At 32.6% G+C, this 144,179-nt stretch overlaps 2 protein-coding genes and 1 pseudogene across 15 annotated transcripts; 2 read left to right on the top strand and 1 right to left on the bottom strand.

Moving 5' to 3' along the window:
- The first annotated feature begins 1,610 nt into the window (after positions 1 to 1,610).
- Positions 1,611 to 12,043, top strand: LOC126777568 (uncharacterized). Its single transcript, XM_050500631.1, has 2 exons — positions 1,611 to 1,639; positions 11,073 to 12,043. Exons 1-2 carry the CDS (start codon positions 1,628 to 1,630, stop codon positions 12,018 to 12,020), a joined length of 960 nt encoding a protein of 319 aa, XP_050356588.1. The 5' UTR covers positions 1,611 to 1,627; the 3' UTR covers positions 12,021 to 12,043.
- Positions 12,044 to 78,422: 66,379 nt separating this feature from the next.
- Positions 78,423 to 98,130, top strand: LOC126777471 (UDP-glucosyltransferase 2-like; annotated as a pseudogene).
- An 8,073-nt stretch (positions 98,131 to 106,203) lies between these two features.
- Positions 106,204 to 141,938, bottom strand: LOC126777517 (UDP-glucosyltransferase 2-like). Of its 14 annotated transcripts, none has more exons than XR_007670063.1 (6): positions 137,342 to 137,464; positions 110,459 to 111,300; positions 110,044 to 110,266; positions 109,745 to 109,964; positions 108,740 to 109,401; positions 106,204 to 106,616 (listed from the first exon to the last, which is right to left on the bottom strand). XR_007670063.1 is itself a non-coding variant. In XM_050500554.1 (6 exons), the coding sequence occupies exons 1-6, from the start codon at positions 137,391 to 137,393 to the stop codon at positions 109,122 to 109,124; spliced, it is 1,476 nt and encodes a 491-aa protein (XP_050356511.1). In that variant the 5' UTR covers positions 137,394 to 137,461; the 3' UTR covers positions 107,373 to 109,121. The 14 variants fall into 14 exon arrangements, 13 of the variants coding, with proteins under 13 accessions (XP_050356511.1, XP_050356503.1, XP_050356504.1 ...); XM_050500554.1 differs by lacking the exons at positions 106,204 to 106,616; positions 109,745 to 109,964; positions 110,044 to 110,266; positions 110,459 to 111,300 and adding exons at positions 122,926 to 123,110; positions 123,346 to 123,565; positions 123,640 to 123,862; positions 134,441 to 135,141 and having other exon boundaries at positions 107,373 to 109,216; positions 137,342 to 137,461; XM_050500556.1 differs by lacking the exons at positions 106,204 to 106,616; positions 108,740 to 109,401; positions 109,745 to 109,964; ... (1 more) ...; positions 110,459 to 111,300; positions 137,342 to 137,464 and adding exons at positions 122,795 to 123,110; positions 123,346 to 123,565; positions 123,640 to 123,862; ... (1 more) ...; positions 135,161 to 135,271; positions 141,923 to 141,938.
- Between the last annotated feature and the right edge of the window lie 2,241 nt (positions 141,939 to 144,179).

Raw genomic sequence — 144,179 nt, 5'->3', positions numbered from 1 at the left:
TTTTTTTTATGTTATAGGCACATGGACGATCAAATGGGCCACCTGATGGTAAGTGGTCACCACCGCCCATACACATTCGCGAAGTAAGAAATAATAAGCATTCCTTACCTCGCCAATGCGCCATCAATCTTGGGAACTGAGATGTTATGTCCCATGTGCCTGTACTTAAACTTGCTCACTCACCCTTTAAGCCGGAACGCAACAGTACTAAGTACTGCTCAGAATATCTAATGAGTGTGTGGTACCCACCCAGACGGGCCTGCACAAAGCTTTTTTTCTTAAATGATCATAATATAGTTTTTCTATAGCCGAGATGACTCAGTGGTTAAAACACGAGAATCTTAACCTTTATAGCTATTGGTTCAAAACCTACTTATTTCTCTATTGAGAACAGAATTAGTGAAACTGAAAAAAATAAATAATATAAACACGAATCAGACTTAAAAAAGAACAATAGTATATATATGCATATTTAATTATCGTCATTTGGATTGTGTTTGCGTTTTGAGCGCAAAATATAAAAACATTTTTGTTATTTTTTCTATATATATCTAAGAATAACTAACTCACTAACTAACTAACCAACTCGTTTACACATCAACGCATAGCCCAAACTTCTGGGGTCATTAGTAAGAAGGATTTTTGAAAATTTAACTATTAATAAAGGCGATGAAATTTTATATTAAAATACTTTATTTTTTAAGAAAGAGCAATGGAACCGATTTTATATTTAACAATTCTGAATTATGACGTGAGCGAAGCCGCGAGTAAAGCGCTAGTTAAATATATGTTCATAGTAGCTGATAAAAGAACATTGCTTATACTATTCAAGGATTAAGATGGACTGCTGAACTCAATGGCACTCTAAAACATATTTTTGTGACTATTATATTATAAAATAAAAAAAAAAATAAGAAATAAAAATAAATGTCTGTAAATGAGAAGGCTTGGAGCTTAGTCCACCACGCTGCTCCGAATTGATTAGATAAACATGTCGCTGATTCTTATCCGATGCAGGTTTCCTTACGATGTTATCATTCACAAATTAAGAAAATTAAAATTGAGATGCATATAATAGCTAGTGGCTTAAACAAATAGAAATTGCCTTGGTTTGAACCGGCAGCCCTGGTTAAGATTCATGTATTTTATTCACTGGATAATAATAATGGAGAAAATATAATATTTAAAATTTATATAAATATTATGATACTACTCACTTAGTTTTTACAGTCACGACGTGAGTAATATTAAGTTGTTGCGTCTTTTGTTTTAATCATCTAAACTTAAAACCATGACCAAATCAGTCACTGAACACCATATCCACGTTTCCGAAAAAGTTAATTAAATGTCTAATGCTTAACTAATAAAAACTAGATAGATTTAAAAAAAGAACAATTATATAACATGAATTATAAAAGCGTATATAAGCTTCTGTAAATAGTATGAAATAATTATAATGTAAAAAAAACAATAATATTCAGAACGTTGTAGCCACTCTCGAAGATATAAAGCCTTTCCCGTTTTCCTAAGAACCGACAATCACTTCCGACTTGTATAAAAACTTGGAACATCAACGGTTTGGTATCACATCGTTTCCTACCACCGGCCGTTAACTAAGTTTACCGACATGAAGACATTTGTAAGTTATTTAATATATATTAATGTGTGAATGTGTGTGTGTTGGCCAGGATTCTGTTATTTTTTGAAACGTTTACATAGTAAAGGAAATATTTTCATAATACATTTTATTATCACAAAAAATAATTCATTCGAATTCGTTTTTCAAAAATTTAAAATTTGTGTGTTGGTGTGTGTGAGTATATTATTAACTAGATGGTCAGTTTATTAATATGTGTGTCACTATTTTTTTTATAACTCATTCCTTTTTTGTTTTTTTAAATAACGTTCGATTCAAATTTGTACCTTTTGTGATCGTTGCGTTAAAATTGTCACTTAATAATTTCTTTTAATAATTTAATTGTTAGATAACTTGAATAGAAATAAATGTTCTATTGTTATAGAAAGGAAGACAATTGACACTGGTAATGCGATTTAATCTTTATTCCTATTTCCAGTAATTCCGTTAACACTTATATAATCTGTAATTATATAAATTTATATTCTAAAATGTATGCTATAAGGTTTAAAATCGAAGTGTGTATTGTTTTTCATCATTTTTCGTATAATATTCATTGTTCCATTTTTGAACTATAAGAATAATTTTCAAGCTACCGAACCTATTTTATCAAAATCAACTCGGTAGTTTTTTTAACATAAATAGGTTTCAAAGCTCGTATTTTCAAAGAAAATAAACAGCAACCTACATAAATACGTGTTAAAGGTAGAGACAGAAAAAAAAAGATCTAGTTTTTATGTAACAATTGCTAGTATAAATTGATTTTATTCAATTCTTTAAAACTCGCAAAAAAGTTATGGCAGTAGGAATTGGCATTTTATTATTTATGTTTATGTGCTAAAATATCTCATAATTGTATATATATATATATATAGTGTATCGGGGAACAATTTGCCTCATTTTATGCATATTTGTTATTGGCTGTCTTTACTAACGAACGGGAAATACAAATAACACTGGAAATTTAATTAATCTAATAAGCATATAGTAATTCTACCAATAGTAATTATATCCACAGAAAAGTGTTCACGTATTATGATGATAAACTAAAATCTATAAATATAAAAAAAAAAATGGTTTTGGTTTTTTATGCTGACCGTAGTGAGATTTATTAGTCGAGCTTTAAATATTTTCTCAAGTACAAGAATGTAGTACGATAAAACTATTTTAACCCATTACTTTTTTATTTCGCTCAAATTGGATACAAGAATAAAAATAAATAGCTCAATGTTTTACGGTAACGTATCATATAAGACAAATTAATCATATATTTTTACGTCTAGCTCTAACAAGTCCGTGTGAAAACGTAAACTACAAACAAACTCATATGTTCTCTTAAATTAAAAACACAATTTGTAAAAAAATATATCTCTCTGTGGATACACGCTGCGATTTCAATAAAACTTTCCACGGTGATAGAAATGAAATATATCCAAGTCGTACAGAATATATTGTGATAGAACATTTATTTAATATTAAATATTGGATAGAGTCAGTAGTGCAATAGTTTACGGACCTAGCGATATTGCTATATTGCGGATTCAAACCTGATATTTTTAGGTATTATCAGCACTACTGCTAACACAAGCTGTACGCTTAATTGCTAAAAAGGAGTATTAGTTATTCCTTAAAAAAGAGCATTGCCATTCTTATAAAAAAACCTTTGAGATTTTAGTGTATTCAGTGATATTTTTTTTCAGCAACGGTGCAAATATTCATTGTGTTTTTTAGCTTAGAAATAGTTTGTGCGTCGAAGAGAGACATAGGCTGCTTTTTATCGCGGAAATTATGACAAGAAAGTATTTACAGTTAAGACTAGATCAGTATAATTCAAACGAATAGTTTTTTGTTTTTTTTTTTTATAGAATAGGAAGGCAGACGATTATATGGGCCACCTAATGGTAAGTGGCCACCAACGCCCATAGACATTGGCATTGTAAGAAATGTTAACCATCGCTTGCATCACCAATGCGCCACCAACCTTCGGAACTAAGATGTCATGTCCCTTGTGCCTGTAATTACACTAGCTCACTCACCCTTCAAACCGGAACACAACAATACCAAGTACTGCTGTTTTGCGGTAGAATATCTGATGAGTGGGTGGTACCTACCCAGACGAGCTTGCACAAAGCTCCAGTAAAAAGTTTAATTTCATATTTATATCATCGCTCATGACAACGAGATAATTCTATTAAATTTTAAAACAAAATAATATATATTTCATAATAAAATTCATATATTAACAGAACATTTCAATTTTAGGAGATACATTTTAAACATTTGAACATTTTCAACAGTGAAATATACCGTGAGGTTTCTCATTTACGTATGCAAACTTCAGTTGTACGATTTTAAGATACGCTTGACACATTTTCTGTTTGAATATCGAATGAATTTATAACTTTTTTATTTAAATATTATTTACGATATAAGCGACGACTTATTTTATTCTACCTTAAATTATACAATTACAAATTAAGATTCTCTAAATAGTTTCTATCTATAATGGGTTAAAATGTAGGTTTCGTTGGTTTAGTGGCTAGCTTGTAAATCTGAAGGTCCGAGGTTCAGGATTTGAATCCCGTTAGATCAATAATAGTAGTAGCAACGATATGCTACGTCCATACTCCGATGAGTAAGGAAGTTTACCCCACTCCTAGGAAAGCATGTAAAAGTTGATCCTGCGATTGATTTCCTTCGAGTCGGAAATCCATCTGAGAGCGAGACAATTGAGGTGTGGTCTGTGATTCAGTCTTGGAAATCATCTTTTTCAATTACAAAAAAATATATAATTTTATTTCTTGCTTTTCACACTTACTTGAAATAAGAAATGAACTTTATTAATAGAAAAAAGTTACTCGTGATTTACTAAATTGTGTTGTACTAAAAATAAGTTAACAATAAAATAAAAAATACGAAAATTTTATATCGATTTAAAAGCCATCCTATATTTTTTTAGCGTAAATAAATGGTAACACAAAATAGTGAAGGGAAAATCTCCAGTTTCAAAGTCGATTGAACGATTACTATTGCCCGGTTAGGAGCTCATCCATGTGAAAATCGTCTGAGAATCCAATTTATTCCTATTTCAAAAGCACGAGTAGTAATGGGACTATGTCGATATATTGACATATTATATTATTGCGGTATCCTATCCGTTTAGGGATGTAAGCTGGTATTATTTGTATATAAATAATAGTACCCAATTTTATGTTATATATACAACAGATACTGTTTATTATATAATCTTAGTTAAGCTGATAAGCTGATATTTATTGTATTTGTCTAAAAAGTAATTTCATAGGCTTCAAAGGACTAAGCGTATAAATCAATTATCGTTTGATAAAAAAAACTTGGCAAAAATCTGCAAATCAATTTTGGACTAAGCAGATATTCACGTTGGCGGCATATACAAAATAAATATTAAAAGAAAGAATATATATTAATCTCGATTGAATTATTTTAAATCAATTTTAAAAGCGACTAATTTGTAGTTTATGTAGAAAATAGTCATAGCGTTGAACTAGTATGAAATAAGGCCATTAGATACTGAGAGTGAAATTAATATAAAACCTAAAAAAGATACACAACAATTTCGATTATGTATAAGAGAAAGGAAGTTATTTACACGATATAATATAACAAAACGTGTAATTTTGTCTGTTGACGAGCCGGTTAGCGTGGTTGGTGCTTGCCTTTCACGCCGAAGGTTGTGGTTTCGATTCCCACCCAGGACAGTTATTTATATTATGAACATGTCTGTTTGTCCTCAGGGTGTAATTATCTATATTAATATGTATTTACAAAAGAAAAATAGTATATGTAGTATCAGTTGTCTGGTTTTCATAGTACAAGCTCTGTACAAAGTACTATAAATTGGGATCAGATGGCCGTGCGTGAAAAATGTCACAGGATATTATTATTATTATTGTTACTCTTTATAAACTTATTCAATCGCGTGAAATTTTACATTTCAAATAAATGTAATTTAAAATATTCTCGATGCCATTTAAACGCAAACTTTTACGTTTGAATTAACGAAAAACAAATGACTGAGCAACTTAGACATCTATTATCTCACCATAAAAGAGGATTTTAGTTAGTTCGATATATTTCTATCAACATTAATATATACTTTATTCAAGTATAAGCAAGTATATTCAATATGAGGACATTTAATTGTAATTTCTGGCAAAACTGCCGAGAAACTTGGTCGTTATTTTCTTTGACAGTTACAAATTAAAATACAATTTAATTTATTTATCCCTGATAACAAGGCAACACTATATCGTACAAACATAAAATCGCCGTTACAATTAATCGTTGCTCGCAATAAATCGATAGTAAATATTTTTACAGACATCACACTACGGATTAAGAAAAAGCGGTTTATTTACGGATATATAACATGTCCCTACTTTGTCCAATAAACCAACGTAACAAATTAACGATTACATTTCTGTAATCGTTAATTTGTTACGTTGGTTTATTGGATATTTGTTTTATAAAATGCTAAACATCTAGAATAAACACACGTACCGAAAGTGAATGGCGAAAAACGTAATAAAAGTGACTATTAAAATGTTTTCTGAAATTATTTTTAAGCCGGATTGGTTCAGTGCGTGCCATTTACGGGTTTAAATAATCGTAACAAATATTACCTATCTCTTACATCGTCGTGTGTTACCAATATTAGAAACTAATTTGGTATGACCTTTGTGCCTGTTCTTCAAACTGGAACACAGAAATACTAAGTTTTACTTATAGAATATTAATGGTAGGTACCGTTACCAGACTTGATTGTACGAAAGCCTATCAGCAGTAAAATATATTATTTTTTAATCCATTCTATCACAATAAAAAAATTAAACATTCAGAATATCTTTGCATTTACAAAAAAATAAAAAACTAGGATTTTTAAGAAAACTTAGCTACTACTGGGTAATAGATTACCTATAGAATCTATATTTTATAGATTATAATCTCGGATCAAAATATTATTTTTTCAAACAATACAAAATTAAGCGATTTACAAACGAGGGCCAATAAACTTAACCCCCTCAACATCGAACGCTTTTTAAAAGACGTTCATAATTATGTATGACATATTGTGTGAAAAGTGCACTTTCTCCATTGTGAACTAGGACTTGTCGTTTAGACTAGACTAATGTAGCAAACTCGTTTCAACGAGAAAGGCCGGTAAAAGGAACATTCACTAATACGTATATACATTTAATAGCTGTCCGTACATTCCATTTTACTTTCGGATATGATCTATATGCTTACCTTTTTTATAGGTTTTTATTGATTACCACTATGTAACATTTATTTTATATATATATATTTTTTTTAATTTCTGTTTAGTCATTATTTATGTGCTTGTCTCTCTTTTGATTGAAGGAGCAGACATATTTTAAAATATTATTCCACGATGTAATGTACTCGTAAGTGTGTATCGTTTGTTGGAGATCCTTTATAAATAAATATCAAAGTCAAGCCAAAGTCAGTTACTTGGGTGGACAGGTTTCCATGTTTCCGTATCACGTAGGAGTTAAAATATTAAGAATCTAACGTTTTGGTTAATCCGTAAAATTAATTTAATATTACTCAAAACGAGCCATTTATTTAGTTCGTCAGAATCACTCTCAACATCGATATTCGTCCCAGTCAAGGTCACTAACCTCTGTATGGACGCTTAATTCTCATCAGATGTAATTTGTAAAAAGTACATCTAATATAAATAGTTGATAAAATTAGCTGTACACCTATAATAATTCGTGATTTAATCGTTTCATAAAAACAAAACGATACCAAGATTTAAGCGACAACGCCATCTACTGACCAAAAGATCAAACATGAGGAATCCGATGTTTATATACTTAGCGATAGTATCAAGGAAGTGATAATCTCGTCTCAATTATCTCAACTAAGGAACAGATAATTTAAAACATGATAATCCTGTTTGAACGCATAGAACGACGTGCAAGTGAAATTATTGAAATTTGTTGGAAAACGCATACTTTACTATCCATTAAATTTACCGATTAACCGACCAATAAGGGTCCAAATCTTGTTGTTGGGGTTGTTAGATAAAAAAATTGTACCCATTAGTTTTTAAGAGTTGTCAGCCCTGAGTGTTACGATAATATTACGAAAAGTTACTCGTGTTATATAAGATTACATTGTTACAATAAGTTCAATGGCATAACGGGTTCAGTAGACCGTGGCGTTATTCATTTCGATTTAGGGATCAATTGAAATACTGACAAACCAAAAACTAATACTTGAATAAATCAAATTATTCTACCAAGCTATCTATATATTCGGTTAGCTTATTTTGCATAGAATTTGAGTAATATTTCTAGTGATTTTATTTTAATTAATTTGCACGATTATTATTGGTACAAGCTAAACTTTTAGGTTAAGTTTTCTTAGAGTATTATCAATTGCTTACACAGGGCCTTTAAGTATGTCATATGTAAAACATTATATATATATATATAATTTGTGAAAGGTTTTTTTTGTCCCGTCTGCTACCCGATACTAATCATTCGATTATGACGCCAAATTATGGACAGCCGCGAAATTTTCTGAATTAGTACAACAATTTTATAACAGGTGGTGCGCAATTATTTTCAACAAATAAAAGACACGCGAACAAAGCTGCAGGCAACAGCTGGTTTGTTATAAAAGTAATATAAAATAAATCAGATATGTTATTTTAAATTTCATCAAACTCAACTTTCTCATTAGTTCTTTTTAATAGAGTTCATATTCAACAATCATTAAGCAATTACGTTTTTACATTCGAATAAAAATATGTAAAAATGTTTATAGATTGGAAATAAACTCGGACGCAATCATATTGTATGTTTTATTTTGAAGTTATTATTTCCTATTTATTTATTAAGGTAAATAAAGTAAACCGTTTTCATATGTTTACTAATTTAGGCTTATTACTCGAAAAAATAATACTATATAAAAATTCGTTGATTTTCATTTAGAATATATAATAATTATTCAATTGCATATCATTTACATAACTATTTAATTTGATTAGTGAAAAAGAGTAATCAACGTGAGTCTTAGTTTACATAACGGGCGGTAGCTTTAGATTAAAATTATCTGTAACGTCACGAATCTAAAGTGTTTTTAAAAGCTTACTTTACTTGAATAAAGAGTTCTTTGATTGGATATTTTAATATTCAATAAGCATGAACGTTTTAAAGTCTAATAAAACCTTTAGTTTATTTTTTAATATAGTATTTATTAAATACATTATTTTTATTTCTAAATGCAGTAGAAAATCTTCAAGTTCATATTTTTTAATTCCTCATATAACGACAGGCAACGTTATGCCAACAAAACAATCAATACTAGCAATTATTAAATGAATTAAACATTTTTTTTAAATGTAGGAAGAAAACGTGCATACAAAAATTAGGAATAATGCATTTATAATGTAATCCCGAAAGTTCGATTGTGATGCTCTCTGAAAATAAAAACATATGCGTATAAAAAAAAGCATAATCAAAATAATAGAAAGATACAACAAAGGCAACACGAGCAACACGTCTGTGAAGATTTGTTAATTAAAAATAAGACTATGTAACACTTATATAAAACATCGGTATTGATAGTTCTACATAAGTAACTCCATTATGCACAACGACCAAACGATCGTGATCTTAAAGTGAAAGGTTTAAATAAAACGATCCATTGATTTTTTACATAAAAAACTGACAACATTATTCAACAGCTATTATTTAAACGAAGACTAAAAAATGTAATGGTAACTTTAACTGAACACGGATGTAGATTTCAATAAAAATTACATTTTGTTGAGACTCATAATAAAATGCTTTTTTGTTTTACTTGGTGGTCCAGTTTTGTGGAAGTCCGTGTGGATAAGTACCCCTTACTCATCACATTTTTATCACCAAATAGCGATAAATAGTATTACTGTGTTCTGTTTGGAAGGATGAGTGAGCCAGTTTAATTACAGACAAGGAACATAACAGTTCCCAAGGTTGGTGGCATATTGGAAATTAAAAATGTTTAATTTTCTTACAGCGCCAATATCTATGGGCGATGATGACCTAACATCAGATGGTCTGTTAGCCTGACCCCTGCCAATGTCATAAAAATAGATAGCACAATTAAATAAAATTCCGTGGAGAATTCACTAGTTACACATGAGGCAAAGATTGCATAAAATCTGATTGTTTATATACTGAACTCGTTTGCATTAAGTTTACTACAGCACCGAGATGTTCTTATCTTAAGATTGGTATTGGATATTGAACATTCAAACTAATTATTAAAGTCGCTTTTAAATTTTTAATTTAAGTTTTTATTCTAACAAATTATCTGTTTATTAACAAATTATATATTTGTATATTGTGGTTCTTTGGCCGCTCATCCAGTCACTACTTGTTTATTATGTTTTCCTACAGTAACATTTCAAACATTAATTTAAATAAAATATTACGGTTGATTTTAATTCAAATTTAATTAACGAAAATTAAAAAAATAAACATTTAAAATCGTTTAAAAGTTATACGCCACTGCATAGCGCCATACGCTAAAAGTTCGATTCAACATCCTTAAAATTCATACTTTTTGAAGCACATTCGCGAACTAAAACCCGCTTCTCGGACTAATTTGCCGCGACTGAAACTTTCATGTGGAGTTTTTAAAATTTGAGAGCCAGAACCGATGATTTACGGATCCGCTTGGCTAGCGATGCGTTCAATAATTGCCAATTAAATAAATTTAACGAGATTGCATCAGCGCTTTCCGCCCCCGGCCTATTTCTCTTCCCAACAATGCTTGACAATGAATTGCCTTTATGTTTAACTATATAAATGTCAGGCAAGTGTCGGCCCTATACAAAAAAATTACAATATTGACACAAGTGACGTCAAAAATAGAAGCCCGATTTATGATAAATTTTATTTATGATATTAAATATTTTTATCAGAACAAAATTTATCGTTTCGACGTCAGCTATCAAAAAAATACATCGTAGATATTTTGTGAATAAAAAAAGGTTTAATATATATTTGATTGATATATCACTTACTGTGATATATCAATCAAATATATATTAAACAAATATATAGATTTTACTAAGTGAATTACTATATAATTACTATTTCTTTGTTAACGTTATTTCTTTGTTGACGTCAAAAATAGAAGCCCGATTTATGATAAATTTTATTTATGATATTAAATATTTTTATCAGAACAAAATTTATCGTTTCGACGTCAGCTATCAAAAAAATACATCGTAGATATTTTGTGAATAAAAAAAGGTTTAATATATATTTGATTGATATATCACTTACTGTGATATATCAATCAAATATATATTAAACAAATATATAGATTTTACTAAGTGAATTACTATATAATTACTATTTCTTTGTTACAGATTTGTTTACTGGCGCTGGCAGTTGCCACTTGCAAGGCCGGATTCGATTCTGGATATGATCAAGGAAACAACGGGCTAGGAGATAATGGTGGAGGTTACCACTTCGCTGCATCAGGCGGAGGCGGAGGTCATGACTTTTCGGGAGGACAAAATCACGATTTTGGTAATGCTCAGGGTGGACATGACTTCTCTAGTGGTCAAGGAGCTCATGGATTTAATGGAGGGCAAGAGGGTCACGACTTTTCCGGAGGTCAAGGCAATGATCATACCTTTGCGATCGCTCAAAACCAAGATTTCTCAGGACACGGTCAACAAAACTTTGATGCTGGCGGCCACGGTGGCGGACAAAACTTCGGTGGCGATTCATATCTTCAAGCCGTTCATGATTTAGGTCACAATTTTGAAGGTGGTAATGCCGGTCATGGCGGTTTTCAAGGTGATATATCTGGTCATGGCAACGAAGAAGGAAATGGCAATTACGGTGGACATAGCTTTGGAGGACATGGCAACAACGGTCAACAAGGTTTTATCCTGCAAGACGGTGGCCACGAGTTTGGTGATCAACACAACTTTGGACACGCTGAAGCTATTCCAGTAGGTGAGCACATTGACGAGGAGCATCCCGTTGAAGTACCTCTTTACAAACACGTGACTGTCCCGATCCACAAGCCAATTCACGTGAATGTGCCCAAGCCTATCCTTATTGGCATTCCTCATCCTTATCCCGTCAAGGTTCCTGTTCACAAGCCCGTAGCTGTTCCTGTTGAGACTGAAATCTCTATTCCAATTGAAAAAGTTGTTCCATACCCCGTTGTTAAGCATGTTCCTTACCCTGTTGAAAAGCACGTTCCTATCAAGATCGAAAAAACCGTAACAGTTCATGTGCCCCAGCCTTACCCTGTCAAAATCCCGGTTTACAAAACCATTCATCATAAAAGCCACCACTAATTAAGCTGTATGTGTGCTCTAATGTATGTAAGTTCCGTGCCTTGTAAATATTGTTAACTAATTTTAAGTCATTTTCAACTGTCTTCATGTTGTAGTTGATTTATTTATTATTAAGATTGTTGATGTTTTTATGAATAATATACAATGTTACCATTTAATAACTTTCGTTTGATTTAATAACTAAGCTGCCCGTGATTAAATTTAAAATTTGTTGCTGATAAAAATCAGCTTATTAATTTAATTATCACACAACGAAAACGAAATTGAAGTAGATAAACTTATTAAACTAAGACGAGCACATTTAAGTAAGAATTAAATCACACCTTCTAACTTACCTCAATTTCGGCAATTCGCCTCTCTAGTGAAGAAAGGAAAAACCATTAATATAATAACACCATGAAATATGTGAGGAAATGATCACTGTCCGTACTGTATTTCGATCACACTAGCCAAACAGGCAGCAGATTTTTTTATAGTGTACAAATGTGCATAAGTACAGTTTTGCTCTCTATTTTCCCCGTCTATGTATCCCGTCCTTGATCAAATAGAGAAAGAGAGAGAAGTCAGGCTCTAAATTCATGGTTTTGCGTGCGTGCGTCTTCGAGGCACTTGTGTGTTACATCTCTATGCTGGCTGTTATTGAGTTTTTGTTGACACCAAAAATAAAAATAAAAAATCTTCAAGACCAGATAAAGCAATTAAATAGTGAATTAAAGATAATATTGTAAATTAAATGATTAATAAGTCTAATAATAGAGTTAAGTTGCAATGTAATTTAGAACAATTGCCTCTTTATTATCAAACACTGTAAATTAATGTCTGTCGTTATATAAAGGACTTGAGAGATAATAATTGATTGTTATTTCACAGACATGAAGCTTAAGGAAGATTAGCAAGGAAGTAAATATCTCCTTAGAGCCCTTTCGATCCATGTTTACAGGTTTTGGATTTACCTTGAGCGACTTTTATGTTTCATTACACTTAATTTTTGTTGGTTATTAATTTGTCATTTTGGCAATTATATGTATTTTTTAAACTTTGTCAAGTCTTTTTTTGAAATCATAAAAAAATATAAAATTAACGGATACTCAATTAAGAGCAAAATCTAATATTTTTTTATTTTTCGGTTTAAGCTAATAAATAATTTAAAAACAACATATTTATTTAACTTATATTTTACTATCAATACAAATAACACAAGCTACTTGACGCAATCGTTTCAATTATAAGCTAAAATAATTTTATTTGTCTATGTATAAAATACTAAAATATATAAAATGGCTTAGAGAAATGCGTTTTCTGTAAGCATTTCTGAGATCTAAAATACGCTATATCAAATGTATCACAGCGGTTACGTTCGCCACAAGAGCGAGCGCAAGCCGACGATTTTCTGTTCCTTGACATAATTACTTTAACTCTTGGCTATTATCGCTCCAGGATTATAATGTTATTTTTAGCTGACTTTAAAATGAATTGTTATTAATTAGACCACGTCTTCATGTTTATGTTCCTTGCTAGCTTTGGTTGTAAACCGATTTAGGTATTTCTATTTTTATCGGTCATATTTATAACCTCATTTTATTAAAAAAAATATCGCCCCCTTAAAGTTGAACAACGTTAGACAGCTAGTGGATTCGTCATTTGTTCTTTGTATTTAAACTGATACGCCTATTCTTTATTATTGATTACATTCACAGATTAAAGTAAATTAATATAAATATAATATTTCTATCCTGAACAGTTAGGAGTGGAAAATTAGAGGATTTGGCAAACGTGACGTGTTGTGTTGTGTTGTGATTTTAACGAATGTATATTTCAGTATGTTGTAAATCAGTTTCCAATAAATCCTCAGTGGATATAAAATATGGGGGTGTATAAAAAAATGACCGTTTTATCATATTTAAGATTTAAAAGTCTGTAAATATTTTAATCCTATTTTATACTTACCAATACTTAATAATTCCTTTAGAGCATTCTCTAAACTTATTTATTCCTATTCGACTTTTAAAAAAAAAGCCTGGTTTAGTTATTTGTTTCAGAGAAGAAACATGTCAGTTTTTTACGAAATTCTCGTAATTTTAAGGCATTACTGGAAAAAAAAATTTACAGCCGCTCAAGCAGCTCGTGAAATTATTAAATATGAAGGGGAAGGTGTCCTTGATCAGCGCACTGCGCGGCGTTGATTTGAAAAATTTTACAGTGGAGATACGACGTTGGAAAGGAAGGAGGACTCCAGGCGACCATTAAAGGATATTGATGAGATTCTGCAGAAAGCCTGTTAAGTCAAATCCGTCTAAAAGTACTCGCGAACTTGCCAGGGATCGTGGTGTGTCGAAACATACTTTAAGTCACCATCTAAGCTCCATGAGGAAAGCGAAAAAGAGCAGTAGACTGGTCTCTCACTAACTTATTCCTCAGCAATCAGCTAAGATGTTAGCAATTTGTGAAAATTTATTGAAAAACCTTGCTCATATGAGATTTTACCGGAAGATGATAAAAAGTGGGCTTACTGGCGAAATCCGGTTATCCGTGAGCAATGGCTAGGTCGCGGTCAAACTGCTTTGCCGGTTGCTGCTAGATGGCAATTTGATAAAAGCCCATGCTTTGTGTTTTTTGGAATTTTCAAGGTTTTTTTTTTTATAGAATAGGAAGGTGGACGAGCATGTGGGCCACCTGATGGTAAGTGGTCACCAAACGCGCTTAGACATTGGCATTGTAAGAAATGTCAACCATCGCTTATAGCCAATGCGCCACCAACCTTGGTAACTAAAATTTTATGTCCCTTGTGCCTGTAATTACACTGGCTCACTCACCCTTCAAACCGGAACACAACAATATCAAGTATTGCTGTTTGGCGGTAGAATATCTGATGAGTGGGTGGTACCTACCCAGACGAGATTGCACAAAGCCCTACCACCAGTTATCCATCACAAATTTGTTCTTGATGGATGCTCTATAAACTCTGAACTCTACTGCGAACAACTGAATAAATTGCACGCCAAATTATCAGAACGTTATCCTGCTTTGACCAACCAAAAAGGAGTTTTATTCCAACAAGATAATGCTCGTCATCACACTTGCCGTCGAGCCAAAGAAAAGTTTGAAGAACTTCATGGGTTCGAACTCCTGCCTCATCTACCATATAGTCAAGACCTCGCACCATCATATTACTACTTCTTTCAATCCATACACCATTTTCTTCAAAGGAAAATATTTGATAATTTTGCATAAGTTGAAATTGTGGTCCAAGAGTTCTTTGACAGCAATCCCAAGGAATGGTATCCGCGTGGGATCGAGCAATTGGCTAGCAAATGGCTAATGACGGTTGATAACAATGGACTATACTTCAAGTATTAATTTTATTTTATATCAAAGAAATAATAACACAAATATTTGGTTAAAAACGGTCATTTTTTTGATACACCCTAATACTAAAATATATAAAATGGCTTGTATATATTATATATATATTAAGCCTAATAATAAATCATATCAATCTTAATTAATCTGCATAAAGTATACATGAAAAGATTGAAAGGTGAAATGAAACTGTTTTATGTGAATTTTTAAAAATTATCCATCACAAAGGGTACTTTTATGTTTACTTTGGTTTCCTTAATGATGCAGCCTCATTTAAGCAGTGCGTTTAGAAGAGCTTATTCACATATCACATATACTTAATTATAATCAAATGGTAGCATCAAAATCATGAGTAATCACAATTATAATATACTAGGTACTAGACCTAATAATAAAATAAAAATAAGCCGCTTTAATTAAAAAATAATATTATATAAATTTGTATATTATGTATATGAGAAAATTGAAAAATGATAGCTCAAGATATTGTCTTAGTTGGTTATTTTATTTCAAAGATATAATTCGCGGTTGATTTTAAAGTAGAAAATGTTTAAAATTTCCATATCTCATAACGAAAATTATTTCAAAGCTGAAATAAACATAGAAATTCGAAATAAGAACAGAAAGGAAATATTGTAAAGGAAAATTTGAACCTTATCATTCGTCATTTGTAGTTGTTCTATAAAATAGAGATTTATTTTTTAAAACGATTACATAATATGATTAAAGCTACAATTTTCTTCGTCTCGGACAAAAAACACATACGAAGATTAACTTCCTCATACAGCCAGATGTCTTATTGTACGAGTGAGTTACGATGACATTCTCATAAGTAACTACTGTTTTATGTAACAAATTGCCTTAGGGTGAGATCTTACAGATCATGTTTTGGCGCACTAAGCTGAAATTGCTCTTGCAAAATGTATTAAATTTAATTCTGAACGCATTGTGTGAACCGTTTGGAATTTTAGTTTAATAATCAAATTTATATATTTGAGTTATAACCAAGCTGTATGCAGGATGAATAAAATATGGGAATCTTAACGAAGGTTCGAACCCAGAGAAGCACTACTGAATTTTTATATGCTTTATTTATGTTTATAATTGATCTCGTGATCGGCGGAGAAGGGGAACATACTGGTTTTTGGAAAACATGATTTTCATCAAACAATCGATCTATATCTATATGTATATAGTCTGATTATTTAAATAATGACGCACAGTGTACAATTTGAATTTTATTTATAAGTCTTAATTATATTAAGGAAGATTTGAAACATAAATCTCACTTTAAGATGGAAGCGGATTATCAGTTAACTAAAATCCGAGTAAAATGTAAATAGAAACTTCCTCGAAGTTTTTCCACGAGTTTCCATAAAGGCGTCGTATCTTTCCCGCATGCCCGCAACAATACGTTCAAATTTTAAATAAAGTATGCATACGATAGTATGCTTTATGCTTTTCTCAGCTGTTCTTACCGATTAAAGACGTCTACATACTGTGCGACTTTTTGCACTATTTTGGCATGGCAAGCCGAGTAGTAGGAACACCAGGATGGATGTAACCCAATAGTTGTGGGGATAAACTTAGTCACGCACCATTGAATTTGGGACGGAAAACATCACGAGGAAACCAATGTGCGTGGTTCTCCCTTAAATAAGCCCTTAAACCTCTCCTTGAAAGGAGAGGAGGCTAGCAGTGGGGCATTGCATTCAAATAAGCTGTTACTTTTTTGTACTTTATAAACCTACGTGACATGATATTTTAAATAATTAATCGTTGTAGACTTTACTAAAATCAAAATAATATCCGAGCACTTTTGAATCGTATCTTAATACATTCCGACGCGGTGGTAACATTATATTCTATGTTAATTTTACTTGGTATTAGAGCTGTGTGCAAGCCTATCTGGGTAGGTACCATCCATTCATTAAATATTCAACAGCCAAACGGCAATACTTAGTATTATTGTGTTCCAGTTTGAAGGTTGATTGAGTCAGTGCAATTACAGGACAGACATTACATCTAAGTTACCAAGTTTTACCGACAAACAAGGCACAAACACGGTAATTACTCTTCTTCGCCAATTAAAAATAAGAAAAATTATGATTCATTTATTTATTTTTTATGTAATGGGGCAAACGAACACGAGGCTCATCTGATGGAAAGCGACTACCAACGCTCATGGACACCTCCAAATGGCTTGCAGGTGCGTTGCCGGCCTGTAAATTATGTCCACGGTGATTTTTTTTTTGCCATTTAAAACTTATAATTTATATGAAATTATTCAAGTCTATACATTGTGATGTATCATTGTTTGTGATCCGCCTTAGTAGTAAGTTTCTTCGGATTAAAAAGTATTTTTATTTCGTATCGAGTTTTCTTCATATCGAATTCATAGTAAAATTATCATTTTGTTTTTATCTTTATCGTCTGCGCTTACTTAAGAACTATATTTTTTTTATTCGAGTACTAGTTTTTGCAAGCAACGTCACTTTCATGCATTTCCTGATTAGCCGCTTAATCTCCGTCTCGTAAATTCATACCTCTAAGAAATCACGTTGTTGATCATGATGAATCACTTTCACATGTTCAATGTAAATAAGTTTTTTTTTTTATAAGCAAATAGTAGCAACTTTTAAACGTTTTTACAAAAACATACAAATTATGTTTAATAAAATAGATCGTGTGTTTTTTTTCTTAAATTTACGCTTATCATGATATATTACAGGATGTTATCAAATACATGTTAAACATAATGAATAAAGACACAAGCATTCAATATATTTAATCGTAAATTTATTATTATGTCATTAAATATTATCATATTACTTAACTTTATTTAAATAACTAAATATAACGCCTGAAAATTACTTTTGAGCAATTATAAAAAAAATAAACATTGCTTCGATTTGTTGTAAAGAAAGCTAATATGACATAATTTAAATAATTATTACTATGTTTCAAGTTTTTCTCATTATTTTAAGCAACTACATTACAATTCAAGACTATATTAAGCAAAATCTTAATATACTGAGAGGTACATAATTAATTATTATAATCTATAAAAATATTGTTAATATTTATATACAGTAACAGCCTCTTAATGTCCCACTGCTGAGCTAAGGCCTCCTCTCCCTTTTGAGGAGAAGGAAATATATGCATAAAAAATGCAAATTCATGAAATTTATATAATAACATTAAAACAACATACAACATGAAAACGAAATGAAACACCATCATTATATTCGGGTTTTAACCGCGATTTATTATTTTCGCCAACGTTTCGACAGAGTAGAACCTTTCGTGGTCACGAGCTGAACTGAATGTAAATAAGATGAATAAAATACAATGCTATATTTTAAAGTGTAGAAATTTTTATCTTAAAATTGTTTTAAAAATGCTAACAAAATAGCTTATATTGTTGTCGAATTTATGACTTCTAAATATATACTATTTGTAAAGGTATAATCGTTATAAGAAAATAGAAAGATATTTGATTCAAATGTATAAAAAAAATCTCGATCCTCTATACCTTTTACATCTCTCTGAAATGATATGTGCCCACTACAGACCTTTTTTTGGAAACGTGTAAGAAAGAAAATGTTTTTATACAATGGCCGACAAATATTTCGGAAACTTGCTAAGTCCAGGCCCATACCATGGCTTTTACGTAATATTCGAAAATTTGAATAAAAACCGCTTTTCATGCGAAGCTTGTAATAGCGATGTGTTGTGGTCAACAAAATGTATCGATAAGTATTTTATTTATGCTAAAATAAAATCTAATTAAAACATTATATATTCAGTTAATTTTAAATTGACATTTTGACGTAGAAAACCTGTAATAAACTCAGAAGTTATTAGTTTTATACTCATAAATTACTCGTTATTTTTTTCTCAAGAAAAAAAGCTTTATCATGCAACATTAATTTGAAATTAAAATAATAAATCAATTTACAAACGTACGGTATTCTAGTGTCTATTAAAAGCGTAGATATTACAGAACCAGGCCCTCATCCCATTAAATTCCCGGCTCAAAATAAAACAAAAAACGTATATATAAATATATTTTATATGTTGAGACCAGTCCAATGTTCTCAAATACGGTAACTTTGCTGAAGTTAGTAAGGTGTACATTCCGTCTAAGAACATGTAGCAATACTCATAGCAACAAGAATACACACGCCACGCATGCCTCATTATATGACGTCATCGTTTGAAACAACGAACAGCTCTAAAAAGGACTGTTTACTAAAAATATCGTGTAGGATTTAAATTTTTAAATTCATATGAAAATGTAGCCTCTAAATCAGTTTTGAAGAAAAGTCCGCGTCACTAAATGGCTATTTACCTATTTCTATGCGAAGTCAAGTTGGATCACCTGTATTTTATATGATAAATCTGTCTTTTCGTGTCAATAGGGTATTTGAATTCACACATAAAATAAACAAGTATATAGAATTTTATATCGCTGCTTGGTGGAGTAAATAGTTTCATTATTTTAATAAGGGAACTACAATTTTAAATCATTAAAAATTAAATGAATTCTATAAATTGTATATTGAATGTGTAATTTAGTAAATTCTAAGTGGTTTTTTTAAAATTATTTGTTAAAAGTACCGAATCTGACATATGCTATGCTAAGCATTAATATATTATTATTAAGCCAAGATAGCCAAATGGTTAGATCTTTACCGACGATTCCAGATACAAGCCCAGGCAAGCATCACTAAATTTTCATGTGCTTAATGCTTGTAATTTAACTCGTGCTCGCCGGTGAAGGTAAGAATCGTGAGGAAACCGTGAAGTGTAATCACCGACCCGCATTAGAGCTTCAGACCAAAACGATAAGAGGGCTTAACCCAACACTGGGACATTTATAGTCTGTTACTTTTTAAATTTTATTTTAATCTAATATTTTTTTATACGAAAAAAGACATCTGGTATTGAGGATGAAATATGACCATCGATTATTTAGTTGGTTATTCAATTAGCACAGTTGCTTAAATCAACAAATACACTACTTATCTAAGTTAAACAGCTTATAATATTGACAAAAATATGAGAGTTAAGTAAAATTATAATATCGATATATTCTCCTGTATTGTAACATCCCTTGCCGCAGCTGTCGTTACTGTCCGCATCATATAGCTCTGAATATTTGATTCTTTATTATGGTGTTAAAATTGTTCTCTCGCTGAAATCCAAATGATGTTGTGGAAACTGTATATGATAAACAGTTTTATATATTTATTCCAATATAACTCATAATATATATTTCTTTCACCTAAATACCTTGAAAAAATATATTTGTATATCTCATCTATATGTGTAAGATGCATGTGTAGTATAATTGCAAAACAGTTTAATAATAAATGCTGAATTTGCGTTATAAACTTGGTCGGACTTTGTTCTAACCAATCTGGGTAGGCACTACCCATTCATCACTTATTCTATCTCCAAACAGAAATATTTAGTATTACTGCGTTCTGGTTTGAACGGTGATTGAGCCAGTGTAATTATAATCATGCTCATAATATCATAGTTCCCTAAATTGGTGGCGCATTGACGATTTAAAGAATTGGAAATATTTAAAATAAAAAATTTGATAACAAAAAATTAGTCAAATCTGAGCAATGTATTAGTTCCAAATATTAATTAAAATAAGTTATCTTATGAACTGAAAACTTTATATGGTTACAACATGAAGACCAACTTCGTGATACATCTTCATATACAAAAATGTATTAATTACTTCAGAAAATTAAAAAAATGCAACACCAAATTAACATGACTTACGACAATGTTACTTACTGCTATTCTTCGGTTCTCGATTTCAAAAGGTTGAAAAACTCGTTGCGTGTGAATTCTTTTAAATAATTTGCATGAATCCGTAGTATTTGCAGGCCTGTGCTTTATGACTATATTATTATCGCATTTCGTTAGGACTGAAAGAGCGAGAGACGAAATCCAACGACTTAAGATTGGAAAAAAGTCTAGGTTAAGACGCGCCTATTTTAGATAGATTTATTCTAGATTGAATAAAGATGATCATTCAGATTCCATTTTCTATTGAAAACTTCTTAGTTCAACTTGGAACGTAAGTTATTGGAAAATTTATATTTGTTGAAATATTACGAAAGTAACTTAGAGAATAGTTACTTTACCGTATCACGAAGCAAAAGGAGTGTTACCATTTTAGCAATGAATGTAAGTATTTTAATATCTTTATATATACCTGTATAGCTTCGGAGCGAGTTATTATATTTTGACAAAATGACGTAACCTACGTTAGACTAGGACTAGGCTATGTAATATTAAATCCAACATGGCGGATATGACCCGCAAAATACGCCAAGCAACAAAATTAAAAGTTTGACAAACGATATCGAGTTTTTTGTTATGACAAAACAAAATTTATCTAAAGGCTCGTATATACTTCGTGTTAACGTTAATAGGATTTTATATTATTTATTTCATATACATAAACGTGTAACTATAATAAGTAATAAATTATAGGTGCCGATCGGTGTTTACAGTCCCTTTGAATAATGTATAACTCGATATTAGCATAGGTAACATATAGTATGGTTAACTCCGTTTAAATTTGGTTGTTGTTTCTTTGCTGTTGACAAAATTTATCATAGTAAGGACCGCGGAGTGTGAACTTATCAAATGTTTTAGCTAATAAAATAAGCTTTAATTTTATTTTATATTGAGTGTTTACGGGCATTTAATATACCACCGAATAGTGATCAGTTCATTTCATTTTATTAAATAGTTTTTTATTTGTACGCCTTGTGTAATATCGGCAAAGGGCATGACTCTTATCCCATTTCTGCTTCTGCTTTCTGTTCTTTTGTGTGTGCGTGGCACGTATATTAGATTATTATAAAAGTAAGAAAATCAGGTCGCCCATATATATATATATATATATATTTAGGAATCAGGACAACAATAAAGTAAACGTATATCGACACTTACAATTTACACACAAAAATAGAACAAAGGAATCAAAACTGAGCAACTGAAATATTATTTATGAGATAATATCCTCCACAACCGAAAGTCCAAGCAGAAGTGTGATAATCACGTGCTCAAGTCGAGCCGCAAGGCCATGCCCCTTTGAAAGGTATTCCTTACAATATATATATTTCTTTTTTTTACGATTTAACGATACTTAATTTTTTTATATATATTTACCTTCATATACATTTATAGGTTTTCCTTAATTATAAATAATTTCTCAGCGGCGAAAGTAAACATCATGAATGAAAATGAACAATTCAACCTGCGTGTTTGAACAACAGGTGTATGTAAGAAAAAAACTGGAGATTCGAAATTTTTTTGCACGAGCCGAGAATGAAACCGGCAAACCTAATCATCTGCAGCCACTCAATCTAACCACTAAGCCAACGAACAAGTTAAGACTACTGAGATAAATAATTATTCGTACTGTTGCATAGCATGTATCATGCGTAGCGATTATGACTTAAAAGTTTTAAAAACAGTCGGCCTTACTTATAAGCGTTGCTTAGCGGATATTTACCTAAATAGTGCTTTATCTCTTTCTATCAATATTGATTTGATATACAAAAGAAGAAGACAGCATTGTTTGACTAATCAGTCGCTAAGCAACGTTTATAAGTAAGACCGAATAATTTTAATCTTAGATTAATGTATTAACCGATGATTAATCGTAACTTTAGCAACGGATCGCGGTTCCCTTTAATGTTAATGCCGGTTCAACCATTAGGTTTGATTAGACGGATTGCAAGTCAACCGATCAACCAACTAATGGTGGGTCGAATGACACATTGCTATGCATTAATTTTAGCATTATTAATTGCGATCGCTTGTGTTGTAGAGAGGCCAGCAGTGCGACTCTGTAAGAACTTACTGCATTACTCACCCATGAAATACTGACAACCGTCTTATGGTGATATACTATTGTACTAAGTGCTATAAATATTATGAAGTGCTATAATTATTTTGATCAATGTCGCATATCACCTTCTGAAAATTTACGACCTATTTCTGCGGTGAGTATTGAGCTTGTTATTATAGAATAGCCTTACAGTTATTGCTTTAGTTAGATATTGGTTTTTAATTAATGAATTAGCGAAATAGTTCTTAAATGGTATATGTTAAACTTCACACTAGTAGTAAAAACCTTTGTTTCTGAAACCATCTTAAAAAAGGCGCGTGAACAATAAAACTTTTTTGCAAAATATTAAATATCTCTGAGTCCGGGTTTTCTATTTTTAAGCCTGGCAACCCTATTGGTACTATGCGAATTATTATTAGATACACTTGACTGCACATTATAGATTTAAATTATTATATTGTTTAACAGAAATTCAAATAGTTTTACAATATAATGAATTTTAAAATTATTATTTCTATAAATTTTGGGACCGATTTTTAGCACCGATGCCAATTACAGACTACCGTAGTTGAGCGCGTATACTTTGTTACATTCTAATAAAATCACCTATTCGTATTAGGCGAATTAGATAATAAGAGTGTAGAAATACAGCTTCATTATATTTTATGTGTATAATTTACTCATGCTACAAGAATACTGTAAGAGATATAAAGTGTATGTGCTAAATACGTGGACTCATTTCAGTCCATTACAGTTACATTATAAACCAAGACGGCTTAGTGGTCAGGACGCGTGAATCTTAACCGATGATCGTGGGTCAAACCCAGGCAAGCACCACTGAATTTTCATTTGCTTAATTTGTGATTATAATTCATCTCGTGCTTTACGGTGAAGGAAAACATCGTGAGGAAACATGCATGTGTCTAATTCCATTTAAATTATGCAACATATGTATTCTACCAACCCGCATTGGAGCAGCGTGGTGGAATAAGCTCCAAACCGTCTCCTCGAAAGGGAGAGGAGGTTTTAGCCCAGCAGTGGGAAATTAACAGGCTGTTACTGTTACTGACGTTAAATTATATTATTTGTTCAAGTACGGACGGGCACACAGACAGTTAGACATCACGTGATAAAAATCGAAATGAAGTTCTTGCAAGAGTCTGAACCACAAAACGAAAACATTATAATTATTAAATTTTAAAAAGTGTTGGAAATGTTGATAGCTATTGGACTGTTGGTAAACCATATTTACAATGAGAAATGTGTATTTTAAAATAAAAATGAAATATTAATAAGTACTTTTACAGATATCGAAAAATAAAATACGTCTTTTTCTCGATGTTAAGGGTAGACATCAAGCGCTTTGAAATATATTTTCAATTCTATTTGGCAAAGTATTATTATGTCTTTAAATCAGTTTAAGAGGTGTTCTCTATCTTTTATCTTGTATTGCTCAGAAGATTGACGGCCTCGTTGGTCTAGTGGCTAGATATAAGGCCGCAGACCCCGAAGTCCTGGGTTCAAATCCTAAGTTGGGCCAATAAAAAGTTATTAGAGTTTTCTGTCGAAAATTCTCAGGAGCAGCTCGGAGTCTGGAATTTAAAAGTGTACACACTCCCTTGCTTCGGAAAGCACGTTAAGCCGTCCGTGGTCCTGTGCCTGAATGCTTTCCGGTCGTGTCGGATTGCCGTCCCATCGGATTATGAGAGTTAGGGAATAGAGAGTGCACCCGTGTTTGCGAACACATTTGTGCGCTATAATATGTCCTGCGCAGTTGGCTAATCTCTCTTGAGATAGGCCGCCGCGGCCGAAATCGTTCTTGAAGACTTGTTATTATTATTGATTATCAAATTAGAAACTACTCATTTCATATTTAACGATGTTATTCATATAATATAATAGAACAATATTAATATATAATGCAAACATAAATATTGAATAAGCTTAAAGAGTTTATGATTAAGTCTATAGTGTGAGACTTACATAGCAATATTTAAATTATGGAACAGATTAATAAATTATGCTTCAATTAGCCGCTTAAGTGCTCCGACTGGATGTATTGAATATCTGTTCATTCCTCGTAATTACCTACAAAAATTAATGATTTGTTACATAAAATATAAGCAGTTAAGTACCTTAGTTAAACTTTAATTTTTTGTTACCTTTTCAATTTACACGGGACTTTCTCACGCAATTTTATCATAGAAAGTCTAGAAACTGAAACTGCGGCAAGTGTAAATAATATAACCTTGAAAAATAATTTAATAAATCATATAAAAATTAATACAAGTATGTACACATTACAAACATTCAATACACATTTGATTGAGTGTTTAATATTACATTGTTTTGATTGTTTGAAACTTTTTTTTGAGAGAAAGCAACAAGGATCGTTGAAGTGATCTCGTTGTTCAAAGTCAGATCGGTGCCCTGGACCCGCTGCTCGGCGTTGTTACTCGCTAAAACTGTTAATTAATTTATTTTAATTAGATACAGTGAAACCGTGAAAGTAACATTAAGTCCGTAACTACTAATAACGATATCAAGGAGAACGTTGTTTCTTCGACATATATATGACTTATAATTCGTTATTCTCCTTAAATGCTTAATGAATTTTATTAATTATTTAAATCCTTACCTAAAATTATTGGTTTAAAAAAATAATATAAAATATAAATTAGTAAGAAGGTTGAATAAAGGAAGACCGCGCTTTTTTATGTGACAAAAATACAGTAAATCAAAAAAATCTACATTTAAAAACACGTTTTGAGTTGAAAATTTTCGCAAAGAACTTTGTTCTGAACTGACGAGGGTGGTCCCCCGATCGCACAATTTTTCTTTTTATATAATTCAAATTTTGAGGATCTGTATATTCACAATTAAGTATTTATAAATTGCAATAAATATTAATATGTTATCTTTTTAAATAATAAGCAGTAATAGTATAAAGAAGAGAAAGATGCATTGCATGCATGACCGCACAGCGAATTATCTATATCGATCTATATTTGTAAGATTTTTTATCTGTTCATGACGCTGCAATAACTAATTAGACATTATAGACATTTGAAGGTCCTTAAAAATGGCATAACTATAAACTAATTCTAAATGGAAGGATCGCAGGAGAAAGCTAGTAATAATAAAGAATCAATAAATGTCAAACATTTATAAAAAAATAAAGAGAGACGTACACTTACGAGTATTAATATCGAATTTTGTCTTCAAAATCGGCCAGTAATTTACAAAGTTGTGAAAACTTGCCATAAAAGCTAATAGTTTCGATTTCAAAATAATATAAAAATTCCAAGTCCTGTAGAAAGGCATACACGAGAGCGGATGCACAGCGCATTGTACAGATTGGTCATGACCTTGTTTCGCATCCTAGGGGCTCCCGTAGCTTCTGGCGTCTGACCAAGTCTGTGCAAAACAATTTCTGCCAACCTTCGCTGCCACCGCTCAGAAATCCGGACGGATCGCTAGCTCACAGTCCGCAAGAGCAAGCTGATCTCCTGGCTAAACTCTTTGCCGACAATTCCGTCATCGATGATTGTAGTGCACTGCCACCTACAATATCTGCATGTGGCCATACGATGCCTGACATCAAAATCAGGCAACGTGAAGTGCGTGCGGAGCTGCAATCACTTGATGTACGGAAAGCTAGCGGTCCCGATGGAATACCAGCCATAGTGCTGAAGAAGTGCGCAGCGGAGCTGTCTCCTGTGTTAACGCGCCTGTTCCAACTTTCTCTCTCTTCGGGATGTGTGCCGGAGGCTTGGAGAAGAGCTAATGTGCAAGCGGTTCCCAAAAAAGGGGATCGGTCTGACCCGGCAAATTATCGGCCAATAGCTATCACCTCAGTACTTTGTAAGGTGATGGAACGGATTTTAAACAACCAACTGATCCATTACCTAGAAGATCACTCTTTAATTAATGATCGTCAATACGGGTTTCGACCAAAACGGTCCACAGGTGATCTTCTAGCGTACGTAACGCACCTCTGGGGTGAAGCTATCGACAAGCATGGAGAATCGTTGGCTGTCAGCCTCGATATCTCCAAGGCTTTCGACAGGATCTGGCACAGAAGTCTTCTCTCCAAGCTGCCGGCATATGGTCTGCCTGCTCAGCTATGCACCTGGATTGCCAGCTTCCTACACAAGCGTAGCCTTCGTGTTTTAGTTGATGGTTGCGCTTCACAATTCTATGTAGTGAATGCTGGGGTCCCCCAGGGATCTGTGCTATCTCCCACACTCTTTCTTTTGCATATCAATGATATGCTCTCTCTTGGGAACATACATTGCTATGCAGACGATGGTACAGTGCATGGTGGATACCACGGACGTGCAGTGGCTGGGCGAGCGGAAATTGAGGAGAGGCGGAAGAATCTTGTCATTGAACTCGATAGGACGTTAGAGCTCATCGCCAAATGGGGCTCTGATAATCTTGTTGAGTTTAATGCCAAGAAAACACAGGTATGCGCTCTCACGGCGAAAAAGTCAACATTTTCCCTCTTCCCTCCCTCTGCGGTACTCCGCTGGTGATGCAAAGCAAAATCGCCATGCTGGGGATTGACGTTCGCTGCGACCTTAGTCCAAGGGATTACATCGAGGCTGTTATAAAAACAGCTTCACGGAAACTCGGAGTTCTGAACAAGGTGCGGCGCTTTTTCACGCCACAACAACTGTGCCTGCTGTACAAAACACAGGTACGGTCTTGCGTGGAATATTGCTCGCACCTTTGGGATGGCTCCGCTAAGTACCTACTTGAGGCCTTGGACCGGTTGCAGCGACGTGCCGTACGCATTATTGGCGACGTAAAGGTCACAAACACCCTTGAACCTTTACAATTGCGTCGTGAGATAGCAGCACTGAGCGCTTTCTATCGACTGTATCACGGCGAGTGCTCTGAGGAATTATTCTCTCTAATTCCTGCTTCCCCCTTCCTTCTTAAGTCCACGTGAGCTGGTTCTCGATGTCACCGCCTAACTGTGACATCAATTCCATCGCGAACAAAGAAATTTGGCAACTCCTTTCTTTGTCGCACTTCCAAAAAATGGAATTCCTTACCAGCTCACGTATTCCCCTCCTCTTACAACCCGGGTTCCTTCAAACGAGGCGTGAAGAGGCATCTTGCGGGCCGGCAAGGCGAAGGCGGCTAGTGCAGAACGTTTTTCCCGTCTGTACTGGCCGTCGTCGCGTTTGGACTCTACTACCACTTACCATCAGGTGGAGTAGAGTCATTTGCCCTCCCGGCGAATATAAAAAATAAATAAATAATAAAGCCTTTATAGCTATTTTATCCTTATATTATATCCAGTGACATCGTAAATACTTCTCAAATTTCCATTTAAAGACGACTAGATTCTGCAGGCAGTTATAGTCAGGTTTTGAATAATCCTTAACCGGGATATACTGAGTTCGTTACAATGAATATTCATATGGGTTTATGTTGGAGCAAACATTTGATCAAATCTTGGGTGACCAAGGCGTTTAAGTTCAATGTTGTTAAGGCATATACACACACAAGCGTCGATTAACATTAGTTACTTTTCGTCAGGTAATACGACGCTCGTCTGAAATATGGGTTTTAATTTGAGCGTAAAGAAAGCCTTTATTATCATAAACTTCATGATAACTGGTAAGGAGCCAACGTTAATGGTTCTAAGCAAAGTAAGACAATAAGATGAAAGGTCTTTACAACAGAACAATAATGTGCATGTCCTTGTTGCTTTGTTGTAGAATTTGAACTGATTTAAAAATAAAATATAAATAGTAGATATTTGTTTTTTTTTTCAAAATTTTAATAACTAAACTGTTATTTTTTCCACTATATTATTCCATTATGATTGACGGTATAAGTAAAATTATCAAGGTCATCATAACATCATCTTTATGATATGTGTAATTTAATGATTTAAAAAAGATTTTGAAGAACAATGGAATAAAATATGCTTAACATAAATTTCACTGTTCTTAAAATTTCATGAAATGTCTTAACATTCCAAGTTTAAAGTCAAATTAGTGATATATATATATACTTATAGTAATGTATTTAATGTATAGTAATGTGTAATTTTCAAGTGTGCAGCCGAGTATCGATTTTTCATTCTAAAATCTTGGCCAAGTTGGACGATAAAATTGGAGCGAGCACAACAAAATGATGTACCATAAAATCAAATTATGTTACAATATACGGATGTTATATCTTTAGACGTGAAACGAGTCTTGTGTTAATATTACCATTATTTCACTTTAAAGAACTGCTTACATTCTTGTTTATACCACAAAATACGATAAGGGCTTTGTGGATTCGCAATTTCCATGTAAAATACAACCTTTACGATGCTGGTTTTTATTGAAATATATTCACTGTTTGATGGCTGGAGATACGTTATTAAAAAGAAAAATATATCATTCATTTTTTTTATACGTTTTATAAATACAGAATTATAAGTCTATTATGTTTAACCCTGAAATAGTGGTAATTTTGGCGTCTGATTATCTGGAAAATCATACCATGATAAATAAATTAAATAGTTTTTCGATTTTGACGCAAATTGTTTAGAAATTGGCTAGACTTTATAAAATTGACAATATTGGCGGTGCATTTCTACGTAGTTTATTTTATGTTATATTCTTGTTTTAAGTTTGCACTATATCACAAGGTATTATGGTTTATTTTTAACTAAATTGAATTGGTTCAAACGGGGACCAAATTGAAATTGCTTCCGTTTCATATTTTTAGAAAAGCGGTTTAGGGGAAAAACTTTATGAGTATAGCTTTAATCTGCTCTACGAATAGAAAAGTTGGATATTTTTTTATCTTATTCATTAATCAAATCATACGTGTCTTTATGTGTATCAAATTATTATTATTTATCTACAAAACAAATTATTTCTATTAAGAGAATATAATTACTTTAAATTCAATGCGTTTTTATAAAGTTTTTATTGATATTTACAATATCAAAAGGTGGAAAAGGAATTGGTAATCTGTACGCATCACCGTCAATGCAATCCTTACCCTAATGTCTCTTGATAATCATTTAGTCACTGCGGTTCGAACAGTATTTATTTATTTGGATTTCCATTTGTACATAACATATATCCAAAACACGCCTAGTATTTACATAAACAAAAAACGGATACAAAACGTTATCACTAATTATTTGTTTAAATGAATTAGATTTTTAAATTAAAAGATACATCACACTTTATCATAAACGACGAGAGCCCGTCACAACCATTGTCCAGTGTTACTGTGTTTGTCACTCTCTTGTTATATACTCGCGATATTTGTGATATTTGAGCATTCTGCCCAAGTTTTGTTGAAGTACGTTCAATATTAAAGAACTGAGACACGGGTTGACATCTAGCTGTTACTGATACCACAGTATTTTAAGTCCATGTTTCTGTTCGTTTATATATTTATCGACAACAAATAATAATAATAATATAATAATAATATCCTGGGACATTATTCACACACGGCCATCTGATCCCAAGCTAAGCAGAGCTTGTACTATGGAAACCAAACAACTGATATACTACATATACTAATTTTGTTGTGTAAATACATATTTATATAAATAATTACACCCACACTCAGGCAATCAGACATGTTCATGCACAAAAATGTCTATCCTGGGTGGGGATTGAACTCACAACCTTCGGCGTGAATGGAAAATACATACCAACCACGCTAACCGACCTTTTAAACATAGCTGAGCCCATCTATAATATAATGTCAATGATAAATCAATAGAAATTCAAAGAGTCCAGATATTTCTGAGATATCTCCAAATACAAATAGCACTTAAAATAAAACTAAAATACCAATGACTTATAATAAAAATAGAAAACAAGGCGACATGGTGTAAGTAAAATGGATTTCCATGATTAATTCAGCTAGGTCAGCAATTATAAAGTTCTGAACAAAGCAAACCCAACCTTTTCTAGAACTGCTTTTGCTTACCTTGAAATAAATTTATATAAAATTTCAAAATTAAGCCTATTGCGTTTAATGTTGTAATATCTTGTTCACTTAGGTAGATCATAATAATTTTGGTTACCTACTAAGTTCGTTCCCTAACGACTAATACGAATAGTCCAAGAGCTGATTGTTATATCATACGGGGGATAAATATATATACGGGCTGGTTGGCGTGGGTGGCAGATTACCTTTCACGAAGGTTGTGGGTTCGATTTCCACCCAGGACAGACATTTGTGTGCATGAACATGTCTGTTTGTCCTGAGTCTGGGTTTATATGAGTATTTTTTTGCAAAACAAAATTAGCATATCAGTTGTCTGGTTTCCATAGTACAAGCTCTGCTTGGTTTGGGATCATATGGCCGTGTGTGAATAATGTCCCAGGATATTATTTATTATTATTATTTTATTTAAATATAGAAAGAAGGTTACATTATTATATTTTGGACGATAGTTATTTGAATTATTGTTTATTTTATGACAGATATTCCTGCATATAATTTTTTAATGGGAAACTATGTTTGCTTGTTGTGTATATTATAATAGGAATAAATAAAAAAAAGAAAACATTTCACGCTAAAAGATAACACAAAAAGTATTATTTCACTACGTAGTTCAATAGAGCATATTTTTAATATATATATTATTTAAACAAATTATTGATACAAAAAGTGAATTATGTCTGTATAATAATATATTGAAAAAATCCAGCACCAAAATTCCGAAGTTTGACTCGTTACACAGCTTTAAATTGTAACATCTTATCAAGCATCAAACCTTTTCCGAGTTTGTCAAGAAATAAAGAAAAAATTATTCTTACAACCTTAAATTTCAACGTATAGAAGTGATCACTAACAATTATATGGATTAATTATTACTCTTAAGTCTTCCTGTTATAAAAGATATATAGTCACACAACGCTCAGAAGATGTGAAATATCGGGATTAATGAATACTGAAAATTTATAGATAAAGAAAACCAATAATTAAATAGAAAAAATAAATATATTTTTACTGTTATGTGTATGTGTAGTAATGTATAGTAAGGAAGTGTACATAATAGTATACGCGTCACGAACCTACAAGTAGGAAACGGCGGCAGATTGGGGCATTAGAGAGCGTCATGCCGTTTATCGTACTAATCGGTCTAACATCCAAGGCACGTCAATACATGTTTCACATACAAATGCACCTTGATCAAATCAACAATATCACTTCTGTCTCCTGGTCTATTTCAATATCCCAAGAGCCTAGCCGGTATTAGTTCGCAAATGACGCGGTTAATCCACGACATTGGGAGTGAGACGCACTAATTACTGGCTTAGTCTTGATATGCCCAAATTCAGGGTTTAGGTGTTTGTATAAATATTTGTTATGTTCATATAATTAATTATGTCATATTATTTATTATCTTACTGTTATACATTACATATAAGAGTTTTTAGATTTACAAAGAGTTACTATGTACGATTTTATTCGTAAATAAATGGTATTCGGCCTTACTTATAAACGTTTTTTAGCGGGTGATTAGTTAAACCTTTTTTCGAATGTCAAATTAGTAAGTGATAAATCAATATTTAGCTGTTTAGTTAGCGAATAATTCGACGCTAATCAAACTTTTTTTTTTTTATAGAATAGGAAGGTGGACGAGCATATGGGCCACCTGATGGTAAGTGGTCACCAAACGCCCTTAGACATTGGCATTGTAAGAAATGTCAACCATCGCTTATAGCCAATGCGCCACCAACCTTGGGAACTAAGTTTATAACTTTATAAGTATTGATATTAGTTTATTATATTATTTAGTCTTTTTCGTCAATTGTTTTAATTTATGACGAAAAAATGAACTGTTTTTTTAAGGTAATTGTAATTTAAATACATAATACAGTACGTGTGATTTACATATTTACATCATTACTTATAAACATTGTTAAGCAGGTGATTAGTTAAACAATGCTGTGTCTTCTTCTTTCGAATGACAAATCAATAATGACAGAAAGAGAAAAATCTGTGTTTAATTAAACAGTCGCTGAGTAGTATAAGTAAAGCCGGTAATATCTACATCTCATCAAAAACATAAATGTGAAATGAGAGCCAAGTTCAATATTATGATATATGCCTTGGTTGTTGACTTCAAAGACAAAAGAAGATTTACATCTTACTAAATGGTAAGTTGGTGGTGGTAAATGGTGGTTGTACATAAAGACATTTAGATCTTACTATATGGGTGCCACATTCAATGGTCAGTCCTGAAATTTATTTATAACAACAAAAAATATTTTATAACAACATAAAATATCATTTCTTCTTATAACTTAGGATAATATATTGAACGATTTTTGGACGTCAATATCTTAATAATCGTTTGAGGTGTGTTTATAAAATTTGGAGCACATATGTATCTCGCAAGTCTCAATATATGAGCTAATTTTGACATGTTTTTATGAAATAGTTTTTAGTTATGAGGGGTCAAAAGTGGCTCCGAACGATTCGTGTAATTTTACACATGGTGCTGCTCGCCAGTTCAGTTAGCCTGAACTTGGCTTGACATGCTACCGCGTGTCTAGATTTTAATAAATAATAATGTCCTCCAGACCGATTTCGGCTACGGCGGCCAATCTCAAGAGAGATTAACCAACTGCGCAGGAGATATTATAGTGCACAAGTGTGTGCGTAAACACAGTAGCACTCTCTCTTCCCTCACTGTCATAATCCGATGGGACAGCAATCCGACACGATTAGAAAGAGTTCAGGCGCAGGACCACCGGCTTTCCGAGGCACGGGAGTGAACACACTTCGAACTTCCAGACTCCGGGTTGCTACTAAGAATTTTCTAACAGAAAAACCCAATAACTTTTTATTGGCCCGACCTGGGAATTGAACCCAGGACCTTCGGGTCTGCGGCCTTACATCAAATCACTAGACCAACGAGGCAGTCTCTCTACATCTAATCTACATTTTATAACAGTATTAAACAATTCATATTTAAACAATAGATTTTATAACACTCAAGACGAAATTAACCACCTTTCAACCAGTACAATCATTATAAGATGGCGTCTTAAATATTTTATTTGCACTATTGCTATATAAGTTACATATGTAGTTACTTAAAAAAATTACGCTTTTATTTTAGAAACGGTGTCATGTAAAAATAATGATGAACACACATTTTTTTAATCAAGTTAATATACAAAAATGGCGTTCCTTCCTCTGTTCTAGATACGAACTCCCTTATTATTCTACATCACGGTTAGCAGTGACTCCATAAGAATTCACCACGTATCTCACTTGTGAAATCTTAATAACCGAATTATAGCAATGCGGTAATTTGAAGCGTATATCGTAATTTTTTTTTTAGATTTTTTGTTTTATGACACATCACCTTCTAATATTTTACAATCGGGTTTGCTGTGATTATAAAATTCGTTCTCAAACAATAGCGCTACGAGATGTACAAAATTACATAATATATTTAATCATACTATAAAAATAGTTGATATAAGTTTAATAAAATATAACTTTTATATAATTTGATTAGTCTATATATGTGACAATATATTGTATATTGAAGATTTAACAAAATTCGAAGAGTTCGATTTCATGTTTTTCATACATCGAGTTTAAGGCAATTAAACCCACGAAATGTAATAAACAAAGGATTATTTTATTTAATAAATCATTAAAACAATAAAGGAGGTATATATACAATGAATGCACTATTATTTTTTTGTTATTTATTTTCAATGCAAAAGTGATAATGATGGTGATTTCCTCCTAACCGATTTCGGCTACGGCGGCCAATATCAAAGGAGATTAGCCAATTGTGCAGAATATATTATTGTGCACAAGTGTGTGAGCAAACATAGGTGCACTCTCTATTCCTTCACTCTTATAATCTGATGGGACGGTAAACAGATATGGTCGGAATGAGTTCAAGCGCAGAGCCAACGTTTACGTTCTTACGTACGACAGAAATACTAAATAACTTTTTATTGGTCCAACCTTGGGTTTGGTCCTTGGGATAACTGACTTGTTGATCTAGTGTCTACAAATAAGGCCGCAGATTGCAAAACTAGGAAGAATCTGACCTCTAAGTGGGTGACTCCAATTTGGAGTTCAGGAAAATTTAAATCAATATTAAAATATAATTTTTTCTCTTCAAACGAATAAATATATTGACTTTGAAAACTCATAGTTGTATACAAAATGACACCTCGATCGCTTTTCAAATCCTTTTACTCGATATTTTTGTGAATTCATATGTATTAAAAACATTTTTCACTCAAGTAATCTACTTCAAATAAAAAAAGCTCTTAAGACTCGTCATGTTACCAAATGTAGATTTTACCGAGAAACTCAGTTGTTACCAAATTATACTATTAAAAAAAAATTATTTATTTATTTGGGAAACATACAGCATAATATAATACATAAACATTTGGTAACAAAATAAGTCTCACATAAGCCAACAAAGTTTCCACTTTTACATTCAAACATAGAGTGAACCTAACAATAACAAGTTATTTAACAATTAATTAAAATATATGAAAAGTATTTAAAATGTAATTTAAAAAGCAGAACAAATAAAAATATAGGAATATTAATGACAAATACAGTTTTTTAAGGCTTCTAAGAACTTAAATAAATTTTCCTTAAAGATATCTATATTAGCGTAGCGTTTATTATAATTGTCACATGCTCATACCAGAAAGCGATTTTTAGCATAGTTGTTGTAGTATAGCACAAAGTTATAATACAAACGTATTTCTTAAATGAATATTCATTTAAGAAATATGAGCATACACGTATTATCTTATTTTACTTCACTTTAGATATTTAACAAAGCCGGTAAGCTAGTTCCATGGTTCGGTCATTATGCTACCCACAAAACGGCTAAAATGGCCCGTTGCATACATATTCTATACATGTGTTTAACAAGTAAATGCTGTTAAGCATACAACACGCTCGAAATGTATGCTTAAAACCTGGTACTATCTGATATAACAGAGTTAATAGAGAACCATCTCTTGTGTAATTCATTGAATTATTAAAAACATAAAATGTGATGCGTATTTTGTCATATATATAGGTAATATATATAGGTTATAACTTCAAAGTTTTTGAGAGTATTAGTTCGAAACTAAATTTTAATTGCAATTTGTAGTGGAAATAAGCAACTGAAATAAAATTTTATGACAATCTTCTCATATAACCTTCTCATATAAATTTTATTTATTTATTTGTTACCTATTTCTTAGTTAAATAAGATATGAGTTGTGGTTTTCTATAATTGAGGGAGCACATAGACTTATAACTCGTGAAATGTGTGATGTAAGCTTGTGTTGTGTATTCCTTGAAGATTCTAATATAATAAGATTCTTAAGATACAGAGATGGTGGGTTGGAAATCCAAGTCAAGCCAATAAAAAACATTTAATAGGTTTTTCTGTCAATAATTTTTCAGTAGCAGCCCGCAGTTTCCAGTGTTTACACTCCTGTGCCTCGGAAAGCACGTTAAGAACATAAATTCCTTGGTCCTTTCGTGCACCTATGCAATTTCGACACATAAGTTATGTGTCGAATTTGCCGCCCCAATGGATTATTATTATTATTATTATTTATAATATAGGTATGTGGACCACCTGATAAGGTAAAGTAAATGGTCACCACCGCCCATAGATATTGGCGCCGTAAGAAATATTAAGCATACCTTATATCGTCAATGCGCCACTAATCTTGTGAACTAAGATGTTATAGCCCTTGTGCCTGAATTGTCTTATTCATTTCATTAAATATAGTCAAATTCAAAAGAGTGAATAAAAAATAAAATATATTGAGCTACTTAATGCTGAATCGTGTTCAGTTTTATGTGGTTATATGACTTTATATGCCATTATTTCATTATTTGATGCAAGCGTTGAAAATTAGGAGGAAAATTTGCGAATGTAAATTGTCATGTAGAAGTTTAATGTGCTGCCGAAATTTCAGCCAAATTTTGCGCCAACTTTGAATAACGAATTCTATAAAGCTTTTATTTAACCATAGAGTAAATATATTACGAGAAAATATAAAATATATGCCAGATGCTATAAAGCAAAAGGAAATATATTTAAAAATTTATTTGCAAAAAGAACGTTAATATATCAACTTTTATATTATTACAACCTCACCTCTTAATTTAATTTTAGGATTAGATTTCTGTATATTTTGGAGTCGGCTTAGCCAAAGCAAGGCTATGCAAAACTGGTGGTAGGGCTTTGAGCAAGCCCGTCTGGGTAGGTACCACCCACTCATCAGATATTCTACCGCAAAACAGCCGTACTTGTTATTGATGTGTTCCGGTTTGAAAGGTGAGTGAGCCAGTGTAATTACAGGCACAAGGGACATAACATTTTAGTTCCCAAGGTTGTTGGCGCATTGGCGATATAAGCGATAATTAACATTTCTTACAATGCCAATGTCTATGGGCGTTGTTGACCACTTTCCATCAGGTGGCTCATATGCTCGTCCGCCAACCTATACAAAAAAAATCTATGATATGAAAACATGTGTATTAAAAATTTTCCCCAATTGGTCTAGTAGTTTTTAACTAATCATTGGACATGTTATCTTTATTTATGGAAGTCGTAACATATAAGACACAGTAAGTTTTTTGAAAAATATATAATAGCTTTCGTTCAATTTACTTGCCATACGTTTCGTTTTAAGCATTTTCACGATGTTTAATTTCAACTATCTAAATAAACGCATAAAAAATTCAGCCCGGATTGATTGCTTGGCTCAATATTAATTGTATTAAAATATTTCTTAAAATACATTTTGTATTAAAAAGTAACCTGTGTAAAAATTATTATTTTCGGAATGAAAAATAACTTCTATAAATCTTTCTATAAACATTTTACAAAAAGCAAAAAAAAAACAGGAACTTAATTACTAAAGGTAATAAAAACTTATGATATTATTTAAAAAGAGAATCATGTAAAATAATATCTACAATTATAATACTAACAATAAAACTGGTTGCTATTTACATAGAGATTTAATAAAAATACAATACACATAATTATTAAATATATCATTTTTGGTGTCACATACAGGCACAAAGAAGCTAAACAAAACTTACGTGCCGAATTTGCGCTGCGGTCGAGTGTAAATCATAAACTTTGACACTGCTAAGTCTAACCAATCTATTTTACAACGCCTACCACTCTATTACCTGATACATAAAGTTTAAAATCGTCTAATTTACCTGTGAAATATATAGTTGCTCATATTCAACCCTACAATAAGCATTTTACTTGCCATACCTCCTTTATTCATTGAGTTTAAGGTTGAAAATTTCATAATTGTGTTGTTCTGTCGATTGTCTCCGTGTCTGCAAATGTATGGATTAACAACTGGTGTACGCATATGGAAAATTATATCGGTTGGAGATAAAATGGACTTGCATGTGCACCCTGAATACTGATGCGGACTTACATGCTTGTTCATTTCTTGCAAAATTATTTTTTTATGAATTTTATAAGGAAGCTAAAATTTTAGTACAACATAGTGATACTATCACTTTAGTAGACAATAATACCGTTGTTAATAACCAGACCGTTTTAAGTCTCGAGGACAAAGACAGGTCAAAATTTCACTTTATAATAATTCGCGTCGAGTTCAATATTGGTACAGTAGTCTTAGACATACTATTACAAATTAAGTATCAAAAATCCTTGAAAGGTTTTTAGGAATGTCTCTTTTACCAGACAGCGGTTAAGGTTATTGCTCTTGTTGCTTTTGTGTGTGTGAACAATATTAATATTTTGTTTAATTTTATTAGTGGATGTGTTTTGTGACGGCCCTTGTGCATAGTAATATATAAAGTATTCTACTGCTAAATTCAGTGTAAGTCCTTATATCGAAAATTGTAATAAAAATATGACAGTAATAAAAAAAGAAGACAGTTGGAAGTTGTTCTTAGACTATCAAATAAAATAATGTACATATATAGTATTAAAATTATTATTATTTTTTCAGCCTTTTGCCGTCCACTGCTGGAAGAAAGCCATAGAACGCCAACCATCCCGATCTTGGGCAGTCCGCATCCATCCCGAACCTGCCAGCTTTTTTAAATTGTCGGCCCATCTTGTCACAGGGCGTCTCCACTCTAACACGTGTCGGCTCCATCGGCCATCAATGCGCCTGAAGACATAACCAGCCCACTTTCACTTCAGTGAGCTAATTCTACGCGCGATGTCGGTGACTTTAGTTATCTGGCGAATGTCATCATTTCCGATTCTATCTGCCAGAGAAACCCCAAGCATCGCACGTTCCATTGCTCGCTGAGCGACCCTAAATTTGTGGACCAGTCCTACGGTAAGTGTCCACGTTTCGGCACCGTAAGTCATTACAGGTAGGACGCACTGATTGAAGACCCTGGTCTTAAGTGACTGTTGGATCGACGATTCAAAAATATGACGTACCCTCCCGAATGCCGCCCAACCCAAACGTATTCTTCTTTTTTAGAGGGGTCCTGGTCTCCTCGGTAAGTCGTAAATACGTGTAAAAACGTAGATACGACATGAGATGAATTCGAATTAGTCCAAATCATTAAATTTTTTTAATGAATAAATAAATTTGAATTCGAATTACAAGGGATATGATATTTCAAATCCCGATGCATTGACAATGTACGAAGTATTTTATATTATAACTATTAGACCGGCTATATCTACCTGTAGCTTATCAACTAACCTTAAATAAAAACGGTTGTCGAATCGTATTATTCAAAAGCTAGATATCAAAAAATAAATAAAAAAAATTGTTCCTTTTTTTACCAGAAATACGCGCTGTGTTCTTATTTGGTTAATGTTGTGAATATTAAATTGAATTACGTTACTTATGATGGGCACACGATTATTTTTCTTGCTTTCATCGCCAGAACATTTAAACTTCAAAGTCCTTGGCGTTAATGTTGATAAAGTTCATCATGGTAGTTAATTATACTATTATAAAATGGAATCGTATTCTATTTGCATTTCATAATGATTTATGCAATGCTTACAACAATAAAAAAAATTTAGTATTGAATATAAAAAATTTTTCGAAACATCTTTGTAATAGGATACATTTTATATGCTTAAAAATTATGTTGTGACGTCACTCCTAAAAAGTATATAAAACGGACTGATTTTCTTTTTGTATTCAAATTAGTATCCTGTATATGTGATTTTCATTCGACACACAAGTTTTTTTACTACGTTTTACTTCACACATTTCCAAGTATATGGAAATTTAGTGGTGCTTATGCTTGAATCCGTAATCTTCGGCTTAAAATTCACGTGTGCCACTAGACTCGGTTCTTAGAAAATTACCAAAAAATATATAAAACCTTGCAGGATTTTATAGTCGTTTTTGACGATAATTTAGTTAATTATAAATATAGAACGAATCTAGCGTTTCTGGTTTCTGCGGTTTCAGGGCGTGTTGAAGAAAATTAACCGCACTTCAAGTTGAAATTAAGTTTTCGTGCTATTTCTGTGTTGTGAAATGATTGCAACCGTAAATGCTTTCATTTTATGTAAGCAATTTATGTTTTGATTTTCAATACTATTATATTTATCAAGAATTTAAATTTATTCTTGTTATCTAAATTAATGATTGAAATTCTAATAACGTTATAATTCAAAACTATTAAAAGTATAGTGACAGTCTAAAAATGTTTTTATATAACTTTAAATGAACCACGAAAGCGTCCTCACCTCTTGAGAATGTTTCAATCTTATGTCATAACTGCACCATGCGGGTCGGTGGATATATATGTGATAGATTTTCATCAGACACATGCAATTTTTCTTACGATTTCCTGAACCACCAAGCACGAGATTAATTATAAATAAAAATGAAGCACATCAAACGTAAGTGTTGTTCGAAGCCACAATCTTCGTATGAGCTCATGTTTTAGCCATTTTTTAATGAAAATTCATTTATTTAGTAAAAATTTAAAACTACCTACCAAATGATAGAATAAGTTTTAAATGAAGCTTGCCTAGTACTATGACTTGACCGATTGTCAACATAATATCATTTTTTTTATTAGACTTTCGGTTCATACACATTTGATAAATGGCGTCGTCATTAAGTTATTATAAATTATATATTCATGGACGGAACTATATTGTGTGTGTAGTAGAGTGTATATAAGTGCACGAGAGGTAAGGATAATATTTATAAAAAAAATATTTTTTCGGGGCAACAACCTTCGCGGGCGAGCATACATAGAAAAACACAACCAAGTTTTCACAATTGCAATCTTTTGAAACGCATAGAGAACAAACAAGCAAAGAAACATTTATTTTATTTATAAGAAGAATATTTGTGTGAGAAATAAAATATTATTTTTACTATAGCAATTTCTAAAATATATTGAATCATTGGCAAAAATCACAAAATCTCGACCTGTTATATAGTCTGTGGTCGAGTTTAAAATAAATATTAGTATCCTCATATTTTCACAGGCGAAGCCTCGACGTGGCTTGATTATATAAATATAAAATAAGTGCAAATGGTTTTTTGTTTCGAGTATCAATGATCTGTGAAAATGGCGTGTATAAATTTAAACGACACATGGCAACATATAAATACCATTCTGGGGTGAATAAGTCTACAAAAATATGGGCGTATTATAACATACTAATATTTTCTAATATTCAAATATTAACAATTTATAATCTGTTATCGTCAACTGTATTGTTAGCGTTAACTTGAATAACACTTATTAATTAAAAAAAAAACTTATATTTTTATTGGTTAATATTAGGGTACTATATTAATTTATTTGCACTCGTTGCATAACCAACATAACATAAGTGAATCAGCGTCATCATGGTGGAATGAGCTCCAAGCCTTTACCTTAAAAAGGAGAGGAGAGTTTTTTAGCCCAATGGTGGGACATTTACAGACTTACTTTTGATTTTAAAGTAAAGAAGAAAATGTTACTTGGGACATGCCCTGAAGCCTTATTCTATTAAAATAATTTCATTTAAATTAATTAACGATCAATGAGAATGTCAAGCAATAAGCACACAACAAGACGTGATGTATCCATGAATCTCTTAATTTATATTTTTAATGCACACATTTATCCAAAATTTCAAATAGGACTACTCTCTGAATTAAGCCGTTCAACAAAAAAAAAAGGAATCGAATTGATAACCTTTCTTATTTTTGAAGTCAGATAAAATCGGATTCATGCTTCAACAGATAACTTCATATTGCCTTTTTATTGGTTGCGTTAGTGTACTGTGTTTCATTTTTACTTCTTTTGTTGAACGTCTACGTTATTTTAGTTGATCAGCATTGTTCAGCAAATTACGAGAGAACTGAATCAGATATTGTGGCTTTAGAGTATCTTGAAGAGGCCCGGACCTCACTTCGAATTCCTCTGGGAAACTTTATGTTGTTTATGCTCTAGTTTTGAATCTTTGGGTTTTTAATTTATTTAAGCTTAAATATTTATAGAAGGATAATCACTACATTTAATTGTACAAAATGGAAGAGGGCGTATGAATTCATGTCGTATTTTATAATAGTTAGGCAGACTGGAAAATGGACCACCTAATACTAAGTAGTCACCACCGCCTACAGACATTGGCGTTGTTGGAAATACTTGCCAATGCTACCAATCTTGACTAAGAATTTATGTCCCTTGTATAATTACACTGGCTCCCACACCTTTCAAACCGGAACATATAAGTGTAATTATTCCCCTCACCTTACCACTCAGGTGAGTGGGTAGGTACCCAGATGGGCTTACTACTAGTTTGGATTGCTTTTATCGTTACATAATATAATCACACTTGAGTGGCAAGCTCCAACTACTGGTTAGTTGTTGAAGTTTTATATCGATTTTTTTTTTGCTGTTTATATATTTAATTACAAACTTTAATGACCAAATAATTGTATAGGATTGTTTATAAAGGTCTAGTTTACTTAGACGAGTTTCAGAGAAGCCAGTATAATATATATCAGCATAATCAATTATTGGAAATACTAAAGCTTGTACTAATAAAATTTTAGTCTTAATAGAAGTTTCGAAAATGGTTGAGTAATCTCAGGGTAGCGGTTACTGACTGATTTCGGAAATGTGAGAATTAGAATTAATTGAAGTATCAATAATAATAATAATATCCTGGGACATTATTCACACACGGCCATCTGATCCCACATTAAGCAGAGCTTGGACTATGGAAACCAGACAACTGATATACCACTTATACTACTTTTCTTATGTACTTTTCTGGGTGTAATTATATACATACTTTTATATATATAATTACACCCAGACTTAGGACTAACAGACATGTTCATGCACACAAAAGTGTGTCCTGTGTGGAATCGAACCACAAATCTACCAACCACGACAACCGGCTCGTCATATAAAGCCCGAGATAAATACCAATTACCTGACACTTAACCGGATTGACCATTATGACAATTTTACACCATTTTAGGACACATCTTAGCTAGATTATGGTTGATTTTTAGTATAGCATCATTGATGACATTCGATTCGTTTGTGTATACAAATGCAAGTCATCGGCATAAAAATTATAAAAACTATGATATAAGAGTGAGGAAATAATGAAAAAATAGTAAAATAAGAAGGGATACAACATTTTTTTTATATAATAGAAAGGGCGGATTTTTTTATATAATAGAAAATAGGGGTCTAATGGTAAGTGGTCACCAACGCCCATAGACATTGGCATTATAAGAAATGTTAACCATCGCTTACATAGCCAATGCGCCACCAACCTTGAGAACTATGACGTTATATCCCTTGTGCCAGTAATTACACTGGCTCACTCACCCTTTAAAGCGAAACACAACAATACCAAGTACTGCTGTTTTGCTGTAGAATATCTGTCCTACCACCAGTCGTATCTCCTACCTTTGTAAGGCTTTGTGCAAGCTCATCGTAAGTAGTATATTACACATTTTAATTATATACAGACAAATTGTATTTCTATATTCTAATACTACACCCGAGTTTGGCTGTAAGAAATCGTTATTAATGATAAGGGCGCCTTTTGCATGCATAGTATGCTCATAGTATGCTTTAAAAATTTTATCTATCCATAGCTGTCATAAAACGTTTGAAAGAAAAATTTAATCATAGATAAATTAAATTCTGATTTTTTTTTAACAAATCTTTATAACAAGTTGCTGGAATCTGAATATTAAATTCGTGTCCGAAACATCCGAGTCGTAATCGAGAATACCAAAATTTAAATTGTCCAGTGCATTTGCATAGGAACAGCTGTCACTGTATTTCCATTTCGATTCCACTATCAGCTTGCGTTGCTTGGCAGCCAATAAAATTCTACGTTAAATCGAATAACTTCGCCTTGGGCTAGGATGTGTTGCGGAAACTTTGTCATGAGTTGGACTAATGTTTTCGTTTATTATTTTATTTTATAACTAACTTTGATTATGTTCTTTATCTCCAGATTTGTGGTTATATTACGTCGGATTATTCTTTTGATCGGTAGCCCACAATGTTCCACCAACCACATTATGTCCTTATACAATTATTGTTTGCATTCAGAATATTCCCACATATATAAAGAGCAAAATGGAATATCTAACGTAAAAATCTCGACCACGTAAACGCTGCTATTAGCACTAGCACTAGCAATACTACTACGGCAATAATGCTAGCAACGCTTCCACCTTAAGTTCTCTTACTATTTCTTATTTCGATTTTTTTATTCATTTTTAGAAAAACCTGTCAATACTCATTATACTCAAACGTTTCGTCTTTGCCTATTTAAATAGATATGTTTGTTTTATATGTCACTGTCGACCCTCGAACCCAAATTGTCGAAGTTTGAAGGGCACATCTCGTTTCGATTTTGTTTTAGGACTGTTTGTTTCCGGGTTCTCATGCAAATCAAACTTCTATTACACTAAGCATAATTTAAATAAAACTGTAAAAAATATAATTAAAATGTATTTTTTTATATTAATCGTCAATGTTGTTAAAGATTAAAATAAACGAAAATGCAAAAAATAGGTTTTTTGTCATTTTTCACGTTTAAAAGTTTATTTATAAAAACATTGAAAATGTTCGCAACAAAAAATATTTTTATTCGGTCATTTTCATATATCGATATAAAATAGGTTTTCCAGTATCTGGGCATGTAACAAATATTTATACATATTGCTCTTGAAAATATTTTACGAAGTGAATCGTTTTGACGATTAAATAAAAATATTCTATAAAAACATTATGAAATAGACTATCTTATAAAGTTATATTTTATCATACTAAAATTTTGATTCGGTAATACGATTAAGTGTGTTCTTTATTATTTAATTGAAACTAATTGTATTTGAAATAATTCGACTCTAAACTGAATAGCTCATAAATAAAATTTATAGTCGATAGGCCTAGTGTTAAAAAAAGTGAAATTTAACAAAAGAAACGTACTCAAACCTGGTCAAAAGTCACTGAATTATTACGTGCCAAATATATCCAAATGCAACCTGCATTAGAGCTACCTGATGGAATCCTAGACTCCTCTAAAGGAGAGGAAGCCTTAGCTCGGTAGAGATACATTAAAACGCTGTATCTGCCGACTTTATATGTCCCACTGGTGGGAAAATATCTTCCCGGTTTTAAGGTTTTTTTGGATTATACATACGACATATGACCTTCTCTGTCTCTTTTAGTATAAGATGAATGAACGCAAATGATACGCATTAAAAACTCAGATTGATCAGTTTTGAAACCATTTTTCTACCGCCTTTTTTATCCACTGGACCACCTGTTAGAAGTATGCAATATTTATAAATCTGTGTCAATGAACTTGTTTTAATTACCGATGGTCTTGAGTTCGATTTCTTATAATCAAAGATTTATTTGTTTATTTATTTAGGATCTCCAACAAAGGACTTACGAGTAGTAAGAATAATGTTTTAAAATATGTGTGCTCCTACAATTATACGAGACACATGTAAAATGAAATATAAGTTTCAAGATTAAATTTGTTTGACTTTCGTCTTCAACCAATGCGTCTTACCTGCAATGACATACGGTGCCGAAACGTGGACACTAACTGCGGGACTAGTCCACACATTCAAAGTCGCTCAGCGTGCTATGGAGCGAGCTATGCTCGGAGTATCTTTGAAGGATAAGATCAGAAATGAGGTTATCCGGAAAAGAACCGGAGTCACCGACATAGCTTGCAATATTAGCAGGCTGAAGTGGCAGTGGACTGGTCACGTATGTCGTAGGACCGATGGCCATTGGAGCAGACGAGTCCTAGAGTGGAGACCGCGAATCGGCAAGCGCAGCGTAGGGCGCCCTCCAGCCAGGTGGACCTACGACCTTAAGAAGGTGGCGGGCACCAACTGGATGCGGAAGGCGGAGGACAGGGAACTTTGGCGCACCTTGGGAGAGGCCTATGTTCAGCAGTGGACAACGATTGGCTGTTGATTGATTGATTAAAGATTAAATTTGTCTATATTAGTACTGTAGAACGATTCTTTAAGAACTCGCTTCATTGTTCGCCTGTGAAATGTTGACAGCCAACTTTAATATACTATTTTGATACGTGTATTCTTGAACGCGTAAATCTTAACCGATGATTATGGGTTCAAATCCGGGCAAGCACCACTGAATTTTCATGTGCTTAATTTGTGTTTATAATTCATCTCGTGCTTGACGGTGAAGGAAACCCGCATGTATCTAATTTCACTGCAATTCTGCCACATGTGTATTCTACCAACTCGCATTGGAGCAGCGTTGTGGAATAAGCTTCAAGCTTTCTCCTCAAAAGGGAGAGGAGGCTTTAGCCCAGCAGTGGGTCATTAACAGGCTGTTACTGATTCTGGAAACGTATGTTACTGTTATGGTCAATGCTGCATAACACTTTCTAATATTACACGACTGTTTTCTGGGGTGTGTTTCGAGTTTGTTTCAGAATAACTATACAGGTGTAAAAGCCGTTCAATAGGTATAATGGAACGAGTAATATATCAATCCGTACAGTGTTATAACTCTCGCAAGTGACTTACTAAGTTTGAGTAAACTGCCGTCGAATAAGTTGTGTAGTTGTACTTACATATTGTTTCTTGCTTCCCCTAATTCTTTGTTTCCATTTTGTGAGGTCTTTGATGTATCAAAAATATAATATAATACGGAATATTTTTATAACGATAAGATAATTAATACACATTTGTCTTTCCTTTCATACACTTATGTGTATAGACATACAAGTGTATGGAACCATAAAAAGGGTATGTCTTGTAAGGGTAATTGGCTCCGAAACTACTACACACACAGCAGGTGTAAAAGCAGCGTAAAAGGTACGTATAAACGAGTAATATATCAATCCATACAATGTTATAACTCTCGCAAGTGACTGAATTCGATAAGGAATGATATACTTTATGACAATTCAATTGAATTAAATTTGTAGTACATTTTTTTCCAATTTTATATTAAAATGGTATCTATAAGACAGTAATATAAGAAAAGGTAAAGGTAAGAATGCGTGAATCTTAACTGATGATCGTGGGTTCAAACCCAGGCAAGAACGGCTAAAACTTTTCATGTGTATAATTTGTGATTATAATTCATTTCGTGCTTTTCGGTGAAAGAAAACATCGTGAGGAAACTTGCATGTGTCTAATTTCACTGAAATTCAGCGACATATGTATTCCACCAGCCCGCATTGGAGCAGCGTGATGGAATAAGCTCCAAACCTTCTCCTCAAAAAGAGAGAGGAAGCCTTAGCAAAGCAGTGGGACATATACAGGCTGTTACCGTACCGTACCATAATGCTTGTCAAATTTCGACCTAAAGTAATTGAAAAGCGAATGAACGTCATACGAGCTTAAGATAAGTTGCAATACGATTTACTTAAGAAATAACTAAAATATTTCTGATTGAAAAAATCCGAATGAACATTACACAGTTAAAATCATCAAAAGAAAAAAAACACGAAAGCATACATGATGTTACGTCATGATGACGATTTTCTGAAAAAAAGCATTAACATATGTACGCTTATAACCAAACATGACTGATATTGACTACAATATCGTTTTTATCAATGTTTCATAAATTAAATATAATTTATTTGGTAACGTGTTTCTCGTTATATAATGAAAACAGTCTGTAATGTGTTTGGAAGTTTGACAAGTAATCAGATATTTTGCTATGTATATAGTTTGAGGTATTTGCAAATATTTGTGAAATCTTATGTTTTTAGTATAATTGCAAATTAGCCTATATTAAATGAAATTGACTTCCGTATTAAGCACAGAAATAAAAACAAAGCTGATTGAAGTCAATTTTAATTAAATGTGTATGATTTTTTTTAAATTCAAGATTTCAATAAGGCATACTGAAAAATGGGCCACGCTTAGATAAGTAGTCACTAATTCCCAAAGACATTGGCTCATTAAAAAAATTTAACCATTCATTGACTCATCAATGCGCCACCAACCTTGGGAACTAGTGTTGTACAGTGGCTCACTCACCTTTAAACCGGAATAAAACAATACAAAGTATTGCTGTATGTTTGTAGAATAGGCGATGAGTGAGTGGTCTTGACGGACTTGCAAGCCTTATCGCCAAGTAAATGGTGTAAAAAAATGAAGTCCATTAGACACGATAAACGAAGAATCGTTAACTTGTAGAGTGATAAGTTTCAGCTTAAATATTATGTTAAAGATGTTACGATTTTCTATTCCAAGAATTTCAAGGTATTTTCCACAAGTATACGCGATATATAAAGGCGAACTTTTTGGTATAATTCATTTAATAAAGTACGGAGGCTAAATAACTTTTAAATACCGTGAAAACTGTTTAAACATCAAGGCATATTAAAGGCGCTTCCAGCTATTTGGGATTCAGAAGCCTAAAATATGACGCGGAGATGTGACTGTCGTATTAAATTGTCTAACTTCCAGGGCTGCGGCGTAAAACTTCTATTAAACCATGTTTCGTGCTTAACTTAATGTTCTCAAACTTTTCATAATTAGGTTCGAATTTGTTTGGGTTTACTTGTAAACAAATGGAGTTGGTTGATAGAAAAAATATTTATTTATATTCCTTGGCTTCCCTTATTGCAATCGCATGTAAAGATTGTGTGTTTTTCTCAACATATTTGGAGTTAAATCAAAAACGTCGTTTAGGGGGTGTTTAGTTTAACAATGCTGTGTCTTCTTTCGAATGTCAAATCAATAAGGGCAGAAAGAGAGAAATAACTGTTTAACTAAACAGTCTCTAAGCATCATTGATGTTTAAGTCCGATAGTATAACGATCTTTTTATAAAGAGTTTTCAAATAATCTTAAAGAAAAGTTAACAGAATTGTGTTGTCTACAAAAGCGATAAGGTTATGTAAGCTGTAAATAAAAATGTATAACAAGTGTGTGTACTTTGTTTTGTTTTTATTATACATAGAATGCTAATCAATAAATAAATTCACGCTTTTCATTAACTATACTGTATTTTAGCCTTATTTATTTATGTTTGTAATCAGTTTTAAATGTTCTAATCTGTTTAAAGCAACTATGTTCCAGGAAGGCTATTGGCTTTGCAAAGTCGGAAACTTGGATATAAATTTAAGTTTACTTGACTTGTTCATTTAATAATTGACCATTTTATTATTACACGGATAATAGTTGTTTACGCGTTCCGTAATTAGTCTAACAACGCAATGCTAGCGGCTTGTATTTTTTCATTTATGTATACTTTATTGTGTCGACAAAGTTTTACAAACTACAATTTTGTAACAATAAATTTATATAGATATATGAAGTATGTTTTCTACATTTGTTGCCTCGTTAAGCCGTTGGTCCTGCGCCTGAACTCTTTCCAGTTATGTCGAATTGCCGTCCCATCGGATTATGAGAGTCAGGGAATAGAGAGTACACCTGTGTTTGCGCACACACTTGTGCACTATAATATCTCCTGTGTAGTTGGCTAATCTCTCTTGAGATTAGCCGCCTTGGCTGAAATCGGTCTGGAGAATATTATTATTATTATATTTAATACTTCCAAATTTGATTTGAAAAATATCAAGGTTCATAGCTTCGTTTAAGATCGAATTATTGTTTAGATAAATATTTCACATGTTTTACTTTTGAAAATTCACAAATCTGTGTGTATTGGATGAAAAAATTAATATCGTATCTGTGCTTAGAGTTCTGCACCCAATTAGTATAAGAGCAGGAAATTTTTATAATTGTCACATATATTTGACGAGCCGGTTGGCGTGGTTGGTGGATGCTTGCCTTTCACGCCAAAGGTTGTGGGTTCGATTCCCATCCATTTGTGTGCACGAATATGTCTGTTTGTGCTGAATATGGGTTAATTATCTATATAAGTATGTATTTACAAAAGAAAAATAGTATATGTAGTATATCAGTTGTCTGGTTTCCATAATACAAGCTCTGTACAAGCTTAATTTGGGATCAGAGGGCCGTGTGTGAAAAATGTCCCAGGTTATTATTATTATCATATTTCAATTTAAATGTTATTCTTCTTTTGAAACCAAAAAATAAAATGTTTTACAGACATTTATTAAAAACTCGATTAAGTTCATGACGTAGTAGTAGTTTTTAAAATTTAAGGAACTCCCTAATAAAAACGTCCTAATATTCTTATTCAGCGTTCTGAAAGTAATAAGAAATTATGACCACGCGGTCTAAGTAACTTGGAACTTGTAGCGGAAAACAAGCGATTAATTCAAAAGCTGGTGTGCCGTATACAGTACGGTTTAATTGCTTACATCTTCCCGACGATAAAGCACGCTTCGCTAAAAGACGTTACTCAATGTTTGGGCCGTTTGATATTGTTATACGAGATGGAGACAAGCTCAAAAACAATAGATGAAGTGTCATTTTAATATTGATGATATATGTTTATATATTTTTTATTCCATCAAATGTTGATTTTATTTATAATAACTTATTAGTTTTAGATCTTGATAATTCAAACTTCGTAAACTACGTACGAGAATTGTTACATTTCTAAAATCTCATGCCTCGGAAAATTCGTTAAGTCGTTAGTTCTGCACTTATAGCATCAGCATCTTATTTCTCCTTGATAGCACACAGTGCAGATAATATCTTCTTCACATGTAAGATTATATCTAGGATGACTGAATCCGAAATCGGTCAGAAAGACTTCAGAAATGTAACAGATAATAAATCTTATATCGTCCGTGTCGAGGATAGGAAGCGGTATTGAGTATATGTTTCTCAATGAGTGTGCTTTGGTATGTATTATGTATCAAATTTAAATTTCACCTTGTACCTTTATCGCATCACAAATATTAAAAATTGTTAGTTTTGTTTGTTTAAGAATCATGTGTCATTCACTAAGTTTTATTACCTTTGTTATTTTTGTGCTGAGGCTTCTTTTATGAACCAGCCCTCTGAAATAATGCTATATATATCATATACGGCATATTAAAGTACGTCCTTAATAGAATAGATAAATCCGTCCATGCTAGAACCACCAAGAGCCCTTGTCGTGACGTCACAACAGCACTCGATTTTTTTTTGTTCTCTCCTATTTTTTTTGGCGTCGGAAGCTATCAAGACTATCTGTACTGAGCACCGCTGTCCAATAATGTTGATATTTTTATTTTGATCAAAACTACATTTAACCAATTTTTTTTTTTTATTAGAATAGGAAGGTGGACGAGCATATGGGCCACCTGATGGTAAGTGGTCACCAAACGCCCTTAGACATTGGCATTGTAAGAAATGTCAACCATCGCTTATAGCCAATGCGCCACCAACCTTGGGAACTAAGATTTTATGTCCCTTGTGCCTGTAATTACACTGGCTCACTCACCCTTCAAACCGGAACACAACAATATCAAGTATTGCTGTTTTGCGGTAGAATATCTGATGAGTGGGTGGTACCTACCCAGACGAGCTTGCACAAATCCCTACCACCTAACTTATAACACTAGAATTAGAACAGAGAAAAATTGAATATTTCACAATAGTCGACAAATCTTTAATATTTATGATTGTGTATAAATTTCTCACGCAAGAACTTTGCTAACTTTTTGTGGTTAACTTTTTAAAAATATTTTCTATGTATTTTTGCATGAATCGCATGAAGAGACTATCAAAAGATTTTTTAAACAGTTATATATTCATAGACGTATAATTTTAAAACAAAGAAATTGAAAAGTTTGCACATTTTAGTTAAAAAAGTTAAATCTTTATAGTCCTGTTACGAAAGTCAAGTAATATAGCTAGTAATATTTTAATATTATATTACCGTTTATACTGCATAACGCTATCCCTGACGAGGCTCGCGAGCTACGAGATAACAGCGTGCGCCAGAATTAATTAGCCAACTAAAAACTTGGCACATTTCGCGTAATACCATCCGAGAACAAGATGAAGGGCCCTCTATGTAACTTGATTTCTTGGAGTAATTTAAGTATAAATTAAAAATCGGGTATAATTTAATCAAATAAAAAAAAATGAAAAATTAAAAGAAAGGACGGGACGGACTGGAGAAAATTCACAGAGATCGTGACCCAGATCCTAAATCAGAGTGGACACGACCTTCAGCAATGAAGCAAACGACCGAGAAGAAATGCTATTTGCAATTACTAATCGATTTTTTTTTTTGTAATATGCAATAGAAATATATAAAACTATTTTTAATATTTAAAAAAGGAATGCACCGTTGATTGTTCTACAAAACGGAACCCTCAAATAACCAAACAAAAGCTCTTTGATGCAAGTTTTCATAATTACCACAAGTATATTATGAATGTAATCCTTATTGTACAAATAATAGGATTTATTTTTTAAAAACACGATTTCAATTTACAGTAAATAAGGGTCAGAACTTCATGTTGCACTCCAACAGTTACTTCTTAACAGAATTTTATAATCTTCTCGGAATTTAACTCAAGTTTGTTTATACTTGACCAGGATTCTAAGAATCTAGTCCGTCCTGGAAAAGAACTTCGAAGGTTCTAGCCACAAGCACAACTATTTAAAATCTTCGCACGAAGAAGTTTGGTTTAAAGACTCTAGAACATCTAGTGCAAACTTATATTTATATTGCACATAAATGTACTTCCATCGATTCATCACCTTAAAACTTGTGACATTGTTACTTAAACATTCAAGAAATATAAAAATAACATTAATATAAATCAAAAACGTACCAAATGGACAATTTGCCCGTGGAGATACAAACATAACAAATAAAACTTAAAAGAACGCTCGATTCAAAAATGGAACTAATATTGTATTATATATTTCACCAAAATTATGGAAATTAGTTTCGAAACTACGAAACCACTTTCGAGTGCCCAAGCGCAAAGCAGACACGAAGATGCCTTCATTTATGCAAAGCTAAATAAAAAGGCCCAATTTATTCATAGAGGATAATTCACGTAACAGGACTAGAGACTTAATTAAAATGTTCGTCTGGCGAGAATAAACCACATCTCATATCTTTGTCGACCATCCATTTGGAGGAAATGCACGCGTTATAATATCTTAATGCTAAAATGAAGCTTAAATATCATTTTTGGTGATTAATATTATTATCACTTGTCCATAAACATTTATTTAATTTTGATCACAGCAGACACTCTCAAGAGCTCTCACTTGAGCATGATTTCAGGCTGCTACTGAGAATTTCTCTACAGAAAAACCTAATGTTCCGACCCGAAATTTTAGCTTACGACCGTGGGATTTGTTAGACTGCGAGCCAGAAGACCAATAAGGCAGTAAATGTTATACGTTAGGATATCGAATCATACTAGTAAAAAACTTTATGCTGGTATACTGAGCGACTCTGCAAATAAATTCTGCAACTCTTGCAGCGGATATTAGCATAATCGTCGGATGAAATGTAAATACTACGGCTGTTATAGTTTTTCACCACTCATGCTTCAAGGGCTGCTCTTCATACATACATACTAGACCAGCGAGGCAGTTAGGTACAAAACAACTATTAATTTTAAGTTTTTTAAATTTTATTCTACAATATAATTAGGTAGAGAAACTAAATTGCACTATATTGAAGTCAACGAAAATAGAAACTGTTAGAATTAATATTTCAGAATACTATGTATTAATAATAAATACTATAATAAACTAATAACTCAGTCTTAATAGGTTTTTATTCAATTAACTCAACAGTTCAATATCAATGTTTTTAAGTTATCATATACGTGCATATACCAAACCAACTTCACATCGTAATTGTACATAACAAAAATTTTAATTAAAATTCAATACTGACTTTTCGCGTGCTTAATTTACTCGTATGCTAAATTGCGTTGAAGACATGTTTGTGTTCGAAATTTTGGCACGTTTATATTCACTAAATCACGTGTCAACGTGGTTGATTACGCTCCTCAATAATATCTTCGTCCCACAGTTGAGACATTAATGGGCTATTGCTATATGTAACACAATACATACAAACTTCTATTTACGGATATTGTTAAAGTTTTACTTCGAGAGTTCCGTCCGGAACTAACAACACGTTCTATACAAAAAAGAAAGATTTTTTTTATCTGTGACGTCACACATTCTAGTAAGGAAGTTAGTATGTAACGCTTATTGCTTGGTGGTAAGTTACTATGTTATGAATATCTGTAGGCGGTGCTGTCAGGCCCGCAGAGCCCTACCACCAAGTCAAACTTTAGTATTATAATATAAAACCAAACAGACGAACTTATATTCCATCTGTAAAATTATTATACGCATAAATTCTAATTTCAACACCGCGTTGTTCAAATTAGAATCGCATCTGTGAATCCCAAATCCTTTGTTGAATTTCGTTCACACTGTCTATATCAGTTGCAAAACATCTGCCACTCAAATTGACTAAGTTTGAAGACGGCAGACATGTGAATGTTCAGTTACGAACTCTATATATTATTCAATTTTCTAACTGTTTTATTACATAACGGATGAACAATGGTATTATTGATTTCAATATAACAAAACCGGATATCAAATGTATTTTAGATAGAAAATACAAACAAGAAGGAAAACTGACGGAATACTAGCTAGATTATTTACATAAAGATTAGACTATGATCAAAAATAAATCAGGCAATAGACAATTCAATTTAAATCATTATTTTGCAAAGATATTTACGCTGAAGTGTATGTGGAACTCGCCCGACTATGCGCTTCCATTTGTAGGGTATTCCCGAATACAGAGAACTCACCTCGCCTCGGCAACTCTTATGGCGGGGGAGAAGGTATGCATCGTGTCGCCGCTACCTCCCCGGTCTTCTTCGGTGGATGATATTTCCCAGAAGAATATGTATGCGCGTTCCCTTTGGTTACTAAAACATCAGAAGTCGCACGGATGTTCGTGAACAATTTTATTCTACAGCACGGCGTTCCAAGGGCGGTTGCTACCGATCGAGGCGCGGAATTTATGTCCGACATCTTTAAAGAGGTATGTAAAATTCTTAATATCTCTAAGTTAAATTCAACAGCATATCACCACGAAAGTATCGGGGCGCTAGAAAACTCACACAAAAGCTTAGGGGCATTTTTAAGAATACAAACAGAAAATAAACCAGATTCATGGAGCACTTGGCTTCCATTTTTGTGTTTTGCATATAACACGACGGTACACACTTTAACTAAATTTACGCCATTCGAACTTGTTTATGGAAAGATATGTAATTTGTCAAGTAATCTGACGAAAACTGTAGAGCCAGTATACAATTATGATACCTATCCCATCGAGCTCAAGTATCGATTACAAATGTCACAAACAGAAGCGAGAAATAATTTAATCAAAAGTAAATTACAGAGGAAAGAAAAATATGATCACCACATAAGCCCTACTAAGTATAAACAAGGTGATACTTAATTAATTAAAAATGAACTTTACTCGGTAGTAGGGCTCTGTGCATGGCCTACCCAGATGAGGTAGGTACCACCCACTCATCAGATATACTACCGTTTAGCAATCATAGTGTTGTCGCGTTCTGGTTTTAATGGTGAGTGAGCCAGTGTAACTACAGGCACAAGGGACATAACAACTTCGTTCTTAAGGTTCAAAGATGGCGTTCCAAAGATGGCACAGTCTAACAGTAGGTGACAGTAGGTGGTGACCACTTAACATCAGGTAGCTCATTTGTTCGTCCGCCTACCGTACCTATACCGTAAAAAAACTAAGTTTTAGACATAAAAATAAAACAAGCTTAAGTTAAGATGCATGAGTTCAATACATCGCTGTCTCAACTCATTCGCTTTTTAAAATTATAACTAAATCAATATTTGTTTTCACCCAGAACATTTTAATTGCAGCTAACGTTTTAAATATCAAATATACAAACGAAATTTTTTTCCTTAGTTTTTCATTCGTTGGTTCGTTAAATTTTACTTTAGCATATGTTGCATAAGCTACGAATATGTTATTTGGTTATTCAGAATCAATTTTTCGAAACAATTTCAATTCTGTAATTTTAATTTGGGTGTCAATTCATCATTACGGTTTTATCCTATTATATATGGCATGTACTTGGTGATAGGGCTTTATGGTACTACATGGTGTTGTTGTGTTCAGATTTGAATGATGACTGAGACAGTGTAATAAAAGGCACAAGGGATAAATCATCTTAAAATAGCGTTGTAAGGATGATAAATAGCTGTTTTGGTTTTGGTAACTCGCATATTAACTTTTAAAGATGCAATTATTGTGAAATCACAGACAGACACTTTATTTTTATTTATTTGTATAGATGTATAGATAAGGATATATAATTAAAGGTACTCTTAATCAGAATATTTGGTCACTACTGAAAAGATAATTAAAGACCATCAGATCCACTTTAGTATATAAAAGCTCGGTTGACAAGGAATATAATATTATTTTATTTGAATAGTTTATTATACTAAAATACTATATACATTAGGCTGTGTTTTTTTTAAAGAATTCACAAAAATAATCTAAATTTAAATGTAAGCAAATATATTATTCAAGAATATTTTTAGGATGTATTTGAAATTTTTAAGATCAATTAATTATTAATAACTTTTGTGTGACTTTGTGAATGATCGCAAACCTAGTACGGGTGGGTTGCAAATAGTATGTAGTACTTTAATTTTTATCAATAAAACATTTTTTCATTTTCATTTATCAATATTCAATTACCATATGATATATATCATAAATGGATTTGGTATCCATATATAACGTAAATACAACGGATAAATTCCTCGCTTTCCTTAAACGAAAATGTAACTACATATAAACGAGCGTGTACTTTAATTTTCCTCCATTCCAACGTAAGGGAAAACATCTTTACCGTTCCCTTATTAAGGTAAATAACATTTTCTTTTAGAAGCTTACTAAATATTAGCACCGGATCATTTGGGAATATCAGAGAATATAGATTTGACCCACAGCTCTATCTAGAAAACGTTATTGGGGTTCAATTTGTTGGAAAAGTTCGTGTAATTATAATTCAAAGATTACTTTAGAATAAAATGTTAATATTTTTATACGAATCCAACATTTTTAAAAATTACAAAAACATGAAGTTCACTCTTACCACGTCAATAGTCTAAATTTAAAACGGGAAATGCATCTACTGCTACAATAATAAAAATTAATATATACTACAATTATTATATACTAAAACTTTTTCTAAAGCACGCTTTGTCTTCTAGTATAAATTTGGTATTAATTTTACTAGTTTTTATGGTGAGGCATCATATGAAAAACGTCTTTTTATTTATTAGTATAGGTAAGAAGATTATATATCTTTCTCTCTCTTTATGTATTACAAGTCACACTCAAACTCATCATAAATGTTATTTACTGTATTAACAAATATAATGTTACTGTCTCGTTAGTCTAGAGGCCAGCTTGTAAGGCTGCTGATCAGTTCCGAGGGTTTAAGCCCCGGGTCGGGCCACTAAAACATTTTTTTTGCATGTAAAAGGAACGGCGGGCACTTATAGTAAATGGTCATCATCACCCACAGACAATGGTGCTGTAAGAAATATTAACCGTTCGTTATCTTCAATGCGCTACCAACCTTGGAAACTAAGATGTAATGTGCCTGCAATTTCACTGGCTTACTCAACCCTCAAAACCAGAAAGTTACAATACTTCCTGTTGGGTGGTTAAATATGTAATACGTGAATGGTATTTATTCAGACGGGCTTGCACAAAGCTTTATCACCAAGTTATATCAGTAGCAGCTAAAGGTTTAGATGTTAGCAGGGTTAAACTCGGAATAGGGTGTGCACCGGTATTTGCACACAAACTTGATCATTAAAATATCACCTGCTTGGATATTATCCATGGAGAATGGCCACCTCGACTGAAATTTATTAGGAAAATATCATTATAATTTTACCAAAAGTAGCCGTGTAGTCGGCAATATAAATATATATATATATATATATATATATACATATAGGTAGGCGGGCGAGCATATGGGCCACCTGATGGTAAGTGGTTGCCAACGCCCATTGACATTGGCATTCTAAGAAATGTTAACCATCGCTTACATCGCTAATGCGCTACAAATCTTAGGAACTAAGATGTTATATCCCTTGTGCCTGTAATTACACTGATTCACTTACCCTTCAAACCGGAACAAAACAATACCGAGTACGGGTGGTACCTACCCAGACGTGCTTCCACAAAGCCCTACCACCAGTAATATAACAGAGCTTCCCCATATCAGCCTGTAATCGTAAAAGCTGATGGATCTTTTCATGTTAAAATTATAAATACCATCAGTACTTAGTGCTTCAACAAACTGTATACAGCTGACCAACTCACCAACAAAAGCATTCCCAAGGAGTGTTCGCGTTAGGGTGACGGCCGGTCGTGAATCTGCCAAATTCATTTTTTGCGGTATTATAAATCCAAGGTCCTAAATAAATAGGATGAGAGCAAAAGAATGATTATTATTTTTCCTTATAGATATAAAATAATACCGAATGTATTATTTACTTATTAATAAATCATATATACTTTATTTAAGTATATATGTGTACAGTAAAGTAAAGTAAAAGGCTATCCTCTCCTTTAAACTTTGGTTGGTTCTCTGTGGTTTTGAGTTAATCCGACACACGCAAGTTTCCTGACGATGTTTTCCTTTAGTGCCGAACACCTGATGAATAAAGCTTATTTAAAATAAATGAATGAAAATCTTCTATTTAGGTAAATGTGTTCAATCACTGAATCCTATTGCATATATTTTGTTTATTTTTCAATACGTTATAATGTACCAGAGATTTCGAAAAGTTTGAATATCACATGTTTATGTAATAGCATGAAATCCAAGTGTGTCGACGACGGGTCGAAAACAGCATCAATTAAAATGTATGTAATGTATAATTCTTTTGTTATTTGATAAATATAGTAATATCGTTTTCTCTTATTATTAAACTATTTTGTGAGTGATCATCTTTAGATAAAGTAAGTCTACGTTTACTTCTTAATTTATTCTGTATTTTTACTGATAATTATTTTATACCAACGAGAAATATTTAAATTTAAATAAGTATATATTTTTTTTATTTAACGGTCATTAAAAAAAGCAATCATATTTTAGTTTTATAATTATATTAAATAATTTAAATTTAGAAACGATTTGTTATGTCAATTTAAATAACGATAGTTTATAAACATATATACAAATGTTTATTATAATTCCAACAATCGCCACAGACCATTAAACACACAGAGGTGCCTAACTATGTAATAAAACGTCCGCACGCCGCGGTCCGCAATGACGTGCGAGCTTTACGTCAAGTGGCCCGGAAAGCGATAGCGCGATTTATGTCATCAACACTTCACAGGGTGATATATTAGAAGGTTTTAGGTGGGAGATATAATTATTTACGGATTGCGTTCTTGATGCTATAGTATAAACAAGTAAACTTAGGTATTTCGTCAACAATATATGTTTTTATAGCAAATTGCTAATGAGTTGATGGTCAGGGATCAATCGATATCATAGATGAATCACAGTAGATTATGGTGTGCAGGCGTCACGATAAAAAGACTGTTGACTTATATAGATAAAGCTAGCACAGTATATTTTATTTACATCACACTATATTGTCCTATGGCATTCTGCTATGGTATAATAGACGAGAATATTAACCGATAATTTCGAGTTCTGTGCTTAATGTGCTTAATTTGTGTTCATAAGTCATCTCGTGTCCGGCTGTGAAGGAAAACATCGTAAGAAAACCGTGAGATGCATTCACTGACACGCTTTAATTTTAGAAAAAGTGAGAAGAGGTCTTCCTTCCAAGAGGCTATTGTCACAGAGATATTTACAGGCTGTTATGTTTTTTTAACTTGTTTTGAGAATTGAAATTAATCCGAGTCTATCGGTTATCAAGTTGATTTTTCAGGCAGCACTGTTGTTGACAACAAACACACTTTTTTATTTTATCATTATTTATTATAAGCTGTTTGTCTGTTGTGACTATACTTAATTTGAATATATATAATTATATATTAAAAAAACTGGTTTTGCTAACGTGGAATTCGGTTTGTGACGAAAGACTTTAAAATTTCCAATTTTAACGTTTCAATGCCTATTTGAATTGCACATGTAAAATATCTAAAATATTAGGTAGCAGTGATAGTCTAAAATTTAGACTAGCCATATTAAATTAAGAAGAGGTAGTTATTTAGCAATCACAGACAGACACTTCAAATATATTTATTTGTATAGATTGTATATAATAGTAATATTTTAGTTAATTTTATTCCACACATATTACTGAGACAGAATTATGTTATAAAAACCTTTGTGGAATTTCCAACATCAACGATCACCATAATTTACTTTGGTATAAAATTTCAAATTTCCTCTCTGTTACACGGACCGTTATAAAAATATTATATTACGTATAAAAGGAAAACCCTTTTAATGGACTAACTCGTTAGCTTATCTAACATAGGACGATTTTTACGTTTTTGGGAATTGACATCAACAAGTCCGCGATTATGATCATGATTACGACCATTTGTTTTGAACATCTACTTTTGTACAGCGCTTATTTCTTCATAGTTTCTGTTTTGCTTTTCTTATACAAAAGTCGGCAGACGAGCAAATAAACCACCTGATGATGGTAAGTGATCACAACCTCCCATAGACATTGGAGGTGTAAGAAATATTAAGCATTCCTTACATCGGTAATGCGCCACCAACTTTGGCTAAGATGTGCCTTGTGCCTGTTTTTACACTTCGCTTATGCTACAAACCGGAACGCAACAATAGTAGTATTGCTGTTTAGCGGTAGAATATCGTATTATAATTAATAGTTCTTGCTTCTGTGTATCTCTTGTCTGTGTTAACTTAGAACTAAAACAAATGTTATTTAGACACATTTACTTTTATCAGGAACTGTAAACGCCGAATACTAAGTAATATTAAGATAACATTAATCAATAGCTTCAACACTCCGGTCACTCTAAAATTCCCTAAAAACACAAAAGTAGACATTATATAAACACACCTTACAATTACGTCCACGATCATTTGCAGAAATTGGGGTGAGCTAAAATGGCACGTGTTGATATTAGCCGCTGAGAGAAACCGCAACGCAAATTGCGCAAACAGATTATCACTAACGGGGACCTAAAAATTTTTGAATAAAGTTTTGCAATCTTTTGCAATACAGCTTAGTAAAATTTTAGTGAAGCGAAAGCGAAGTTATTGTGCGAAAGTCAATACTTTATTAGGTACATTGTTAATATATTACCAAGTTTATATAAATATTTATTACTTATAATTAAATTCAAGTATGTTTATAGATACATATCTATACATATTTATACTTAGTTTTATTTTTATAAGTCGAGATGGCCCAGTGGTAAGAACGCGTGAATCTTAACCGATGAACGTGGGTTCAAACCCGGGCAAGCACCTCTGAATTTTCATGTGCTTAATTTCTGTTTATAATTCATCTCGTGCTTTTCGGTGAAGGAAAACATCGTGAGGAAACCTGCATGTGTCTAATTTCATCGAAATTCTGCCACATGTGTATTCCACCAACCCGCATTGGAGCAGCGTGGTGGAATAAGCTCCAAACCTTCTCATATAGGGAGAGGAGGCCTTAGCCCAGCAGTGGGACATTTACAGGCTGTTACTATTACTACTATTATTATTTTTATAAATCATCTCGTGCTTGGCGGTGAAGGAAATCATCGTGAGAAAAAAAAATGTCAACTGCATGAAACGTAGTGTTGTGATAATCTAGCAACTAATTAGACTAATTTCACGCTACGCGCAGTTATCATAGAGTATTTATCAATGTCAAAAACTGTAGACAACAGTCATCATATGTATGAAACAATTCATATTTAACGCGAGTGATCTTGTGAGGCACATAGTAATAAATTTAATTGATAATTAATTATACATTCAATGTGATAATAATTATATTAACTGAGTACCGTTTTTAACATTTACCATAGAGCTAAAGTGAATTTAGCGTTACTTATCTTTATGGATTACGGATGGATAAAATAAAAATTGACTCATTAAATATAATACTTTGTCATATCCACTGTATCCTATTCTTTTGTTACATAGACAATGAAAGTAATTTAGACTCTGTTACATGGTGAGAAGGCTAGTTTTCCGATATCAAGCTGAAGCGTAGACATTACCGTCACACATGGCTTAGACTTGGGATTACGTAGAAGAGATTGCAGAGTTATATTGTAGTTTGGTCATCTTCTCTCTAATTGTGAAATATAGCGCACATTGCACTTAGTTTTCTAACAGATAAATATTGCAGAGAAATGAGAAATTATCTAACTAAGATTGATTGAACATTTTAAAGTATGTGTAGGTATTTGTGGAGTATGCGAAAGTATGGAAATATTGTAATGGTGTTTCATTGCTTTGTTATTTTGAAAAGGTTTCAAGCTACATACTTGTAGTTAATTCACTAGGAGTGACTGACAAAAAATCATTTTAAGATACCCATACATTTTTTTACACAGTAGTCACAATCACCAATAGACATTGGCACCTATCAGCAGAAAACAAAAACACAAGTTTTGCTATAGACAGCCTTGTATAAAACTTACCACCAATTATAATAAACATATAATTATATAACAATAAAAGTAAGTGAAACGTGGTCATAAAAATACGCACGAACAAAATGTAATACAAAATTTGTTGGAAAAATATCAAAGACACAAATACTACTAGTTTTGGTATATTATCAATGTAATACGTAAGTTATCAGTAATTGGGCTCAAACAAGTTTGTCAACTAAGCAAAGAAAAGTGTTCGTTGAAACATAGTTCAATATCACTTTGCGAAATACGAGAGAAAAGTTTTAGAAAAATAAATCCAAGATACTTGTTATAAGTAAACATGTACACGTTTTATATATATATGTCACCTTATATGCGTGAATTTTAACCGATGATCGTGGGTTCAAACCAAGCAAGCACCACTAATTTTTCATTTGCTTAATTTGTGTTTATAATTCATCTCGTGCTTAACGATGAAGGAAAACATCGCGAGGAAACCTGCAAGTGTCTAATTTCATTGAAATTCTGCCACATGTGTATTCCACCAACCAGCAAATGTAGCAGCGTGGTGGAATACGCTCCATACCTTCTCCTCAAAAAAGGAAGAGGAGGCCTTAGCCCAGCAGTGGGGCATTCATAAGCTGTTACTGTTGGCACAGTGCCATTCTGTAATGTTCCACTTGGTGTTGCGTGTGCTCATTAATTATTATAATTTATTTTTATAGGCAATATCGCATATCACTTTCTGATGTTCAACGTTCGTATTTCAGTCTTCACGTTTTCCTGTTCCTTTTTAGTATCTATGAATATTTTTTGTTCTTGTTGTTAAGTTATGGAATAGCCCAGAGAAGAGCTGGAATAGGAAGAGCCCAGTTATGGAGCACTTCCAACTTGTTTACTTTTGTTAATCTTCCAATGTATCTGAATTATGTTTATTTTAAATATTTGCTTGTACGTAACATATTATATTTAAAGTGACAATAAATCTTAACCATCTAAGTTCCGTAAGCTCCGCCGCATGCTCATATAAAATGCAAGCTAACACAGTTTAACTTAAGAGTCAACAAAGTTACGATGCAAATACAAAAGCAAAAGTTTCCGAACATAATAATATAATACTTCAAAATTAACTTCACACAATCTTGAACGTTTTACATAAATAGGAAAACTTTTACTAAATTCTTAAAACATGCTACCCCTATAGTACATACATTTTAAAGAGCTGATAAAAGAAAAATATACTGATACACTGTTGTCTTTAATGATAACCAAGTCATAGTTAGGTAATGTAGGTACGATTTCAAAGTAGTATGCGCAAGCGATCCAGTGGCGCTCCTCATTAAGACGGAGAGGGTACCGCTGGTTTTTTAGTAGGTATTCCGATGTTCGGGGTGCACTCGGCGCCTTAGACACTGGTGAGAACCACACAACTGTGGGGGGAAGAAAGTTCCCGAAGCGCGTAATAAAAGATGGGTACGAAAAAAGCTAGGTGCAATAGCTTTTTATGTAGTAAATAAGTCCAATTCATTGTCGAGTATATTTCTTGTTCGTTATAACTATAATGGTCTTTACATACCAAAATGTCAAAACTAACGGCTTGACCACTTACTATAATAATAAATTTTTATTAACACCCACAAGAATCATTTACATAATTTGTTTGCAGTATTATTTAAATCTAGGGTTTTTATTTACATTAGCAACACTGGTGGTGGACCTCTGACCCCTAAACTAATATAAATTGTACTATCAGAGTCATATATATATAATTTCATGATAACACCAAAATTGTAGATAAAAATTGTGGTAAAGGAAAAGTAATGACAATGATCAATAAATAAACTTACATACTTCAGTATTTTGTTTCTGACTAATGACATTTGGCTACATACATATATCCACTTACTAAAAGCGTAGCCACGTAATTGAATGAGCTTCAAGTATTCTCATTAACTCCTTCCTAAAGACTTGCCTCAGCTTTTGGACATTGATGAATAACGTTAATTTTATTGTTTTAAGTTTAAAATGAATGAAAGAGTAAATGTAAATATTCAAGTAATTTTATTTCGAGAATTCAGTCGTGGATTCTAAAGTTGATTGGGCGTGTCACAGTTGTATTTCATTCCTTACAAAAAGCATCAAAGCCAGAGAAGATCGAGAATTTCAGTAACAATAAAACCACACTTATACCCGCATAAATTGCAGATATTAACAATTGAGTCAATCACTGTCCCAAATAATGACCTTTTGGAGGACACTTTTGACCAGAAATTGGATCTTGTATAAGTTTCTATACAAAAATATTTACTATTTTACCCTTTATTTCTTTTAAAATAAGATTCAATTTACTATATAATGAATATTTGAAAGTGAATCATTACGAGGATTTAGTAGTATATATAGTAGCTTAGAAAATTGGCAATTCAATATCCTTGCCTAGTTACAGATAATTTTTTTGAGTCCTCAGTGGCTATTCAGGCTTTTATTTGATGATATTTATTCAAATCTTAATATCATTGTTTGTTTTGAAATTTAGTACTAATGAGTATTGCTTAGCTTCGTGAACAAAGGCCAAGATTTTAACGTCTTAATATACATTTAGAAGTGTGCAGCTTATACTTTCAGGTTCTTGAAATGAATAATCATAGTTTCCTTGGATTTGAGGCATATTATATATTTACGCGTTAGTAACAATAATAAGTATTGAAATTAAAATGGATGTAACCTTCTTTCTATATTTATTAAAAATAATAATAATATATAAATATTATATAATAATCAGGGCTTGCTGGGCGAGAGTCCTGATTCGCAGCACCTCCTCCAACCCTGGACGGTCGCCACACGACCTCACTTCCGCCCGGAACCGGTACACTTCCGCGAGCACCTCCGCCTGGAGCTCCCAAGGCGGATCGCCCGCGAGAAGTTTTGCCGCCGTCCACGACACCGTACGATATCCGCGTATCGCCCTCACCGCTATGATTCCCTGCGGCTTTGGCAAGAGAATCTTGTTCCGAGCGGTGAGAGCGTCCACCCAGATGGGCGCACCATACAGAGCCATGGACCGCACAACACCGGCGTATAATCGCCGGCATGGCGTTTCCGGCCCTCTTACATTTGGTAGGAGCCGGCTTAGGGCAGCAGCAGCGTTGTTGAGCTTCGAACCAAGTTGGACAAAATGCTGCCCGAAGCTCCATCTTCCGTCCAGGGTTAGGCCCAGATACTTCATGTGGGCCTGCACCTTAATCACCGTCCCCTGGACGGTGATACACGCCCCTCGAGGGGGGCTTCGACGTGGACAGTGGAATAAGAGGGCCTCCGTTTTTGAGATGGAGACCCTCAAGCCCAAAATTCCTATGCGGTCCACTGTGAGTGACGTACCGATTTCGGCCAGGCAAGCCACCTCCTGAAAATTCCGCCCTGTCGCCGTGATGAGGGTGTCGTCCGCATAGCACAACACCTCCATTCTGGGAAGGACGGATACCCGCAGAAGCCAGTCGAAGCCAACGAATTTGACCCCTGTGGAACGCCACAGCCTACCCGACGCCGGACAAGACGCCCATCGCCCCCCTCCCAGAAAACTACCCGGTCCTGGAGGTATGCCCCCAACAGCCTCCTGAGATAGGAAGGCACCCCGTGGTATCGGAGTGCCTCCCCAATCATAGTGTCGAAAGGAAGACTATTGAAGGAGTTCGCAACATCTAGCGATACTGCCAGAACTACTACCATTACTGGTGGTAGGGCTTTGTGCAAGCTCGTCTGGGTAGGTACCACCCACTCATCAGATATTCTACCGCAAAACAGCAATACTTGATATTGTTGTGTTCCGGTTTGAAGGGTGAGTGAGCCAGTGTAATTACAGGCACAAGGGACATAAAATCTTAGTTCCCAAGGTTGGTGGCGCATTGGATATGTAAGCGATGGTTGACATTTCTTACAATGCCAATGTCTAAGAGCGTTGGTGACCACTTACCATCAGGTGACCCATATGCTCGTCCGCCTTCCTTTTCTATAAAAAAAAAAAAAACTACGTCCCCTCGTGCCACCGCCTCCGTGGTCCGTGTTTTCAAGGCGTCCAGGGCGTCGATAGTTGATCGACCTGCCCTGAACCCGTACTGAGCCTCTGACAGACCCGGCCCCACCTCGTCGAGGTGCTGATTAAGACGGGCAGCGAGAATTTTTTCGAAGAATTTTCCCGTCTCGTTCAGCACAATCGGCCTGTATGCCGAGGAAGAACCTTGCTTTGGCAACAGGACCAACTTTCCCTCTTTTCCAGGCTTCGGTAACTGCCCGCTGCACAGACATTGGTCGAACAGCTCCCGAAGCCTTACGCCTAGGTATTCCAGAGCGTCACATAGAATACGCCCTGGAATCCCGTCTGGGCCCGGCGCAGTGTTTTTGGCCCTCAAGCGGTCAAAAGCCACCTCCATCTCCCACTCCGTGATCAGTGGTGGAGCCACTGTGTCGTCAATCATGAAGCGAGGGACCATCTGTGGAGGAACATGCTCACCTGGATGGGGGAAGAGGTCCCCGACCAGGCGCAGGAGGAGATCCGGCAACATTGTCTCTGTCACCCTGCGTGCGGAATTTTCCACGCACACCGCGAAACGGACGTGAATAATATCCTGGGACATTATTCACACACGACCATTTGATCCCAAATTAAGCAGAGCTTGTGCTATGGAATCCAGACAACTAATATACTACATATACTACTTTTCTTTTGTAAATATATACTTATATAAATAATTACACCCAGACTCAGGACAAACAGACATGTTCATGCACACAAATGTCTGTCCTGGGTGTCAATCGAACCCACAACCTTCAGCGTGAAAGACAAGTATCTCAAACACGCCAACCGGCTCGTCAAAAATTTACAAAACCAATTATTTTTTAATAAAAAAATTATAATCTGACATAAAATGTAACAGTTTTCAAAAAAAAGTTCAGTCAGTCTAAAATGTACATAATACATGTATTGTATTATGTACATTTTAGACTGACTGAACATAATACTGAATATAATTAAAACCTCTCTAATTATACTCAGCGGAATACGAAGTCAGCGTAATGAATTATAATATACGTTTACTTTGCAAATATAAACATTAACGTAACATTTTTGTTCTACACTTTATCATTTTCAGAAAATACATAATTGTTCTACGAATGGAGCGAATATTGTTTACTGAAGATGTAGGCTCTGTCAACCTTAAAGACTTCATCTTCAAGACCTTAGACCTTTATATCGAAACAACATTCAAATAAAATATCTTTATGTTTTTTTCTTAACAAAATTCAAATTTCAGACCGGAATGTGTCTGACGTTATAATAACTTTTTATAGTACTGTAAAACTGTGGTAGTCTTTTTCACCTAGAGTGTGATGAATAAACCACAGCGGAAGCGTTAAGCGATTTTGGTTTCATAAATCTAATATTATTTTCTCACTAAATTGCTTGTAGGGCTGTGCAAGCCCGTCTGTGTAGGCTACTCATTACATATTTCATCACCAAACAGCAATACTTAGTATTTTTGTGTTTGATTTGTAACTTTAAATTCGAAAGACATCATATCTTAATTCCCAAGGTTGATACCGCATTGACAATATAAAAAATGTTTAATATTTTTTACTAAAACACTATTTTTAAAGTAATATTCGTTAGTTAGTCTAAGTAATAAACGATTCGTTTTGCTTATAGATGATATAATTGTCTACGAGGCGTTGTCATAAACGTCGTGTGTTAAGCTTATAGGAGCGTACATACATATAGGAACATAATATAACTAATGTATATACATATATGTACATTAGTGAAAATGCTAAGGGATTGTATTAGGTAAAGTCCATTAGAATCAGAGTATAGTGATAAGGACCATTATAATGATATAAATTTCAAATAATCGCTTCTTTCATATTCTTGTGTATGCCTTAAACCTTGTTATTCTCGGTTCGCGTTAAAATTTCACAAAGCCCTTCAACTTAATTCGCATTCATCTGTGTATCATCGTAAAAGTTTATAAGATGTTTTAGGGAAAGTTCAAACGGCTGTTTTGCCTTTGCTTCGAAGTCATTGATATTGTTGGTAATTTTTAGGCATTTTTAGGAGTCTTTTTCACGTAATCTTGATATTTTAAATATTGAAAATATTAAAGTTCATGTTTAGTAAGTTTTTTTAAGCGACTGGTTTAAATTTTAAATGTGTATTTCTATTTCTAACTTTATAAATACAAATATTATTTGCATTTGAGGGCGTTATTCAAAATGTGAACGATTTATATCTCTTCAAAGTAGTTCACTTTAAAGACGATGGCTATAAAACTGCAGTGATTTTGGTAAAATCGTTAAGATAAATTAGTCAAAATGGATCTAAAAAAAAAATTGACAAGTTAATTTTTTGATTCTGGTTATAATTATTAAAAACAATTTGAAGCTTATTGTTATTTAATTTACTTTAGATTTTATAGTTAAAGGGTTTCATAACGATGTTTTATCACATAAAGACTCGATGTTGTTCAGATTGACTATCTCGACTTTACATTTAATTCACGCAATCTATCCATTCCGCTATATCGCCACATATAAATAATAAACTAAACTTCCACAGACACGGTATACGTGTTTGCTATTTTGATAAAAGACGACTAAATACGATTGACATTTCTATTGTTATCATAACAATAGTCCATCGCGTTTGTGCCAGCTCCAGCCTTTAACTTTTGCGGAATTGTCTGACGAAGTGGAAATCAATCAGAGTAGGCTTTAGCAAACTATTGAGGCTTAATGTCGATTACTTTGTTCAGTGTGGAGCGTGAATGCGAGTGGCAGTTGTGTACCGCGTGTTGGAAATAACTACGGACGAGGTCTCTGATGACTAAACGCTTGGAATTTAATCAATTATGTTATCAACACTTTTAGTCGAACTATTTTATATATGTGTTAGTTTGTTTTACACGCGTATAAAGGTATTTTATATATGAAATATAATAACTGACATGACATTAATAACAAATAAGTTCCATTATTTTACTAATGTTTTGAAGATATTTATTTTATTCTAAATGACTATTTCTTTAATCAAAACATAATATTATTATCGTAGTATTTGCTTTATATACCTTAATGATGATTGGAAAGTATAAGCCTCTATAAAAATACCTGCAGTTTTTCTATTCAATGTAATACTTCAAGTTTGGATTTCCACCAACAATTTACCTTTGATTTTGTAAAATATACTTCTCTGAAATGATGATAATGACAGCTAAAAATAATTAAATTGAACCGACTATTTTGAAATCGCTATACTTCTGAACTATGAAAGATTTTGTTCTTGTATAGTTTTGTTTATTAAATTCAATTCGGCTTTAGCTTATCTGAACGTCTATATAAGATCTATTATTATATATATATAGATCTATAAATTAAAGAGTTTATAATACTAATGATCAAATATTTAGTTTTGTTGTCTTTCTCGTATCAATGACGTATTATATATAAAAGAAAAAGACATAAATGTATAAATCTAAAATGTAATAATAAATCTCTTATCCATTTACTAAAATGAAAAACATAAATCAAATGAATGTATTCTAAAAACGAAAATTTAAAGTTCAATTTATAAAAGTCAACAATCGTTAACTTGACAAAACATTTTGTTATTTTGCTATACGACAATATTCTTTATTCAACGGTGATAAGAGTTATTTCAATTAGATTGAAACTTCCAAACAAAATAAGTCACTGTCAATCTCAGGTCGACAATTGCTTTGTTTTCTATTTGGGATGCTGTTTGTTTTTCAAATGGCAACGATTTCGAATTTTCGAATGACTTATATCTTTTGGTTGTAATTTCGATATTATTGTCATTGAAAAAATATTTCCATTTGTACCTCCAAGTTTCAATATTTTGTTATCCACTCGATCTTAATGTTATAATATTTTTTTTCCTTTTATCATTAAGTAGCTATTCATAAAGGATTGTGCTTTTAGCGGGAGCACTGACTTATCTGACGGTGACAGTTGCTTTTCTAATTTAAAGTGAAGCGAATTTTCAAACCCACATTTTCATGTGCTTAATTTGTTTTTGTTTTGAGAAAACCTACTATGTCGGGATTCGAACGAAAAAATTCCCCATGTGTGTCCAACTCAAATACATGTCCAAATCGAAAGAAGTCGTTAACCCCGCAGGTAAGCATTTACAGACTGTCACTCAACTTTTTAAGGCACATTGCAGTGATTTATTTTATCGTATACCTTATTTTCCGACAAGGAATAATCTAATTTAAATATTGATATCTCTATACATAATATTAGAGACTACTCATACATTAATTCATCACGTAATCTCTAGAACTATGGAGCCGACAGGATTGAAGTTTGTCACGTATGTATGTGTGTGTGTGTGTATATTAATAAATCATATGGCATCTAAAAAATAACATTTTGAAAATGTCCCTTATTAAAAAATAAATATTTTCAAATAAAACGTTATATATTTAATCACACCGAACAACCTGTTTGATAGTTCAATATCAAGACAAGTAAATATGATTATAAGTTTTTTGACAAATCATCAATTTAGGGCCAATGCAAAATGTTGTTTTGAATTTACATCAAATCAGAAAGGGACTTAATATACTTTTGGCAATTAGACAAATGTAATTTTATTATTTATTTGACGAGCACGAATGTGTTTTATAACAAATTGCTGCTATAGACAAACAAGTTTTTCGAAAACGAAACTCGGCTAACTTACAGGTTGAAATGCTTACTCGTGAAAATCTCCGTTGCCGAATATAGTGCCCTCGTTACACCTCTTAATCGTCAGCTCGCTTGATCGACCCATTAAGTGTCATTTCCAGCTTGCCAAAAGAAGTTTTGATAATTATAGTTTAGCGATTTGATAAATATTAGGGTATGCTGCATAATTATATATGAATTATGTAATATATGCTGTATAATTTATTCCTCTGATAATAACTATTTATCTTTTGATTGCCGTTCTCACTCAAAATTATTTATGCACATAAACTTTACGTTACTTTTTATAATAATAGAAAAAAATTAAACGAAACTTAATGTTGCATTTTTACAAGACGCTGCCTGATGATCACAATTTGCTTTTAAAATAGCAAATTATACAGATTTGAAAATAGAAAAATAAAGTCTCCGCTTATTTCATATATGACCCAACTATTGTGGAGAGGCGGTCCATAAATCCCAGCAAATTTACGATGCTCATGGAAATGAGAATAGTATTCACAATTTTATGAACTCCGAATGTTGTGTACATATTTTCAAACAGATAACAGTTGAATATACTATCTATCACGATTTCGAACAATTTAAATAATTACGGTGAAATTAATAATACCATATGAATTCGGAAATATGAATCAGTTTGTTGACAATGAAAACTTTTATTTTGTTTATTGTTCAACATTAATTCCCGGAATTTGATGTTTATTACAAACTCATGCAATAATATAAGAAGATTTTTTTTACGGCTCAAGAAAAGATAAATAAAAAAAGATACATTTTCAAAATTTTAATTATACGTTTTCATATTCGCTTATCCTGAGCCGAGAACGACCAGTGGTAAGAACGCGTGAATCTTAACCGATGATCGTGGGTTCAATCCCAGGCAAGCACCACTGAATTTTCATGTGCTTAATTTGTGATTACAATTCATCTCCTGCTTGACAACGAAAGGAAACATCGTGAGGTAACCTGCATGTGGTAATTTCACTGAAATTCTGCCACATGTGTATTCAACCAACTCCTCAAAAAGTGAGGCTTAGCCCAGCAGTGTGACATTCACAGGCTGTTACTGGTTACTGGTTTCTGGTTTTCATATTGTATCACTTGCTGTTATTTATAGTTTATGATTTGAACTATCACACCACCTGTAAATGTATCGTGATTTTACTAATACATGACAGGGTAGCTGATATTCGCAATTTTTTTTACATATCTATGGCTTCTTTTCTAATTACGTAACTCCTCATATAAATTCTAAACATAATGTACGACCGATGTCAACGTTCGCGAATTAATATAAATACTGCTGGTTCTCTCAAGGGAAGTAGTAGCGAGGCACAAGGCTGATTCATTCCGAGCCATCGATTTCCCACCTTAATTGTGGATGTTCAACATATAAATTGAAAGTTATTATAATGTGTCCAATTTCGGCAAGTGCAGAGGTTTACAAATCTCCTACTAAGAACTCCGTGTGTTGTTCAAAAATACATAATAAGAGATATAAATGTACATTTTGACGAACCGGTTGGCGTGGTTGGTAGAACACTTGCCTTTCACGCCGAAGGTTGTGGGTTCGATTCCCACCCAGGACAGACATTTGTGTGCATGAATATGTCTGTTTGTCCTGAGACTGGGTGTAATTATCTATATAAGTATGTATTTACAAAAGAAAAAGTAGTATATGTAGTATATCAGTTGTCTGGTTTCCATAGCACAAGCTTTGTACAAGCTTAATTTGAGATCAGATGGCCGTGTGTGAAAAATGTTCCAGGATATTATTATTATTATTATTATTATTATTCATTTAGCTCTATTTTGTATTGGCATATCCTAAGAACAAATAAAGGGCTTTGTGCAAACCGTCTAGATAGGACCAATCACTCATCTGATATTCTACCACCAAGTAGCAGTCCTTACTATTGTTGTGTTCTGGTTACGAGGGTGAGTGAACCAATGTAACTACAGACACAAGGGACATAACATCTTAGTTCCCAAGGTCAGTGGCGCACTAGCGATGTAAGGAAGGGTTATATTTCTTACAGCACAGATGGCTTTGGGCGGTGGTGAGCACTTTCCATCAGGTAACCTTTACCCGTTCTACCTACTTTATATATACAAACAAAAAAAAAACTTTAAATTCGATAGATGAATTGCACACAAACTAATTGAAAATTCCTTGAGCACAACGGTAACTTTTCCTATTTACAAAGTATCAAGTCAAGCCCATAAAAAACAACTGTTTGTATTGACTTCAAATTCACTGTAGTGAATACGGCTAGTTGTCATGAATAAAACATAAGCCTTTTGAGTAAAAGTCAATAGATGTGGCAGCCAAGTTTGGATAACTAAAATTGAAATATATATTCCTATATGTTGAGCATGTTGTTTAAACTAATTTAAAATAGAACTAGAAAGAAAGAGAATATTGCATAACAGAAAAGTAATGACGTAATGATTTTGATGACAATTTTAATCGTTCTTATTGGTAGATATGTTATTGAATACCGTTTATTTTTTTATTTACAAATGCTAATATTTTTTTATATGTTTTTACAGCAAAACTGTAGAAAGATATGATTAATTTGTATTTATTAGACAATCATCTTCACAAGTGAAAAGTGAATCACAAGTTGAAAATAAATATGTTGCCTCTTTACATTCCTCTGTAAGGTATTCAATAACTGTACAGTAAGATGCTTAAGGATACTGTTGAAATTTCACTGAATTTGTAATATTGTTAACACTTGAAGAGCTTGAGCTTATAGTAATTTAAATGCAATTTTCAGTGAGTTCTGAAGCACGAATGGTTATGTTAGCAACAAAGTTTTTGATTGAGGGTATTGTTGTATTTGGTACTTTACTTTCACGCTATATAGTTCTTAAATCTTGTTTTAAGTTTATTTTCTTCATCGTTTTTACTGTGAGGAAGATAAATTGTCTACATAATGGGCAGCTGGTTAGTGGTCATCACGTACTGTAAGAAATATTAATCGTTTTTATAGTGCGCCACAATCTGAAGAATGTTTTGTCTCTTGTACATGTTATTACCTTCTCTTTTAGATGACGAAAAGTCCCACCACCAAGTAAGACAGTAATAATAATAATCAATTCTGCTCATGGCATCTTTTACACATTTGCCTGTAAATAACTGTTGGACATTTTTTTTGTGGAGCTAATTTCATTAATCTGATTTAATACTAGTTAACTGATATATTAATAATAAACTCTGGTTAAGTTTTACCAAACTTTCATGTATCATTTTATTAGTGCGCTTTCTAGACTTTTCTGCATGATTATTATATAAAATAAATACATTCTAAATTAAAAGAACGGTAAAGTAAGAAAACTTAAAACGGGTGCTTAATTGATTTCCACACAACATTTTCCTTCACCGCCAAATACGAGATGAAGCACATAAAAAATTTAGAAGCGCTTGTCTGGATTTGGACCACAATCTTCACTTAATATTCACGTGTTCTAACCACTTAGGCATCTCTCTGGATACTAAGTGCTTCTCAGTTTAACAACGAATTAAAAACCTAAGTTAGCTATTTCAATCAATAAAGTAACATAAATAGTTCTGAAATAATATGTACGCGGTTATCACTGACTATTTGCGGATTTAAAATCAGACACGTCGAAAACTGCAAACCAAGCTTAGTTTGTATATAAATGACCGTCATTTGTCCGTGGCGAGGCATTCCATAAATTGCTGTAAATTTATTGTGCACTCGAAAAGTGAAAATACCAGATATTGTATATTTATTTTATGAGCTGCAAATATGGTATAAATATGAATGGTAGGTATGTAGTGGAGCAAGCTTCTATCCTAAGCTTACTTAAAAATTGTTATCAACATTTTTTTTTATTATAGGTACCGTCAAATCAGTTTATATACATTTGTAAGTTTTTTTAGTTGTAAGCAGATAAATAAATAATCAAATACTTTTTTAATTTATTTTTAAACGTAATTTTTAATAATGAGTTTCTTCAGCTCTAAACATTTTCGATACACTCACACATCTATCAGTATCGATATTGTATCTAACCCTTCGTCTCTACCCTGAAGGTACTTTTACTCTTCAATAGAATAAATATTTTTACAAACATTTTTTTATTTCTCTACAGTTATAATTTTTTTTTCTAATTCGATCAAGTGGAAACTCAGCTTGTACTAATTAGAAATCGTATTTGTCGTATAATATCAACGTGTTCTATCTTATGTATCATCTTAGTTTAATTGAAATTAAAATCAACAATTTAATTGAAACATTCAATTAATAAATGGAACTAAAGCGATGATTTTATTAATTGGCTTGAATTTATAATGGCATAAGCGATTTTGCTTCATTTGAGAACTGTTATCTAAAATTTTGCGTGCGCTATTTATATATTTTTTCAATAAGTCTGCTGCTAAAATTAGAGCTCTACTAAGTGTTTAGTTAGTAATTTTATATTTAAATCTAAATGGTACTCAAGATTCAATAAAAAGGCCTATTCAATAAAAAAAAAATTGGCTTCGACGATTGAACACTGGTTACATGAAAAAAATGTACTTATTTATCAAGCCGGTAAAAAAGACTATGTAATCTAATTATTATAGTAAATTTAAAAAAAAACAGTATTCGCAGACCAAATGATACCTTTAAAATGTTATTTTACGATGACTAAATATCGAAATATCGTTTCAAGTGTGGCGTTTCATCTTACATTTTTATCTGACGAGTTGTCTTAATAGCCTTTTTTATAGATTCTTATAATACATAAGAATATCATATAATATCATCCCATAGCTGATTTCACCAACTAGAATACTGGTTTGTGGATACATGAAGCATAGTTTCAATGAACACATGTTTCTACCCTATGTTTTCCTACATCATTGTGCTGGATTATTTACTAACACAAATTATAATATTGTTTATGATAAACACGGAATTCAACCTATCAACCTACGATTTTCGGTTTAAATGCACGTGTTTAATCCAGTAAGTGATCCAGACTCATATCATGGATATCTAAGTATTCCTTTTTAAATAGCACATTTATCCGCTTCAATCATTCAGTTCTTATATCTATTGGACTTGTCCTAAAGCTCAAAATGCAATTTCAGTTTATGTATTTTACGACGTTTTACAGTTTCTCTATATACATTTGATTCCCTTTTAGTTGGTGTCATAGCTTCTAGTACAACTTCCGCGTAGTGCGGACGTGGTGTGACTTTAAATGAATTCTATCTGTTACCTTCTAAAGCTAAAAGTTCTTTCCTTACTGGAATTTTATTAGTATCACGCAAATTTAATAATAAAGAAATTTATTATATAGCTGTATCAATAGTTCAAAGATATTAACTATACCTTTAAAGTATTGATATATAGTATAGTTAAATAGGTATACTTCAAATGTCCACATTTAAAAATTTTATTGTTAAGAATACACATTTATAACGTGTAGGTTTGGACAGGTGTTATTCAAATTTAGAAGGCCAAACCTGTGTTCACAGTGAATATAGAGAAAGATACATAACATATTTGATAAATAGGTCACCAATATGTAGTCACCATGACATTTCACAGACGCCTTTACCCGCCCATAAATGTAATATTTTTAAACTTATTCCATCTAAAACGACCGGAAAATGTGGTCTTTCACGAAAAGAAAATTTAGTAAGCACCAACAGTTTTTGGTGCTAAATACTTTTATTGACTAAAAGGGATTTGTAAAAAATATCTCTTACAATCCTAGACTGCATTGTTATAATAAATTGTCAATTTTTTGTCTCAATATTAAAAGTATAAAAAGAAAAAATGTAAAAAATTAAGGTCACCTCGTGACTGTACCACCAAGAAAATTATTAGTTTGAAATAATAATGTAACGAAATGTAAATAGGTTTTTAATCGAGTCGTGCTAAATTAAATTAAATATTAATAATTTTGGGTTATACGCAATCTATAGGACAATGATTTAATAAAAATGCAATTTCATATCGAATGATTGCAACCTGGTTTGTATTGTAAGAATATGGAAAATTGAATATTAAGTGTGTAAAATAAAAAAGAACATTATGCAGACGCCTTAGTTTGAAATATTATTTAAAAATTACAATAGTTGTATTAAATATGTTGTTATACGAAGTTGAAATTTCTTTGTAAATTTCAATGTAGAACCAAAGATGGAAAATCTACTTATTGATTGTCTAACGAAAAACTACCACAGGTTCGTAAAAGAAAAAACACTGACGTGAGAAAAACTAGCGAAAGAAGCTCATCGGTTTTTACCTTTAAATGAAAAATAATATAATCAGTTTCGTAGAAGACAAAACAACTAGTAAGATGTGTTTAGCTAGAGAAATAATTTTTGCGTTATTAATAATTACAAAGAGTGAATCTGCAAGAATTTTAGCATTGTTTCCTAGTCCTTCGATAAGTCATCAAGCTGTATATCGTCCTCTGACACAAGAACTAGCTAAACGTGGTCACGAAGTTACTGTGTTAACAACAGATCCTGCATTCCCTAAAGGAAAATCACCGAAAAATCTCTATGAAATCGATTTTCACGACTTGTCATACACCTGGAAAGTACTTCTTACTACTCTAGTTACAGGAAACAGAGGCGATTTAATGAGTCAAGTAGAATGTTCTTTTAAAAGAAACGCAAAAGTCATAGAGAAGCAATTACTATCTTAAGAAATACAAAACATGGTTAACAATAAGTATATCACTTATGATCTGTTAATCGTTGAAGTATTTAGTCGAGCAGCTTTGAGCTATTCCCATGTTAATAAAGTACCCGTGATACAAATTAGCTCGTTTGGTGCTATTCCTGGAACATTTGTTTCGATAGGAGTTCCCTCACATCCTAATTTATATCCAATATCAGCCCGTCAGAGGTTCCTAAATCTCACTACCTGGGAAAATATGCTTGAGTTGTATTCGTACTGTTCCATATATGAAGCTGTCATAAAAATGGATAATACTGAAAATGAAATGTTAAAAACAGTAATTGACGCAAACATACTACCGATGAGTGAGTTAAGAAAATATGTGCAAATATTCTTGCTCAGTCTTCACTCTGTCTGGGACTTTAACAAAAAATGTATATATAAACGGAATCCATCATACGCTTAAGAAGGATTTACCAAAGGTATCTAATTTATCTTACCTTTTAATTTTAATTGAGATTTTTTTGTATATTTGCAAGAATTTCTATGTAATATATCATCATCAGCATCATCATATTCAGCCCAAATGTTCCACTACTGGACATAGGTAACAAAAATAATTACATCTCTCACGGTTCTAAGCTGAGAGTATCCATTGAGCATCTGCCATTTTTCTAAATATATGGTATATTTAGTAAGTTAAGTACGGGCAAGTAGTAGACTGTAAGATATTTATAGGTATCTTTTCTGAAACAATTTTTATTTAATTTTCACCAAACTGTGCAACTAGTTAAATTATTATATTTTCAAATGCAGTAATTCTTCTTCTTATTAAAATGATTAAATATTACGTATATTTAATATTCTAACAAATGCTATAATATACTAGAGGGTGATAGATACTTTACCTAGTATCAAGTTCCTCGGCGTGAATGTGGTAGCATGAAGGTAACCTAGATCACTTCTAAAAGTAAAATGACCCGCCTGTAAATGAAAATTAGTTCAATCTTTTTGAAGACAACGATTCGATCATGACTCATGTTTTGTTATATACTCGTTTTTTTATGTTTTACGCAGGTGGACTAGCAAATAGGACACCTGATGGTAAGTGGTCTCCACCACCCATAGATATTGGCGATGTAAGAAATAATAACCATTCCTTACATGGCCAATGCACCAAAAACCTTGGAACCTGAGATGTTATGTCTCTTGTATTACACTAGCTCACTCATACTTTAAACTGGAATGCAACAATACTAAGTATTGCTGCTTAGCGGCAGAATATCTGATAAGTGGGTGGTATCCACCCAGATGGGTCTACACAAAGTCCTACCACCAGGAACTTAACAAATATTCACTTTATACCAATTTGTACACATTGTTATAATTTAGGTTTTAAATAGTATTGAATTTAATCAAATATTTACAGGATTTGAAGTTGTATCACTATAAATTAAAAAAATGGTGTTGTCTTCGTTAGCTTTGGAACAAATTGTAAGCCATCTTTACCACCTGAGATGATTCAAATTCTAATGAATATATTTTCACAACTTCAGTATGATATTTTATTGAAATGGGACACTGAAAAGTTAATGAATTGTCTAAACAATGTCAGAGTTGGAATATGGTTTCCTCAATCAGATTTGTTAAGTAAGTAAACTTCTAATTTACTAGACATTTTCATATTTAAAATTATAAATATAATTCTTATTTTATACTTAAATTTTTATGAAAAGACCTTTAAAATTTTTCGATAATTGGTTAACCGACGTAGTCAACGCAAGTTTAAGACTCTCTAATAATTATTATTATTATTACAATCAGTTAAATCTAGATTTGATTGCATTTAATTATAATGGAGAGGAGGGTTTAGCCCAGCAGTGGGACATTAATAGGCTTACTGTTACTTGCATTGCGTTGAGTGCTTTTAACTTTAAAAGCCATGTTCGGGGAAATCAAGCTAAATTAATAATAATAACTATTGCAGAACATCCCAATATCAAAGCTTTTGTAACACAAGCAGGACTTCAATCTACTGATGAAGCTATCAATGCGGGTGTTCCATTAGTCAGTATACCGCTTTCAGCCGATCAATGGTTTAATGCAGAAATGTATAAGCTATATAAAATTGGTATGAAGCTTTGTATGAAAACTCTTACAGAAGAAATTTTACAAAATGCTTTAGAAGCCGTTATAAGAGATCCAAGGTAATTTTATTTTTATTATTATGATAATTATTGTAATGTGTGTCTGGAAAAATGTACGTTAACACTGGTTGCACACTGCGTTTACTATCGGACTAACTAGTTATTATGAGGCTACAAATTTTGTAGTCTTCTGGGTTTTTCTGACAAGAAATTTTTAGTAGCTTAAAGTTGGGAAGTTAGCAATGCATACAATCCCTTGCCTTCTGCATTTTAATAACTACTTCGCAGTAATTGGCTGGTCTTCCTTGACACTGAACGCCATGATCGTTGTCGGTCAGGAAAATATCATCATGTTTGGACATTCTATATAATATAGCAACTTGGTCTTTCAAGGTATTTTGGTGTTATTTCTCATTTAATATAAACAATGAACTTTTTAAGCAATTGATACATAATTATTATTTATATAACGTATCAATATAATAAATATAAAATATATAATTATGAGTTTACAAAAGTACTGATTTTACTTTCATAACGTTTAATTACAGCTACCGAAATAATATTATAAAGCTACGTTCAATAATGCGAGATCAAGCCTACACTCCATTGCAGCGTGCGGTGTGGTGGACGGAGTATGTGCTGCGTCACGGGGGTGAACATCTCCGCGCACCCACAGCCGACATGCACTGGGCGGAATACTATGAACTTGATTTAGTAGTAATAACATTGTGTGTTGCCATTGTTTCTTTAATTCTTGTAAGCCGATTGAATCATTTCGTCATATCTAGAATCATGTCTTACTTTACAATATCAACAAAATGGGAATTTCATTAATTTAATATTAACTTAGTTATTATTTAAGACTTTATTTATTTATCAGTGTCTACATAGAATAATTAATTTTACAATTTGATTGATGTCATTGATTTGAAGTTTGATTTAAACTAATCGCTTTATTGGTATTGCGTTGCATTTAGCTCCTTTTTTTTGTATTTTTGGCAACGCTTTTTCTACACAAAGCGTCGTAGACTTGTCAATAATTCTACGAAGAAACATAAATACTGTTTATTGCTGCGTCTGATTTTAAGAGTGAGTTAGCCATATAACATCTTTAAAAAGTAAAGTGTGTATGTGTGTGTGTGTGTGTATGTGGTGAAGTAAGATGTGAATGTAGTGGTTAATACGTCTTACAGTGCTCGTGTATATGGTGATGGCAACTAATTACTACCAGTTGGTCGATCTGTTTGTCTGCCTTACTAAAAAAAATGTAAGTAAAGATTATTTTAACTAAATAGTAACTCCATATTAAATAGTCGTAGTTACTCTTCGTTCTATTACTCTTGTCTATGTATTTTTGCAATATAGGAAACGGTAACAAAATACGAAAATGCATTTTTTTAGTATGTCTCAATAAAACAGAGGTGTCTGACCAATCTGAACAATCTCTTTTAAAATGAGTTTGGTCGTATTCTTCTCGAAACCAATACAATTATTTTTTTATTTAGTTTTCTGCTACTAGCTATCTAGTGCCTTTGCTGACTCGCTTCACCGAAGAAGACTAGGGGGAAGGGTAAGGACTAAGGGTAAGTGTCACCGGGGCTTTCGATGCGTTATTCCAGTGAAAAAAAACTACTTCATGATCTAAAATGTGTGCTATGTAAGTTAGAATGACAGTTTTTAAATTATTTTAGTTACAAACCTAATTCCACGCTGGAAAAACTACGGGTTTTGCTTATTAAATTTAATACACTCAATTTGCAAAGCATCATGCAACTAATCATATTAAAGTAGACCAAATCATCCCAATAAGGAGTTCGGTCTTACAAAAATTCTCCATTACTATTATGATATTCAATGTCGACTTAGTGTCTGTTTTGACCGTAAGCGACTGTGAAGTAAATCCCAAATGCCTCGGTTAAGAGTTTTCGTCTGTATCACTCGTCAGCGCGATTTAAAAGTACTGTGGCGCCATCTATTACGTCACGGGTGGAACTAATTTTCATGATAGTACAAAGCACATTTTTCTTATATTTTATTGAGATAGAATGATTCTTTGTAGATTTTCGTGCGTATTTATGATACAAATTGATTTGTAAAATAAATTTAATCGGTATTTATTTATTTAATAGGAACACTATCAATATACATATTAAATGGTGGCATACATAAAATTCACAAGGAAAAAATCAATTTCTGATATGTATATCGATTATAAGTGTACACAGCATTCACGAAGTATCGCGTCTACATAAAATACATTACGATAAATTCACTAAAAATCAATTAAGTTGGCATAATTGTAGATACGATATAGAGCGATACACTATTATATAATTTCATATTTATATCATGTTTGGAAATTAGTCATATAATAAAAAAAAAATTACTTAAAAAATTTCGTTAAAAAAAACCAATAAATAATCAAAATGAATTAAGAATAAAGTTTAACTAACGAAATATATATATGCTGGTGATATAAGAAGTGGTTAATGAATATTATACTCTACGAAATATAATTTTTATTTGGTATAATTATGTGACAATTTAAACAGTACTGGTAGTATAATGTACTTAAAATTGTGTTTATAACGCTTTTAACCCGTATATTAATGACATTTTTATTCAAATCCGCCGCAGAAAAATAAAAGTTTTTTTTTTACAATCTATGCCAGCTATATCACTGAGTCACAAACAAAATATCACATTTTTGTTACATAGTAACTTAAACATAAAAAAACATGACTGAATGGACGACAATATTTTGGTCAGTATTTGATCACGTGATGTTAGCTCTGATGTTATGTTTCATCAAATGGCAGTGATTGCTGTCAAACACAGACAGCTGAAGAAAGTTATTACACGACCAAGATTATAGGTAAAAATGTAAGAGCATTTTTACCTATAATCTTATCTTTAATAAGAAAATATCCCACGGTCAGACGAATACTGGAGCAATTATTCCACTTAAGGTGAACTATTGAAGCTTATTTGAACACTCTGATCTGGTTGGTAGATAGGTATATAAACAATAAGCAGGACATCGTTAACATGTAGCGTGTGGCCGATTTCATTTTGTAACAGGCAGGTTTTCTCACGATATTTTTATTCATCACCGAGCACGAGATGACGTATAAATTACAAATGAGAATTCAGTCATGCCTGCTTGTATTTCAACTGATACGGTTTTTTTTATCCTAGGTTAAATAATAAATGCTCTTTCGATAAAATGTGTAAGCCGATATGACGTCACCAGAAATTTACAATTAATAAAATTGAAGTGTCTGTCTGTGATTTCAAAATAACTGCATTTTTAATATGGCTACTTGCGAGATGCCAAAACCAAAACAATCACATCTCTTTTTTTGCTGTCTGTCTGCGGTTTGTCCGGCATTTTTTTGAATATAACAAATTGTAATAACCGAATAATTCAGTTATTATTATAAGAAGTATTTCTAGGTTCCGTTTAGTCTTTATTACATCAAAATCGGTTAAAGCTATCAAAAGTTATAAGAAAGTAGGTATTTTTGTTGTTATAATATATGTTGCGGCCATAAGCCCATAGATGGCGGTGTGATAAATACTTCAATTTCTGAATCGCGCTGTCCAGATTTTTCAGAGATCGTCGTTTCGTTTGATTGTTTAGAATTTATAAATTTCATTGTTATTTATTACATTGATAATTAAAAATATCAAGCACTTTGTGGCTTTCGGTTGCAATAATATTGACATCGGTTGTAATTTTGTCTATTAACCGTAAGTTAATATTATTTTTTTGAATTTTAATAGATTATTACTTTTACATTTACTTAGTTACCTATTATTATATTATAGTTTTATCCTTATCTATAATTTAGTTAGATTAGAAGTATTGTAATTTATTTATTTTTTCTTTTACTTGCTGCTGCTTAATCCATGGGCAATTATATGTAGCATGTTCACATGTAACCGTAACAGCCTGCGAATGTCCCACAGCTGGGCTAAAGGCCTCCTCTCCGTTTTTTGAGGAGAAGGTGAAGCTTATTCCACCACGCTGCGAGGTGGAATAAGCTTCACCTTCCACCAACCCAGTGAGGGTTGGTGGAATACACATGTGGCAGAATTTCAGTGAAATTAGACACATGCGGGTTTCCTCACGATGTTTTCCTTCTTGATGATGATGTAAAGCACGAGATGAATTATAATCAGAAATTAAGCACATGAAAATTCAGTGGTGCTTGCCCGGGTTTGAACCCACTATCATCGGTTAAGATTCACTGTTAGGACGTGAAATAAAAAATTGAATATCGGTTATTATTTTCTTTTATTTCCATTTGACAGCAGACGAGTAAAATAAATGACTCAGTCAGTCAGTTTGCAACTGTCGCCACTAGAGTCACTCAACTTGGTTGGTGGAGGTTGAGTAGAACTAATGACTTCCAGCGCTATCCGTTGATATAATGTAGTACTAAAATAATGCCTAAGAGTATGTATAGTAAAATAAAAATAAATTCAATGCTTTTTTATGGTATTAATTGTTGGTACCCCTAATACCTATTGTTTATTATTAATTACATTAAAGACTTAGATAGGTTCTGATTTAGGTTCTCTATAAGATCTTTATTCATCATAGGTTAAAGAGACTGCAGCAGTCTAGACGACCACCAACAAGAACTATAGACACTCATATATGTATACTCATATATCCTTATTGAATGACAATTTAATATTTCGATTTAATAAATTGTGTAAGCTATGACGTCACCTGAAATATTCAATGATTTTCAAGCAAACAGTTTTCACTCTTTCAGAAAAGGCATCTTGAGGGCCGAAAGGCGGGGGTGGCTAATGCAGAACATTCTTTCCGACTGTACTGGCGTTGTCGCGTTTGGACTCTACTACCACTTGCCATCAGGTAGAGTAGTCATATGCAAAAAAAATACATTCTACATTTCAATAAATTTTTATGTTAAAATTATTTTTTAATTGTATTAACACCGTGAACATTTTTAATGTGCAAATACAATATCTAGGTATGTTTAGAAGTTCGTGTTATATGCTGAATGTTAATTAAAAAAAAAAAATTAAATTATAGTAAAATAAATTTATTATTATTAATTACATATGTATAATCGAAATCGGTCATGAGGGCATCATGAATTGTACTCACTTTTCGACTTAACTCCGAGCGGTTTCCTGCCTCCTTGGTTTTCAGAGGGCTTATAGAATATTCTGAAAAATATAAAAACGTGAATATATATAATAAAATTAAATATGACAAAAGAAATATTTAAAAATATATATTATTACGGCTCTATATTGCATATAACTGTTAACAATAAGTGATGTAGGAAAAGCCTCACGAAGCCACCGTATGACTGCATGCCACTTGATTTATTATGTCATGAAACTTTATTGGGCAGTCCGATTTGTGTAGCAAAGTAGCTGCACAAAATGTAAGTAGGATTAAATAACTTGAAAGATTACATCGATACTTTTTGGTAGGGTACTCATCAGATATTCTACCGTAAAAATCCATACTTACGAGTAATATTGTTTAGTTCCGGCTTAAAAGGTGAGTGAGCCAGTGTAACTACAGACATAAAGGATATCTTAGTTCCCAACGTTGGTGGCTCATTGTCGATGTAATTAATGGTTATTATTTCTCACATCGTCAATGTCTATGGGCTGTGGTGACCATTTACCTTCACGTGGCTCATTTGCCCTTTCGTTTGCCTATAACATAAAAATATTATATAAGGGCAACATATCATAATAATCATATTTATATAATTTTGGTGAGAAACGTACATTGGCGCGCCTTGGAGATAAGACAGATTCCTTCAATAACCGTAAACTCATGTTTTATTCCTATTACAACACACTTAATTTGTTCTAGATGGTAAAGAATATGGCACTAAATATTTTTTATAATATTTTTTTTATAAACACAGACTAGTTAAACAATATTGTAGCGATGCATTTGCTTTCCCTATGCATTTTGAAATGAAAAAATTGCTTCGAACACAGATCAGACACGTAGCGTTGAGGAGCCTTGGTGCAGTCGGTTCGTGATTGTCGGCCGTCCGTGAATCATCCACAGAATTACGCACCGTGGGAATTATTACTATACTTTCATAAAAATTACGTGATTTCTTTTGGATAGATGGAATATAATCGCAACGGATCGAAGTTCTTTACGATTTTTTTTTAATTACGAGTTTTCGTAACGCAGGGTATGTTACGTACCCTTCATTGTAGTACATAATCCTTTTCTGTACCCCTGAGAGTGTGGGCAAAATTTCATGACGATCAGTTGACGACTTAAGCATGAAAGCTTTAAAAAAAACAAACAAATTCACTTTCATTTTAAATATAAGTACGGGTTATTCAACCACAATTATATTTATTTTTGTAGCAAGTAATAGTAATTAGCATGTACTGTTTGCTTTTAAATGATTTTACATAATCTCTAGATATATAATAATTGTATGTAAGAATGACCAGTGTAAAAATAGCTAGCAAACCTAATAAATAAATAAATTATTTTTATTTTATTAATATTGTATGTCTTCAAACTAAATTCTCTTAATGTTACTGGATGTAACTAATTGTAAACCTTTTAGATGCATTAATAGATCAATGCTGTTGTAAATCAAAGGGATATTATCGAGTTAAGTCACACGAACGCAGAATACTCATTAAGTTAGTACCTATCTTGAGGTAACCGTATCGGATATAAGCTACAATTAAGACGTGGCCATTATGTACTAATCAAATTTAAATATATATGTTTTGTTATATTGCTACGTATGTATATAGATTTGATTTCCTTTTAACTTAATAATATACTTGGAGTATTGTATAGTGTCCTTGTGAATATTATATTTATTAACTTAATATCCTGGTTTCACAGTAACAGCCTGGTAATGTCACACTGGGTTAAGGCCTCCTCTCCCTTTTAAGGAGAAGGTTTGGAGCTTATTCTACCAAGCTCCTCCAAGAAATTTCAACGAAATTAGACACATGCAGGTTTCCTCACGATGTTTTCCTTCACCGTCAAGCACGAGGTGAATTATAAACACAAATTAAGCACATGATTATTCAGTGGTGCTTGCCCGGGCTTGAACCCACGATCACCGGTTAAGATTCACGCGTTCTAACTACTGGGTCATCTCGGCTATCCTGGTTTCGAATTAATACAATTACGTTTATACCTAAGTTAACTATGTGTCTCTAAATCTATGCTTGAGAATGAAAAATTACGTCAGCAATTTGACTAACAGACTTAAAATTTGATTGCAAAGAGGAAGGAATTAATAAAGTCCTTTCAAAGTACTGAGGGATTAGTGCTTTGAGACAGAGTACAAGAAGTAAATTGTGACTCGAATTAATGGAACTAAATCGTTAAAAACTTTTTTAATTAATGAATTTGGCATGAGGATGTCGGTTACTAATCCAGTTTGTATGTTAACAAAAACTAAATGAGAGCTTAAGATTACGTTTAAAGTAAAATGGATTTGAAATAAATAAATTACTTTATATACGTAACAATATTGTATTTACTTCACAATCTAGGCGAAAGCGAACCAGCTCTTGTCAATATTGGAGACAATAACACGGGAGTTTATATGTTTGTTAAAAGTTTTTACACTATTTCTCCAAAGTCGACTAACTGCAAATAGATTTGTGTGTTTTTAATGTTTAACAGATATTGTGATTTTAACTGAAATATGTAAGACTCACATAACATCACATAACAAGTGTTCACACGGCAAAATTTGATATTCATTATTAAATTTTTTTTTCATAATTTCCATTTTTTTTTATTGATTAGACTAAATCTTGTCAATACCAGTCAATATAAAAGACTAACAGAGGAGAAAACAGTACTAAGCTGTTTTGTCTTTGCGTAGTAAAAATGTGTGGTAACGTTATATCAATTTAAATGAAAACCGTCAAAAATTAAACTTTATGTAAGCTATAGCAAAAACCGTTATAATTTTTACAATACATTATAAGTTATTTTGTAGTGGTTGTTTAAATTATTAGTATCTAAGTATATTTACTTCGCATTGCTTGAGCTAAACATCCATAGAGTGTAAACTTTTGCAATTAGTTGTTATTTTACTAATCATTCTTCTTTAAGAGTTTTAAATGTAGTTGCAATTAATTTTTTGGTTCAAAACAATTATTTATGTTTATGGATACGAGTCGCGAACGCAACGCAGTTATAATGAATTGTGTTGATTGTGGAAGGAAATTACTAAAAGTAATAAAATAACTTTTATGGGAACAACCAAACAGAAATAGCCAAGTTATTTCGTAATGCGGCATGAAATAAGAAGACTCGTAAATTTCATCCCTAGTTCGCACAGATATGGTCATGAAATAATAATTTTCTCGATTTTTTCCCAGTGAAAATATGGCCGTGGTTCCGGAGCTAATTTTACGAAAACAGGAAAGGCTTTATCCCCCTCTTTCTTTTAATATACATTTACCAATAATAAATACCATGTATAGTCAAGAAAGGCATTTTGATGCTTTTACTTTATAAAATATTCCTTATAGTTTATTATAATTTGATTTGATTTTCGAAAGATGCAAATAAAGTTTTTCAATTATTCAAAAGTAATTTTTTTTTCATTGATTTTTTGAAATTCGCTCTTCGTAATATAAATCCGATTTCGAGCTTAAAGTTATAGGATAAGCTACAACCATTTTGTGAAACCAGCGTTGACTGGCGGTTTTCCAAATCGATATGACTAAGGAATTTTCAAGAAAAAGAATGTAATAATCTTTAAATCCAGCAACGCACCAACAAGCCATTCGGTGTTGCAGATGTCCATGGGTGGTGGTAATCATGTTCCATCAGATGAGCCTCTTTCGAGTTTATACCTTCTCACTTAAAAAAAAATTACAACCAAAAAATTTTTCGTATTAAATAAAGCTATGTTTGGTAAACATAGTTAATGAAATTAGCTATGTTCAATCATTCAAATTTACTTGGTGATAGGGCTTTATGAAAGCCTGTCATCATATATATTTTCTACTGCCAAGAGTAATGATTAGCGCGTAGCGTTGTGTTCCGGTTTGGGTGAGTAAGCTAGTGTAATTTCAAGCACAGGTGAGAACATTTTAGTTACGAAGATTAGAGGCAGTGACAATGTAAGTGATGGTGACCATTTAACATCAGGTGGTGCAAGTGCCAGTCTGTCTACCTATTAAAAATTAGTATATAAAATATATAGTATAAGAATAACTATAAAAATAAATAGAAATACGTTTTCGTTCTTACCACTGGGCCATTTTTTTTCGGAATTTGGACAACTTCTTACAAGGAAAAAAAAAAATCAACTCCGATGCGCCAGTCCAAACTGCCTTCAAAGAGTTTATTGATTCTCGCCCCCATGGTTTTTTTAGTAAATGGATAAATGAAGTACTTATGAAATGGCAAAAGTGCATAGATAACAACGGTGCATACCAAAGTATATTTATTACATATATTTCAATAATCAAAATTAATGAAATATATTTTACAAAAAAAAATGACTTTACTCCTTTAAAGTATTTAATATCCTCCTGTATAAAACGCCATATTCATATGTAAGGACCTAATATATGTATAAGAATAAAACTGAATAATTTAATGCAAACTTTATTAAAGCTTACAGCCACGGAATAGGTAACATTAAAAGTAAAAATCTATAAAAATTAAAAGTAAGAAGTTAAACGCCGAGATGGCCCAGTGGTAAGAACGCTTGAATCTTAACCTATGATCGTGGGTTCAAACCCGCGCAAGCACCACTGAATTTTCATGTGCTTAATTTGTGATTATAATTCATCTCGTGCTATACGGTGAAGGAAAACATTGTGAGGAAACCTGCATGTGTCCAATTTCACTGAAATTCTGCCACATGTGTATTACACCAACCCGCATTGGAGCAGCGTGGTGGAATAAGCTCCATACCTTCTCCTCGAAAAGGGAGAGGAGGCCTTAGCACAGCTGTGAGACATTCATAGGCTGTTACTGTGACGTATTACAAGGTTGTTGATCTAATACATACACGTATATGTATTAAAGTGAAAGCAACAACCGCTTCGATTTGTAATATTTCTTCCTTAGTCGTCTTAGCCCGCTGTCACATTTACTCTTTCGTTTGATTTAAAAATATTTGACGTCATCCTATGTTGTTACAGCGTCGAGTTTCATTATAAACAAAGGAATATGTGATAGTAGAGTAGGTTATCTAAATCGTTTCACAAACACAATGAATGTTAAAAAATGAAAATGGCGCATTTGTTTCTCATAAAAAATAATAACGATATTTTTTTCAGAGATAACATTTTTTATCAGCATTAAAACCTATGTTAAAATATCACATATAAATTACTTATTTACTGAGGGATGATACACACTTTGCTAATATAATTACTACTTATGTAACATATTTCCGCCTAAAATATTCGTATTATATTAATTTATTTCTTATTTTTTCATCTATTACATATAAAAGATTACAATTCTTATTTATCCATATAATATAAAGTTACTAAATCTTAATTTGGAAAAAGCCAGACGTCTCAAATTTCCTGTTATTTTAAAAACTTAATATTTTTTTATTAATATTAAAATGTAATCAAAATTTTAATTACCAGTATTAATGTTGACAAAATATTTATGTTCACAGTTATTTTGATATACGGAAGCGAACCTTTTTTTTTAACGGTGTCCAAGGCACCGAGTGCGCCCCGAACATCTGAGTACCCACTAAAAAAACAGCGGTACCCTTTCCGTCTTTAGGAGGAGCGCCACGGGATCGCTTTCGCATGCTACCGTGACTTATCGGAGGCGAACCTTCTACAAGAGATAAAGTACCAAATGGCCTAAAAATTATATATAAAAAAATCGTTTCCCTACGTAACCGATCGCAACGATCGCATACGATGGTTCACGTCTTTTTCTATTTCAACCCCAACTATACATAATACATTTTCCGTACTGCAGGTAAAATTTCAATTCGTCACGTGTAGATCGTAAACAACCATAACGATACGATATTATAGAGGCTTTTATACTTTACGGACATACTAAATTGTAGTATGAGGTTTGAATATTGCTTATAATAAACATAATTTATTTACTAAGATTTATACGTACGAGAAGTTGGAGGAGTTAGCGGTGAAATGACATATTATATTAGACTAGACTAGACACCCCTTAGACTAGTACTCCCCCTCATATTAGTGAGGGCATATTGGGTACAAAAATAGCCTATGTACTTTCTTGGGGTCCAAGCTTGCTTCATACCAAATTTTATCAAAATCGGCATAGTGGTTTAGTCGTGAAAGCGTAATAGACAGACAACTTTCACATTTATAGTCAGTTATAAACAATAAATTATTCTTCATTAATTTCATATAAAATTACTATTGAAATATTAAAAAAAAAGTAACGGCAACGGTCGTCTAGAACAGTTTGATATACCATTTAAGGGAATTAACAATAATTAACTTAATTTAGTACAATATTACAACAGATACATCAAAAATGCATTGATTACCTAAATCGCTGTGGCAACTATTAGGTCCTTACATATGAAATTAGCGTTTTGTCGTACTGACCACTTTGATCTGAAATATCTCCTCTTTGGTTGAAAATTTGGTACATTTGAGTTTTGAAAACAGTCATTCCTTTTTCTCTACTCATTATTTTCTTTGGCGTCGCTTATTACAGCACAATGGAAAACACGAAATATCGGTATATTTATAAGTACGAGTTTTACCGTGGCACCCGTGTTGCAGAAACAGCTCGAAGGATTAATGATGTGTACGGCGTTGGTGTCTCAAAAGAAAGCACGGTATGTTTTTGGTTTCAACGTTTTCGTTCTGGAAATTTCGACCTTCAGAACCAACCCTGTCGACGGCCGGAGACCAAAGTGGAAAATGAAGAATTAAAGGCTATTGTGGAAGCAGATCTATCACAAAGCACTTCAGAGATAGCTGCAGGGTTCGGGTAAGTGATAAAACTTAATCCACTTGAAGTAAATCGGGAAAGTAAAAAAACTTGAACGATAGGTACCTCATTAATTGAGTGAATCGATGGTTTTTTTTAGTAAAGAAATCAATGAACTACCTATGAGATGGCTAAACTGCATAGATAACAACGGTGCATACTTTGATTAATTAAATATATTTTACAAAAAAAAAAAAATAATGATTTCATATTCCTCCCGTATAAAACGCCAATTTTATATGTAAGGACCAAATACAAACGATTAGTCACAACCCAGGTCCATAATTATTAAATAACTGTTTTATAGGCTAAGTCTAGTAAAATAACATTAACACAGACATAAATATAATGTAGTGTTATAAAATGGGGTCGAATGAGTTCGTATTAAAACAAACTTAGTCATTTCCAAAAGATTTAAATGACGAGAATTTTCTATAATAATATTATAACCGACTTACTTCGCTCCGATATTTTAGACGGCAAGCAATATTTTTTTCAATTTTCCTGGATTATTTCACATGAACCAGGCCTGAAGTGAACAATATTGATTTCCTCCGTTACGTCTCATGGGAATCTTAAATATTTCTTCCCGGAGCGTCAGACGATGACGTGGATAAATTGTAACACGCATTTTGTTAAGTCACTTACATTACTGTCTGCGTATTATAACTTAAGATTTTAAGACAAAATAGACTTTTATAAACATGTTTGAGGAAAAAGTTTTAATTTTAATTTTTCCGAATTGGGTAACGTGGTCGCGCTCTTGTTAAAAATTTAACCTAAAAAGGCGATGTCGATCAAAACCCAAATATAATAAATAAATAATATATAAAAACTAGCTTTACCCGCGTTAGACAGTAATGTTCCGTATATTGCAGTGTTATACAATATATAATATTAGGTCCTTACATATGAAATTAGCGTTTTGTTGTACTGACCACTTTGATCTGAAATATCTCCTCTTTGGTTAAGAATTCCAAGTTCAAATTTTTAAATTCATTAGCTGGTACATTTGAGTTTTGAAAACAGTCATTCATTTGTTTTTTCCTCATTATTTTTTTCTTTGGCGTCGCTTATTACTGCACAATGGAAAACACGAAATATCGGTATATTTATGAGTATGAGTTCTACCGTGGCACCAGTGCTGCAGAAACAGCTCGAAGGATTAATGATGTGTACGGCGCTGGTGTCGCAAAAGAAACCACGGTACGTTTTTGATTCCAACGTTTTTGTTCTGGAAAATTCGACCTTCAGAACCAACCCCGTGGACGGTCGGAGGCCAAAGTAGAAAATGGAGAATTAAAGGCTATTGTGGAAGCGGATCCATCACAAAGCACTTCAGAGATAGCTGCAGGCTTCGGGGTAAGTGATAAAACTGTATTAATCCACTTGAAGCAAATCGGGAAAGTAAAAAAACTTGAACGATGGGTACTTCATGAATTGAGTAAATCGAACTTGCAAACACGCGTCGACTGCTGTGTTACTTTGCTCAACTGACACAATAATGAAGGGATTTTAAATCGAATTATTACTTGTGATGAAAAGTGGATACTGTACGATAATCGGAAGTGCTTGTCGCAAAGGCTGAACCCTGGAGATCCAGCCAAATCCTGCCCTAAACGAAAATTGACTCAGAAAAAGTTACTTGTGAGTGTTTGGTGGACTAGCGCCGTTATCGTTCACTACAGTTTTCTAAAATCTGGCCAAACGATTACGGCAGATATCTATTGTCAGCAACTGCAAACCATGAAGGAAGAACTAGCTGCTAAACAACCGAGATTGGTCAATCACTCTAGGCCACTGCTGCTTCACGACAACGCAAGACCACACACTGCACAACAAACAACCACTAAGTTAGATGAGTTACAATTGGAATATCTGCGACATCCACCGTACTCCCCGGACCTCGCTCCAACAGATTACTTTTTTCCTGAATTTGGACAACTTCTTACAAGGAAAAAATTCAACTTCGATGCGGCAGTCCAAACCGCCTTCAAAAAATTTATTGATTCTCGCCATGGTTTTTTTAGTAAAGGGATCAATGAACTACCTATGAGATGGCAAAAGTGCATAGATAACAATGGTGTATACTTACTACAAAAAAAATGACTTTCTATTCCTCCCGTACAAAACGCCAATTTCATATGTAAGGACCTAATAGTATTTCTTAACAAATAGGCTATATAACGCAAATATTATTTTTTAATAAAGAGTAGCTCTACTGTTTTCTCTGTTTCTCTGTATACTTGTCTGGCTTACGCATAAGGCAAAAGGTAAGCCAATTAATCGACCATTGATGGATTCATCCGCTACTATATATAAATTTCAACTATATTGAGTTCGTCTACTTCTGAAATATAATAATTATATGTATAGACAAGGTCTTTGAAGATTGTCTTTAAACTAATACGGCTGACGTGACGTCTGAGTGGGTACAATCCGTTTTAGTCATTCAAGTATTGATTGTAGCTTAAAGTGGAAACTCTGACCCACTAACTATAGGAATAGGAGGCATAGGAATGCTTTAGATCTGTTACGATGACAAGGTGATCCCTTATAAAATGTTAAATAAGATAAAAAATTTGCAAAAAAACTCATTAATTATTGTACTTTTTTATTAACATAATATTTTAGGCATAATTATAAATAAAGTGGTTATATTCGGTTTTTAATTTTTATTTTTTTAGACTATCTAAATAATAAATGTAGCAATAAATATTGCCACAAAGGCTAACCTAATAAAACTTTTTTTATTTTATTTTATTTACTACAAAAATATACAATGTCAGTATCTAATTCATTGTGATAAGCTCGAATCTCTCACAACCGTTTCACGGGGAATAACGCAATCCAGTGAACGAACTGTGTTCCGACCATTGATTTTAGTTAAAATTGTCTTGTATCAGTCCTGGTTTATCGAAGTTTTATGATATGAGTAACGAGACCAGTGAAACGAAAAAAAAAACGTGTTCGTTCGAAGTTATGAGTTCCAAGCTTGGCGAGGATATGCTTAATTTATGTTTGCACAATATTTAGTGCACTGTACTGGAAATACTTAAAGTTATTTATAACTGATTCACAATGGAACATCCTATTAAAGTCAGGAGTTTTGCTGGTGGTAGGCACAAGGGACATAAAATCTTAGTTCCCAAGGTTGGTGGCGCATTGGATATGTAAGCGATGGTTGACATTTCTTACAATGCCAATGTCTAAGAGCGTTGGTGACCACTTACCATCAGGTGGCCCATATGCTCGTCCGCATTCCTATTCTATAAAAAAAAAAGCTAAGGATGTAAGGATACTCTTGATAAAAGAAACTCACAATAGAATCTGGGTCTTATTTATTTTACATATTAAAACGAGAATTCCAAATTATTACTGTACGATAGTATCAAAGGTTCGCGTTACAACTCAAATTTATCGGTTGTTACCGACATAGATACTAGCATTATATTTAATAAATATAATCATATGTTTTATTTAGTCGGAGAGCAATATCGGCGAACTATTTCATGTGTTTAATTGTTTTTTTTTTATAATTCGTCTCATGCTCGTTACTGTAAGCAAATATCGTTAGATTCACCCGTATTGAAGCAGCATGGTTGACATGGCATGGCTGCTCCAATGAGTTCGAGGCCGTCTCCACAAAAGGAGGAATTATCCCAGCAGTGGGACATTTTTAGTATGGTACTTTTTTACGCAAATCTAGTGAAGTGCTATTGTTTTGATATGTTTTATTGTAAAAAAAATGTTTCATGCGTTCAATAACCTAAGTTATATTTAACCTTAGCAGCATTATCGAGTACATTCATTTTAACTATTACGTAACTATCTATGAACTAATATATTGCAGCTCAATTTTCGCCTAGTTTATTCGAATAATTTATGTATAAAACTTTAACAAAATTGCGTAAAATGACACCATCTACTTACTCCATACATTTTATTTTATTTGGATCTCCAGCAAGGAACCACATCACAAGCTTATATTATACATTGCAATAGTTATATGTCTACGTGCTCCCTCAATTATACAAAACCACGACATCCATTGTATATAACATAACATAAGTAACAGCTAATATTATAATCCATTATAAAATTTAAATGAAAGACATTATTATAATTTAAGTTAAATTTATATTTAATAAATAAAGACCGTTATTAAGTCAACGTATTTATTTTCATTTTAGTCAGACTATATTTTATTTAAATTAATTACAAAATGAAACCGAACCAGAAATCTTAACAACAAAATCCATAACTTAATAATCAGTTTTTTGTTTATTAAATAATATGACGCTATAAATCGTTTAACATACAAGTACAAAGTTAAAAATATGAAATTTAAAGTGATTGAAAGAATATCAGGGAGCCTTTCAATTTTCTAGAGTAAGGCTTAGGCCGCATCGTCAAATGAAACCGTACGATTTTTATTTTCAAGGCTTAAATCCACACCGAACCGCATCGCGTCATATTTGTTTCGATCCATACATATTTCGAGGCGCAAATTTTTGAAACGTTATTGTAATTGAGCCAACTTCTAAATGTCAGAATTATAAATTCCATCTCGATGTCCTCAAATCCACAATAACGTGGATTTTTAAGGCTTTGCACAACTACTTTGTGGAACTAGCTTGCGCCCCGATAATTTATTTTATTTTATTTATTAGGTTTACTTACAATCACGTACACTAATACATTTAAAGAAATAATAAATACAAACTTGTTTAATATATAATATAAATATAATATAATATAATATAATATAATATAATAATAATCTTTATTCACATAAAAAGTAACAAATTATAATGAAGTCCCTGATTTCTGAGCTAGGCTCAAAGAGCTCATATTTTAGTGACATATCGTTATTATATACTTATTATCTAAGTGTAGCGATTAATTAAAAGTAAACACAACATGCGAATGAAAAATGGAAACCAGTTCATAAATACAAAAAAGAAGCTTAAAAAAAGGAAGAAACAGAATACAAGAATAAAAAAAAAACAATTTTATAAATTATCCAACAAGTGATACTCATAACTATTTATCATTCAAGTACTACATACTACCTAAAGTTTCGAATTGAATCCGCGTGAATGTCGACAAAAGAACACACCTGGTTTAGGAGTTTACACAGTCTTGGAATTGGTGAAATTGCATCAAGAACAGTTCTTCGCAAGATCGGAGGTGTATCGGAGATCGAGGATAATAGAGATAAGAAGGAACTATAAGTTGGATTTTAATAAGCAATTGATAATTTTATATATAAACAGCAAATCTAACAGATCTGTGCGTTTATTCAATGAAATCATTTTGTAATGTGTTAGGCGGTTTATGTAGGAAGTTTTTTTTATATGATATGACATAGAAACCTTCAAGAAAATAGCGTACGCATTCCTTAAAGGTCGGCAGCGCAACTACTAATCCTCGGATGTTGCAGGTGTCTATGGGCGGTGGTAGTCCCTTTCCATGCTAGCCTCAGGTCCATTTGCATCTCTCACATAAAAAAAATAACTTCATACGGACACCAAGAATTTTTAGTCAGTAAAGCTTAACTCAAACTCCAAATTATTGGTCAAGGTTAAAATACCTTTGTATGTTACAATTTTGCTTGTTCAGAAACGATGAGAGAAAAACTTCAAGGTCGAAAGTGAATCCAAAGTTTCATAATGAAACGAAAAAAAAAATCCGTCCGTATGACATGTACCAAGTTGCACGAGCCTTTCATAAAAATATGTATCGTAATTGTTAATGGTACATTTATCAATATATTAGCTTCTTAATCACAAATCACGTGACCTGACATCACATACCGCACTTGACAAGGTAGATCCTTTAGCATTGGACACAGCGACGCCTATCATTGGCTTACACGTCACTAGTATCTGATTATATTGTCAATCCGACCTTAACAGCTTCATTGTTATTACAATGTCAATGAATTGTTAATATATTAAAATTTATATATGAACTGAATTATTTCGAACATAAAACGGATGTCAAAATGTATATATAAATAATTAGAAATTCTTCTACATTTCTAACTAATCATCTAATTTAGAAATTAAGAAAATATCGTATAGGGATGCCCGGCGAATGTGAAACTTCGTTGATGTATATTGATAGATGCTATCATTAAAAAAAAAAAGTTTCGTTAATAAGCTTAATATATTTTTGCTGCGTGAGCACTGTGCAGTATAGGCACTCTTATGGAGAAGCAACGAAATATATACATCTGACATGCGGTAGCGTGTCAAGCCAAGTTCAAGCTAACAACTGGCGAGCAGCACCGTGTGGAATATTACACGAACCATTTGGAGCCACTTTTGACCTCCTCATAACTCAAAAACTATTTCACATAAACATATCAAATTTGGCTCATACATAGAAACTTGCGAGATACATATGTTTTCTAAATTTCATTAACACACCTCAAACGGTTATTTCGATATTAACGTCCAAAAATCATCATATTTATCACTGACTGACCTATAGATCAAAATTCTAACCCAGTTTCAGATGAATTGTTCAAATTTGACATCCAGTTAGGTATTTGGGTGAATATATTATAAGCGTCGCAAGTTCTAAAGCTGTAAGCTGTTATTTTATTCTTCCGAAAATTTAGCTTGCTGGTAGAAACTAGCCATCGAACATAGGGTCCTTTCATGACTGTTTTAATAGGTACTTAATAATAATTCGTATATGAGAACTTAGGCTTCAATATATTATCCTAAGTTATAATAAGAAATGATATTTTAAGTTGTTATAAAATATTTTATGTTGTTATAAATAAATTTCAAGATTGACCATTGAACTTGGTTCTCATTTCACGTTTAAGTTTTTGATGGGATATAGTATACGTGCTATACGAACACAAGGAGGTAGGGAGTGGTGGGAAAGAAAAGGCCTAACGGCATAACACAATTACAATTTATTTAAACAACAAAACATAAAAGATCCATTTTAAAATTTATTATGTTACAGTTTGTATGAAGAAATTAAGTATTATATAAACCTATCGATAGTATTCCGAAACGGTTGACGGAAAGTTTTATCTAATACTACCTCATATTCTGAAATCGGAAAGTGAAGTAACGAGAATTCTGTGTTGCAATCTAAAAGTTACCCTTCAACTACTGCTTAAACTCAGTTTAGCCTAGATATAAATATCTAGATCCGCCTTTTTATACAACTTATACAATAATAAGAAATACATATTTATTAAGTTATTATTAATTTTTCTTCAGTTTTTTATAAATTGCTTACAGCAAATACTTCTGTGAAGATGTATTTTAACTAAAAAAAGGAAAAGTATAAATGAAAAAACGTACAAGGCCATGTATGGCTAGCCAGCTACGGGGTCTAATTGTTGATATATCGTGTAATTGTATATGAACCCAATTAAATCAATCTGAAATACAGACAGACAAGCCTGACCATATATATATAAATATATATAAAAGGATCATCAACACGTAAATTCAGTTGTCATATATTAGCGCCTCACACGCGTCTTCGCTCAGGTCATAATTCATTGCTAAGTGGCAATTTCAATAACTCCTTCATCAAATATGAAGGATTATTATACAATCTTTCATTCATTTTATATATAATTTTTTATCAAAAATCCATCCTTAGTGCTAACCTGCTGTGTGAAAGGAACCCAAATTTTCATACTACTAGCCCCACTATTGGGCTGTGCGTTGATGTTAGTCAGTCATTTGTTCTTTTATATAAAGATGATTAGCGTTTTGAAATAAAACATTTATCGAATTCAATACACTGTTCAAAGTGCACACATAAAAGATATTGACAAATATTAATCAAATTATAATTTATAATATTATCGCGTTCGAGCATTCTTACCCCCAGATTTATATTAATGTATATAGAGTATATACGCATAAGTAATTTGTAAATAATTAAAAGATCAAGTCCAGAATATGAATGAGAAATATTTTGTTCTGAAAAGAATTAACCGCATGATATTAAAGGATAAATTCATAACATATTTTCCGCTCCTTTATTCACTAAGCGCCCACTCATTCGACTTTCCCAAAACACATTATCTTGACGATAGCAATTCTTGGGACTATTTTGGCTCATGTCACGTTTATATTATATTGACTGAACATTTTTTATTCCATTACATTGTTTAAAATCTAAACATAATTAAAATACTATAAATATATAAATACTATATACTACTAAATTATGTTGTGGGGCTTTGTGCAAGCGCGTTTGGGTAGGTACCACGCACTAGTTATACAAAGTATTCTTGTGTTTCAGTAGGAAGGTCAAGTGAGCCAGTGTAAATACAGGCCCGAGGAAATAACATCTTAGTTCTCAAGGTTGGCGCATTGGTGATTAAGGAATGATTCATATTTCTCACGGCGCTAATTTCTAATGTGTATGGGCAGTGGTGACCACTTACCCTCAGGTCCCATGTGTTCGTCCGAATACCTATATATTTTTCTAATGTCGTCTGACCAACGAGCAGGTGGTCTGCCCACTGTTCTTTCGATTTTCTAGGCCACCACTCCGTGACGACTTTAGCCCACCTTCCTTCTCCCCGTCTGGCCAAGTTTCCAGCCCATTTCCACTTTAACCTCGTAATACGCTTCCAACTTCGTCTTCAACGTTCTTCTTTCGACGAATTTTCGCGTTCAGTACACTATCAACGAGACAGATGCCTAGCATAGCACGTTTCATCACCCTTTGTGCCAGTTTTATTTTATGTTTGCTATGTTTAGTATACGTCCATGTCATGGCGCCGTAGCTTTATTAACCCCTCAAAATGAAAACCTATGTTATACAAAAAATATAGCCTAATATACCCTATTTTATTCAAGATCTCGACCAATTATATCGTTTCAATTGATATCGGTGACCAATGATATCAGTGTCAAAGTTGTTTATTTGGGTTTATTCCTCTTTTTGTTGAAATAGGCTACACATAATGATATCGGCTTTTTATATTAATATTTAGCATCTGGTTATTTATTTACTATAAAGAAGAAAAGTTTACTTGTTAACACGCCAGCCCTAGGATATACTAATCAGATTTTTATATACATAGTCCATTTTATTGATAAAGATTATCGTGTAACATTACGCTATGACTCATGTGCTGACAAGAAAAGCAGCAATGCGGGTGAAAACGAGCGGCACAGCTAGTTTATTATAAGCCGTTTAATATATAACATGATATAAATATAATTGTAAATTATTATTTCATGTATTTTTTAAGTATTAAAAACTACTGAGTTTCTTTTCGGTTCTTCTCGGTAGAATCTACATTCCGAACCAGTATTTTTACAAGTTTAACTTTGTATTAAAATTTAAATTACTTGTGAGAGCCTGCTCAAAAAAAGTTTATTTTGACTTCGACTGAAGCTGAAAATTTTATTGGTTTAAGCGCGCAAATCTTAGGAACTAATAATTTGCTTTAATTATTTTTGTTTCGTTAAATAGCCCCTCTATTACAGTTAGTGTTAACAAAAACATCAACCGATTTTGCAAACCATAACGTTCATATTACGCTTATGATATAGTAGTAAGAACGCGTGAATCTTAACCGATGATCGTGGGTTCAAACTCGGGCAAGCACCACTGAAGTTTTTCATGTGCTTAATTTGTGATTATAATTCATCTCGTGCTTTTTTATTAAGTAAAACATCATGAGTAAGCCTGCATGTGCCTAATTTCACTGAAATTCTACATGTGTAGTCCACCAACCCGCATTGGAGCAGCGTGGTGGAATAAGCTTCAAACCTTTACCTCAAAAAAGGGAGAAGAGTTCTTAGGCCAGCAGTGGGACATTTACAGGCTGTTACCGTTATGATATAGGCACATATATACATAATATATTGTATGTATAATCCTGTTTTAATGCAGATGTAACCGCAAGCCACGGCTAATAATAAATTACAAGTACAACCAAATATTCTTCTTCTGGGTCATTTACTTCATTGCTGAAGGTCGTGTCCATTCTGATCTAGGGTCTGGGTCACGATCTCAGTGAATTTTCACCAGTCCTTCCTGTCCTCAGCTTTCCTCAGGGCTGTGGTCAACCAAATATAATCCTTTACTATTCGGTAACACTTCTAGTGTTTTCGATGTCAATGATCCGTCGTCTCACTTTGGTATCAAGATCGAATTTAATAAAAATTCCGGTTCATAGCGACATCGTAAATGTCTTTCTATAAGTAGGTAATGAAATTTTCTACTTGTAAATTTCCAAAATATTTCAGTTTTCAGTTGAATCGGAATTTTGCTAAAAAATAATTATTAAATTTTTTGCTCATTATACACTCTAAGAGAACTTTACATGTAAATAAATTTCTTATTAATGAATATTGTGAATGTTTTGTGTTTTTTAATAATAATGCACTTAAATAAACAAATATATACATATATTATTTAGAACTGAAGGATCGAGGGCCTTTGGAGAAGATGAGTCCTAGAATGGACACGAGGATCGGCAAACGCAGCCTAAAGCCCCCCGAAATACTGACTCAAGTCAGTAGGCGTGACCCAACTGGGTGTAGACAAATCGAAACGGGGCTTTGTCGCACCTTGGAGTAAGCGTACGTCCAGCAGTGCATATTGATTGAAGTAAATGAATATTGTGAACATTTAACTCCGTTAATTTGCACAGCACTTGCCCGGTCTTTAACCAACGGCCATCATTAGAGATTGTTATAAACGATAAGGTCGCCTTTGCAACATTTTTTTGTTTTTCTTATGTCATCTGTTTTTAACATATTTTAAATAAAAAGCAGCCTTACTCGTAAATCTTTTTTAAAGGGTAATTGGATCTTCTTTCAAATATCAAATAAATTATGATAAAAGGAGATAATTTACGATAGATCTTAGAGAAACGTTAAACGTTTAAGTAAAAAGGATTATTAGTAAGGACATAAATAAACATCCATAAAGAGTAATTTTGCGTAAATCCAAAAGAAACTTACTATTTAAATTTTTATTTGTACATACATAAATAGTGATAAGAAAGTAACATGAATATCCAATTTTGAAGGTCATCAAATCTCTTCTAAGAAATGGGTTATAAAACTCGCTCGTTCGTTCGCTCATGACTACCTGTGAATGTCCCACTGCTGGGCTATGGCTTACCTTTATGAGGAGAAGGTTTGGAGCTTGCCACATGTGTCTTCCACCACGCTGCTCCAATGCGGGTTGGTGCAAGACATATGTGGCAGAATTTCAGTGAAATTAGACACATGCAGGTTTCCTCACGATGCTTTCTTTCACCGTAAAGCACGAGATGAATTATAATCACAAATTACGCACATGAGAATTCAGTAGTGTTTGCCCGGGTTTGAACCCACGATCGTCGGTTAAAATTCTCGCGTTCTTACCACTGGACCATCTCATCTGTACTGGCTCGGCTATAAATCTAGCTCAATTCTAATATTGTTATAGGTATATTGTTAAACCCCCGCCCATCTGGGGGCGCATACACTTGTCGGGAGTGCGGCCGAAGGATCCTCTCTCGCATTAGTCTCTTCAGTCATGAACGCAAATGCCTTCGCGATGCTGCTTAAATCATCTGTCAAAGATGCAGAAGCCTATATGATATTGTTAAGGGACACGTCAGGCAAGATAGCTATGTTCAGAGGTCCTACTAGCGATAAATGCGGGGGCGTGAACACTTTTTCGCCCCCAAGTAAAGCTTTGCCGAATCACCCGATCACAAAGCGATCAGTTTCGTTTTTTTATTTTGAATTTACATAAAAACAATTAAATTATATCAACGTATTCTTATACATATGTATATATATATATATAAGAATTTTACTGGTAGGACTTTGTGCAAGCTTGTCTGGGTAGGTACCACCTACTCGTCAAATATTCTGCCGCAAAACAGTAGTAATTGGTATTGTTGTGAGTGAGCGAGTGTAAGTACAGGCACAAGGGACATAACATCTTAGTTCTCAAGGTCGGTGGAGCATTGGCGATGTAAGCGATGGTTAATATTTCTAACAATTTCTATTGGCGTTGGTGACCACTTACCATCAGGTGGCCCATATGCTCGTCCGCCTACCTATAGTATATAATTCTTGCTTCATTTTACACGATTTAAGAGGCAAAAGTAAGTCAGAACAGCTGTCATAATGGCTCTCATTCGTTTTATAGTCACCAAGACATACGTGACAGATTGAATTTTCCATCAGTCCTGGAGCATTTCTGTAATAAGAGACCCGGATACAAATCGCTGTAATAAATCATTTTGTTGCTGACCCTAATAGCATTAGATGGGTTGGGACTGAAATTTAATAATTGATTTATTTAGTTTCTTTATGACAACAGTATTAACTTTTGATGTGATACTCATAAAGCATTTTTAACGTAAAGAAGTTAATATGAATTCAATTATTAAGAGTATTAAAAGCCAGATGACCATGTGGTTAGAGAACACCTACATCTTATTGGAGATTGTAAGTTCAAAATCGGGCACCGCTGAATTTTTATGTGCTAATTGAATTTTTGTAAACATAAATTGAATAATATGTTGATTCTCTTTACACACAAAACAATATAAAATGTAAATGATTTTTTTAACTTTCTTTTTTGCTAAGTAAGTTATACAAGGCTTACTTATGAAGGCCGGCTTAGTTTACGAAGATTTAAAATATACATAATGATATATATAAGCAAAATTTTTATTATTATTTTAAGGATTACAAATAACGACATTTACAGTTTATTATTCCGTTTTTCCCCACAGTTTGTTATTACTTTTTTTACTAAATAATTATTTTTTTAAAACACCAATTTTTTTTTAAATGTCATTTCTAATTTTTTTAATTATCACATCAACTATTGCATAAAACTTATATATATAATATTTGCTGATTCGGTAACTTTTCTTTCAAACGGCACCCTATCATTTGAGATGTTAGAATTTTTAATGCAAACTGTATCACCATTATTACCACTAAAAATTTATAAATAAAATGATATATTAATATATTTACTTCATTGTATTTGACTCCAAAAGTAATTTATTAGTTCGATATTAAATATTATTACATCTTGTCCTTCTGAATTGAACTTTTATTTGACATAAAAAAACAAAACTTTTCAATAGGTTCCTTGACGGTCAATTTTTTTTTTTAAATATTTATATGAGGTTTTTTTTCTGCGATGATTATCTATAACTTATTATAACTCAATATAACATTGTCTTCCGTCAGAAGATTAACTACTTGTGTTCTTGCTGATTTTTTTAGTATTAACATTAGGTCATTATTCATTTGTGGATAAGAAAAGTCGTGAAAAATCAATTAATAATACTTAATGTTTGCATTAATTTTTGAAACATACCATTGCATTATTGTATATTTACACACGCACACATCACAAACCTATCTATATGATATACATAACACATACATACATTTATAAATGTTTTATTAACAACAGTGATATATCGTTATTTTTCTTGCGCAAAAAAATATTTTTACTGCAAAAAGGTAAGGTTTCCTCTTCATTTTTCCTTGTTTCAGGGTAAAAAGTATTTCTTTTGACATAGATAAATCGCACAATGAAAGCTTATGTTAAGCGTAATACGTCAACGATAAAACGTATTATCTGAGAGGAAACTATCGGCCCAAAGTAATTTTTCGAGGGTTTAAACAAACTTTACCAAAAGTTTGTTTTTAGATTCCTAAGTGTCAAGAGAACGGATCACCTGGACAAAATAATGCGTATTATATTTACATATCTATACTTATATTATGAATAGATAATGATTTTTTGTATGTTTGTTTGCAATAAAATTACTCAACCGAATTTAAAAAAACATTTAATCTATAGAAATCTACATTATACAGCGAGTAACAGAGTCTATTATATTCTAGATCGAAAGTCACCGGCAAACACTCCCTCTGATAAAATCAATAATACCTAATCAACTAAAAAAGATAGTTCAACCCGTGCGAAGTCCTGGCGACATAATATTCAAATATGTAATTTTAATTTATTAAAATTCAGAGGAGAAATAAAGCGTTTATCAACTGTTGTAACGAGGTAATTTATTCGTTCTATAACGTATTAATACATTTGTTTTTTCATTATTTCTCTTTGTTTTAATACTTGGGAGACCATTAGTTGTCGTTATTTATATCACTTGAATGAATATCACCTAATATAAAATTACCACTTCGCTCTAAGCTCTATTGTCATTTTTTATAAGTGAATTTATATTATAAATTAAGTTAATTTTTTTAATAAAAATAACAATCTTGGGTTTTTTATATAAACCATTGTAATCATAAAAGTATTTTCCTTTGAACAGTTACACAAATTTAGAAAATCCATACTTGTTATGAAAATTCATACAAGGTACATACATACACCATTTTTAAAACAAAATCATATCAATACAATACAAGGAACAAGTACAAAATAAGATTTTATTATTTAAAATAGAAATAAAACAATTAAAGAAGGAGTACAAGTATACAACAGTTTATTTAAAGACATTATCTAAAAATTCAATAAATATAGTTTAGAAGCTGTTTTTTGCTTTTTTAGTCACGCTTCTCGGACACGACTATTAGTGATTTTTTTTTTTTTTTTATAGAATAGGAAGGTGGACGAGCATATGGGCCATCTGATGGTAAGTGGTCACCAAACACTCTTAGACATTGGCATTGTAAGAAATATCAACCATCGCTTATAGCCAATGCGCCACCAACCTTGGGAACTAAGATTTTATGTCCCTTGTGCCTGTAATTACACTGCCCCACTCACCCTTCAAACCGGAACACAACAATATCAAGTATTGCTGTTTTGCGGTAGAATATCTGATGAGTGGATGGTACCTACCCAGACGAGCTTGCACAAAGCCCTACCAGTAATGTGATTGTAATATTTTTTTTTATTAAATTGGTAGGCAGGCTGGCAAATGGACCACTTGATGGTAATTGGTCACTACTGCCCATAGATATTAGCACAATTAGAAATATTAACATAATTTCGTTAATGCACACCCAGGCTTAGATACCAATTTATGTTCCATGTTGCCAAAGTTACATTTCCTCTTTCACCCCTATTGAGTTATGGTGAGTGGGTGGTACACAGACTGTACAAGCAAGTTATATTAAAATGTTATTGTAATCACGTTGCAAGTGAACTGTGTTCTTAGATAAGTAAATAAAAGTTGTCTAACTTTAAAAATGTCTAGTGTTTTCACTTTTAAAATTTTTATATAAATGTCAGCAAAACTAGTACATTAATAACTCAAGTAACAAAAGCATACTGCTAACTTAACACAAACCAGACAGCTAACATCTTTGTGGAAACTTAAGAGTAGCGATATGTCAATTTTCGCAAGTGTACTCTAAACCCTTAAACTATCAAGATTTTAAAGGAAAATTGTCTTTAAATGTATATGCATTAAGCTGAAAATCCTTTATACCTCTAAATTTTGTTTGTCAACTTGTTCACCTAAAATTTCGTTTAGATATAATGTTGACAAGACAAAAATAAAACGTACAAAGAATTCACTTTTATACAATTCGTTTAAATGTATAGGTATGGTTTCATTTCATAAATATTTTTTATATGTTTTTTAAACTTTTATAACATGTAAGATAAATACAATAGAAAATATGATTTCATTTAAATTTCGATCGAATTCGAATTTGAGTAACTGTTATTATGTAATTTATATTTAAATCTATTTATAGACGAGAAAGTAAAGATAAAAAACCTTAGATTTACATATTCCATGCGTTTTGCTGATAACTCATTTATAATATGCACGGCAAACAGCAATACTATTCTGTAAGAACTCACTTCATGACTCACCTGTGAAATATTGACAACCGACTTATGGTTATATACTATATCGTATTCATGAAATGTTATAATTATTGTAGACCAACTTCACGACCAATTTCTGCGGTGACGACGAGTTTGTTCTTACAGAATACCGTTCTTGAAATGAATATAACTTTATTTATATTAAAACACTATTTTACTTATGCGTTTCATTTACTTAAGCGTACGCTTCAATGGCATTTAATTATTAATAAGCGGGAACTAATTAACTTTATCGTATTCAATCAACAAATAAAATTATTTTTATTGCAAAAAAACTTATAAACTCGTGGATACTAAATCCATTGTCATAGTGCATTAAAATTTCCTATTAAGCCAAAATTAAAGTCAATTACATCGGTGGCAAATTTTAATTCATTTTCCTTTTAATCTTTATGTACTTTAATTTTAATATAACAAGGCGTATTAAAAATGCCAACGTCAACAATAAAATCACAAAAGAACCTAAGAGTAATATAATTAAATCCATAGCATAGTATTCAGTCCAATGCATGTGAGCTGCCGGTGAACGTAGATGTGCGGCGCCGTTATGTCTTAAGACGTGTTCCGTCCACCACACAGCGCGTTCTAATGGTGACAGTGGTTGATCTCGCATAATATTCCTCAGTTTTACAACATTTTGACGAAAGCTAAAAATATAACGAACAAATTAAAAACTAACAATAAAATCCTTACTCAAAAAGATCAAATGATAGAAGATGATTTGTGTTCGGCACGAAGGCAAGCGTCGCAGCGAGTAAAAATGGTCATGGCATTTATCATGAATTCTTAGGAGCAAGTGTTAACAATTACTCGAATAGACGTTCACTCAAAAAGTCAGCTATCGAAGAGCAAAATAAAATAGTTAAATACGTACGATGAAAGCTTGTTTAGTGGACATAAAAATATAATTATGAGTTATAATAATGAATATAGGATTCTTAAACATACAAACGTATAATAAAGAATGATATATATCTTTAATAAACATACCTATTATTTGTAATTATAGTTTCTATGGCATCCTTAAGCTTATTTTCTGTAAGTGTTTCTATACTGAGCTTCATACCTATATTATGTTTAACATAGTGTTCGGAGTTGAACCATTGGTCTCCAAGCATTGGTATGCCAATAAGAGGTACTCCAGCTGTTATAGCTTCATCTGTCGATTGTAAGCCTCCTTGGGTTATGAATAACTTAACTTTATGATGTTCTGAAAATATCAACAGTTATATTTCAAAAGTTATCATGACTTTATGTTAATAAAATATTATTTGCAATAAACGACTTACTGAGTAAATCGGACTGTGGGAACCATTTAGATATTCTGACGTTCCTTGAACGTCCTGGAAGTTCATCTTTGTCCCATTTCCATAAAATATCGTAAGGCAACTCGGAAAATACATTTGTAAATATTTGCATCTTCTCTTTCGGTAACAATGAGGGTTTGACGTTTGTACCGAAGCTCATGTATATTACACCATTCTTGGAAGAGTCGAGATAAGATTTGAGGTCCTGCAAAAAGTAAATAATATGATTAAGTACACAACTTGAAATATGAAGTAAAGAATTGAAAATAATATAAATACGTTGTTTGCTCATTTGTTGTTATTGATAATTTTACTTAACTTTAAAAAAAAAAACACGGTGACATAACTGTTACAAAAATATGAATAAAATTACGCTAATTAAATTTTTTAGTTATACCTGTGGTAATTCTTTAGCAGGATTTTGATGTAAGCCTCCTAAATAAACGATATTAGGCGGTACAGGACGGTTGAAATCCCAAATCGGATGTACGTTTAAAAACAACATATGTACATTTTTTCTTAATTCTGCAATACTGGGAATGTTCGAACCAAATATTTTTTGCAGCATTTTATCTTCTACACTTACTAGCTCTGCAAATATATATTTTCCCCTAAACTGTGTATATAACTCTTGAATTTTATCCCACACTGTTAAATTATTCAGCCGTTGTCGGATTGCTATAGGATATATGAGCGGATTGGTTGCAGCTCCTGACTCATCAAAGGTTTCGTAAAGAGCACCAAGTGAACTTATCTCTATAACTGGTACTTTATATAAATAAGAAAATCCTATAGCTGGTCTGACGCAAGATTCTATAAAAAGTAAATCAAATTTATTATTTTTGTCATTTATAAGTTTCTGGACATCAGTCGTTTTCATTTGCTCTTCAAAAACTCCTGCTAATAATTCAAAAATAAACTTGATTTGAGTTTGAGCATTTTCTTCTTTTCCTTTATCCGCTTGTAAGAATTTTGTCCACATGTTATAAGATATATCGTGAACGTCTATTTCTGTTAAGTTTTGAGGACTTTGTCCTTTTGGGAAAGCTGGATCGGTTGTTATCACTGTCACATCATGTCCACGTCTTGCCAATTCTTGTACTAGTGGACGAAACACTACTTGATGGCTGATAGACGGAGTTGGAAATACTGCCAATATTTTCGCGCACTCACTTTTGATTATAACAGAAACAAATAAAATTGCTATAATGTTTGACATATTTGATTTATTTCTGTGAACTGATAGATAAAATTGCTTTATGGCTTTATAAAGGTTGCTTGTTCATTTATTATACTAATATTATAAAGAGGTAAGAATTGTTTGTTTGTTGGATAGTATGTTGTAGTTTAAGAAACAGGTTAATATGCCGAAAAACGTAGTTTCTGGATATTTTTCACAAAAAATAATGATAGCATATATCATTTACAGATGACTAACTCTAACCATTTTTATGGTTAAAAAAATGGTAAAAATTAACAACAAATATAGTTTAATTTAAATTCCACAATATTTGAGTATAGTCGTATAGTCACATAAATCACAAAGTATTAGTCAATAAATAACATATTAATTTTATACGTTTTACTTGTATAAATATTGCCAATAACAGCTTGTAATTTGAATTTGTTATTGAAATAATACGAACCATCTAAATAAACGCTTGAAAAAGAAGTAGGGAAAAGTAGCTAGTATGCAATGTAAGCAACGACATGAGACAATTACGACGACAAATTATCTTCAATGATTGACAGAAATGATGGAGGTTGGAGGAGGAAATGATATAACCTCGCTTGGTCATTATAAGAATAGTAATAATATACAATTCATACATATATATTTTATTATCTATGTATACCGAGTTACATGGTGATCAGTTAAGCTGTATGGAATGACATACTATGTAGTAAATTATATGAAAACCTTATATACCTTATAACCTTCTTAATACATATATATATATATATATATATATATATATATATATATATATATATATATATATATATATATATCAGAAGGTTTTCATATTTCTCAAATTATATAACATATATATCTCGAAGCGTTTTAATCTCATTGATAAATATTTATATTATTTGTAGATAACACGTGACCTTATGAGTGCACGTTTTATATTTTAACGCCAGTCATATTATTATATTCATTAATTTTAATTTGCAATTATGATCCCGTCTGGGTAGATATCGCCCTTATCATATATTCTGCCACGAAACAACAAAACTTAAAACTATTGTTGTGTTTCAGTTTTACGGTTGAGTAAGTGTAACTACAGGTACAAGGGATATAACATCTTAGTTGGTTGTGCATAGGCGATGCAAGGGATGATGAATATGTATTATAGTGACAATGTTTAGGGGTGGTGCTGACCACTTACTATTAGGCGGCTCATTCGCCAGTCTGTTTTTCTATTAAAATTTAAAAAAAAGCAAATATTTATTTATATTTGACATGCCTGATCTGCATCTGCATATATATATAACGGCTGTATAACGGTTTTATAAGATCCGCTGAGTTTCTTTCACCGGTTCTTCTTAATGTTTATTTCCGAACCGGTGATAGATATATAACAGTCAATTACGTAAGTGTAACGCTTCTTTATTGAATAAAGGTTTTTGACTTTTTGAATTTTAGAAACGAACAATAAATAGTAACGACTGCTCATTATGGATTTCATGTATGTATCTATTCGATAACTTTGTCCTTCGAGGACTTTGTCCTTTTGGGAAATATGGATCGGTTGTTATCACTGTCACATCATGTCCACGTCTTGCCAATTCTTGGACTAGTGCACGAAACACAACTTGATGGCTAATAGACGGAGTTGGAAATACTGCTAATATATTCGCGCACTCACATTTTACAATAAAATAAATTAATAAAACCGTCAGCACGTTTGACATATGTGATAATCTGCTGTGAAATAATTGATAAAATAATGTTATGATCGTATAAATGTTACTAGTATATATTATTTATATAGCAGTTGTAAGAACGCGTGAATCTTAACCGATGATCGTGGGTTCAAACCCGGGCAAGCACCCTTGAATTTTCATGTGCTTAATTTGTGATTATAATTCATCTCGTGCTTGACTATGAAGGAAAACATTGTGAGGAAACCTGTATATGTCGAATTTCAATGAAATTCTGTCACATATGTATTCCACCAACAAGCATTGGAGCAGTGGTAGAATAAGCTCCAAACCTTTTCCTCAAAAAGGGAGAAGAGGCCTTAGCCCAGCAGGGACATTCACAGACTGTTACTACAATATGTTATTTATTTGCAATATATTTAGTGACACGCGATTATTACGATGATTATTTATATAACTACAATGATTTGCAAAAATTATGACTGTGTCGTATGAATATATATATATATATATATATATATATATATATATATATATATATATTTATATACGCGCTGACATACCGCTTGCTACCGCGTGCGTTTTACACGTGTCTTATGGATTGCGGTGTACAGCCCTTTTTGTTTATTATATGTCAACAAAACAAGTTCGGAGCAATCTTTAATATAGTATACAATATTCTTTAGTATAGTACCTAGCAAGATTAAGGAAGCGGCATCCAGTTGTGGTATTTTGACCACGAGAATTTCTGACCTAACCATAAGATTGTTTAAAAAAAATGTAAAGTTATAATAAAAGTTATAATTGGACGCTCATACTTTATAAGGAAAAGAATAAAGAGCGTGCTTTAGTCATTGCAAAAGTAATTAATTTAAATTGATATTTTACTCAGTCATAAAGGTTACTGCTCCAATGCGGGTTGGTGGAATACACATGTGGCAGAATTTCAGTGAAATTAGACACATGCAGTTTTTCTCATGATGTTTTCCTTTACCGTACGAGCACGAGATGAATTATAATCACAAATTAAGCACATGAAAATTCAGTGGTGCTTGCTAAGGTTTGAACCCACGACCAACGGTTATGATTCAAGCGTTCTTACCACTGGGCCATTTTCAAATAATGTATTCATTTAGAATAAATTTGATTATCATACAAAAGGTTATAAAAGTCAAAAGATAAAGGTTAAAAGATAGACATATATCGACGCACGGGCAAGTGTCCGACATATACTAACTTAAGCTGAACCTTGTTTAATAATGATTGTTCATATTGATCTAAGTTCAACTACATTATTACATACATTGGAAGATCAGTTATTTTATACCAATTTTATCAAATAAATGTTAGACGTGATTCTTTAAATTGACATAACTTTATTATTTATAAACCGATTGAAACATAACAAACATTTAATTTTAAGTGAAGTTAGCCACAATATATTACTGAAATCCACACTCAAATCCGTTTAGCTGTTTTTAAGATTAGCGTGCACAAACGCTCAGACAAACATATAAACAGACAAAAATTCTAACAATCATTGTTTTGGGTTCTATTGTGTCGATAAAGATCCCCGGAAATAGTTTTACTCATATATCTTCCATGTACATACAGCGATCAGTTACAGATTTATTATATGTATATAGATTAATAAACGCAAGATCTTTAATAGATATCAACTCCATCTAATCTTTTTTCGATACGATCATTACGGGTCAAACGTACCAGGCAGAAAATAGGAAGACGACGGTAAATAACTTTTCGGCAAGGAAATGACGCAAGTATATCAGGGTAATTAGTCAGAATACTCTGAGCATTGAGCATTGACTGCCTCGTTGATCTAGTGGCTTGATGTAAGGCCGCAGACGCGGAGGTCCTGGGTTCAACTCTCAGGTCGGGCCAATAAAAAGTTATTGGGTTTTTCTGTCAGAAAATTCCAGTAGCAGCCCGGAGTCTGGGAGTTGGAAGTGTGTACACTCAAGTGCCTCGGAAAGCACGTAAAGCCGTTGGTCTTGCGCCTGAACTCTTTCTGATCGTGTCGGATTGCCGTCCCATCAGATTATGAGAGTTAGAAAATAGAGAGTGAACCTGTGTTTGCGCACACACTTGTGCACTTGAAATATTATAATATCTCCTGCGTAGTTGGTTAACGAAGTTGAATAACTGTCTGGAGATTGGCGTCGTGGCCGAAATCGGACTGAAGGACATTATATTATTACTTTGAGCATAAATTTAATAACGTAAGCTTCATTTATGTATTTGGTATATCCACAAAGCAAACAAATTTGAATTCGAAATCGAATTTTTTTGTTACAACAAAATAAAAGTTCATGATAACGGTAAGTTCCTATTTAATTAATTTTAGTCTTAATTCGAATAAACTTTAATCTTAATACAATAAAATGCATTATAAATGTCAAAATTAACAATAAGCTTATAACAGCTCCAAAGCTCAATAGTATTAAATCCGTAGCATAGTATTCAGTCCAATGCATGTGAGCTGCCGGTGAATGTAGATGTGCGGCGCCGTTATGTCTTAAGACGTGTTCCGTCCACCACACAGCGCGTTCTAATGGTGGCAGTGGTTGATCTCGCATAATATTTCTTAAATTTACAACATTTTGACGAAAGCTAAAAATATAATTAACAACAAAATAACAATTATCATCATTAAAATTATTACAATTTAATTAAAATTTTAGACTTGAAGTCACAGGTTTTGGATTACATCATAACTAGTTATTATCACTTTTAATAATGTATATAAAATTTTAAAATGGTCAATTTTATAATACTGAATAAAATATATTTTTGATACACGTACCTATTATTTGAAATGATAGTTTCTATAGCGTTCTTTAGTTTTTCTTCTGTAAGTGTTTCAATACTAAGCTTGATTCCTATATTATGTTTGACATAAAGTTCGGCGTTAAACCATTGGTCTCCAAGCATTGGTACACCAATAAGAGGTACTCCAGCCGTTAGGGCTTCGTCTGTCGATTGTAAGCCTGCTTGAGTTATGAATAATTTAACTTTAGGATGTTCTGAAAATAACAATATTTTTAATATTTTTATTGTCATCGTGAGATTATAAAGAATATAAGGTTGAACTCACTCAGTAAATCGGACTGCGGGAACCATTTAGAAATTCTTACGTTCTTAGAACGACCTGGAATTTCATCTTTATCCCATTTCCATAAAACTTCGTAAGGCAGCTCGGAAAATACATTTGTAAATATTTGCACTTTCTCTTTCGGTAATAATGAAGGTTTAACGTTTGTACCGAAGCTCATGTATATTACACCATTCTTGGAAGAGTCGAGATAAGATTGGAGGTCCTACAGAAAAAAAAATTACTGATTGAATACCTATGATAAACACGCTGTTCGCTCATTTGTTGTTATTCTGTAAGTTATTTATGATATAACTATAAATATGACATTAAGTTTATTAGTTATACCTGTGGTAATTCCTTAACAGGATTTTGGTGTAAGCCTCCTAAATAGACGATATTTGGCGGTACAGGACGGTTGAAATCCCATATTGGATGTACGTTTAAAAATATCATATGGACATTTTTTTTTAGTTCCGTAACACTGGGAATATTCGAACCAAATATTTTCTGTAGCATTTTGTCTTCTGAACTTATTAGCTCTGTATATATATGTTTTGCTTTAAATTCTGTATATAATTCTTGAATTTTATCCCATAACGTTAAATTATTTAGCCGTTGACGGATTGCTATAGGATATAAAAGAGGATTGGTTGCAGCTCCTGAATCGTCAAAACTTCCGAACGTAGCACCGAGTGAACTTATTTCTATAACTGGTACTTTGTATAAGTAAGAAAAACCGAGAGCTGGTCTTACCCATGACTCTATAAAAAGTAAATCGAATTTCTTATTTTTATCATTAATAAGTTTCTGGACATCAGCAGTTTTCATTTGCTCTCCAAACACAGCTTGCATTAATTCAAAAACAAATTTTATTTGGGCGCAAAAACTGTCTTCGTTTCCTTTTTCCGTTTGTAAGAAATTTGTCCACATATTATAGGATATATCATGAACATCTATTTCAGTTATGTTTTGAGGACTTTGTCCTTTTGGGAAAGCTGGATCGGTTGTTACCACTGTCACATCATGTCCACGTCTCGCCAATTCTTGCACTATAGGACGAAACACTACTTGATGGCTGATAGACGGAGTTGGAAAAACTGCTAATATATTCGCGCACTCACATTTTACAGTAAAATAAATTAATAAAACCGTCAGCACGTTTGACATATTTGATTTATTTCTGTAAACTAGTAGACGAAATAACCTTGCACTTATATTATAAACTTTTTACGCTCATTGATAAGAAACACACTCGCTTATATAAGACTTTAATAAATATTATCTTGAGTGTTTTATAGAAAAGATGTTCAAATAACCTTGCTTTGTCATGTTGAGATTGATAAAAATACTATTAAGGATATATATTAAAGTAAATAATTTCTGCAAATCAAAATAAGGTGTATCATTTCCTTATAAGTCAACAATAGTTATTAAATTACTATCAAGCAATGACAAAGCTAAACTTAACTTAACTTAACCAGTTTGTTAGAATTGAAATTATTTACGTCTTTTATTATTGAAAGGCCGGCAACACACCTGAAAGCCCTCGGGTTTTTGTAGATATCCATGGGCGTTGGTAGTCATTTTCCATCGGGTGAGCCTCCTGCTCGATTGCCCCCTCTTACATAAAAAAGGAGAAAGCTTATATTTTTTTCACCTCGGTTCTATAATGCTGTTTGGTGGATATTTTGATACAAACATTAAACAAATTTAAGCATAATGGTCTTTTTCCCTGGTTTATACTCGCAATGCGGTTCGTATCGGCTCTCAAAATATTTAAATGCTTATGGAATAACATTCTTAAGTAAAATACGTCAAGAATTTAAAATTTCTGTGTGAGAATCTTTACTGCCAGGAAGTCATAAGGAAATTACTGTATAGAACTTCCTTGCGTAAATATAGAGGGTTGTTTTTGCAATATTTTTGCCGTTCCATAAATAAATATGAATTTATTTTTATTGTTTATTATGAATTTATGTAGGAATTATATTTTATTGCAAAGTTAGTACAAAATTTTAACAGGCAAGTTAAAAAAAGAAGGCTAGACCTGGACATTGTTTCTGGTGGTAGGGCTTTGTGCAAGCTCGTCTGGGTAGGTACCACCCACTCATCAGATATTCTACCGCAAAACAGCAATACTTGATATTGTTGTGTTCCGGTTTGAAGGGTGAGTGAGCCAGTGTACTTACAGGCACAAGGGACATAAAATCTTAGTTCCCAAGGTTGGTGGCGTATTGGATATGTAAGCGATGGTTGACATTTCTTACAATGCCAATGTCTAAGAGCGTTGGTGACCACTTACCATCAGGTGACCCATATGCTCGTCCGCCTTCCTATTCTATAAAAAAAAACATAACCCACACTAAATACGGAATAAATTGGCGTGCTTTGGTTGTAACAAGAACACGTGGTTCTTTGGCCTTATAAGACGCTGACCACAGCCAAAAAGAGTATTAATTTAATTTAAAAGTTAAAATTTTTTACAACTAGTCAATTAGTAAAAGTGAAAATAGTTAAATATTTATAACAATCTCTATGTGAAGCTTGACTTGCTGTCTTATAAACGAATCCTTACAGCAACAACGCAATTGCTTAGTTTTATTATTTTTTATTAATTGCAGTGGAGTACCGGCTTAGAATATTACACCTCCAATCTCATCCCATGGGTGTCGTAAGAGGCGACTGAGGGACGGGGAAAAGGGGGGATGGGCAGCAGCGTCCCCCCCCATAAACATCTCACCCCCCTACTGCGCTCGCCAACACGCCTGCCCAGCGCGGCGAGTATGGGCAAACCCCCCCCCCCCCCCTTAATGGCAGATGCGCCCAAAAAAAGACCCCCAGTTACCGGCAAGCCCGCTAGGCCCGACCAAGGTAGCGGTTGCGGTATCGGCAGGGCAGGGGGTGCTAAGAATCACCGGTTCACGGCAGGCTACCGTATAAAACGACTGCACATGGCAACGTACAATGGACATTCGATGAGGCTGGACCATCACCTCGCCGAATTAGAAGTAGAGTTAAGTCATATAAACTGGCATATACTGGGGTTATCTCAAGTCCAAAGACAGGGGGAGGACACGATAACTCTAGAGTCCGGTAACTTACTCTACTTCCGCGAAGGTGATAACCTCTCCCAGGGTGGTGTCGGTTTTCTAGTCAAAAAGGATCTCATTAGCAGCATTGTGGAAATCAGTAGTGTGTCGAACCGGGTAGCATACCTTGTCCTAAAACTTTCCGACAGGTACTCCCTGAAGGTCGTTCAGGTATATGCGCCAGCTTCGACATACTCTGATGATGTGGTCGAAGCGATGTACGAGGACATCGCAAAGGCCCTCAACGACACCTCGAAGGCCCACTACAATGTTGTTATGGGAGACTTTAATGCTAAAGTGGGAGTACAAGATAGCGGTGAATCGAAAGTCGGACCTTACGGCTTGGGCTGCAGAAATCACAGGGGGTAAATGCTGGTAAACTTTCTCGAAGCGCAGGGGCTTTTTTTGATGAATTCTTTCTTTCAAAAGAAGCCTCAGAGGAGGTGGACCTGGCGAAGCCCCGATAACGTGATAAGGAACGAGATAGACTTTATCATTTCGAATAAAAGGCACATATTTAGAGATGTTTCAGTGATCAACAGGTTAATACCGGAAGTGATCACCGCTTGGTTCGAGGCACTCTAAATATCAACTTAAAAGCCGAAAGATCGAGAATGATGAGGTCTACTCTCCGACCTACCATGCTCCAAGCTGCTCAAGGCTCCGAAAAGTTCCAAATGGAACTTCAAAATCAATTCACCGCGTTGGAAACCATAAGCAGCATTGATAAGAGAACCGACACGCCAATATACTGCAATATGCAATATACTGGTCAAAATACTGCAAAACACATCCCGCAAGTGTTTTCCGTCACAGAGAAGAGACAACGCACCAAAACTCTCTGCTGAGACACTCGAGCTCATGAGAAAACGACGAGAACTACCATCGTTTTTGTCAGATAAGGCCTTAAATCGAATAATAAAAACGCTGACGCGACGCGATCTCCGACGCTCCAATACCCGTGCCATCAAGGCTGCGATTGAGCAAAATCGGGGATCGAAAGTGTTCGCTCGCAAGTTTGGAAGGCCGCGTCTGACAAAACTTAAAACTGAAAATGTCGTTACCTCTAGGTCTGAGATTGTCGGAGAAGTAGAGAGGTTTTATGGGCAGTTGTTCTCTTCAAGATCGGACAAACCCATGGGAATCAGTATTGATGACCAGCGCGTCCCTCTTATGCGCCATTACTCCGAGGAGCTCCCGGTCATTGACCAAGGCGAGATCAGGGCGGCTCTAGAACAGCTTAAAAACAACAAAGCTCCGGGAGATGACGGAATCACAACAGAGTTGCTTAAGGCAGGCGGGACTCCGGTCCTGTAAGAGCTAGCAAGCCAATTTAATTCCGTCATCCAACATGGCAAGACCCCGGAAACGTGGAGTGGGAGTGAGGTGGTACTGTTTTTCAAGAAAGGTGATAAAACCCTCTTGAAAAACTACAGACCAATCTCCCTCCTGAGTCACGTGTATAAGCTGTTCTCAAGAGTCGTCACGAACCGTCTCGCCAGACTACTTGACGAGTTCCAGCCCCCAGAGCAAGCCGGCTTTCGATCAGGCTACAGCACGGTGGACCACATCCATACTGTTCGGCAGATTGTGCAGAAGACCGAAGAGTACAATCAGCCGCTGTGTATGGCATTTGTGGACTACGAGAAAGCTTTCGACTCCATCGAAACCTGGGCAGTGCTCGACTCATTGCAGAGATGTCATATCTATTGGAGATATATCGAGGTACTGAGATGTCTGTACAACGCCGCCACAATGACTGTCCACATCCAAGACTGTAAGACGAAGGCGATCCAACTGCGCAGAGGGGTGAGACAGGGGGATGTAATATCCCCGAAACTGTTCACCAACGCGTTGGAAGACGTTTTCAAGACGCTGGATTGGACTAGGTATGGAGTCAATGTAAACGGCGAATACGTCTCACACCTTCGATTTGCCGACGATATCGTCATCATAGCAGAGTCGCTGGAACAACTCACCGAAATGCTGCGTAGCCTAGGCGAGTCTTCCCGGTGTGTCGGTCTCGGTATAAACTTGGACAAGACCAAGGTCATGTTCAATAGGCATGTCGTGCCGGGACCGATATACGTCGAGGGGAAACCTCTCGAAGATGTTAGTGAATATACTTACCTAGGACAGATAATACAAGTCGGTAGGAACAACTTCGAGAAGGAAGCCGATCGAAGAATTCGCTTGGGATGGGCAGCATTTGGCAACCCTCGTCAAGTCCTCAAGTCGTCTATACCGCAATGTTTGAAGACGAAAGTCCTCAACCAATGCGTCTTACCTGCCATGACATACGGTGCCGAAACGTGGACACTAACTGCGGGACTAGTCCACAAATTCAAAGTCGCTCAGCGTGCTATGGAGCGAGCTATGCTCGGAGTATCTTTGAAGGATAAGATCAGAAATGAGATTATCCGGAAAAGAACCGGAGTCACCGACATAGCTTGCAAAATTAGCAGGCTGAAGTGGCAGTGGGCTGGTCACGTATGTCGTAGGACCGATGGCCGTTGGAGCAGACGAGTCCTAGAGTGGAGACCGCGAATCGGCAAGCGCAGCGTAGGGCGCCCTCCAGCCAGGTGGACCGACGACCTTAAGAAGGTGGCGGGCACCAACTGGATGCGGAAGGCGGAGGACAGGGAGCTTTGGCGCACCTTGGGAGAGGCCTATGTTCAGCAGTGGACAACGATTGATTATTTTTTATTTAAAATAGATAAACTGACTGGCAAATAATCGTAATTTGCACCGCATTGGAAATTATTGGAAGACAAGAAAAAGACGCGGTTTCATCACTGGAATTATGAAATTATGTTTCTATCAAAAAATAAACTTAACTAATTCACTATTATATATTTTAATTTGAATAAATTACTATTTATTAATTTAAATCGTTACTTAAAACTTTTGAATTAAATAACAATAAAAATAAAATTAAATATAAAAATTAAAGTTGTACAAAGAAGGACTGCGCTTTTTGGTGACAAAAAATAATAATAATATAATTGGTAAAAATCTAAATTTTAAAAAGCGTTTTGAGTTAAACAATTTTCACAAAACACTTCGTTCCTGACAAGAGCCCTCGACCGCACTTTTTTTTTTAAATTATAATAAGAAGGTAGACTAGCATGTGAGCCAACAGATGGTAAGCGGTCACTACCACCCATATACATTCTCACTATAAGAAATACTAACCATCCCTTACAACGCCAATACGCAACCAAACTTGGGAACTAAAATATTATCACCCTTGCCCATGTAGTTACACAGGCTTACTCTCCCTTCAAACCGTAACATAACAATATTAAGTAATGCTGATTAGCGGTTGCAAACAGATTGGCACAAAATATTACAACCAAATAAACATGGTACATACAAATATACTTTGCGCCGGTTACTGCGCGAACCCCGCTTCCGCCCCCCATCATTATTATTTTTCAAATAAAATAAAATATATTAAAATTACCAATATAATTTTCAACTGTTTCTAGGCAATTCAAAAAATAAAATGGGTAGGTAAATAATACAATAGTAAGCGTAGTATTATTTAGTTGGATAGGTAATAATATCATGACGCAAAAGTCATCAGATTTACGTGACAAATTTAATGCTACGCGGGCAAAGCCGTGGGCTGATATAGTACCAAAATAAAAGTTTATAATTTCGGTAAATCCATTTTAATTCTTTTGGTCTTAATACGAATATACTTTAATCTTGATACAATGAAATATATTATAAACGTTAATATTATATGTAAAGTGATAAAAGAACCAAAGAGTAATATAACTAAATCCATAGCATAGTATTCAGTCCAATGCATGTGAGCTGCCGGTGAACGTAGATGTGCGGCGCCGTTATGTCTTAAGACGTGTTCCGTCCACCACACAGCGCGTTCTAATGGTGACAGTGGTTGATCTCGCATAATATTTCTTAGTTTAACTACATTTTGACGAAAGCTAAAAAATAATGAACAACAACATAACAATTATCATCATTAAAATTATTTCAATTTCATTAATGCATATTTTATATAATACATTTGTCAAGAGTTTTGAATTCCTCTAAAATTGTATATATATAACAAGTAAGGTAGATTAATATATAGATAATTTATCATAACTAGTTATAATCACTTTTAATTATCTGTGTTAGGTTTTAAAACTGAATGTAATATATCTTTAATATACATACCTATTATTTGAGATTATAGTTTCTATAGCCTTCTTTAGTGTTTCTTCTGTAAGTGTTTCAATACTAAGCTTGATACCAATATTATGTTTGACATAAAGTTCGGCGTTAAACCATTGGTCTCCAAGCATTGGTACACCAATAAGAGGTACTCCAGCCGTTAGGGCTTCGTCTGTAGATTGTAAGCCTGCTTGAGTTATGAATAACTTAACTTTAGGATGTTCTGAAAATAACAATATTTTTAATATTTTTATTGTCATCTTAAGATTATATTAAAGAATATAAAGTTGAACTCACTCAGTAAATCGGACTGTGGAAACCATTTAGAAATTCTTACGTTCTTAGAACGACCTGGAATTTCATCTTTATCCCATTTCCATAAAACGTCGTATGGCAGCTCGGAAAATACATTTGTAAATATTTGCACTTTCTCTTTCGGTAATAATGAAGGTTTAACGTTTGTACCGAAGCTCATGTATATTACACCATTCTTGGAAGAGTCGAGATAAGATTTGAGATCCTACAGAAAGAAAAATTACTGATTGAATACCTATGTATATATAGATGATAAACACGCTGTTGGCTCATTTGTTGTTATTCTATAAGTTATTTATGATATAACTATAAATATGACTAAGTTTATTAAAGTTATACCTGTGGTAATTCCTTAGCAGGATTTTCGTGTAAGCCTCCTAAATAGACGATATTAGGCGGTACAGGACGGTTGAAATCCCATATCGGATATACGTTTAAAAATAACATATGGACATTTTTTTTTAGTTCCGTAACACTGGGAATATCCGAACCAAATATTTTCTGTAGCATTTTGTCTTCTGAACTTATTAGCTCTATATATGTGTATTTTCCTTTTAATTCTGTATATAATTCTTGAATTTTATCCCACAATGTTAAATTATTCAGCCGTTGGCGGGTTGCTTGAGGATATAAAAGAGGATTGGATGCAGCTCCTGACTTATCAAAAGTTCCGAATATAGCACCAAATGAACTTATTTCTATAACTGGTACTTTATATAAATAAGAAAATCCTAGAGCTGGTCTTACGCATGACTCTATAAAAAGTATATCATATTTCTTATTCTTGTCATTAATAAGTTTCTGGACATCAGTAGTTTTCATTTGCTCTTCAAAAACTCTTGTTAATAATTCAAAAACAAATTTTAGTTGGGCGTGAAAACTATCTCCGTCTCCTTTATCTGTTTGTAAAAAATTTGTCCAAATATTATAGGATATATCATGAACATCTATTTCAGTTAAGTTTTGAGGACTTTGTCCTTTTGGGAAAGCTGGATCGGTTGTTATCACTGTCACATCATGTCCACGTCTCGCCAATTCTTGCACTATAGGACGAAACACTACCTGATGACTGATAGACGGAGTTGGAAAAACTGCTAATATATTCGCGCACTCACATTTTACAATGAAATAGATTAATAAAACCATCAGCACGTTTGACATATTTGATTTATTTCAGTTAACTAGTAGCTGAAATAACCTTGCACCTAGATTATAAACTTTTGATGCACATTGATAAGAAACGCACTCGCTTATATAAGACTGTTATACATATTATCTTGAGTGTTTTACGGAAAAGATGTTCGTAATAATTTTGCTTTGTCATTCTAAGATTGATAAAAATACCATTAAGTATTTATATTAAATTAATCATTTCTGCAAGTCAAAATAAGCTGTATCATTTCCATGTCTGTATTATCTAGAAAACTATATTAACTCGTTATCAGCACTTATAGGTCAACAATTATTATTAAATTACTATCAAGCAATGACAAAGCTAAATTTTAAAAAGTTTGTTAGAATTGAAATTATTTACGTCTTATTATTATTTAAAGTTATACATTAAAGTAATTAACTTTAAATGGGGAAGCTTTAGTTGCTGTAGAAGCAACAGATTTTTTTTATATCATCATAGATCCTAAGCTTCAACGGGGCTCTCATATTAACAAATTGACTCAGATCTGCAGCTTTCGCGGTAAAAAAAAATAGAATATTGACTGATGTAGACACGGCTCGCTTAGTGTATTTTAGTCATTTCTATAGTATAATGTCTTATGGCATTCTACTCTAGGGTAATGCAGCCGATATTAAGTTTTCAGTGAGTTGAATAGTTTTGTTTAACCTGAGTTTAATAGAATATAATTAAAAAAATATATGAGTACGCTTGCTCATATACAGTATTAACTATATCCAACGGCATGGATAGATGCCGGAGTATTTAAGCAACATAATCATATTATATCGTAGATCGGAAGATTTGTAAAAAAATATTCTTTAAGCCATTTAAGTCACTATAAAATATATTAAGTGAAACTACAGGGGTTTACAGTAAGTTCACTGATGATTATTAAAAGAGTAATCATCAATCTAAAAATAAAAAACCCCTTAACCTTACTTTTTTTCTAACCAGAATGACATTTCATGGTTCTTAATTTAAAATCACAGATTTCCTAAGTATCATTTATCCTTTCCTTATATATATATAAGCGGGAGCGAAGCCAGGGATAAAGGCTGAATAAAATCACAGACTTTGCCAAGGTTACTCAGTTTATACTCTCTTTTTAAAACAAATTATGTTACATTTAAATAAAAAACAAATCCAAAAAAAATTGACTTACATAAAAAATAATTATACTTATTTTAAGTTTTAATAAAACAAAAAATAAGGCAATTAAAAACAAATGTTATCCATTGAACTTGACATACATTTTAATAATCTGCTTAAGGGCTTATATAGTATAAAAAAGTATTAGTAACATAGAAAAAAAACAGTTATATAACAGTTTTCATTAAAATTTAAAAAACGGTCATTAGACCATTGTGTTAGGTTTAGTGTTAATAATTATTTTTATTTTAAAGGGAAACTTACAATGTAATGCCACTTATAGCATATTAATATAAAATAACATACATACATACATCAGCCTAGTTTCAATAACAACTAAGCAATTACTAAAATTAACAAAAACAAAACCTACATAAAATCACATTGCTAAAACATATAATAATAATCATACCAATAGAAACGTTCACTCATATTATCAAACGCGCACATAACTGGAAAGCTTCTGGTACTGATAACATACATAATTTTTGGCTTAAGAAACTCACTTGCATCTATCTATACATTTATAATCACATATGTCAATTAATCAAATCACCAGAAACTATACCAAAGTTTTTAACAACTGAAATTATCTACATGTTCATGCTACATGAGGTTTAAAATAAAAGAAGATGATGAAATAAAAGAAAAAAAAATCAAACATGTTAACAACTCAGTAACAGAAGCTGAATTAAATGAAACAAATAAAAAAAAACTAATAGTGACACCATTAATACAAGTCAAGCTGCCATTAAACAATTTATTAAGTATATGGAATCTATGATTTAGGTTCAAATGTTTCTCTTATTAATTCTAAGTTATTAAAACTAAAAGGGAAAAGAAACAGTGTGAATAAAGCGAATTTAGTAACAATTAATGGTGTCAAGAAGGCTAGTGGTTTGACAACTATAGAAATTAAAATATTTGAGATAGAGGAAAATGTGGAAGTGTATATAATTGATCAAAACAATTTTAAATATGATTTTTGATTGGATTAGACTTGATAAAGAAGTTCAAGCTGATACAAAACAAAGACTTAAAAATAACCCAAAAACAATACTTAAATGAAAATATGAAATTGAATCCTGAAGAGGAAGAAAATACAGAAAACACAGATACAAAACAATACAAGATTAATTACAATGAACATGTAAAAGAAGAAGATTTTGAACTAAAGATAGATCATTTAAATGAGAATAGAAAATCTCAAATAAATAAATTAATTGATAAATATACCACAGTATTTGCAAAAAATAAATATGTTGTTGGTACTGTCAATGGATATGAAGCTAGAATTGAATTACTTGTAGACAAATATTGTTGTAAGAGGCCTTATAGATGCACTGTAGAAGACAGAAAGGAAATAGAGGAACAAATACCACAGTTATTGGATAATAAACTTATAGAAGAATCCTACAGTCCATTTGCTGCACCTTGGCATTAAAAAAAGAGGAAAACAAGAAATCCAGATTATGTATAGATTTTAGAGAACTGAATAAAATAGTAATACCGAAAGTCCAAACATTTCCATTAATAGATGACATAGTAACAAAAACAAGAAATTGTATGAATTAGTATCTAGAGTATACTCTAGATATTAATTCTGCATTTGGTCTATTCCCTTGAGAATAGAAGACAGGAAAAAGACTGGATTTGTTACACAGGAAGGACATATTCAATGGTCTTGTCTACCATTTGGATTAAAAACAGCACTTGCAATATTTCAGAGGATATTAAGTAATATACTTAGAAAGCATAACACGAAACACATTTGTCACATGCAAATGCACATTTGTCTCAGATACTGTAAAATATCTGGGACATATTATACAACATAATCAAACGTCTTTAGAACCATTGAAAGATAATCTAATTTCAATAAAAAAAATTCCCATCCCAAAAACATAAAAATAAGTCAGACAGTTTCTAGGGAAAATAACTTATTATCATGAATACATTCCAAGAAGTGCAATAATACTAGATCCGATAAATAATTTGTTCAGGAAAAACCAAAATTTCATTTGGTCTGACAAATGTCATGAAGCATTTAAAAAAATAAAAAGAATACTGTGCTCTCAACCAGTTTTGGAAATTTATGATAAAGATTTACCAATTAAAATGTATACAGACGCTTCTATAGAGGGAATTGGAGCCGTTTTGAAACAGACACAACCTGATGGAAAAGAAAAACCGGTCGCTTATTTTTCAAAAAAACTAAATGAAGCCCAAAAAAAGAAAAAAGCCATATATTTAGTATTTGGCTATTAAAAAGGCAGTGCAATACTGGCAATACTGGCTAATAGGAAAATCGTTTACAGTTTATTCGGACTTATGGTCCGAATAAACTGTAAATGAGCTGGCCACTGGAAAACATGAATTTAAAATCAAGAACAGATGAAGATCTATGTGACTTGATGTACTATATATCACAATATGATTTTAATATAATTTACGCTCCGGGAAAAGATAATATAGAAGCAGATTGTTTTAGCAGAAACTCAGTATTAGAATCAAGTGAAAATAAAGATGAACAACTAAAGATTGTAAACTTAATTAATCTTTAGGAAATTTTAATGGATCAGGATAAAAATGAAGACATACAAAAGACTAAAAACATAACGATAAGGAAACAAAATATATATTATAAAAAAGGTAGAAATAAAGAAAAAATAATTCTGTCTGAAGAATTCAGCATTAAATTCGTAAGAAATATACATGAGAATGTGTCATATTGGAATACAACAGATGCAGAAAAGTAAGTAAGGTTTGTATAATAAATAAATCAAGAGGACAGAAAAAAAATTGGATTGATGTCACACCTGGGTCCGGTGGACTATTTCAAAAACCATTTGAAATAGTCCCTTTAGATACAATAGGCGGCTTTGGAGGCTCGAGATCTACAAAGAAGTATCTTAATCTATTAGTAGATTACTTTACTAGACTTTACGCATTTTTACTAACATCGAAAACTCAGAGTGCAAGCGATTTTATTAAACTGGTTACAAACATATCAGGATGTGAAAATGATGAGATATCATGAAATATCGAGATGCTTCTCACCGACCAATATCCAGGTATAAACTCGAAAGAATTCAAGAAATTCTTAGAAGAAAAGCAGATACCTATGATATTCACTGGAATAAATGCACCATTTTCGAATGGTCTAAATAACAGACTAAACCAAACTTTGGTGAACAAAATGCGATGAAAAATTAATGAAGATGGAAATAAGAAAGCCTGGACAACAATAGCTCATGAGTATATAAAAATATAACCAAACCATCCATTCGGTAACTGGTTTTGCCCCAAATTATCTTTTGTATGGTACGAATGAAAGAAAAATAATACTGAAATAGACTGGATAAGAGACAGGACAAAAGCTTTAGAAAATACAAAAAACCCCATAACTACAACAAAATATTATTTGATAAGTATAGAAAATACTATAAACCTAATGTTGGGATGATGGTTTACGTGGAAAATGGTAATAAGCTAAACAGAAAAAAATTAGATGAGCTGAAGATTGGACCTTATTTAGATATATATTTAGATTACGAACTATTGAAAAAGTTTATCCATTATATAGTTATACATAGAATTGATACTGGAAATACAAAAACAAAGTCAAATTTATTTCACATTACAAAACTTATTCCAGCACACATAATAGAAGATGATGTTGAAGAGAATGAAGAAAGGATCATTGTCTTGAAAGAATATTCCCTAGTAAATTTTCTTCTCCATGGAGGGGAGATATAAAGAAATAATTGTATTTATATTTCTCTAATGTTTGATAAGTTTTCATTAATACTGGCGTTTTTGTTTATATGTATATGATAATAAAAAAAAAAATTAGAAATGACATTTAAAAAATTGATTTGATGTTTTGAAAAAATAATTGAGAACGAAAAGTAATAAACAATTGTGAGGAAAAACAGAATAATAAACTTTAAATGTCATTTCTTTGACATGATAGTTGTTTATAAATTCGTGTTCGCGTTGTTTTCTTATAAAAAATGCATGTCTGTCCATAGTGGTTAAATTTATTAATGAGGTCTTCTAAAGTGATTCTTTTTTTTATGTTGAATTAATTGAAATTTCGACACCTTTTCCACCGATTGACTGTAATAAAATTACGACTTTTCTGTTTTCATTTACACTCCTTATCTAGGCCAGTGGCTAATATAATTCGAAATGTTGTAGCCAATTTTTCCACAAAAATTATACAGAAGTTGTTTTTATAAACAACTTCTGTAGATAAAACATTCAATTTTTAACCGCCATTTTAAAACTTTTGACAGGAGCCCGCTAAACACGAATTTACGATAAAGTTAAATTTAAAGTTTTATGATGTTTAATACCATGTTAATGTTTTTATGTAAAACTGCACAAAAAAAGACTAAGAACACGAAATTGTTAACAAAACTTTCTGATTGTGACAACTGCGTTTGACATTGCGCGTGCGGTTCCTACAGATAATTTATTGATTTTTAGTTGTGAAGCAAAGCTTTTAATAAATAATTAAAGAAATGGCAAAATTAAATATATTATAATGCACAATTATCTATTAGACAAATTATAGGATAAATCATAAGCAAAAGAGTATATTACATGATCAAATATTAATCTCATTTCAGTTTGACCAAAGATAATAAACATTCGGAGAGTACGCGTGTGTATACGTTTGCGTAATTGCATATGTGTGTAATATGTTTTATTTTACTAATGAAATCTATCTAAGCTTATTTCATTTTTCTTCGTCCACGCAATTGGCGGTAAAAGGGGGTACAAAGTGGGGTGCTTCACATATTTATATTATAGATGCCTGTCGCTTCTCATTATATATTTGATAATGTTATGTATGTACGCAAAAACATAAAAGATTTTTCCAGAAATTGTAACGTACATAGTGTTAACAACAGGAACAAGTATAACCTTACTATTACCAAATTACACAGGGTTAGTAAGTCTTTTATGGGACAATGTATACGCTTTTACAACAGGATCCCAGAAAACGTTAAAAATATTCAATTATGAAATTTAAAAGAATCGTTGAGGAACGCTTGTGTGCTAAAGGATATTACAAAACCTTGATGATGACTTTTTAAACGATTGACACCTTGGGAATACAACGATCGCCTCCAGGTTATTTCAAATTAAAATATATATGTACCTATATTTTTCTGCTATTGTTGTATATTACTTATAATTGTAAAGGATGAGATATAAAAATTAAAAAACCCACTGAGTATCTTTCGCCGGTTCTTCCGGTCAGATCCAAGGTGTTAATTATTGAACCGGTGGTAGATTTTTGACAATCAATAAGTATGTGTAACGCTTTTATATTAAATAAAGATTTTTGACTTTGAATTAGTTGTAACAACAGCCTGTAAATGCCCCACTACAGGACAAAGGAGGAGAAAGCTTAGAGCTTTTTTCACCTCGCTGCTCCAAGGCTGGTTGGTGGATATTTGATACAAAAATTAAACAAATTTAAGCATAATGGTCTTTTCCTGGTCTGAACACACAATTCCGTTCGTATCGGCTCTTAAAATATTTAAATACTTATGGAATAATATATCTTAGTAAAATACGTCAAGAATTCAACAATTTCTGCGTGAGAATCTTTACTGTCAGGAAGTCATAAGGAAGTTACTGTATAGACGACTTCCTTGCGCAAATATGGAAGTTTGTTATTGCAATATTTTTGACGTTCCATAAAATCTTTTTCAGTGTTTATTATGACTTTTATAAATAAAATAAAATCACGAACAGGCTAGTACACGATTGGAATTATAATTTATTGCAAAGTTAGTACAAAATTATAACAGGCAACTTAAAAAATAGGGCTAGACCAATAGACGTAATCCGCACTAAATACAGAATAAAATATTGGGGCAGCCTTTTTGTTGTGAACATCTATTGGCGCGCTTTGATTGTAACACCGACACGACTTTGGCCTTATAAGACGCTGATAACAGTCAAATAGAATAATATTGTATTAACTTAAAAGTTAAAATTATTTACAAATAGTCAATTAGTAAAAGTGAAAATAGTGAAATATCAATAAAAGTCTCTACGTGGCGTTCGACTTGCTGACTTATAAACGAATCCTTACATCATCAGTGCAGTTGCTTAGTTTTATTATTTTTATATAAAATAGATAATCTGTCTAGCAAATGTTTCAACTGATTGTTATTTGCACCGCATTGGAAATTATTGGAAGGCAAGAAAAAAACGCGGTTGCATCACTGGAATTATGAAAGGATCATTCTGTGTAATTGTCAAAAAATAAACTTAATTAATCCGCTATTATACATTTGAATTTGAATAAATTACTATTTATTAATTTAAATCGTTACTTAACATTTTTGCATTAAAAAACAATGAATATCATCATATAAAAATTAAAGTTGAATAAAGGGCGACTGCGCTTTTTGGTGACAAAAATACAGTAATATAATTGGTAAAAATCTAAATTTTAAAAAGAGTTTTGAGTTAAACAATTTTCGCAAAGAACAAGCATTTTTTTTTAAATCATAATAAGTAGGCAGACTAGCATGTGAGCTAACTGATGGTAAGTGGTCGCTACCACCCATATAAATTTTCACTATAAGAAATACTAACCATCCCTTACAACGCCAATGCGCAACCAAACTTGGGAACCAAGATAGTATCATACTGTGCATGTAGTTACACAGGCTTACTCACCCTTCAAACAGGAACACAACAATACTAAGTAAAGCTGTTTAGCACTATATAAACATGGTATATACAAATATACTTTGCGCACGCAACTGCGCGATTCTACTTCTGACCGCCATCACAATTATTTTTCGAATAAAATAAAATATATTAAAATTACAAATGTAATATTCAACTGTTTCTAGACAACTCAAAAAATAAAATGGATAGGTAAATAATAAAATAGTAAGCGTAGTACTGTTCGGGCACGATATCCGTTGTACGCTCATTCTTTTTTCTTTATTAAAATCCGTCGTAACTTATATATGACTAATTTAAAGAACAATTTACATGTACATATTCAACCTTATTATGAAATTATTTAGTTGGATAAGTATTTATATCATGATACGAATGTCATCAGATTTACGTGACAAATTTAATGCTTCGCGAGCAAAGCCGCGGGCTGATCTAGTACCAAAATAAAAGTTCATAATTTCGGTAAATCCATTTTAATTCATTTTAGTCTTAATATACTTTAATCTTGATACAATTAAACGTATTATAAACGATAAAATTATCAGTAAAGTGATAAAAGTACCGAAGCTTAATAGTATTAAATCCTTAGCATAGTATTCAGTCCAATGCATGTGAGCTGCCGTTGAACGCAGATGTGCGGCGCCTTTATGTCTTAAGACGTGTTCCGTCCACCACACAGCGCGTTCTAATGGTGACAGTGGTTGATCTCGCATAATATTTCTTAGTTTTACAACATTTTGCCGAAAGCTAAAAAAGTAATGATTCATCATTAAAATTATTAGAAATTCACTAATGAATATTTTATTCGGATATATATTATATCGGGATGGTTGGCGTTCTATGGGGGAGGCTTTCGTCCAGCAGTAGACGGCGATAAGCAGAAAAAATATATATTTTATTAAGTAATTATTTAATACTCTTGTAAAGTTTTGAATTTTAAATAATTAGGATTATAATAATTGTATATATATACTATAACTAGTTATAATCACTTTTAATTTTCTTTATTAGGTTTTACGACTAAATGAAATATATCTTTAATATACATTATACATACATACCTATTATTTGTAATTATAGTTTCTATGGCATCCTTAAGCTTTTTTTCTGTAAGTGTTTCTATACTGAGCTTCATACCTATATTATGCTTAACATAGTGTTCGGAGTTGAACCATTGGTCTCCAAGCATTGGTATACCAATAAGAGGTACTCCAGCCGTTAGGGCTTCGTCTGTCGATTGTAAGCCTGCTTGAGTTATGAATAACTTAACTTTAGGATGTTCTGAAAATAACAATATTTATATTATTTTTATTGTTATCACAAGATTATATTTAAAAAATATAAAGTTGTACTCACTCAGTAAATAGGACTGTGGGAACCATTTAGAAATTCTTACGTTCTTAGAACGACCTGGAATTTCATCTTTATCCCATTTCCATAAAACGTCGTAAGGCAGCTCGGAAAATACATTTGTAAATATTTGCACTTTCTCTTTCGGTAATAATGAAGGTTTAACGTTTGTACCGAAGCTCATGTATATTACACCATTCTTAGAAGAATCGAGATAAGATTTAAGATTCTGCAAAACGATAAATTATATATTTTATGTCAAGTACACAAATTGAAATATAAAGTGGAGAATTGAAAAAAATATATAAAGAGGTTGTTCGCTCTCTCGTTGTTATTGATAATATTAGGTAATTGTAAAATAAAGCTAATTAAAAGTTTTAGTTATACCTGTGGTAATTCTTTAGCAGGATTTTGGTGTAAGCCTCCTAAATAGACGATATTAGGCGGTATAGGACGGTTGAAATCCCATATTGGATGTATGTTTAAAAATAACATATGCACATTTTTTTTTAATTCCGTAACACTGGGAGTATTCGAACCAAATATTTTCTGCAGCATTTTATCTTCTGAACTTACTAGCTCTGCTACTATATATTCTCCCTTAAACTGTATATATAACTCTTGAATTTTATCCCACAATGTTAAATTATTCAGCCTTTGTCGGATTGCTATAGGATATAAGAGACGATTGGTTGCAGCTCCTGACTTATCAAAGGTTTCGTAAAGAGCACCAAGTGAACTTATCTCTATAACTGGTACTTTGTATAAATAAGAAAATCCTAGAGCTGGTCTTACGCATGATTCTATAAAAAGTAAATCAAATTTCTTATTCCTGTCATTAATAAGTTTCTGGACATCAGTAGTTTTCATTTGCTCTTCAAAAATTCCTGCTAATAATTCAACAAACTTTATTTGAGTTTGATCGTATTCTTCGTTTCCTTTATACGCTTTTAAGAATGTTGTCCACATATTATAGGATATATCATGAACATCTATTTCAGTTATGTTTTGAGGACTTTGGCCCTTTGGGAAAACTGGATCGGTTGTTATCACTGTCACATCATGTCCACGTCTCGCCAATTCTTGCACTATAGGACGAAACACTACTTGATGACTGATAGATGGAGTTGGAAAAACTGCTAATATTTTCGCACACTCACATTTTACAATAAAATAGATTAATAAAACCGTCAGCATGTTTGACATATTTGATTATTCCTGTAAATTAGTAGATGAAATAACCTTACATTTGTTATAAACTTTTCTGCACATTAATAAAAAATACACGCGCTGACATAAGACTTAACAAAAGATGGCAGTATCGAATAACCTTGCTTTGTCATGCTGAGATTGATAAAAAAACCATTAAGTGTTTATATTAATGTATATAATTTCTGCAAATCAAAATAAGCCGTATCATTTCTGAGTCCGTATATATTATACTAATAAGAACACTTAATAAATTACTCAACAACGACATTAACATGTTTGTGACCATTGAAATTATTTACGTAACCTTTTTTAATGATACCTTCAAATAGTAGCCTGTAATTGCCCTACTGCCGGAGACCATAGGCCGGCAGAGTGACGCTTACAGGATGGTACTTAATTCATCATTATTGTATGCTGTAAAAAATGAATAGATTGCTTGTCATTAAACAGCAATACGTGAATAACGCAAGTAATTTAAAACGTCATTAAAAACGGTTTCATTATTTAAAAGTCAAGTAAGCTTCGGTCATATTTTCTAAATAATATTAGAAATATAGAAGTATTTATAACAGTCTCTGCATGGAAATGGAATTGCAGACTTATAAATGAATCGATACATCAACAATGCAGGGGCGTAGTTTTTTATTTAAAATAGATAAGCAGACTGGCAAATGGGACACCTGATGGTGTAAATTAATTACACCGCATAAAGATATTGGCACTAAGAAATATTGATCATCCCTAATTTGTGAACGTGCCACCAACCTCGGAAAGCCCATTGCGATAACACCGGGTTACCGTTCAAACTAGAACATTACAATATTATATATTTCATGAATAGATGGTATGAACCCAAGCGGGCTTGCATAAAGTTAAGTATATACCTGCGCGGACTTTGCGTAATGATGAGTACTATAAAAATGTAATACATAATTTTAGGTAACATCAATAGTTTTTGCAGCGCACGTCAAATAATGAGTCATAGGATTTTTTTGATACCTTGTGTTACATTGTTGTAATAATTTTCGTAGTTATCTACTTTTTTGTAAATAAAGTATATATATATAGCTGGTCAGCTACGTGCGTACGTGCCTACTTCGATGGGCGGTAAACATTTTTAAGTTTACTTATTTTGAAGAAGAATTTAAGAATTCATAATTGCTCATAATATGACTAATAAACATAACATGATTTAAATTATTTTTTTATATAAAAATTACTTTTTGTAACTTAAATATAAAAGTTAGGCTTATACTGTTGCTGACTTTTTGTATGCTCTACAACTTTTATCTAGAACTAAATCATATATCTCTCATAGTTAAAGCAGCGTTTGTAAGAAACGTTTTAGTTCAACCGTTTTTACTTCGACTTACTTTGCAAAACCGACTACCACCAAAAAGCCTTTTTATTTTTTGAGTTAATACATAGCCTATGACACTCACAAATAATGTGGCTTCCTATTGGTAAAAGAATTGACAAAATCAGTTTAGTAGATCCAGAGATTACCCCCTACAACCCCACAAACTTTACCTCTTTATAATATTATTATTGTTATTATATATTATTTTATAGTTTAGATATAAACATAAAAGTAAGGATGATATATATATCTATTGATCTATTAGTCTATCTTTTATAATTAGTTTTCGTTTTTATGTGAAACATTTATTGACGCGCCTTGGAGGCAAAACCGATGCCGACCGTCTGCCTCAACGTCAATGGCATGATGCTTTTTTATGCCGTCATTTCCACTGGCTAACCTCGCTCGTATTTGCGTAAGGTGTCACAGTAATAAAAATATATTGACTTTATTAGTGAAATGCCTATGGTGTTATTTATTTTATTTCATATTTATTTATTGGCTATCGGTAATTATAATTTTTTTACCATAAATTTAGATGTTTCATGTGCAGGGCATCACTTTATGACCATAATTTTAATATATAATTTAATCTCCCTCTACAAATAAAACGTCCATATCTACGTATAGCTTATTATTAGATTTTTTCACGTTATATAACATTTCAGTCACTACGACGTGTAGTTATTTTGATGACGTAATTATGGCTATCTTACTTGTTATGTCCGGCACCACTTTTGATAAATGGAACGGTAACTTGTTCACCATCGTCCATGCACATATGTACAAATGTTCGTCACGACCGTAAAGACGATGCTGTGAAACTACAATTTTATGACTGCAGTCATACTCATCACTCATCACTCGATAAGTCAAATTGGATTTTATCCAAAACCTTCCTAGTTATATATAACTATGAATTTATACAAACTAAAATTAGAAGTATTGGCTAAAATGAATTTGTCTGCCAATCTAGTGACGTAAGAGCGATAGCGCACGTAGAATATTTTATATTCATAAAAGAAAATGCCCTTTCCTTTTATTTGAAGAAGTATAATTGTATTTTTGATTGAATTTAGTAAATAACCTACCACTCTTTAGAAACAAGCAAATAATAAATATTTGCTAGAATTAAAATTTTAAAACCAAATTTAGTCTAGTTTACAATTGGATATATTTTGAAGTCTTTCGAATGTAGAATTTGTATAACGTATAGGGTAAGGCTTGTCATAGATAGTTCTCGAATAGACTTGAATATTTTGTGCATGAAGATGAAAGTCTAAACTAACTAACTTAACTATGTTTAAAAATATGAATGAGAAAACGTTTATTCAGTACAGACATATAGGACAAAAGTAAATTAATAAAAAAATTATAACTGTACAAAAAAAGATTTTATCTAAACATAATAAATAGTATTGTCGTGCATATTTTAACTTCAAAATAAAATAAATAAATAAAATTTACTTCCTTAGTCTTAAATGATATATAAATGAAATTAAATTATACATAAGTTTCCATATCAACTAGCATAAAACTTGATATTATTCACTATATTGGCACAGTATAATGCGAAGATAATCGGTCCTAGTATAGACCCTTGCAGAACGCCTCTATTGTTAACGGAAAAACAGTTTAAAAGAGCCCGTGAGCCATCATCATTAATTATTTCTGCAATTCGTTTTCAATATGTCAAATATTTTGCCAATCATTAAAAAAAAATTACTTAATTTCCTTTTATACATAAAAAGGAACATGTAATTGTAATATAAAAGTAAAAGATGATTAATAAGTTGGTTGCTGTGTGGTAAATCTCATATACTAACAATGAACATATTATTTGCACATTTAAGTCGTTTTGTAACAATAAATGTGATGTGGTAGAAATTAGATTTGTCTATAAAAGCTTTTTTGCACGTGAATATTTACCGAAAATTGTGGATCCAGGCAAGCACTTACTGGGTGTAATTATCTTTATAAGAATGTAATTACAAAAAGAAAAGTAGTATATGTTGTATACCAGTTGTCAGATTTCCGTATGGCCGTGTGTGAATGTTCCAGGATATTAGTATTATTACTTAATTTTAAAGTTATGCTTAATTTGTGATTGCTATTAATTTCTAGCTCGGCTGTGAAGGAAGACTGCATGTGTAATCTCCCAAAAGATTCAAAATTTAACTTTAGACTTTAATAATTTAATATTTAACATAAGTATCGTTGTATTGTACATGACAAGTAAGAAAAAAAATTACTTACTACATAGTAAGTAATAATAACATTTATTTTGTCTTCTTAATGTAACTTTGTTTAACTTTATTTGTCTTTTCAAGGTAAGTTTCCATTTTATTGACCATTCTTAGCTATTTAACCCTGTCTATCTCACTCTGAATACATTTTTTGATACATTTATATACTTAGATAATATACAAAGATTAAATTTATCTTTCAATATATACTCTTTATACAATTACGACTACTGTCGTAGTAAGTAGCCTTTAGAATTCGTTCGAAGTATTTGTTACGTTAATTTAAAGTAAGGCTTCAATCGAATTTTCAAGTTTTCAATTGAGTGCCATGTGAATAGTCTAAGTTAGAATTTTCGTTGAAAGAATACTTTTGGATTGCCTTTGTTGAAGATTTATAAAAGTCGGTATTATTCACGAATTTATTGACATTGTTTCTTACGTAATAAATTTAAATTTAATGCAATCACATATAATAGTACATTATAATAAATGAATAAATTAAATTCACATGATTAATACAAAATATATACTAAAGAGCCGAGATTGCCCAATGGTTAAAACTAGTGAATCTTAACCGATGGTCATGGGTTTAAAACCAGGCAAGAACTCCTTAATTTTCAGTTGATTAATTTGACTTTATACCATTTAGTGGTCGGCATATAATATTACCCGACTACATAGGGTTAAAAATTATATTGTTTGACAAAGTACTCACTTTTACAGAAGGATATTAGAATAATGTCATAAGAAATAGTTTATTGAATAATATTCAAAACAATAATATTATAATCATGAATATTTTTATTTTTAGCCATAAACATATATTTTGAAAAAAAAAAATGTTTGAGGAGACATCCTTATAAAATAAATATTATGCAAAGCTGCCAAGCCTTTAACATAATAAACAAAATCTACTCTTAACGAGCTTAGTTTTTAAAAACGGCCTTATCCTTTTTAAGACAAGATAAACTGGTTCGGTTTCAATATCGTAAATAACGAACTGGCTAAGCAGCTGCCTAAGCTTCTGACACCAATATTTACTAGAAGAACCGTAAATCACTAGACGCATCCCTTACCTAAGCTCCAACTTATCTGATCGCATAGGGATAACGTATTGTTTCCTAAATCTGAACAAATAAATCGGTTAAGGATCACTAACTCCTCTGGCGAGGTGTATCGTCATTTGTCAATATGCTTGTAGATCTGGCGTCGAGCCAGTTACCCCTAACGAGCCGAGTGTCTAGTGGGTGTTGAAGATTCAACTTGGAATTTAATGGTGAACCACACACACTTCTACCATTGTTCTTTTTTAGAAAAACTTAAAATAATTTATAGGTTGTTTTCTATTAACATTGAATAATTAATTGAAGATTTTTCTTAAATATGAAATTTGGAAAGCAGACAACCGATGCATCTGATCCGTCACAGTCACGTCAAATCACAACCTTGGAAACTAAGATGTTATGTTCCTTATTCCTGTAATTACATACAATAATACTAAGTACTGCTGCTTAGCAAAAAAATATATGATGAATGAGTGATAGATGGTGATTAGTTAAACAATGCAATTATTTTGAATGTCAAATAAATGATAATAGAAGGAGTGAAATATATGTTTTAACTAAACACTACTCGATGACGTTAATAAGTAACATCTTAAGTATATTAAAGAGAAAGTTAATTATGTAAAAGAATCCATCAAATCAAATGTTCAATTAATAACTGTTTTAGATACGGAGTATATAGAACAAAAATAAACAATTTTCTGTACTGTATTAGTACAGAAAATTGCGTTAATGAATTGCGTTTTTATTTGACCGAGTTGAGTTACGAGTGATCATTGATTATAGTAATTGATTAAAATCCTAATATCGAATAGAATTATGTTTGTTTAAAAAATTATAATTAATGCGGTAAATTAGAACATTAGAATTGTGTATCAATTTGATATGTGATTTAAACAACGAGTACAATTTCTGCCCGAAGCTGTACAGTGTACATACATATGTTTAATAAATTTAATTAAAATAAATAAATAATTCTAAATGACTTCTCACAGTTCATAGCAGTCTCTGAAAAAAAATTGATAAAATACAAAAATACCGCTGATTTTTTTAGTGGGTATTTCGGTGCACTCAGCGCCGGTGAGTTCCATATACGAGTACATGAGTGTGGAAGAAACGCGTAAATGAGTTTTATCAGCGAGAAGAAAGTATGCACAAGTGATCCCGTGATACCCCCTCGAAGAGGCGAAAATACAGTAAATACGTCTAAATTTAAACTGTCATCTATGTAATGTCATACTCGTCATTTCATTTGATTGGTCCGTTGGCGCAGCTGGCAGTGACTTTGCTATCCGCTCCAGGGTCGAGGGTTCGATTCCCTCCCTGAGTCTTGGTGTATTAGGTATCAAATATGTTTTATATATTTATAAATTTATTTCAAATAATGTTATAAATATATATCTCGGTTGGCTGTTACCTATAAAACAGGTATTCAGTTACTTATTAATAAGAGACGACTTTTGTAATTAAAATGTCGTTTCTGATGCACCGTTTTTTGCTGTTATTATCGTATTTCTATACGCAATTCCAAGAAATATTATTATTAGATGATTTTATAATATTAATGATGAAATCTATAAAATAATGTTTTATATTCTGTCTAAAAAATATACAAATCAACATTTAAATAAATAAGATTAAAAATGTTTTAAGGTTATAATCTGACAATTTCTTTTTACTCTTTACCTGAGACGAATTTATACTAATGACCTTTATAATATACTTGCGATTATATAACTAAAGATGAAATTTTAATATTATGGTAAAAATGGTATGACAAGATCATTAAACTATTAAATACTTATAATTTGAATCTAGGACTGTTTAGCCATATGCAACCTTCTTATTTCTTAATATAGAAATTATGTTCTTTTAAATGACATAGATATCATCTGTGTACGGTCTGGGGTACAGGTCCTCACAATTTTTGGTCAAAAATATACATAAAGCTTTAAAAATCTGAAGTATATTATAAAAAAACACTCACTCGCTTGTAGGTTACATTAAGTTAAAATACCAAGCAAAACACACGTTAAAATTAAACACATATGTGAGTATCGAGGATAAATGAATGATTACCGGCAGATATTATCGCTATTTAAGTATTTTAAAGTGTTACTGTTTGTTTTATCTAATGAATGTATCGTTATATTAATAAACACTCAAAAGTAAATGCTACGTTATTATGTGTGAACAATCGAAAGAATTTAAAGGTAATGACGTGTACGCATTATAACACAAACATTTACCTTATTTATACAGTTGTTGTAATATAAGAAGAATTTTGTATGCATATTACAAAAATGTTTACTGGTGGCAGGACTTTGTGCGAGCTCGTCTGGGTAGGTACCACCCACTCATCAGATATTTTACCGCAAAACAGCAATACTTGATATTGTTGTGTTCCGGTTTGAAGGGTGAGTGAGCCAGTGTAATTACAGGCACAAGGGACATAAAATCTTAGTTCCCAAGGTTGGTGGCGCATTGGCTATAAGCGATGGTTGACATTTCTTACAATGCCAATGTCTAAGGGCGTTTGGTGACCACTTACCATCAGGTGGCCCATATGCTCGTCCACCTTCCTATTCTATAAAAAAAAAAAAATAAGTAGACACCGTATGATAGTCTCATAATTTTCCATGAGGTCTAAAAGCGAAGGATTTTATAAAAACATTATGTCTTAGTGATGACAGTAAATGAATAAAAATGGTAAGTAATGTATACGATGATATAGTTATATTGTATTTGATATTCAGTTACTCAATACTCAATAGTAGTAAAGTGGCATGGCATAAGTTTGAATTCCGAAGTAATATATCTGTTCAATCATTTTAGAAAAAATCTGACGATTATTATTTTTCGTAGTGGTATTGAGAACACGGTGAAGCTGCTGTGTTAGCGTATTCAGAAGGTGGCTTTTTATTCACAAGTTGATGGCGCATTGGCAATGTATTGGTAGTGGCATATGTTTCTTACATCGCCAATGTCTATTGGCGGTAGTGAACACTTACCATCAGGTGACCCATCTATCAGTCTACCTATTTCACAATAAAATGCAATTTTATGATCACGAATACCAAACTTACCAGATTAACATGGAACTTTTAGGACATTTTTAATGAAAAATATGATCAGTAGAATAATAGGAGATGGATTTTGAGCTAAAGCGTTAAGATAACTTAAAGAGGCTGTAAAAATAATTGCTCTTCGAATTTTATGCGATTCGACGCCTTTCATGGCATTAAGTAAATATATTTCCCAATAAAACAAAATTATAAATAAGGGATATTCTAAAATAAAATGCAATTATATAGCCAACATATTGATGTTGATGATGGTAATTAATGATGAAGTCGAGCGGTAGTTCTCAATTATTCTAATTCTAATTTAAAACGATATTTCATTATAATTCTTTTATATTATATGTAGTGCAGTATTTTTATTAATAGCAAATCGTACTTTTAATTACTTACAAGTACTTAAGTTCTTGAAAAGTCACACGAACGTTTACTTAACATTCACTTGTTCTGTTCCATTCGATCTCCCCTCTTTTATTCACTTTTTGTTTTCTCGCTGAATAACAATTCCAAACGTTGCGTTTCAAATTCAAAGTTTAATGAATTTCGTTGGATGAAATCAACTAGATTTTCTTTAAGCATTAAAAGCGAGGGCGTTAATCTTTTGTTTATACGATATAATTCATATTACAAAATCCTATCTAGTATGGGATTAATTATATTTATAAACTTTTGAATAAACATATAAATCTAAGATTATAAGGTGCTTAATTTTACTACGGTTGTATTGTTTTATTATCTTCATGATCACTCACGTAATAGATTAAGATGTGTCCGACATATTTTGGGAAGACTGAGTATGTTTGTATTATTATTAAACAATTGATCAATACTCCATCTATTGAGGAGTATACGATATCTTTAGGGAAGCTTTTGGTTGTCATTAATATCATTAGCACGTGTCGAAATCATGTCAATGACAAGTCTTAAGAGCTTATGATATTGAATCATGAGAGGTAAGAATAGTTTCGCAAAATATAGAGTTAATTCCAATAACATTTAAATATTATTATTGTTTTAGTTTAAAATGATCAATAATATTGTGAAGTTGAATTGTCATAAATATTTTTAGCGAACTATTATAAATAAAATTAAACACAAAAATTTACCTCAACTAATCCCATACTTCATGTAATTATAATAAGAAATAAAACCACTGAAACTTCA

This window comes from Nymphalis io, chromosome 23 (genome assembly GCF_905147045.1).
Source record: "Nymphalis io chromosome 23, ilAglIoxx1.1, whole genome shotgun sequence".
Classification (NCBI taxonomy): Eukaryota; Metazoa; Arthropoda; class Insecta; order Lepidoptera; family Nymphalidae; genus Nymphalis; species Nymphalis io.
Note: the sequence above shows the minus strand (reverse complement) of the source record. Positions and strands in the feature narration are given on the sequence as shown.

Excerpts from the sequence above, each read along its gene's own strand:
- LOC126777517 (XM_050500546.1), bottom strand. The coding sequence starts at position 137,393 with ATGGTGAACAAGTTACCGTTCCATTTATCAAAAGTGGTGCCGGACATA. Across the intron at positions 109,965-110,043 it reads CCCACAGTCCGATTTACTCA|AACATCATAAAGTTAAGTTA; the intron begins GTAAGTCGTTTA and ends TGATATTTTCAG. Across the intron at positions 109,402-109,744 it reads ACTATAATTACAAATAATAG|CTTTCGTCAAAATGTTGTAA; the intron begins GTATGTTTATTA and ends TTATATTTTTAG.